The sequence below is a fragment of the Crinia signifera genome, chromosome 3 (assembly GCF_055691185.1).
Source record: "Crinia signifera chromosome 3, ASM5569118v1, whole genome shotgun sequence".
NCBI lineage: Eukaryota > Metazoa > Chordata > Amphibia > Anura > Myobatrachidae > Crinia > Crinia signifera.
In genome coordinates, this window is record NC_139219.1 from 237,102,281 (window position 1) to 237,213,088 (window position 110,808).

Consider the following 110,808-nt stretch of genomic DNA (forward strand, 5'->3'; position numbering starts at 1 on the left):
AACAAAATGTATTAAAGCATATCTATCTCAATGGGATTGATATGAAATCCCGTCGGTCAAAATCCCGCCCGCCGAAATCCCGACAAGGGGGGGACTTGGATCGCCCCCCCCCCCCTTTGTGGGCTCACTGCGTTCGCCAGGCAATGGGCCTGGTGCCTTGTCATGCTTGGTACACTAATTTATTCTTCCTCTATGGGTGTCGTGGACACCCACAGAGGGACAAAGTGCCGGGATTTCGGCGGTCGGGATTCTGGCGTCGGGATTTCGACCGTTTTTTTTTTTTATTGCCTTAAGTAGAGCTAGCAGAATATCCATCTGAAGGATGCTAAATTACAAATGGGCCAATCCTGTGACTATAATCCTACGGACAAATTTGTTTTCTATTTGCAGAGGAAATCACGCCTGCTTTTGCATGTTGCACACCAATATTGGGAAGCTTTATTTTAAAGAGTTTTTAGAAGTTTCCTAAGAAGCATCCTTCTCCTAACCATAATCATATTTCAAACTTTCATCCTGCAGTTCATCGTGCATTTTCTTATTAAGAAAAATAGCAGCTTCTGCCTAAATTTCCTTCTAACTGCAAGTATGCCCACTATGTCCATTATTACATGAGTATTGCATTATTTTCCTCTATCTAGTTGGTGTGATTATTATTATGCCATACCAGTGCCATACCACTGTGGCACTGGGAAGATTGTGGGCCATCTTGAAGGCTTGTAAAGCACACAGAAGGTGAGTAGAAAGAAAATAGTGCTCAATGAACCTGTACCGATGATGTGATGTAAAGTGAGTGAGGGATTCATAAATGAGGAAGTTTAAAATGGCATTCTGCGGAGGATGAGGAGCTAGTGAAGCAATTTGTAGAGAAAGCTGACAATGCGATGAGAGGTAAATGAGAGAGGTGGCTGTAATCACGATAAACTGCAATGACAAGAGTCTAGAGAGGAAGACTAGAAAGCAGGAGATTCTATCAATATAGGTGGGAAATGCTAAATGCATGAATAAGAGTTTTGGTGGCACCCATAATGAGGAAGGGTCTGATAATATGAATATGGAATTGGAGAAGAATCTCGTATGACATCCAGGGCTTGATGGACAGAGGTGATTGTGGAGCTGAAAATGAGAGTGGGGAAGGTGAGGAGTTCCTTGATGGAGGGAATTCAGTCAGTTCAGTTTAATGCATGTAAATTTTGGAAAAAGTTAATGAGTTGAGTTCATGTGTCAACAGGTGAACCGCTTGAGGGAAGAAACTTTTTAGGCTTTTGGTGGACCTGGTGGGACTAGCCCTGTAGCGTCTGCCTGATGGCAGCAGGTTAAACAAGCCATGGCCAGGAGGTAGTTGGTCCTTGACTATCTTCATTGCCTGCTTTAAGAAGATTAATTGAAGTTAAATCAGGGAGATGGGATCAGAGGCAAAGTGAGAAAGGAATTCATAGAAAGGTAGCAGCAGTAGAACACGAAAAATGGAATACCTACAGTTCTCAGGTCAAAATGAAAATTATTCTTAGTGACACATTGTCCAAGCTCCTAGCTAATCATAGCCTGGGCCAGGCCTGGCCAATTTGTGCAGAGTATAAGCACCAGCATCGGCTGTATAATAATAAAAAGAACAAACAATTTATTATAAAAATAATGTGGTACTTGTGTAGTTTCACGGTGGCAGTTATGTAGTCAGCATAGCTTCCCTGTCAGAATCAGCGTAGTGTTCCCGAGGCCAGCGTAGTCAGCATCCCTGTCAGTATCAGCGTAGAGTGCCCACCTGTTCACAGCTAGTTGGAGCTTACGTAGTTGCCTGAGTCAGTCAGGCATCCCTGTCAGTATCAGCATCGTGTTCCCGCCCGTTTAGTGCTAGTTGGAGCTAACGCAGTTAGCGTAGTCAGTCAGCGCTTATTACATTGTGTGGGAACCATTGGCAATTTTAATTCCATATACACATGTAGTTCAAAATTCATAGAACATATTACATCTGCATATCAGATAAGTTGTTGAACTTGGACTGTAGCTCCAATCTTTATAAAGCAACAGGTAAGTGAACAGGTGGCCAATGGTACCAATGGAGTTTGTGGATGTGATGGATGAAATGCAGTGATCCACAGTCCCAGATGGTTATAAAAGGTATATCTGGATGAACTAACAGTTCTCTGTGGTCGCCTCAGATCAGCCTCCGGATATGTTTGTAGTTGGATGGGAGCAGTCCAAAGATATAGCTGTCCTTATGAAGGAAATGTCCAATGGAATGATGAAATGGTATATGCTCTTAGCAAAGGCTCTCTTAAAAACTTAACCGACATCGAGTGGTAATATGCTCTATGGATTTTTAATTACATGTGTATATTGAATTCCATGCTTTTTAAAATGAAATTTTATTAACATTATTTTTATAATACTAAATTGTTTGACTTGGAAAAAAAACATTATTTTTATTATACAGCCAGCGCTGTTACCTATACCCCTTTTTTATTTATTTAACCCCTTATAGAACAGTGGTTCCCAACCTGGGGCAGTGGCGTAACTACAGAGGGTCCACCCACACTTCTATTTGTCTTTGCTGCCACCCCATTCATGTCATTCTGTGCCCCCATATGCTGCTCTGTCCATGAGTCAATACCCTCATTTATCTTGTCAGTCTGTGCCCAGTATGGTGCTCTGTCCACATCTCCTATGCCCGCGTCAGTCCATCTGTCTATGCTCACCACCCATCCATCTATCTATGCCCCCATACAGTTTGGTGTTCTGACAGTCTTTGCCCCCCTCCTCCCTAAGCCCCCAGTCCATCTGTGCCCCCATATATTGCTCTATTGCCATATTTCTATGCCCCATCAATCAATCTCTTCCCCCCACACCCTCCCATCCATCAGTCTAAGCCCCTATATGGTGTTGTCTGTCTGTTCAACTGGATGTCTCCCAGTCTATGCCCCCATGTGGTGCATTGTCCATCTGTCTGCTCAGCACTCTTTACCATTTCCTAGTGTAGTGTACGTAAAGCATGAAAAAGAAAAATATTTCTGGAAAAACTCATGTTGACCTTTTCCTGTGTCAACTATTGACCTTTCTGGCTATGTCGATATTGTTTTTGTCAACCTATCATTTGGATTCCCAAGACATCTGTTTATAAACAGATGGTGTAATTTTAGCCTTGGATTTGGAGTCAAATTTACTAGGTGTTTGTTTAGCAACCCTCTATTTGTTAAAGGACAAACCAGTTAAGAAACAGACCACATAGCTGACTTTGGAACTTTACAGGCCCATTGTCAGTTTTTTTAAAAGGTACAAGAACAGAAACTCAGGTCAGATGTATGTTTGCAATTTCTTGCTGTAAGGAAATGAGCATATCTCGATGGCAACTGGTCATGTAACAGACATGTCCAAGTTTCCCGCATCACCCCCACAGCCACCGCTCCCTCCTTCCCCACTGCATAAAATCCCATGTTGCATCATTTTAGCCCCTCCTACAACTCATGGATGGGGGCGGGACTTGGTGACATTGGCCGCTTCCCACCCTCCGGGCTTCTCCCGGAGGGGAGTAAAAATAAGTAGGCAGGTATGAGATTTTATATTGTATAAAAATGTACACTTGAAGGTGGCCACTCCTTCAGCTTGGATTGCTACTCCTCACACTAACCCAATGGTGATCCTTAAATAGCATGGATCTCTGCCATTTATAGATTGCATATGGGAAAAGGCACAATGGGGCAGAAGTATTATGCCTGGTGAAGAGATCAAGCAGAAGGTGATAACTAGGTTTGAAAAAGCTGTTTGTAAAATGACAGTTAGGAGTTGATTGGCTGGTATGCTATCACTTTCCACTTTATTTCTTCACCTGGCTTAAAAAATCTGCCCCTAAATTCTAAATAAAAAAAACGAGGGCCATGCTGCAGTGGGCAGCATGGCCCTCGTTCTTACATAGTAGAAATAGACTGTGCTGCAGGGGCTACACATCGGGATTTAATTCAGGACTGGATGCAGGGGCACGAGGTGCGATATGCACCAATTTGCTATTGGTTTTTACTATATAGTCAAAATCAATATTGTATATCACAATGTGTGTACACACAATCACATTTTCTTAAACTCCGAATTGAGTGATGCCTTTGGGCAATTGGCCTGTGCTGGATTGGGGGTTCCCATGTCCTTGACTTGAACCTTAGTGTTAAGAACCCACCAGATAAGGGCACCTGGCAGTGGTTGGTGCGCCCTTATATTTGTAATTATGCTAAACACCTCAATTCTGCTCTGGGTGAGATTGTAGGTAATTATCAATTTAATTAGCAGTGCTTATTACTATAGCGTGCATCTGCATTTTCTATTTTCTTTCTGTGTTATTTAATGAATCAGTGAGAAGCATATCTAGACCAGCATACACAGCAATATCACATTGTCACGTCTTATAGGATGCCAATATTCTAGCACACCTTACACATTGTTTTTAAACAGAGGTCACGTGTTTAGTTGCTTTTAAAGATCTCCAATGTAGATAGGCAATCACAAAGACCCTGTGGGATGTACAAAGTGCGCTCCTGTGCGGTTTCAGCATAATGTTGCCTCACGTCTTGGCTTTACCCACCATGCTCACCTCCTGCCTTCAGGCCTCTTTGCCTGCATCCCCTGCACTCGTGCTTGTAAGCGCCTTAGAGTTAAGAGGGACCTTCTCCAACATCGCACTTCAATTACAGCTCTCTACAAGCATCTATAAACACATTTCCTTTGTAATCATTCATCTCTACCAATGGCAACCTGCTCCTAGTAGAACACGGACAACTCCCTTACCTCCCTACATCTCAGCTGTATTGTGTACTGATAATTGTGGTGCTAATTGTTACCTATGGTCTGGTTTAGTTTTTCAGTTACTGTAATGTTTCATTCTGTGTACCCTGTATAGTTGTGTGCCATATCCGCAACCCTGCAAACCATTTTTGGTGCCTTATTTATAAAATGTAACAATTATATATCCAAATGCAATACATTTATATTAAGCCTTTCTTTTAACATCTTCTGTATAAAATCAAGATAAATAAGCAGAATGTCAGAGGTTAAAAAGCATTTCCTTTATTCAGGTTGCAGAACCTGGTTAACCAATATAGACATAATATACATTATGGATGACAATGTATAGTCATATTAGCTAATGTAACAGAAATATGCAGGTAGTTTCTTCAACATTTTAATGACCAGCTTACTTCAAGTCAAGAACATTTCCAATAACAAACATTAAATAACAGAACATGTTAGCAAAACAAGTCTATATAAACCAACTTCCTAACCGTAAAGCTAGGAGGTTGTTATAATGACTAAACATAAGAGGTGGAAATAGACATTACAATGTTACATCGTAGTTGCCAATGCAAACAAGACAGAGTTGCCCAATCAGCCCTGTGGTGGCGATGTCAAACGTTCCATACCAGCAGTTTATTTGGCAACAGAAATGGAAATCTTAGATAAAGCAAGAGCAGCAGTTTACCAGAAATGTATTTTACAAAAACCAGAAACCCAAAAGGGGCTTATCCACATGAAGTGAGTGTGTGTGTAGGGGGTGTCTTTATAAGAGTCAAATGGGACCGGACACCAAACAGATTTTCAGATACAAGACCAATGTCTGCATGAAATAAGACAGAAAAACTGCACTTACTTTCGCATGACTGCGAAGAAAATAAAAAATGCTCGCCAATATCAAGTATAAAATAGCCCTAAAGAAAGACCATGCAATGGGAACAAAACAAAGACATTTTAAAGTACCAGATTATGTCATGAAGATATCATCTTGTATCATGTTATCAAAAAGCAAAGCAAGAACAGATATATATAGATCATAACTCATGGGTGGTTGCAGTGGTAAGCTGTGCTGTGCAGGAATCATTAATATGCAATGCATGGCTAGAAGAACGCAAAGAAAACAAGCAACATGTTAAAATGAAGACTGCACTATTAATACTGTGAGAACAGACAGAGCAGAGGAGGGATATACACAGTGTTCAATAACTTGGATCTAGTGAACATGGTGTCACCTTCCGGCAAATAGCACAGTGCAGTGGACAACAGTAGCCGTTATACAACCACAGTAGCTATAGTTTGTTCCTTTGCAATGAAATAAGCTGATCTTCATTCTCTCCTAATAAAATACATTACAACATTGATGGCTCTTTCAACATTTAGATAAATCATTGAACCCACGTCTTCTATCAGCATGCATGACAATTAGGATAAACTACCGCCTCTACAATGGGATTTGTGTGCCACTTATCGGATGCCATTTATCTAGAACAAAAGTATAGGATATATAATTGCATAAAAAATTGTTTTCCAGTATATTACCAAAATAAAATTCATACAAGCTGGCTCTTTTAAGCAGGATAGCATCTCACTTCACTTACAGCCATTCTTAAAAACATGTTTTTAATATATTTTTAATGATGTTACCAAATGGCATATTTAAAATAGCTTTTATATGGGCCCAGCCCAAGTGTGAAATGTGTACAACACTTTTGTCTGGAAGAAGTACACTAGCTACTTTATAGAGTAAGAATATAGGTGCAAGAATTGTTTATGGCTATCTTAGTACCATCAATCCTAGCCTACGTTCTGCTCACTTAGCAGTACCTATAGGATTAATATTTCAGTCCTGAAAATTTTAATACACTCAATCACAGAGGGAAACGTAACAGTATCCATTACTACAATTGAGGTAGCAAAGCTGAGGGCCATTTGATCTTTGAAGCCACTCTGCAGCCTAAACGATAAAAAAAAAGAAAAAAAAAAGGCACAAAATAAATTGAAGTGATTAATATACACAATAATATACACTTTTTTTTTTAAACAAAACATTAGAAATAGATCTGTTCAAATTCCTATTTATTTATATATATATTCTTCACAAACTGAATATAATCTCTGTAGAAATTCCTGTTATAACATTTTATAAGACCTCATACATTACCTCTATAACAGAGACCGGAAACTAGCTACAGTACATCAAGACGAAATGTTATGTTTTATAAAATCATAGGTGATATTCGCAGATGACTACATTTAACAAAACATGAATCATTTTGGTTATATTACTAGGTTTCAATTTGTGGAGAGTGTTTAATTACAGGCTAGGCACTGGCGTTAGTGATGCTTGTTAGTAAAAATAATAATAAAGCAGTAGTAAATGTATTGATATATTAAAAAGGAAAAAGATACAAAAATTGTATAATTAGTTTGTACATAGTTTGGTTCATTTGCAAGGAAAGTTCCTGTTTTTACCCCAAAAGAAATGTCAGGCCACAATGTGCTAAAGTCCGGCTCCATTAATAAAAAACAAACAAAACAAACAAAAAAAAAAAACGCCTACATTAACAGCAGTAAAAACAATTCCATTTTCTTGCTGGCGATTGATGGCTAGTCCTGGTTTCTGTATTCAGAACATATTTTTTCTTTAAACAATCTGTCTGGGATTTAACAGTAATGATAATATAACCTCCAGTAAACAAAGCTACACCACTAAGATCCCACAGATACTGTAGTCTAAAACAAACAGACACGCGCACAAAGAAAGTAGTATCCTATACACTTTGTTCCCATAAATAAAAATTTTTTTTTATCACAATTATGAACCTCTTCGCTACATAAACCACTACTATGAATGCACTGATGAGTTTGCCAATAGCTGGTACAATAGCCATGTATGTGTTATTGGGGTTATTCAGATCTGATCACACAGCTACAAATTTTTACCTTTTTTTTTTTTAATTTTTGGCCATTCTAAAGTTCATAGACAGCAAGCCGGCGATTGTGGGTGGCAAGCGGCAGTTTTCTGGACGTGTCAGGGAAAACACAGATGTGCCTACGCGTTTGAAGGAAAGTCATGTGATATCAGCTCTGACCGAGATCAGCCCCTTTCTAGCACACCAAAAATAAATAGACTATGTATCTAACAATAACCAAAAACATATCCCCCCCCCCAATGATGCTAAATGTCAGAACACATGCAGTGGATGATACCTTTCTGTAAATATTATCCCTCCAGTGTTTAGAAATGTATTTCAGGGTGACAAATCACACATTTTTAGAAAATTATTTCTAGAAGTAGAATTATTTCCTTTGGTGGTAAAAGTGCAGAAAAAAAGGCCAAAAGGCTTTGCACATGCCCTTCTGTACACTACCTAGATAAACTATACAGCATAATCGATTTGCCTTTATAACCTATAAATAAAATTGAAAAAAAAAAAAAGTCTAAATTAACAGCTGCAAATAAATAGAACAGTCTTAGTCCTCTTATCAATTAGTGTTCATTAGATTTTTTACATTCTTTTGCTTTAGTAAAACGCATGAAATAGTATCACCCTATTCATTGCACTATTGTGATATCATGCATCTGCATGTGCCACAGGGAAAATGCATTGTTGTTGCCTACAATTGTCTCCTAAAGCAGTGATTGGCATGCCACCACTTGGTACAGTATACTGTATTATAGAGCTGCACAAACTAGCACCACATGGACAGAGTAATAGAAAGCCGGTTCTTGAATCACAATTTAACAGTAACTGAAACACTTTCATACTCTAGCTGATTCTAAGGTGGGAGCAAAACAGAGGATGTAACTGTGCACATGGAACAAACCATGTTACAATGCAAGGGGCGAAAATAATTTTTTTGCAGAGTAAATACTAGATGCTTTGGCAAATAGCCCACAAATGCTTTATTTTTATACTGCAGCTTAGAGTTGGTTTTATACCTTTATAATACAAAGCATTGCTGTTGGTTATGGACCAGGCAGGATCACCAGGCATACTTAATTATTCTCCCGGAAGTGCTAGGAGACACTATTTTGGGGCAGTGCCTGCATCCACCAAAGAGTGGCCAGATCTCCCCCATTGCACCTAGTGGGCAGAATGAGATTTAATAGGGAGTTACAGTGTGGTATTTACACAAATAGGTCAACTGGAAACACAATATTTGTACTGCAAGGAGTCATCTATATGGTTGTATGTATGAGCTGCAACATCGTATATGTTTGGTGGGGTTGTTGGGCAGCCCCTATTTATCTCTCTGGCTGCAAACTATAGGTAAATTCTCCCATTACATTAGGCACCTGTACCTTTCTATGAGCTCAAATGTACCCATGTTCTGTATGTGTCTTAAAATAAAGCGTTAGGACACCAACCCAACACCTGTTTTGCAGGATTTCAACATAAATCAGTAATTATGATTAACATCATTTACACCTGAATCGTAACTTGCTTACATAACCATAATCTCTATCTGTCAATTATGCATTCTGTACTAGATTGACATATGGATAGAACTCAATTATGGGAAGGTTACATTTAGTCCTGGGACTTCTGATACTGCACAGGTCATAGACAGTGCACTGGTAGACTGAGGTTTTATCCCCACTTATGCTTGTGCCATTGACCTACACTAAAATTGAGACCGCTATTTTGAAAGAATAGTCAGCCAATCAGTGCACTAGCAGTTGTGATGTCTGCAAGGGATAAGGAACAATTGTATTGTCGTATATATTGGTTCAGCCAACAAAATGCGCTGCCTGCAGTCTGAGCTGGTAACAAAGATAACTAGTAATATCCGCATTGGTTGGTAAGTTATCAAACTTCTAGTCTAGTTAGCAGTATACAGAACCCCAGCCATATCAACAGAGCTTTCAATGCAGGATTTTCTAATTGGGACGACTTGTTTCAACTAAAACCAAGCTGTGCTAAACTGCTCCATGAAAGCATACATTTGCCATATACTGGTCATTATATTTCACTCTGTCAGGATAAAGACTTCTCATGTGCTTAACCCTTTGAGTGCCAACATTGCTTTGAGAGACGTTCAAAACATTCGCTAAAAATGCCAGCGTCGCTCACAGTGGTTACATAAATACAAATACAAAATGTTGTGTAAAAAAAGATGATATTTCCTATATAAGGTAAACATTACAGGTCATTATGATGAATAAAAAGGTTTGCTTGGCAATTTTCACACCTATTTAGACAAATTCAATTGGCACTCAAAGGGTTAAGTATGTTTGATTTGGAATTAGTAGGGTAAACCATTATGGGTATAGTTGGTAGGTCTTCCTATAAACATATTGCATTTATAGAATGCTGTGTTATCTTTGCATTAAACCCTTCCTAACATGAATATACTATTAATCTATCATATAATAGAATTTCCTTTGTATGACAAATATGCAACATTTATCCAAACCTCATTTTGGATGTAAACCTCCTATAACATCCAGTCACTTTCTAAGCTCACCTATGCATGTACCATAACTCAACACATTACTCGTCAATTCTTTGTTTAAATGATAATCTCATTTGTCTGACTGTACTTAATTATGGGTGCCCACTGTATATCAATAGGTCCACATTGCATCAGGTTGAACCACAGGTTCAAATATCATGCCAGCTCTGTGGGAGAACTCAAAACTGCCTTCCCTATAAAAAAGGCAGCAAAGTGAGTGTCCTAGCACCAAATAGCCTGAAAAAGGGCACAAAATGGCAGAAGTTTCAAATCTCAAGCTGCCTGGCTGACTTGGTTTGAAAGAGGATTTCAAGTGCCTCTAAAAATTAAAGAGATTCCACATTTCTAATATAATATTTAATTACATTAATACAGCTTAAAAAGGTGTTCTTAATTATAAAACATATAAGAAAAATAACACTCATTAATGGGAGTTTTTTATTAGTAACAAACTCCATTGCAGGCTGTGCCATATCTCGTGGATAAAAAAACTAGTAAACATTTTGTAATAACAAAACCTTGTCTGAAGCTTTTTGGAAACATCATGTCTGTTACTTTATTACCTATATAACCAGTGGCGGCTCCAGAGGAGGGGCTGCATCAGTTCAAAACTGAAATAGGGGAGATGCACCAACTGCCATTCCAAACCGACTCACTGGCAGTTGGTCGCTCCCCTATTTGAATTTTGGAACTGTGCTGCAGCCCCTTCTCTTAAGCCGCCACTGTTTATAACACACGTGTCACTATTGCATACTTTAACATATATGGAAATTTTTTGTCACGATATCATATCAGTATTGGAAAAAATGCTACAGGTATCCCTCACTGTTAATAATAGTAGAAGCCAACTGAAGACTTCTGTACTCCTTGAAAAGCAAATTGAGAACATTGGCGGTGTGTCTACCTAAATAACAAAACAAAAACCCTATAAAGCCTTATAGCTAATAATAAAAGGCGTTCACTATATCATTAACAATAAGATACTAGTAATCAGCCTATAACACTGAACAACCAAGAAAAGTGGCTTGTTTATCTAGAGGACTTGCATGCATTGTGGTTTACCTATACTCGTGTAATGTTAGTGTACCCGGTGGCAGTCTTCATAGGCTGGTAAGAGGAAATGCCAGGCAGGATGCAGTAAGGGGCTATTAGACAGAAGTGAAAACACTGAATTCCAAACATTGCAACATGTTGTCAAATGTGTTTATGCAAACTGTGTTTGTCGCTAAAATATAATCTGGCAAAGATAGCCGAAGATCAAGCAGTGTACAGGATTCTCAGAAGACCCTACAAATCCCCACGAAAACCAGGTAAAATGACCTGGGCAGGATCAGGTTCATACATTGGTGAAACACATGTAAAGCAAGATAATACAGGGACAGTTAAAAAAGAATAAGCGCCTTAAAAAACAAACTGTATGCACACATGTAGAAAATGATGTACACACACACACACACACAAACTTGTTGCATGCGCCTGAAGACAAAACGAACTGCATAACCTCATATATATATATATATATAAAAAAAAAAAAAAAATTAGAAAAAACATTCAAACACTGTAACATGAATATAGATTACATATGATGCAACCTCTGAAATATATAAACTAAATCTGGGATTAAATATCAAGTACAAATAAAATAAAGAACAAATTTCCTTAACATAGACTAGGAAGACTATAAAAATAAGAGTTTAATAATAAGAGCAACATTTTTCAGTGCAATAAGCGGTTAACTTAAAACAACCCCAGCTTTATCTGGTCTCTCATTTTGTAGTATTTCAAGAAAAATTCATTAAAAAAAAAAAAAAAAAACCCCCCCCTCCCCAAAAAAACAAACAAAAAAAAAACAAAAAAACTTACACACATTAACTGTGTGAATTTCAGACTTCTTTATAAACTTCAGGAAAGTTTGAAACTCTTCTGTTCTTATGAATGGTGCAACTTATGCAAACTAAAAACAAAGAAACAAAAAGATGGAGAAAGAAAAGAACAAGACCATACTTCGCGCACGACTTACATGGTATCACATTTTAAATGAACCAAAAAAAGAAGAAAAAAAAATGGACACTTGTCAAGCGCATCTAATGTTGCATTGTAGTTGAACAATACTGTGAGGCATTTAGGAAGAGCAGTTCCCTTCAATCACTTCCTAGTATATTACTGCACCAAAGGTTCAAAAATCAGCGTTCCAAAACACACATGGGAATCACAAAAATATTTCTCTCTGCCAAACTACTGTTTATATCAAATAGACCATGACCATACATTGGGTACTAAAACGCAAGCAAAGAGGGGTATAGCCTCCTGTTTGACATTAAGGCATAACGTTTGAAATCCAGACTGAAGCTCTTGAAATGTGTTCCTTTAGTGTTGTTGTAGACCCTGTTAGTGTTAATGGTTCTGGTGCATTCTTATAGCTGCTGTTGTGATAGTAATGCTCTTTGTGGTTTGTGCAATTCCCATGCAGCCGGTCTTTGCTGCCTGTCCACATAAACAGTGCAGTGTAGTACCCAGAGAGTGGGTGACCAGTCTGTAGCCTGCTTCCAAGCCCTCTGCTCAATTTAAAGCACGCTGTTTTATTGTGTGGAAGATCCAGTCTACTTTTGTTGTCCAGCCACCATGATGGGCATCATTCATCTGTTTCATAAAATATTCCAAGGCTTCCTGTTCAGTTTTTTCCAGTGCCAATGTCTTTCGGATGTAGGCAATGTCATCAAAAGACTGCAGTTCAGGCATCCCGGAGCCAAGCATCATGGAAAACAGGTTGATGAAAAGGTTGGCGTGCTGGCGAATTGCCAAATAAGCTTTGTAACACATCTCTTGAAACCTGGCAAGAGGGAGACGGGTTAAAAAAAAAAAAAGGGTCATGTTTTGTGAAATCATCATAATTTATACACATTTGTTTTTTTTTTTCTTAAATGGCACATCACTGTGTAGATAAATCACAACGGTCACACTATCTTTTGCTCAAAAATGGCAGAATTGCTTTTTTTTTTTTATCATGCACAGATTTCTATAGAAGGACTTCATTTGGACAAATTCATAGCAAAAACTATAAAACCTCTATCAGAGCCATATTGTTCAAGTGTGTTTTTTAAGGAACTGTTAATAAATAAATAAAAATACGGAATTGTTCCTCAACTGCGATCTTCAAAGCACACCAACAGCCAGTTTTTACAGCTATCCAGGCTTAAGTTCCCCATAAACTAGTAAGATCTGGGGTGATTTCACTCTATTCAGACGGATCGTGCTGAGAAATCGGCCCGAATCAGATGTGTTTGACATCCCGTCCATCCTCTGACTTTGACCCCCTCCCGGCGGCGGTGAATGGGCTTGCATGTAATACATCGCATGTGAAAGGATTGCATGGGATGCTCCTCATACACTGCTGCGAGACATTGCAGTAGTGTATGGCCAGCTTTAGGCAAAGGTGACTATTTGTACCACAGCAAGCTTGATTATACCATCTGTGCATAAGCAGGGAAAGCCATAAAATTGGACGGTTGGTGTGCCTTGAGGACCACAGATCAGACCTTCTAACCATATGCACAGCACTGGAATGAATACCCACACTGTTTATATAGTAGTCATATAGTTACGTCAGGATAGTATTGGAATCCAGGCAGTCAGAATCCCACCAATCAGAATGCATAAAGTAGCATCCTGACATTCCGACTGCAATTCTATTTTTTTTTTTTTTACATACAGAAAAAAACCTACCTTCCCATTCCCCTGCAGTCTAACCCTAACTCTATATTGAATACTTACCATTGGGATCACTAAGTGGCACAGTCACGTTGAAGTAAGAAGGTCTAGTTTTAATGTAATGTATGATTACTTGCATAAGTGATCTACTACAATTCTCATATCCCAATGATTTTTCTTGAAAGTTTCCATTGTGAACAATACCCTCCTAGTACTGGTATCAACCAGAGCTGTGCCACTGCCATTTATGCATTCTGCTGCCCTATATATATCACTGGTGAAAATGTTGTAATGCTGACAAATTCCTTACATCTACTTTTTACTAGACCTTTCCCCACTCAGTCCTCTAAGCCTTAAATACATGTATATTTCTTTTTAACCATCCCATGCCAACCACCTTTAATCAATGTCACTGCCTGTTATCTGGCTGAGTACTTCAAATTTAATATCCAAAGTGAAGTGGAATACTGTTTCCAGAGCACCAGCCAGGCATACTCTAGCACACCCAACATACTGTAGCACAGTTATGGCTAACCTTGACACTCCAGCTGTTGAACTACACATCCCAGCATGCACTGCTACAGTTTTGCTATTTGACCATGCTAAAACTGTAGCAGGGCATGCTGGGATGTGTAGTTCAATAAAAGCTGGAGTGTCAAGGTTAGCCATCACTGCTCTAGCACATGGACTTTATCCTGAAATGAAAAACTATTCTGACAACTAACACAAATATGGTGATTGTCTTCTCCTATGTTCATTAATAGTCTTAACACATGTAATCTAGTTCTCTCCAGTGGTGCCTGTGCAAAATTATTCAATTCTGCAATATTTACTCCGGTTCCTCACCCATGTCCATTCAAAATAGACTGTATCCATCTTCGGAGACCACACTGACGAATGTTATCAACAATTTTGGTACTCTTTACTTAAGGCCCCCTTACACTTGTACGATTTGGTTCAATTTCACTCGATTTCACTCAATCTAGACAGATTGAGGCAATCAATCAAACCAAATCTTACAGGATTCTCCTGCACTGCGACACGATGCGCGTTCCCGTGCACATCGTGTCGGACCCATGAGATTGATCCTCCTGCACATAGGATCTATCTCATCGGGCCCATTAGGCACACTTCAGGGGACATTAAACTTATCGTCCGCCTCCCCAGGGAGGGACTTGGTGACCTGTTCATGTCCGCCCCGCCCACACAGCACTCCGAGCCCGCTGCCATTACATACAGTCAGTGACAGTGTCAGCACCCCCCCCCCCGCGCATTATAGCTGCCGTGGTTTTGCGCCCCTGTGTCCGTGTCCCCCCCCCCGTATTATGCGCCACACAGTGCCTCCCCCATCCCCTATATTACCTGCCGTTGCCTCCGCTTCTCCCGCCGTCTAACCTCCCTGTCCTCCGTCCAGTGCAGGTTCCCCCGAGACCTCCATGATAAGGCTGTGCGGCTATCTCAGGGATTCCCCTCCGTATGGGCGATAATCTCCCAAAGCACCCGACAGCGCACCCCCCCCCCCCCTTCCGCCAAAATACAAGTGAGCGGCTGAGTTGCTTCAGCATTCAGAAAATATATATATTTTAAAAGGCTTAATTACATCAAGTACTGCTGCGCTGTCACTAGAGTCACTAGGGATGGTAATCGGTACAGACATCATCGATGGTTACCATCGATGCCGATTCTGCACCCAGCGATTGAAAGTAGGGATGGCCATCGACTATCGATGTTCCCAAAACATCGATGGTTGGGACCTAGATGTCGATGTTTTGGGAACATCGATAATCGATGGCCATCCCTACTTTCAATCGCTGGGTGCAGAATCGGCATCGATGGTAACCATCGATGATGTCTGTACCGATTACCATCCCTAGTGACTCTAGTGACAGCGCAGCAGTACTTGATGTAATTAAGCCTTTTAAAATATATATATTTTCTGAATGCTGAAGCAACTCAGCCGCTCACTTGTATTTTGGCGGAAGGGGGGGTGCGCTGTCGGGTGCTTTGGGAGATTATCTCCTGTACGGAGGGGATTCCCCGAGATAGCCGCACAGCCATAGATGATTTCTGCACCGATTACCATCCCTAGTGACAGCATAGCAGTTTTTATTTACAGTTTTGGCCACCCCCTCCTAGCACTCTGGACATCTCCTAGGACCTCCCATCTGGACACATTCAATTTGGCAAGATAAATCTCATACAATTTATTGAACCAAATTGAATGTAAAAAATGGCACATCAAGTGACAAATCTCATGTAGCACTCCAGGAAAGCTGCTGGGGAAGTTCACATTCAATCAGGCACAACTTATCTCTAGGATAAGTTGAACTAGTGTAAGGGGGCCTTTAGAAGGGCGCCCACGATTTTGATCGTGGGCATCGTTAGTAAAAAATCTCGGGCATCTCGGGCATTGAATGCACTAAAAAATCGGGTGCGATCAACCGACGAGATGCCCGAGATTTCCCATAGGGAACAATGTTAAATGTCTCAATTGACCCAATTTTCCTGTTCAATGCCTCAATTGACCCGATTTTTCCATAGGAAACAATGTTAAATGGGCCACAGAGGCCAAATAGGCACCCTGAAGTGTATAATGGCCACCCGAATTGTTAACGATACCCCACGATCAACGTCAACCCGATGCGTGGCGAGCGCAGCGAGCCCGCGAGGGGCGGCGGTACGCGTCCTACGACCTTTTCATACCCCCACTATCCACGTCGGCGTGGAGTTGAGAATAGAAAGTGTGGCGAGCGCAGCGAGCCACCGAGCCCGAAGCGTGGCGAGCGCAGCGAGCCCCGCGAGGGTACGCGGACAGCTGTGAAGCCCGCGAGGGGACGCGGATACCTGTGAAGGTATCCGCGTCCGCTCGCCACGCTTCGGGCTCGGTGGCTCGCTGCGCTCGCCACACTTTCTATTCTCAACTCCACGCCGACGTGGATAGTGGGGGTATGAAAAGGTCGTAGGACGCGTACCGCTGCGCTCGCCACGCTTCGGGTTGACGTTGATCGTGGGGTGGCGTTAACAATTCGGGTGGCCATTATTCACTTCAGGGTGCCTATTTGGCCTCTGTGGCCCATTTAACATTGTTTCCTATGGAAAAATTGGGTCAATTGAGGCATTGAACAGGAAAATCGGGTCAATTGAGACATTTAACATTGTTCCCTATGGGAAATCTCGGGCATCTCGTCTGTCGCATCGCACCTGATTTTTTAGTGCATTCAATGCCCGAGATGGCCGAGATGGGCGCCCTTCTAAGTAAAGAGTACCACAATTTTATCAAGAACACATCAGATTTACTTTGATCTGACTGCTGCATTTTACACCAAGGACAACTCACTTAAGTGCCAGAGAAATGCTCCTTGGACATATCACTTGCTCATTCAGCACTTATACTCTGAGATCACTTCCTAATGCCTTCCTATACAATTTGTTGCACCAGTCTTCTCTATGCAGATCAGCTCCTCTATATCTCAAACTTCTGTGTATGGACAATAACCAAATTTACCGTCACTCCCTAGATCTTTAAATCATTTTCTATCTGGTAATTCCCAGTCATAGCATACTTTAATAGTGTAATCATTGTTCTCATTTTCCAGTTTCTGTTTCCATAACAGTATTAGGCTGCCAGAAAGCTAGCTGAGGCCGCTGGTTCTCCACCTGTTGTCAGCACAAGTCCCAGTTTGCTGTGCTAATAGCAGGACATGCCAGTACCTGCTAATGTACCACAGGCAGGCTTGGTGAGAATCTCATATCCCCAGTGACGTTTCTCAGACTATTTTAGGAAAATGTTGGCATTGTACATTTCTCCCTAGCTACCTTTATAGATTCAGAAGACTAGAACTCTATCACATTAACAGAAACTAGGGATGGGACATCGAAAGAAAACATCGGTCAAATGATGTTTTGCAACATTGGTTGCAAAACATAATTTAGACCTAAACATTGGTACTGTGAACCCGATGTTAACCGATGTTTCGATATTTTTTTTTAATAAACAGGTTACCAAAGCATATAATACACTAATAAGCTTCGGAGATGATAAATAATCCCTCTATTAAGTTTATCTTGTTGGAGGCTTAAGGCCCATACACACTAGAAGATTTTCGTTTCCAAAGACTTTGCCAAAATCTCTGATGGATTTATCTATCACCAAAGTAGTGCGTACACACTGAGCTATTTTCCCCCAAAGAGCAAGAGATTTTCAGGAGGCGAAAGACTTTGCTGAAAATCTTTCATATAAAAGGATATTTACATAATGGGAGGGGTTAAAATTCCAAGGGTGAGAGCAGGGGCCATTTTATTCAGTATATTTCTTTTCTTGGGGCCTGATTCATAACTGATTGCTGGGCTGCGTATATTCATAGCCCAGCGATCAGGTAAATGCTGTCCTGCCCAGGGAAATCCCGCCCATGTGCATAGCTACGATTTTACTTGCAGCCGTATTGCCCCTTACACGTTATGCCACACATCATAATGCCCATTACATGTTATACACACCAGTACACCTTATGTCACACACAGCAATGCCCATTACACATTATGCCACACACCATGATGCCCATTAAGCCACATACCATAATGCCAGGGGCTTCATGCTTGATCCCAGGGCCCTTCATGATCGATGCCATGGGTGGGGGTGAAGTGCTCGTTGCCACGGGGGAGTTTAAGAGCTGTGTATATATTACTGCAATATATATATATATATATATATATATATACGAAAAAGCAGCGTCACTCCAAAGGGCTTCAATCAAGAGAATTTATTATAACATGTGGTCGACACGTCCAGGTCGACGTTTCAATGCAACAGCATTTTTATCAAGACAGCGTGTGACCAGATACATATACCACACGCTGTCTTGATAAAAATGCTGTTGCATTGAAACGTCGACCTTGACGTGTCGACCACATGTTATAATAAATTCTCTTGATTGAAGCCCTTTGGAGTGACGCTGCTTTTTCGCCTACTACCTCAACTTTGCGGAAGGCACCCAAAGGCATATTACCACCCCCTTGATTGGTTTGAGTGCCGGCTCTCAGCCACATATATATATATATATATTGCATTATAAGTATCATTGGTGGCCAGTGGTGCTAATATATACATTGCTGGCATGTGCCAGCAATGTATATATTACTGGCTTATGTGTCATTGGTGCCCAGTGGTGCAGTAATATATACATTGCTGGCATGTGTCAGCAATGTATATATCACTGCCTTAAAACAACATCATTGGTGCCCAGTGGTGCAGTAACATATACATTGCTGGCATGTGCCAGCAATGTATATATTACTGCCTTAAAACAAAATCATTGGTGCCCAGTGGTGCAGTAACATATACATTGCTGGCATGTGCCAGCAATGTATATATCACTGCCTTAAAACAAAATCATTGGTGCCCAGTGGTGCAGTAATATATACATTGCTGGCATGTGCCAGCAATGTTTATATCACTGCCTTAAAAAACCTTCATTGGTGGTCAGTGGGGTTATGCTCCACACAGCAGGAGCAGGGAGCAAGCCTGTGAGCCTGGGGGTGGGGGGCTTTCTGCTGGGGGCGGGGCGTCCTGCCGAGCTGTATGTCCGGCCAGGGGAGTGGAGGAGAACCTGTCACTGTGCAGCAGCAGCAGCAGCAGCAGCAGCAGCAGCAGCGTTGGAGCCAGGAGAAGAGACAGGCAGCGTGGGGAGCGGGGAGGGGTGAGTATGAACAGGGGGAGGGAGCGGGCTGTCAGCTGGACTGAAAGACTTTCAGCTTTCAGTCCGGCTGCTGTACACACTTGGCGATGATGGCTGAAAAACCAGCCATCATCGCTAGGTGTGCTGGTAAAACCAGCAGATTGCCCACCTCGTTAGCGAGGATGCGGGAGCGCGCATCCTCGCTAGTCGGCAATCTGGGGGGCATACACACCAGGCGATTTTCATTGGAAAATCGCTCAAAACGGCCGTTTTGAGCGATTTTCAGCTGAAAATCGTCAAGTGTGTATGGGCCTTTACAGTTTATACACACAATGGATATATGATTCATGTTTTGTGGTAAATAAAATTTGTTACGGAAGGAAAAAAACATGAAGCATTAACTATCAAACCTTTATTGCAACAACTCACAATCTGCTATTTTTACCTAGATTTTTAACTGTAGCAACTTATGTTGATCATAGAAAATAACAAAAAAACTGTACACACAGTGCGACATAGAACATACTACATAGAACAATCACATAGTACATTGAAAAAAAACCCTTTAATTTAAATAAGTTTATCACGATTGTTTTAATATACAAAAACTTTGGGCCTAATTCAGAGGTGGATGCAGTTGCTCTCTCAAATCCACAACTTAAGTATAAAAGATGCAACATTGACAACATCAAACATCTGAGCAACCCTATTGTTGCTTAGAATAACCATCAGAACAAAGACGCTGGAGCCAGTGCAACTGCAAATTAATGTTTGAAACACATCTGCATTTGACAAACCAGCCCCCATCCCCTCCCTCAAATAGAAACTACTGTACCTGTCACTCAGTATCTGCGTCCACTGTTACTAATAAATCACTGCACATGTGCAGTGTGACTGACATTGCATTTCAAAGAAATAAACTGTGCAAATGTCTGCATCCACAACTGAATCAGGCCCTTTGTAAGGTGCTGTGATATGCTTGCTGCATAATAATAAATCAATTGATAGATTGTAAGCTTGCGAGCAGGGCCCTCATACCTTTGACTGACTGTAAATACCCAGTTTGTTGTATCACTGTCTCCTATTGTAAAGCGCAAGTGAATATGCTGCACTATATAAGAAACTATTAATAAATAAATAAATATGAAGGGAGTTCACCACAATGTCACTACTAGTGACTTTCATATTATACTGTTCATTCTAGCACCCACTATCTTTGAAAACCCTGCCTGGAGTGTCGCTGTCTGCTGTAGTGCTTCTAGCACAGTGTGGTCTGTATATCAGCACTGATATGCAAACCAGACCTGTGCTAGAAACACCACAGTAGACAGTGACAGTGACTCACTAACAGCACCAGTTGCAGTGAGGCAGGGGTGGGGCTGTCCTGTGTGCTGCTGCTGAATGGCTGGCCAGACTGTCTTTCACTGTCAGCTACCATTCACAGCAGCAGCACACAGCCACACACACATATGAAAGCCCAGCCAGCAGTGATACTGCCATGTTTGTTAATGTTTTTTATCAGTCTCTTAAGATTTTAATGAATATAAATCAAGGAGAGAGAGTGAGCTGGCTGCAAAAGCATTGAAAGCAGCACACATTGACACACAAAAGAAAAAACATTGGAAGATTGAGAAAAACATCGGGGGAGAAATCTAGCGATGTTGATGAAACATTGGATCCTCAACATAGCAGGGTTAAACATCGAACATTGGAACCATAAATCCGATGTTACCGATGAAACATCATATGATTACCCATCCCTAACAGAAACCCCAAAAAAAAAAAAAAAAAAGGAATTGCACAATTAATGCATGCACGTGAAACCATAAAGCTCACATACTGTATATATGTATATAACCATATATAAACTGCTCAGATGGTCTACTTAGACACATTAACTCCTGTGAATGTACAATGCAAGTACAACAAACAGCAGCACATTCATTTGTTCACATAATGGCATATAAACCTACGGCAGTAAGACCTACGTGGGCAACCATCATGAGACAATGGGATACTGCAGATGGCAGGGTGCAGAGGGTACTCATTTAAAAAAATATTGAGGATCCAATGGAAGTTAGAGTGGTATTGCTGTTCCGATACAAATATTGTTGGATGGGGACTGGTGATGCCTAAGCTGCCCCCTGTTGGTGAACATGCATTTCTATCACTATTAACACATATAAGGGCTTACCCACATATAGCCACTGCTTTATTCATTACTACCATCTCAGATTCTGATTTAGAAGCAAAACATGAAAAGCATTGCAACTTTGTATCTGGAACTATTTTCTTTTTTAAATGCAGGGTAAATAAAGGACACTTTTGCATGTACCCCACAAATACTAGACAACTTTATTTTTCTACTGCACTATATATTAGACGCATGGGTCCTCAAACTGCAGCCCTCCAGATGTTGTGAAATTGCAAATCCCAGCATGCCTTGCCACAGTTTTGCTATAAGGCAGTGTTAAAACTGTGGCAAGGCATGCTGGGATTTGTAGTTTCACAACATCTGGAGGGCCACAGTTTGAAGACCCATGTATTAGAGCTAGACTCCATTTTTTTTGTTTAGGCGCCTAGAAATTTGTCTACCTTACAAAACTGTGGGAATCTTCTTGGACTTCCAATAACTAGAAAGACCAGAGCTACAGTGCATCTGAAAAGTATTCATAGCGCTTCACTTTATGATTTACTATATGCAATTCATACCTTGTAAACCCAACTCATAACATGGAGAACTAGGTGTTATTCCAAGATCTGGGTGTTTGAAACAAAGAGGTTCCACTATGCAAGTTCAGGATAGAAGAGCTAGACTTTATGTATTAGTGATATAATACCACTATGTCATACTCAGTCACCAGGGGAATTTATTCTGAAATATATCTCCTAATGATAGTATATTAAAAAGAAAAATGAGAACACACCAATATTGGAGGGCCAAGTAATAAAAGGGTGATTTTCTATCTATTAGTCTATATCAGATGATAATGTGTAGGCCCTTGCAACATGATACACATCATGCTTACCTCTCAAAATCTCTGGTCTTTGTGCATTCTTGTATTCCCTTGCTGATGACAATTAAAAAGTCCTGTGTTAAGACAAAAGGTACGCGTTCCCGCTTGTATCCAAACTTCTTCTTTTTGTGATCCAGAAAGTGCCCAAAATCTATGTGAAAAAGCTGACAGAAGAAACACTTGCTACATTAAAGCCATAACTTTAAGGGGTTTAGATTTTATGGTTGCTCCCCCTTAATTCAGACCCCCAAATTCCCAAGAAACAAAGCAGATTTATGCTGGTGACAGGTATCTGGACCCATCCAACCATCTTTCTAGTGTAGACCAGAATGTTCTCTGTTCAGAGAATAGACTCTGCCCTCCTACACTATAAGCTCACCTCCCCGCATCTACAGGTAGGGGAAAAGAGTTGTATATTCGGAAGACCCTTCCTTCTATTATCTCCATGATGGGCTGGTCTTAATAAAGGGGAGATGTAGGTTTTCAAACAGAGAGCCAGCAATTTTCAATAAGAACTTACTTGCCCATTGTCTTTCACCATAATGTTGCTGTTGTGGCGATCACCTATTCCCAAGATAAAAGTAGCAACACAGTAACCAGCACAAGATCGTGTGAACAAGTCAATGGCAGCATCATACCTAGTACAAAGGAGACATAGATGGATTAAGGTGTACAAATCTTCCGATGTCCTTTCCACATACTACACACAACAATAGCATATCCTGGAGAAGGATTACACTGTGTAAGACTGGTGACCCTTGGGAACACACTGACACTGACACACACACACACACACACACACACACACATACATACACACATACACACATACACACATACAGATGTTCCTATATATTTTGCTGCAGTTATGATAGATCTCTGCACAAGGTATAGAAAAGAACAGGATAAAACACGACATACAGTTACTGCGCAAGGTGGAAAAGACTAAATGAACTGTATAAATAATTTATCAAAATGGCCCATGTAAGGAGCATTCAGTTACTTGACATATTGTATAAGATATACTTTCACAGTAAAGTGAACATGTCAGTCAGGTGGAGCGCCTCTCCGCTGGCAAGGGCATTCTGTCCATTCCTGGCGCTGCACGAGAGGCACTCCACCTGTAGGTATAGTTACAGAAATCTATGTATATGCTAAATTGTAAATGTAAATAATCATAGCATTACAAGTATTATCAAAACAGTTACAGATTGATCATCGATCAATAAACCTGCAACTCACGTTTCTCCTTTGTTTTTATCCCTGAGCCACTGATGTAATGTATGGCTGTTGAACTGCAGAGCACCTTTTAGTCCTCCCTTGCATTGAATTTGCATAATAGTATGAGAACATCTGACCACCTCAATGAGTCCTACACAATCCCCAATAGACAGGCACCCATACGGCAGCATCCTAAAAGAGAGCACAACACGATCAGAAATACGGTTTTAAAAAGGTAATTTACACACCACTAAATGATATATCTACTATCTATACACTCCTTTATTAAATGTACTATATTGGGTATTCCATTTCAGAGGCAGCTGTTATTACACTAACAGCACCCCCAGGTCATGCAATCCAGGTGGCTGAGTGTCTAGGTCAACAGCCAATAAGTGGACACCATATGGTTGACACAAGCAATAGGTCAACATGGCAATTGTCAACCTATTAAAAGGTCGTCATGACTTTTTCATGATTTAATTAATTTTTTGTACTTGCCAGGGACTCCAAATGGAAATGGAAGCATGGCGAGCCATGATATGGGACGCAGTACACTTATTGGGGACCACATGCTCAGGTGTAGACAACAAAAACCTGTGTGTCGACATTTTTCAAATGTCAACCTTGTGCATGTTGAATTTTTTGGGCTGAAGACGTAGACCTGGTCTTTGAGCTATACCACACACCGCTAGGGGTGGGGGTGAATCAAGAGTGACAAAAATGGCAAAATCCATGAATTTGCTGCAATTTCGCTGATCTACCTGGTTTTTGAAAATCAGCACTAAGCTTGAATAGGGATACCCAATTTCGCCACAAAAAATGGGCAAAAATTGCTGATTTCTCTCCTGGGATTAAATACCCCCCTATGCGAGTCCTGCCTGGTGTATTTTTGTGATCTACTCAATAAAATGTGTTTAAATAACCAAACCTGTACAGGCTTTTGCTCCCCTATACCCCGCCTCAGCCTACAACAGACAGCTATTGACAAGATCAAAGAGAGGGATGAGCTCCACCCAAATTCCTACTATCCCCCAAATAGAACAAGCGGTTCAACATCACCGCAGGAGTACATTACTCTTCCTCGGCCTCCAACCCGTTAATAAAGTGGTTTGGCTGGACTGAATACCTGACCTCTAGAACAGGCGGGCCCCCGTAGAGTTTAGATTCTAGTTCCTTGTCTATGTTTATACCTGACTATCATGGAACGGGCATTTGACCATTTGACCTTTTTCTACAGTTTAGTCTATGAATGCCAATTACTGAATTTGATTGATACAGTTAATAATTGAAATATTGCTTTGTGAATGAAAACTTAATTCACTGTGTGCTCCCCCTTTCCCTTATATTATTTTTGGTATTCTTTTTTACTTTTCTGTATTCTACAATTCTGTCCATTATTTTGTAAAACTAATAAAAATTAATGTTTAAAAAAAAAAAAAAAAAAAAAAAAAAAAAAAAGAGAGGGATGAGGATGTGGGACCAGGCACAAACTGCACCCCCGAGCCGCCCCCCCCCCCCCCCCCCCAAAAATATATAAAAAAGTCACACCCCGCGAGACTTAAATATGCCCTGGGCCCATAACCCTGAGCAAGCACAGAAAGCAGGACGGGGTATCCAGTGCCCACCATGAGCTCTGAAAAAGAGCACTTCGCACAGGTAAGATTCAAAATCCTATTTTCTCAATGGGGGACACTGGAACCATAGGATTTCTCAAAGCTGTCTCCTTGACAGAGTGCTCTCATGTTGTGTTTAATATCACTTGCCCAAAACTAGCATCCTAGAGGCGAAGGTGTAAAACTGGTAGAAATGTACAACACACAAACACATTTTTAATTTACAGTTAACGTTGTAAGATCTTTTTTTTTCCCCACTTGTTTACCTGTGGCTGAAGTTCTTTGGTGAATTAGTTGGACAATTAACACCTAAACAACCATAGACGTTCTGTTCATGTGAAATGAAAGCAATTTCAGCAACATACCGTAAATCAAGTCCTTGAGTTTGCCAAATGTTTTCCATAATTCTTAAGATTTGTAGCGTCAACATATCTTGGCGCAAGTCTATGGGAAGCAAGAACAACAAAAAAAAAAACCAGTATTGTCACTTACCAATTTATAGGAAATTTAATAAAAATGAATATGAAACAATGAATTGATCACTCCAAAAGAAAGACAGGTAATAAGATTTGTAGCAGTAGGAGAAAGCTTAAAATGGAAGACTGAAAAGAAAAAATGTGAAGATGGTCATGCCTTTCCGATTTCAGCGAGATAATGCGGCTATTTGGAAACTGTCCCACTATGAGCAGAAGTGTCTCATGGGCTGGGAGAACGACAGTTGGAGGAGCTTGTGATCACAACTGCTCTGCTCTCCAAAGCAGCCGGTGACCACTGAATACATGCAGGAAACTTGCGCACACAATCAAACAAAGCAGGGAAGTTGTTTGAGGAGCACTGAGCACACCCACCAAAATGATAAAAGCAGGTCGTGCAGAAGGCACCGCCCCCTTCCCTCAATGCTCTGCTCCTGTACCCAAGGCCCCACTCACTTTTCAGATGCCCTAATTGACACCTCCTAAACTTGGAAGGTGTGAGTTGGAGTTTAAGAACTTTGGATTTAAATTAGCTTAGTGCTACCTTTTATTCAAAACTCTGAATCAACATGAGAATAATGAAACAAAGCTCTTAAGGTGTTAAATTCAGTAGTCAACTAATACCATTCCTCAGAGGCTGCAGTGTAAGCATTAAACGTACCATCTCCATTTTTAAAGATGATCTCATTATTCAGAAACAGCATCTCCGACATAATATCTGGGTTTTCCCAGTTTAGCCACAGCGGCCTTTTTGCAGAGGACATTATTCTGCATTCTTCAAGCCTGCAAAACCGAGGATCATAGACCGGTCAGACCAGCGGGATATTTATACAATTGAAATTAAATTGGAAAAAAGCCATACTTTGTAATACCTGAGGTTTCCCAATTGGTGAGCAGGGTTGAGAGGTGAGGTAAAGCCTTGTAATGCATCCATGAAGTCTGGCCTCTTCATTTGCTCAACTAGAAACTTCATCTGCACCTAATAAACACAGCCATTATCAAAGGATTAGTAATAACCTTAGCTGCAGAAATGAGTAGGTACAGTACTATACATGAGGTGGCAAAGACTGTATGGTACTGATCTGCGGGGGCAAGGGGAAGTCTACAATCTAAGGAGGACCCTACAAATGAGCCATATGTATTCTTTTATCACTTAAACGTCCCAAAAAATAAATCTCTGCATTGCACTGCTAAAATTGATGACCCTTTGCACCAATATGGCAACCTACAGTATCAGTGATGCCACCTCCTTTATTCTGGTCTGCAAATCTATGTACGTCCCCATGTAACAGTTTCCTTTACAACCACACCCAAAAAAAGCACTGTTCTTCTGTCCATTACAATTACAAGTGTAGTCGCAAAAAAAAAACCCAGCACAGTTCATGTGACTGCTGAGTATTTTTCTCCCTAGGCAACCATGAAGGGAGATATCCTGGAAAGAGATCTGTGTTTACCTTGTGAGGCTCATCCTTCTTCTCCTGCTTGAGGATATCTGTGAGGTTAATGAGTTTTTCCATGGCCTCCACCTGTCGACTCAAATGCTTGAGGTACATCCCACATGCTCGGCAGTACGATTCCAGTATCAGTCCAAACCTCTGACTGACCGTCTTGTTGTGCATTTCTGACCTGATAAGAAATATTCACAAAATCCCAATATCTAAGTATATAAGTAATATTTTCAAAGTAGAACAGATTTGTATTGCATTCCCCTAAAATTACTTCGAATCAATTGACTTAAATATAAAAATACAAGACATAGGTGAACCAACAGTCATAACTACCAGTATATCTATATATCTCTATAGAGAGATATCTATCTATCTATATAGTGTATATAGATATATATACACACACACACACACACACACACACACACACACACACACACACACACACACATATATATACACCAAAAAATTTGGTCTCGGCACTCCAGCTTTCTTAATAGACAGCGTTGCGGTGCCCTCCAGGAACAGGTCGTTCAAATATAACTTTTTGTGGAACGGCGGCACTCATTAGTGAGTGCCGCCGTTCCACAAAAAGAGATATAGATATAGATATATATATCTATATCTCTTTTTAATAAACGTTTTTTGCCTATTATAACGTATCTGTTAGTTTTGTGTCTGTTTTGTTTCATTTTTATTTCAACGCTGCCTTGCTTTCAAGACTATCATCATGTGATCCCCACTTATGTACAGTATATTATGAATGATGGATATGTAACTGACAGAATTAGAAGAAGATTCTGTATAAAATAAATATTCTGGTCAAACAGTTTTGTGCCACATTTCACTGCAGGGCAAAATTAACATGAATGGCTAAATCCGATATCTTAAAGATTTTCATTTTTAGAAATGACTAAAACCCTATCTTTAAGCAAGTGTTCCTGTGTCTAAATGAAGAAAAGCCCATAAATACTACTTGCTAGTACTATTTTAGTGTTTGTACACCTACTGTAGCTATCCCAGAGAACACCTAAGCCTCGTCATTATATAATAGTATAGTACAGTACAGTTAAGGCCAAACACTGGGCATCCTTGCAACTTTTTTTCAAATAATTTACCATTCTAAAAAACAGATGATAACCGTTTAGTTTCAGAATTTGACTCTGTATAACCTTTTAAAAAAGAAAAGAAATGGAAATGACAAAATTCAGGACACCTTAATATTTGGTAGCAGAGTCAGTGGCCAAAAGGACAGCAAATCATAACTCCCTAAAACCATGGTGAAGTTCCTTGAAATGCTATGGGGGGTTGCAATTTCCTGTGATCATTGATCAGGGTTAATTTCTTTGCTTGTGCTATCCAATTATCTCCGATATGCTTTAGTGAGCCACAGTTTATCAGGGATTATGTTTCTCCTGCCTCAGGCAGGGGAAACAGATTCCAGAAAAAAACAGCCAAATTTTTGGAGGACAAAATATGTGACTGTTTCTCATGCAACACATACAAATTTCACCGATCCTGTTGTGTTTTTTTTTTGGGGTGACCTAATAAGAAAACCCGGGAAAAAACAAAAACATCGGGATAAAAAAAAACACAAAAAATGTCCTCTAATTGGATTCCCCCCATATTGGCAATTTGCTCTTTTCTTGTTTAAACAGCCCTCAGACTTGAAGGTCATCTTCTCCCAAATGATAACTTCAGAGATCTCCCATAGATATTATAGGGGAATTAGATATGGAATAATGGGAAATGCTGGATACTGTTGTTCGGTCGAATGTCTAGACCGGGAAGCAAAAGGTCGACATGGTCAAAAAGTCAACACCAGCAATAGTTGATATGAGTTTGTCACAATTGTTTTCATTCAGATAACTTCATATGTTATGATCCATGTGGACTACAATTGGGAATTATAAAATGTGCAGAACGAAGCGAGACACCATGTCTGATGCATGTCAAGCAAACTGAGCCATGCAAGGGTACTCATCATACCAACTGGATGTCCATGTTGACAGACACACAAAAAAACCCTGGAAAAACTCATGGCGACATTTTCCTGTGTCGATCATTTCCAGGTTGACCTATTGCTTATGCCAACCATTTTCATGTATCCAGCTTTTCACGGTTGACCATTCATGGGCGACCTAGTGATCCTCACCGGCAAACACAACTAACCTTTCTAGCAAGAATTCCAAATCCCGTTCTCGCTCTGCTTCTTATCCAAGCAGACCAAGAACGGGACAGGGTCACGGCTGTCGGGCCAGCTCGACAGCCATGACCCAACTTTGAATACCCCCCTAAATCTTAAATTTTGCCACCACAAAGATTTTAAAGAAGTCTTAGGTTACTCTCCTTACTCAGGCATCTGTCATAATTGATATAGCTCTACAATTAGACTTTAAGTCAACTGAATCCTTTAAAGGAAATGCTTATTACCGTATATACTAGAGTATAAGTCGACCCGAATATAAGCCGAGGCACCTAATTTTACAACAAAAAACTGGGAAAACTTATTGACTCAAGTGGGACCCTCACTCGAGTATAAGCCGAGGGGGGCTTTTTCAGCATAAGAAATGTTCTGAAAATGTAGGCTTATACTCGAGTATATATGGTAATCAAATTCCATTGCCTTATGAACATGTCCAGCTCTGCTATCCTGTGAGGTAACTAGGGAATGGTGGAGCACATGCTATTGGTGATTTGCAACAATATTTTAGGATATTACACCCCCCGTTTGGGGGTGTGGTGACACCTCTTAAATCTCTTTTTGACACCAGGCTGCAATCCTTCAGCGCAGACAGATATATATCCCATTTTTCCCCCCAGTATTTTAGGATATTCCCTGCACATACAATTCAGTGGGAAAGTCATAACAGTACAATCTTGGTTCTTCCTTCATTATAGAATTATTAATGCACTGTCATATTATTGTGGACATACCACTTGGCTATGGAGTCAGTATTTAATTTCAAAATGTGTTATGCGCTCTCGTCGCTGATTATACAGAAAGACATACCAGTATGACTTATGAATGTTATTTTTCTTTGATTTATTCCATTTCTTAGGACATGATGGACTTATAACTTAAAGTTCCGTATGGAACTTCAAAATGAACATCTGCTGCTACATGTGAATTGGCCCCTAAATATCAGGTCCCAGCTGTGGCAAGGCCAGCAGGATAGCCAAGTCTCTTGCTAAGTGACCAGACAATCACAGTCACATATAAACAGCAGGCTTAGTTGGAGCTGGGCCATTTAACTCTCAACAGCTCTGTGAGAGGTGCGCAAAGTATCCGCTAAAAATGCCAGCATCGTTCACCCAGTAAAATAAATTCAAATAAAAAATGTTGTGTAAAAAAAATTATATTTCCTATAAAAAGGTAAGCATTACAGGCCATCATGATGAATAAGAAAAAAATTCTTGCCAATTAGAACACCTATTTTGACAAATTCACTTGGCACGCAAAGGGTTAAGTGTTTTAGTATGAAATATGCTGAAAACAGTCTATGCTTCTGCTTTTTGCACTTTATTCCATAGTTCCATAGTTTTTTACTATGCTTATTGCACATCCCGAATTAAAATAACGGTACTTGTGTACTAGCACGGCGCCCATCGCATTGCAGACCATAAGGCATGCGATGCTATACAATTTTAAATTGTATACCATCGAATTGTATGGCATTGTATGCCATTCTATCGCATATACAATGGTATGCGATTTAAAATTGTATAAGCAACCTAATGGGTTTTCCCATGTTAAAAGTGGCCCCTATAAGTTAATTAAACGTGTTGGGTGCTTAGAATATGTTAAAAAGCACCCCCAACGGCACCCCCACTATCAACGCCAACCCGAAGCATGGCGAGCGTAGCGAGCCCGCGTGGGGCGGCGGTACACGTCCTACGACCTTTTCATACCCCCACTATCCACGTCAGCGTGGAGTTGATTTTATATAGTGTGGCGAGCGCAGCAAGCCACCGAGCCCGAAGTGTGGCGAGCGCAGCGAGCCCCGCGGAATACATGTAAAGTAATACGCGTCCGCTCGCCACACTATATATAATCAGCTCCACGCTGACGTGGATAGTGGGGGTATGAAAAGGTCATAGGACGCGTACCGCTGCGCTAGCCACGCTTCGGGTTCATAGTGGTGGGGGTGCATTTCACATTGTAAGCCCCCATTAGGGTGCTTATACAATTAAACATCATATAGGGGGCTTATACAATTTTAAATCGCATCCCAGTGCATTGGGTGTATGCCATGCGACCAAATATCGTGGGCGCCGTGCTAGTACACAAGTACCAAAATAACTGTGCTGCTCATTAATCTACTGATAAACTTTTGTGCACAGAGAATGGAGAAATACAGTTTCTATTTGTAAACCTACTTTAAGTGCCAGAAGAAGAAGTGCCCAATTCTTTGATTCGTTAGTGCCTTCTTCAGTAGAAACCTCACCAGTAAATTGTCCAAGTATTGCTCATACTTTAGAACCTGCTCAAAAAAACAGACAAAAATAACAAAAATTGATACACAACGGCCACTCTTGTACAGAAATCTAAATCAATAGGAATATAGTAGTAACAAATTTAATTCAGTTAAGATTTTTTTACCATTAGACATATTTATTATTGCCCAGGTGCTTGTTCAGTTCTAGCCGCATCTAGTAGCTAAACCAGAAATTCCTGCAATGGAGGTTATGTGCTGAAATCTGCAGGCAGTGAAACCTTTTAAAGCCACACTATTTCTTAAGTAAAATATTTCACGGATGTGCCCCCTGTTTTCTGCATAACAATTAAGCTAACCAACTTTATAATATAAGAGTTGAAACAGGAGGGGAAACTAGACTGGAGGGCTTGGCGGGAGGATGCCAAACCCAAGCCGCAGTATAATGATTGCAGAGCTGGTCACCATAGTCAAATCTTTAACTAGATGGCTGTGCAGCTAAAAACAGATTACATTCAGGTCAGTTGTTTCCTTTAGGTCATTGAACCTTTAGCAAATTGGTGTCACTCCACTGCAACACTGAACCGCATTATAGAACGGACCATCAGAGTGATGGTATGATATAAACATCAACAGTTAAAAGTCGTGCTTTGCAGTAAATACAATCTAAAAATTTTGTTTTACATTTTGCATTTGCTATACAGTAACATTTATGACGAAACAAAAGTATAACATTTCTGCAAGACTAACATTATAATATTTCTGCTAACATACAAAACTGAAGGTACACATGGACACAAAACAACTCTAGGAAAGTACCTGTACTAGCTGTATCAAATACTGTGACAGCTTGTCATCTGACAAAAACTTCTCCAGGCATGTCACTGCAAACGAGCGTACTACTCGGTCTGGGTAATTAAAATCTAGCAGTTCCATTGCTTGCTCAGGTCGGATTGCAGGCCAATCTTTAAGCAGACAATACATCTATAATGTGGGAACAATGAAAACATTAAACACATTTTATGAAACCCAACATTTACTTAGCCCAGGACTCAACAGCTTTTTTTGTTTGTTTTACAATCTCATAGTAGCTAACAAACATTAGCCAGGAGAATGGTTAACCTTAATTATACACAGCGCACCAGGCAAACATAATAGAATTCATAAGCGACATTGCCATTCAGCATCAGTATTAACCCTCCATCAATAACCAGCCATCATGTCATCACTAAAACTACACAAACATACAGAAACAACTGGATGGCAGACTAGGCCTATCTATCCTGGCCTTTATTAACTTCTCACCCACCATACTTCTTAGAAGACCACAGATTATACTGTATATCTTTTCCCTGCAAAGTACTGGCATGCCACCACTGAGCAGGCTTAATCATAGAGTAACTCATCTTTGATCGGTTCCCCTCTGTGCTAGGTTCAATTTAGTGGTAAACAATGCTGGGCCATAAACAATGTCTTTTGGGGGTCAGTTAGGCATCGAAATACATATTACAGAGCTCCCTGCAGCTGCATACACTAAGCCTTCTTATCCAAGTACAGCACAAGAGAAGAGATGCGCTGGTTCACACAGGGCATGTTTCCCCAGGAGTTACATGCCCAATTGTTAGTCACCTTAGTGACCTTGTGCTCAAGGCTTTTTTGAACCATGAATTATTCCTTATAAAAAACCCAAGTGCATTAAACCGATTAATTCTAAAAAACACAATAGAAAGTTTTTTCCCTATTCTTAAGCTCCTTCAGATGATTTCATTGTATTTATGAAACCAGAGAAAAAGATTGTCCAAAGGTATAAATCCAAGCTGTTTGTATGCAAATGTAAGCACTGCAAAGGACACGGCATAGGTGTGCCTCATCACAGTGCACCAAGTTACTAAGCCAGTGGTTCTCAAACTGTGTGCCTAGGCACCCTGGGGTGTCCTTAAACCCTTGCAGGGGTGCCACGGGTTGATGGGTCTGGACCAATAAAAATTAGTTATGAACCTTGTAATAGGCAAAACCAGTGCTTGTGGATGCAGGTCATAAAAATTATGGACATACAGAAGCTAAACTTGTCCCTCACTACATAATATAACCTATAGAGGACATTTAAACAATTTTATTTGAGATATTTTTTTCTTAGTTTCTCAATAAGAATCTTTTGGCCTAGGAGTGCCGTAGATAAAATTCTGATCCTATAAGTTTGGGAACCACTACTAAGCTATGTATTCCAGCATTATAAAGCGGATAACTGTAAAGCAAGGCATTTACTAATAGTTACATGTACTGTATGTACAAGTCAATAAACCAGGTCACCTGAAAATCCACAAACCGTGTAAGTGTGCATCTGAATTGCAGTTCATGAGGACTTTGTTTATACACAACATGGCAAAACCATTTAAAAAGCAAGAAACTCATAAAAAGTATTTCCAGATACAGTCTCTTATGTTATGGTAAAAAAATACACTCCAGACCAGTTGGAATGTATATCAAGTGTTTTTTAAAAAAAAAAACAATAAGGGTTTAAACTGACTCTAAAATAACATGTATGGCAGGTATGAGATGGGATTGGTAACAGCTCCGAACGTATTATTCCTGGGTATAAATGAATATAATACACTACCTGTGAAACATCATCCCTGCAATTCCATTTCACAGCTAAGAGCAGCTTAGGAAGAATTTCTGGAATATTCCGAGAATAATGCCTGCAATGTAAAATATAGTGGAAATCAGGCTAAACAAAATGACAATAGCTTAATGACAATTATGTCATAAATCCAGACATGAACAAAGCCCTTATATGGAAAAATCACAAGTGCCACGCATTCTAGACAATAGATCCTTTTCCCTTAACAATACAGGACAAAATGAAAATTAATTAAAAGGCTTTTATTTCAAGGTCTTCTTTTCAACTGCAGATTTGATATGAATATGACACCATACAATAAATACATGGTTTATCCATAACTAAATACAGGTAGGTCTGCTGGGGGACTAATGTTTGTTCTTGTGGGTTTATGCCAGTCACCCACTGCAAATGACCCAGCAGAATCTGGAGTGGATTCAGAGGTGGTTGCTGTAGAGCAGGGGTGGCCAAACCGGTCCTCCAGATCTACCAACGGTCCACATTTTCCACATCACCTAGCTGGTGCACAGCTGCAGTCAATACTAACTGTCACATTTTCAAACATGCTGCATTCATTCCTACTATAGATCCACAGGTTGCCTGGAAAACATGCACCGTTGGTAGATCTTGAGGACAAATTTGGCCAACTTTGCTGTAGAGTATACCGACACAGCAGAAATAAAAATGGGCACCTATTCAATGCTGTCTTTCCAGACAGCACTGAAGAGGATCTTGGAAAAATGGACCCATGTTGCTGAGAACAGCCGTGGAATGTCGAGATCATGGCCATATCTCAAAGACGCATGACCGTTTCTCGTGTACTCATACCCTTTTTGTCGTCTGGCAGGCGGGCATTGAACCCTGCCTGCTGAATATCAGACGAGCAGGCCAAGAACGGGCCAGGGTCACGACTGTCGGTACTTCCTTATTTCTTAGTACTTGCAGTTGTTTGCTCAGACCAATAGAGAAGATAAACAATACCTGTGGCTCCATAGGAACTCTTTTTCTTGTTCAGTTATTTCTGAAAGTGGGTCCCGAGTAGATATGGCTTTCAGCTGTTCTTTATCACTTTCAAGGACTTCATTGTCTCTGGCAATTCTGCTAGTCTGTAACATCAAATTGCCATATCAAATTAAAAAAAGGTAATACTATAAAACAAAAACGGTCCTTCCTAGTGAAAATACTGGTTTTCTCTGGATATTATTAGTTGTGCCTCACGGCAGGTTTCCAAATACAGATGTGTCCTCCTACATCTAGCCTATGCCAGTCAGCAAGAAAATGCCTGGTCTAAGTGAGCCGCCCAGTCCTGTGCTACCCCGCTAATGTTTGGGTCTTATTTTGTAGAAAAGAGACTAGGACACACAAGAAAACTGCAGATTAACTTAATATGTTGCTATATTGTAGCAATTCATAAACAGAGTCTGATGCTGGGTACACAATAGGAAATTACCAGCACCACCAAAATTAAATATACCAGTGGTGCCGCTTGAGTCACAATATAGTTCCTACACACTGACTGATACCGGTAACAGTCACTGACCTCACCCACCCTCCTCTCTGTACATGCAGTCATGGACTAGATAGTCAAGACTGAACAAAGTTGGACGCGAGAAGATTTTCACGTAACCTGGAGCTGTTTGGTGTGACTTGAGCAAAGATGTAAGAGTATATATCTGTACCAAACATTTTGTAGGATGAATATAAAATAGAATATAAAAACAACCTATTTATAATATAGTAGCCTTTTCTCTTTAACATTTAAAACAAAAATAGACCAAATTTGCTCCATAAATATAAATATTTACCTGTCCAGTATGGCTGTAATTGTATCCCATTTCTCGATCTAAAACCTTATTTGCGTGATCTTCTATTGCCAAAATATCTGGGAACTTTACAGGGCTACTGAAACTGTCAAATTCTAGCTCCAAGCAGGGGGTTTCCTGAAAATAGTACAAAAGCAAAGAGCATGAAAACATTGCAAACAAACAGGAGATGTTGCAACACAAAAGTTAAACTATGGCCAAATTGGAACAAAAGGGTACGTGTTACCTTGTTTGGGTTGGATCCTGTGACACCAATAGGGTTGAGCAAGTCTTCTAACCCATGAGGTACAGGCCATAAGTTCAAGGCCATTTTCCCAGAAACTAGTGTATCCGTGTAATCAAACAGGTTAATATTGCCCCAGGCTAGTGGGCAGTGCTCCTACAGAGAAATAGAAGGAAACACATGGGTATTTTACACAAAACAAAGAAACCGATTTCACCAGAACTGAACAGCCTCAAGACCTTGTTTCAGTACTTCCATCCAGCCGAAGGCCTCCATGACAAAATAAGGGAAGGGAGGGGAGGGGAGGGGAGAAAGCAGTAACAGCCAACGGTACAAACATGGAATTTGCAAGGGGCTGTTTTTTTTTCAAAGGAAAGTGGACCGAATTTTTATTGTGGGACGGATTTTCCGGCAGAATTCAGTTCCTTGCTATACAGAACAGTGCTAGCCTGTGACACCAACATTTTAAGTGTGACCCCCATCTGTGCACCCCCTGATTTTGCCGCTACCAGGCTAGAATAGCTACTGCAGTTAGTATTTGGGGTGACATGCTGTTTTGGTTTTGCAATTAACCATTACGTTAATGAGAACGATGAATGGTGAATTTTCACCTTACACACTTAAATTGCATGATACAATATAGCCTATTTACTCCCACACAAACACTTTTTAGGTACTGTACAAAGCTATTGGTACCTTAACATAGCTGTAGCTCTACATCCTATTTAAAAATGGGACTTTTTTGTATCCAAATTAAGTCTGCGTTTTTTTTTTTTTAACAGAAATTGTGTCCAATTTCGCACCAGGCCACTTCTGGTTATTCAGTAAGCAGCCATTAGGAGTCATACACAGAAGAAGCTGCTGGTCCTATCTTTCAGTGAGGAGAACTTTGCAACTTTATGCAAGTTGGACTCCACATATTAGGCTGTATCTGCGGATGTAGAATTTGATGAATGCTGACTAAAAAAGAAACAATGTGCCAGTCTCTAGCTACAAATCTCTGCACCTAGGATTTGTTGCTGGTCATAGTAAAGCAAACCTTTATGGTGAACTGCAGTCTCTAGGACTTGATGAGGCACTGATGGTATGAATGGTATGCGGGGCATGAACATCGACTCCACTTCAGTGCAGCTGGTTAGGACAAAATCCTGAATTACTTTATGTGTGTGTAAAACATACGTAAGCTAAAACAAAATCAATATCTCATCGGGTCTAAGATGTGAGGAAGCTATAAAAAAAAAAAACACAGGGTGCCCATTTTTACCACCATAATCACTGAATTGTAATAAATCCTTGCTCAGTGTTGCTTAGGTCATAGAAGGATTATACTCCCGGTATATCATGGTTTGTCAGGTTTGGGCTGGGAACCATGAGTCAGTCTGTATATTTAGGATTATGTTGTGTAGAACTACTTACTTCTTTAGCTCCTTTTCGTCCCTTCACCGAGCAGATGGAAAGACAAAGACGAGCTGCTCTGGGCAGATCAGGGATGAACATGTCATACAAAAGCCACTCACTCCACCTGTGAGAAAACATTTACACATAGTATGTTATATGGAAACCATAAATACAGTATATGTGTGCTTTATCACTAGGGTGGGTAATCCATTATTCACTAACATGTAGGTTTGTTTTTTTACTGTGATTTTTTTGGGGGGAGGTATCCAGTAAAGCCCTATTTTTTGTCCCCAAAACATTTTGCCTTACCCTGTGTAAATACAAAGGGTCCATGAAAAGCCACAGCCCTGTGTATTTTCGTGGAAAAAAGGCACTTATAGGGGTTCATTACACCTGCCAGAGGAAGGCAAAACAAAATCCTTGATAATACCAGACATCTGGGCTAATTATTCACCATAAATTACCTGTCCCAAGTGTGTAGAATGCTTGTAGGTCTACCATGGTGTGCATATATAGAACCAATTATTAGGGGCTCATTAAACACTGAGGAGTAGAGGTATGATTAAGTGTTATTGGTTAGAAGTAGTACCTGCCATGTAAGAAAGCTGTTCTCATCGGTACTGCCATCTACAAGATGCCTCTGCCTCTGGCTGTGTTGGAAACTGGCTTAAAGCTATATTACTAGCAAGAACTTGCATATGACCAGGGAGCCAGCCAGGCAGTGAGAGACTTATGTGATGTGGGAACTGTAAGGGATTGCCAGTGGGCAGTGTGTTCACTTCCCCACTTTGGCAAATCAGATGTTAATATATCAAGAGTGTTTCTTCCTACTTTGACAAAGCAGGAAGGATTATTGTAACACTATAATACATCTTCCCCCAACACATAACAAATGTCACTCAGTGTTCTCTGTGTGCCCTCTTATTACATATGGTGCGCTGGCTGCTAACATGGAGGTGAATGATTGTGAACTCATTGCTTAGGAACCTGCTGCTCCCCTATGTCTGTGATAAGACAGTAGAACTGGGCTATGGAGGTCACTCGCCTGCACCACACTCCCATGTGGCAGCAAACAGTCAGGATATTTGGGTAACTGCCTTAAAGGGGAGGGAAGTATGTGTAGTGGACAGACTTTGCTTCTGCTTATAGTCATTACAGTTCTATTGTAGATTTAGGGCTAAAATTACCAAATGCTCAATTCTCAGTGTTTTGGCATAAAAATCTAATATCATATGCGAAATATGCCTAGATTTGAACTTATTTCACTTGTATTTGCCATTTTTAATTTTGCTGAAAACTGTGCTGCTTCGTAAATTTAGCCCAGACTTGCTACGAAAGTACTTGCATGCATAATACGATTGAGTATATGGTAAGAAAAAAACAAAAAAAGTAATGTTGTGGAGGGATAAAACTGAATTGTTATATAAAATAGTAGAGATAAAATAAAAATCTATGTTGACACTGGAGTTGTTATGAGAGAGAATAGCTAAAACCAGAGGAAGCACGTGTGTTACCTAGGGACACGGATCACAGAAGTTTAGATTTTGAACACAATTAAAAAGGAGTGCAACCTGTATTAATTTAGTTTTACTTCAGCCATGACCATACAAGGCTGAACTTCCTCAGTCATGGTCACATTTGATGCCACCAGTTAGAAACATCACTGAGTGGCTGCCTGGAGATAATCTTCTAGGGCAGTGGTCAGGGAACTCGGTCCTCATTACCCCACACAGTGCATGTTTTGCTGGTAACCCAGCAGGTGCACAGGTGTACTAATTACTCACAGACACATATTATAAGGTCCGCAGGTGGATTTAATTATTTCACTTGTGATTCTGTGAGGAGACCTGCAAAACATGCACTGCGTGGGGTAATGAGGACCGAGTTCCCTGACCATTGTTCTAGGGACTGCCAATCTCAGAGGGTCCTCCATGCACCTCTACACCCTTGGGTGCAACCCCATTAAGTCTCCTAATCAGTGCAGCTTCAGAGGCTTCACTATATACAGGAGTATATATTACATAAAGGAGCCTCATCTAACATCGGCTGTGCCAAACACTGAAGAGGAAATACAGTAACTCCCCAGGGCACAGCACAGGTGTCACTGCAGTGTCAGGGCCCTTACTGGCATAAAGTCACCAGGAGATGACAGTGTGCAAGCGGAGACCGTGCTGAGTGGACAGACAGGTAGAACCGGACCCACTCTGCTCCCAGAAGGTTTAGTGTGAGCCTTGGCTCTCCCTCTCCTGTTCCCTTACCTGGCAGTTATGCAGAGCGGGCATCCTAGGAAAGTTTGAAAGCCAGGAGCTGCTGAGCAGCGGGACTATAACCCAGCCATCCAGAGGTGAGGGTGCTACACTCAGCCCTTCCCTGCAGCACTCACAAACTGCAGTTGTAGGGGGAAGGAGACTGACAGGCACATGGGCATGCAGGGCTATACTGTGAGAGACATAGGAGATTGACACAGCAGTATGTGGGGCCACCCCTATTGCCCCGCTCTTAATCCGGCCCTGCAGTTAAGGGCTAATAAGCCATTCAATAAAAGGCAGTTAGCAAACACAAAATGACATGTGCCTATGACAGAAATCACCGCAAAAGGACTTAAAAATCATAGCATGATAAATAAAATCACCTTGGATTTGAACAGGGAACCCTCTGAGTGTTGACATTGTCACACAATGGCTCAACTCCATGGTAAATACCAGTTCGGACATAGATCTAAAGCAAAAACATATTAGGTTTGTACATACTTCTAATGTCCATGGAATGAAAAGCAAATGACTGCATGCATGAAAATTACCTTATCAATATCTCGAATGTTTACATTGACATATGTTGCACACAGAATTTGTATCCTTAAAGTGCTGTTGATGGCCCATAGAGATTTAGCAGAGGCTTCTCCATTCATGTACGGTGTTGCTGTTGAAATCCGTCTAGAGTAGGAGGGCATTGTGAAAGTGTCAACCGGAATCTGGTTGTATAAGCTGTCTTTGGCCATTAACATTAAATTGGGCATCCGACCAAGCATTATGCAACTTCTTATATACTGAAACAAATAAAGAATATGTAACTTGCATACATTTGCAGCAGACAGTGTGGTCATGTAATAAAGTCATTTTTTGTTGTTGTTATAAATGCAAGGCTTTCACCTCTTTCTTATGGTTTAGCACAGATGTCCTCAAACTATTTAGCTCTGGGCCCCCATCAGACAATAAAAATAATTACAGGACCCCAGCAATTTACTCAGGCCCTGAGGAAGCTAATCTGCGAAGCGCGTGCCGGCTAGCGGTGCGCAGGCAGATGTTTGCACTGTTTGATATTTTCTTTACCTAATGTATTTTGATTATGTGTTCGAACAGTGACATGCCGTAGCAGCCCTTGTGAAGGCTCCTACTCACCTCCAGCAGTGTCTGCCCACCTGGAGGCAACTCCCCCGGGTCAGTGCACTGATAGACCCAGGTGGCATACTACTACCACTACTGGTCTATCTCTGCAGTTATCCCATGTAAGGGTCCACATTGCTTTCAGAAAGTTTGACTCCACGTTGGGCACCGTGTTCATATATACACAGGAGAACCCACACTGTTGTCATAAGCTATAATATAAGTTGTCACTCCACTAGAGCAGGGCTGGGCAACACCAGCCCTCCAGATGTTGTTGAACTACACATCCCAGCATGCCTTGCATCAGTTTCAGCATAGCCACATAGCAAAACTAATGCAAAGCATCCTGGGATGTGTAGTTCATCAACATCTGGAGGGCTGGTGTTGCCCAGCCCTGCACTAGAGGGATCCTCCTCGGAGTAACAAGTGAATTATCACTACACACACTAGAATTCATTGCAGTGCGTGTTGATCCCTCCTATATGACTGTGACCCCTATGTGTGTTGACCCTACTATATTGCACCTGTGAGCCTGCGACAGAGAGCAATTATTCAAAGAGGTTAATTAAACCCGCTCTCACACTAAATAAACTGGCCTGACAGATTATACATATTTCTGTTCAGACCAGGTACACACTGTTTGAACCGGATTTCCTACTGATCACTCAATTGCAACATCTGCCTGCCACCTTAGTTTTAAATTGTGTAAATCTCACCCATGTCTGTTAGATGTGTTTTTATAATTTCACAGTTCTTAATCTAAACTAATAAAGGTTACATTTTAATTGCTCTTGGTGCACCGATATAGGACATCTCCCCCTCTTTTTCTCATTTCCCCTAGCAATTTACTACAGAATGGTCGCCACACATGTGAGGTCAGCAGACAGCACATACATGGCAGCATTGTGGAGGCACAACATGACGGGAGGAGTCTAAAATAAGAAAATTCAACAGACTCCTTGATTCACTGACTAAGTTTTAAAAAAGTAATCAGCCTTATGGTCAGCAACATGGAGTGGCGACCCCATGCTGAGAAGGCCGGGACCCACTTTGGGGTCAGGACCCACAGTTTGAGAACCGCTGGTATAGCATATTTGACTATACAGGTGGAGTTCCCCATATACAGAATTCTTGGGACAAATGATTCTGTATTTTGGAACATTTGCATCCCATACTGCTATATGTTGGGGATGGGACTCAAATCCTAACACAGAATGCATTTGTATCAAACACCTTATACACATAGCCCGAAGGTCACGTTACACAACAACAAAATAATAATAATAATAATTTTGTGCATTAAATAAAGTTTGTGTACACTTAAACCATCTAAAGGCAAAAAGGTTTCACACAATGGGGTGTATTCAGTGTTGGTCGTTAGGTCAATTCTGTCTAAAACAGCATATTTTACGCCTGGAAAAAAAGTCTAGATGAATTGTAGTATTCACTATCATTTTTTCTAGACAGTCTAAAGCATTTCACCTGTCAACTCTTTTCGTTTGCCTCGCCTGTCTAAAGGAGTCATTTAGACTTTTTTTTTCACTTTGTCTAAACTCCGTGATGTTAATCTGATTTAGCCTATTCAGTGTGTGATTGTCTAAATGGATTCTACAGTTTTCAGGCAGGCTTTAGACAAAGTGAACTAGACAATTTCTTCTGTCGGGACTGCTCTACAAAACCTTAAATATTATTTTATTTATGTAGTTTTTGACATGAATCGATGTAATTTATTTTCATTTTGTTTGTAAATATATTTTGTATGTTTATTATTGCCCATATGAATATATTTTGACTTTTATAATTATTTTTTTTACTCTACCCAGTGTAGTGGTCTGGTGCTGGGTGAGTGTAAAACTTTATATTTTTCTTCAAACTCCCCTGCTTCGTTCATGTAAATGCAGGGGAGTTAACTGGGCACCAGCTGTTTTAATTTTACTGTGTTCCCCCCTCCCTGCTGGGTACAGACCTGTCCCCGGAGTGAAACTCCGTCTGCCCTGCATGATTTCTGCTCACACACTGGCAGCCAGCCCCCCGGCTGCTGACACAGCGTGACCCGGTCCCGGAGCTCTGATGCAGCTCACACCAGACACCCAGAGGCTATTACTGCGCTCTGCTGTGTCCCCCCCTCCCTGCTGGGTACAGACTCCGTCTGCCCTGTATGATTTCTGCTCACACACTGGCAGCCAGCCCCCCGGCTGCTGAAACAGCGTGACCCCGTCCCGGAGCTCTGATGCGGGCATGCATCTCACCTCACCTCAGGCTCTCCCCATGGTCCCCCTTTGCTCCGGGCTGTGTCAGCAGCCGGGGGGCTGGCGGCCAGCGTGTGAGCATAAATCATGAAGGGCAGACGGAGTCTGTACCCAGCAGGGAGGGAGGGGGGGGGGGACACAGCAGAGCGCAGTAATAGCCTCTGGGTGTCTGGGGTGAGCCGCATCAGAGCTCCGGGACCGGGTCACGCTGTGTCAGCAGCCGGGGGTTGACTGCCAGCGTGTGAGCAGAAATCATGCAGGGCAGACGGAGTTTCACTCCGGGGACAGGTCTGTACCCAGCAGGGAGGGGGGGAACACAGTAAAATTAAAACAGCTGGTGCCCAGTTAACTCCCCTGCATTTACATGAACGAAGCAGGGGAGTTTGAAGAAAAATATAAAGTTTTACACTCACCCAGCACCAGACCACTACACAGCACCTCTCCATAAAGATAATGGCAGAGGAGTGTGGGTGTGACTGGCCTGCAGGCGAATTGGACATGCCCCCTTTCGCCTCATAGGTGTTTTAACTCCTGGAGGCGTTCCGCCCTATATTCATTGTGAATACACTAATTGGTGAAAAGCTGAAACCAAATACGCCTGTCTAGCTGATGTAAAAGCTAGAACAGGCGGAACTACATCAGCTAACGACGGACCCTGAATATGCCCCAATATCTGTATTTGAAATTTTAAATCAGAGACTCAATCCTGGCTGCCATTTACACTTGTGGAAATCGTGGCCCCCGCCTATTCAATGCTGCCGTTTCCGACAGCATTGAACGCCGTTTCCAACAAAACAGATCTGACTTTAAAACTATGCTTTGTATTTGTTGTATATATATATATAGCTTTGTAGAATGTCCGGCACTCCCGCTCTCCAAAAGTGAAATGCCCGGGTGCATTCCCAAGGTGGGTATACCACCAATACAGTGCAGGAACAGAAGGGTGCCACTCTGGGTCTCATGCAAACAGGTGATACTTTAATGTGTTAAAACGGTCAACGCCGTTTTGGGATTACTTCCGTCGTCAGGACCAACACAAATGTTGAATTCCAACTGTCTGGTTTCTGTCGAGAGAAAGGAAAACAGCCTGGAATTCTGACTGTCAGGACGTTTCGACTGTCAGAATCCCACAATGGACACCCCCCTTAATCTGTATATTATTTGCTTTTAGAGTCTTTACAAGAACAGTTACATACTGTACAATGCTGGATCTAGTCACAAGGCACAAAACCAAAGGAGGAGGGCTACTTACACTCTATTTGGTGGGATTAGGCCTCGATTATTGAATTTTTGGAAAGTTATTTCTATCGCCTCACAGATTCTAGGCTTCTCCATCTCTACAGAACCCTCTTTTTTACTACTATCCACTTTTTGACTACTACTTCTTATCCCAATCTTCACCCTGTTTCTTCCTATTTTAATTTATTTTGGTTGGCAGTTACTTTAAGGATTCTTCAATAAAATCAGAATATACAAAATAAAAGAAAAAAAAGAAAGTTAGTTTTAATGCTATATTTTATTTCAGTATGGTATTCTGTGCTTGCAAATGATTACAACAAATCTATGTAGTCTAAATGGAAGACAGAATTAGACTCATTTTGGGAGATTTAAAATAAGAGTGTAGTATTATTTGCACAATGAATAGGGCGTGTCAGATAAAACTCCGTACAAGCTGTATGATTATTGCTGCCACACAGTGCAGGGGCGGGACTGATGTGGATGGTTATATATTCTCTCTATAAAGCGGTCTAGTAGGAAGTTCCATTCTCTTATGGTAGGTTCTATACAGTGAGGCGATGTCTGAAAGAGGACACCTGTATACCACCATATTAGATACGTTGCAATAAGATAAGAGCCAAGTAAATGGGTGGCAAGAAAGAGGTACAGGACTTAAAATACTGCGGTACACAGGTTCACGCCAACAGCAGCAAAATTAGTAGAAATAAACGAAAATAGAACTTTTTTCATTATTCAGTTAAAAGGAATTTAACAAATACACATATAGGAAAAACACCCTTAAGAGATATTCTAGATATTTTGGAAGATACCCTATTAATAAATATGCAAACAGAGGTGCAGGTAATATGTAACGTTGTGGATAAAAAGTGCAGTGGGCCTGATTCGGATATGGTCAGAGTTGCTATCATGCCAAGGGAGCAGCAGCGATGCACTAGTATAGTAATGCAGCAGGAGGCAGAGACAACTCTTGCTTATGTTAGTGATTTCAGTCTTAGGAGAACGCTGCAATGGGCCGCCTGCTACACCATCGGCAGGCTGCATGACCCACATAGTCACACAAGCCAGTAGCCTTTGAATTACAGTAGGATTAGTGCACCAAACTTGATGGTCATTTCATTATGCTTATTAATGGGAATTAGAGACTCCAATATTATTAACCTGTAGGTAAAGCAGTTCTGGGATATACATGTCTCTCTCAAGACTTGCGCACTTGTGTAAAGCGAGAAAATAAGTGAGGGTGATACAGAAAAATGAGCTTCTCACCTTATACTGACTGAGTGGATACTTTTCCAGCAAGTATTCATCACACCCGCAAACTTTTAATATGTACTTTCCCTGGTACTCCAGGACACAAAGCTTTAGCTGTTCAGTGGATAGTAACATACTTCTCGTCTTCTTTCTGATGGCTTCTGCTATTACATGTTCTGGGACACAATCATGGTTGATCTTCAAAGAGTACTTCTGCTTCTCATTGTTGGGGGAAACAATTACCCAGATAACAACAATTATGTGCCCTGTTGGAATAGAATAGTCAACATAGATCATTTCAATTCTATAGACTCAGATAGTTCAACTTAAAGTTTTAGCGTAATCACCAAAACGTACGTTGTAGAAATGAGAGCTGGCGTTTCATTTCCTATGTAAATGTACAGCTCCAAATCTGTATCACGGCAACTATAGTTAAATAACAACTGCAGAATATGGTGAAGTGTCAGATGCAACCACAATCTGCTTGTGTGGTCTTAAAACACAGCATGGCCTAAGATAAGGAGTTTTGCAGATAATAAAGCATTCAAAAGATTAGATTTGTGAGGGGGACCTCAGAGGGTATGGAACAATTAAGGAAGCACACCGTTTGTAGCAGCCACTGTACTGTAGCTCACACTAAAGGCCCCCATACACTAGGGCGACTTGTCCTTAGGACAAGTCGCCCCCGACTTCCCCCTGAGCTTCCCCGGCTGCTCCCCGGGGGAGCTTGAGCACTTGATGTGCCATTTTTTACATGTGATAAATCGTCTCGATTTATCACATGTAAAAAACCCGGGGAGCAGGGGGGGGGGGGGGCTACAGAGCAGGGCTGCTGGTGGGAGCAGGGGGGGCTGGGGACACTGCGGGGGACACAGGCGGCATAGAGCCGGGCAGAGGGTGCCGGGAGCTGTCAGTGCTAGAAAAAAAAAGCCTATACAATGAATGGGCAGCCTGTGATTGGCTGAGCGCTCTCTCAGCCAATTGCTGACTGGCTGAGAGAGCGCTCAGCCAATCACAGGCCGCCCATTCATTGTATGGGCTTTTTTTTATTTATTCAGTACTGACAGCTCACGGCTCCCCCTGCCCGGCTCTATGCCGCCTGTGTCCCCCGCAGCGTCCCCAGCCCCCCCTGCTCCCTCCACCGCCGCCCCACTAGGTCCCAAGTCGGGTGGTCGGACGTGCAGCAGGTCCGACCACCCGACGCAGATCCGATGCACACGGGACTGCGCATCGGATCTGAGGGGACATCAAAACTAGCCGATTTTGGTCCGATTTCGGCCAGATCCGACTGATCTGGCCGAAATCTGACCAAAATCGGCTAGTGTATGGGGGCCTTAAGGATTGCTAATCTTAAATTGGCTAATACAGAAGTTACTATTAACGATTACATACCAGTTGTTATACATTGCATTGTTCTCGGTTATCAGCAATTTTAGACTCAGCGGCCCATTTATGATGGATCACATTCAATTCAATCTGGGTGGAATCTTAGCACCCAGAATCACATTGCATTATGCAATCCTATCGGGAGCATGTGTGACTCTACATCTGCAAGGACAGAGGCTCCAGGAGGAGCTTGTCACTGCAATGGGCTATGCAAGGGGAGCTGTGCACGTGTGGTCAACCAGACTGCACTACACAGCAGCCACTTCTGGGTAGGGTTCCAGGGGAATCTTCAGCCTGGCCAGCAGTGCGGTGAGTACCCCATAGGCTACAATGGACTAATCCTCCATTGTCAGATGGTGGTAGCTGCAGAGGCCAATGTGAAACCAATGGTGTATGCAGCTATGTGCTGCAATTGAGCAGGTGCAGCATGTATCTAGTCCCTCTTTCATACACACGGGGTGCACTTAATATTTGTGGGTAACACCCAAATAGGGATGTTTTTCGGCTATACAATGGCAAATATACATGGATAACTGGGTTCCTCAATGAGGCCCACTGTCCTTCAGTAGATGAGAAAACATTAAGGGGTGTATTTTTCAAAGCTCAGAGAGATACAATTGTGACAGATAAATTACCAACCAAATAGCTTCTGCCTTACAATTTACACACTGTTTGAAAAAACAGCAGGAGCCGACTGGTTGTTACTTTATAGCTCACATCTGTATCTCTCTCTCCAAGCTTTGATAAATATCACCTTCCCAAGTCTGGGAGAGTAAAACTGCCCAAAAACAAAACTTCATTGAAAACATGTTCAATTCTACCAAATCATAGGTTCTCCTTACAGAATTACAAGTGAAATAATTAGCTCAACCTGTGTCATTGAGTAATTAAATACACCTGTGCTCCCGTCAGGTGACCTGAAAAACGTGAACTGTTTGAGGTCCTGAGGACAGAGCTTGAGAACCACTGCACAAAATGAATATATTTGAAAGTTACTACAGGTCGGGTCTCCCTTATCCGTGTATTTCAAAAACCGAAATATTCAGAAAACCGTGGTTTTTCAGGTGTACCCCCCCCACCCTTTTTTCATACTTACCTCGTCCCCCGATGTCCACGGCAGCCTCCAGGAACCTCTTCAGCGGCATCTCCTGTCTCAGGGCTGCGTAGTCACGCAGTGCACCCCTGGGACCGGAGATGCTGCCGAAGATCCTGAAGGCTGTCAGGGGACCATCGGGGCCCCACCAGGGGACTGCGTAAGTATGAAAAAAAAAAAAAAAAATTTGTCAAAATCCAAAAAAATCCTTCATCCAAAATGATTGTGGCACCGAGCATTTTGGATAAGGGATAATCAACCAGTACTAGATATATTTTATAGGGCACCTTATATTTTTAAAATGACATGGAACATTAAGATTGGAGGCAACATCTTAATACACTCTAGATAAGAATTTAAAAAATAATCGATCAGAAAAAAAAACCAAAACAAAACAAAAACAGTACACTCAATATCGTTAACGATGTATGCTCCCACACATCTTTAAACACCCCCCCCCCCCCCTGTCAAATACACAGCTCAAATTTGGTTAGAAGCCAAGGCGCTGCATGTTCAGCGGCCACAGGTGACATCCCTGAACAATATTGATTATAAATATTAGGCCTGATTCTGGTTGGCTCACTAGGCAGCGTATATTCGCTGGTTAGCAAGCACCTTAACTTAATGTGTTTATACAACACACATGCAAGATACCTAATTGAAATATAAGAATATTCCAAAATACAGAATCCGTGATCCAAAATGCTTCTGGTCCCAAGCCTTTTGGATAAGGGATACCCCACCTGTATAGAATTCAAAATGTATAACCTACAAGAGAATACCGTGTGCAGCACATACTTTTTGTACTGTACAATGAGATGCGCATCTCATGAGCACGCATCTCATAGTACAAAACGGACCGCCGGCGACCAGACCGTGTATGGGCGGCTTTAGACAGTTTTCATATTTTCATGGGACAAAAATAGTTCTCTTACACAATTACGGTTAAGCATAGAAAGGGATTTTCATTTAAACTCTTCTTTTAGTAAAAAGGGCAACAATATGACAAAGTGTGGCATAGTGGTGTGTATGAAACGGTCTCCTGTTAATAAAATATCTGAGGCTAAATGTAATAGGCTCAGAGTTACTGGAGGATCAGGATTTTGTGCTAGCCTCCATCATTTACAATGCAAAATCAGGTTGGTTTTGCCTTGTAAATGATTGCTGCTTTAAAGAAAGTGCAATCTAGAACTAAATCACCAACCTCTGGTAATTCGGAGGCTATTACATTTAGCCCCTGGCATGTTGGGAACTTATTTTGCAAACTCTTCAAATTTTCAAGAAACCCGCAGAACTGGAAACATTATACCTGAAATCAACGCAGCAGTTAAAAACAAAGTCAGAATGCGGATGCAGTTGTAGAATGTTCCATATTTACCGTACCTTTGTCTAGTTTGCTTTCTATGTGCTTGGGAAGCTCTGAAGAGGATTCTACATTAGGTGGGTAAACATAAAGTGCTCTACTAATAGGCCCATTTGCATCACGAAGTTCAACCGCATCTTTGCAAACATTGAGGATATTTTTTCTGAAGTCTTGAACCTCGGGATTCTTTACCAGGTCAAATTCACAAACAGGCATTCCTATGGCAAAACCTTAAGAGGAAGAAAACAAAAGGAAAGTCTGAGCTGGGTTTTGGTGTATAGTTTAGGGAAAACAATCTAATGATCCGAACAGTATTTGAATACCAAAAACACCAGGGGGTATAATTATTAGTATCCCAGCTACCCCTAAAATCCAAATAGACTGGGCAGTTGGCAGGAGTTTGAATGACCGTCAATAGGTCGATATGGTCAAAATGTCAACATGTAAAAAGGTAGGCAGTTCAAAGGGTGGACAGGTTCATAATGTCAACACATGTTTTTTTGGGGTTTTAATTTTATTTATTTTTTCCTTTGGCATTATTTACTATCCACATGGACTACCATTGGGAAAAGTAACATGGGAAAAGTAACATGGGAAAAGCACAGCAAGCCGGCGAGTTTACAAGTTTTAACTAATTGGGGTTGTATATTATTAAATATAAAAAATTACACCCCCCCCAAAAAAAAAACAACCACAACCCTTATGTCAATCTTTTTTTGTCAGCCATTTCCATTGTCCCCTGTCAACATTATTAACTGTCTACCTTTGCCTTGTCAACCTATTGTTTTGGGGATGAGAAGTGCTAAAGAAAAACAGGGTTAGCCCAGATAACCCTGCACTTATTGCTGATTATGCTTCGGGCTCCTCAGGCATCCAAAGCATAATCACCAATAAGCGGCCCGCGGATCTGCTAGAACACATTCAGTCAGACTTCCTGGCTCCCATGTGTTATGACCAAAAACTGGACCTTTTTCCATCTGAAACAGGCTGTATAGCCTGATAATGACAATAATAAATCAAGTCCATTTTTTTTTTAGGTAAAAAAGCATCAGGACTAATTGGATACCCCCTAAACTACAAAAAAAACAAAACAAACAAAACAAACAACCCCCCCCCCCCCCTGAAATGGAAACAGGACCTGCATCTATGTTTGGACCTAGAGAGAGTTGGCCCGCCTGTTTAATTCAATGTACAAAATAAAAAGGGGTGTCATTACGTCATTTTTTTTTCTGTATCCTCGTTAAGTTTTAAATATTCCATTAAAATATAGAAAGAAAATGTAAAAATGAAAGCAGCATTTTCATGAATGCAGTTCTCTCCTTATTGGCTTTATCCCTAGTACCAAATACTATTACAAAAACGAGTGCTAAGTAATAAAGCAAAACATTTATCAGATCTTACCGATTTCTCGATTTAGAATTTTCTCTTCCCTGTTCCCTACTGGCTCAATGACTTTGAGAAAAGGTTGGAACAGCCTAAGGTCACACAGGCGGCGAGTCTCATCGAAGAATTCTTCTCTTTCTGCCTCTTGTGTAACACTGACAAATATATAAGATGTCTCATCTTGGAGTAAGTGGTGAAGAGGGTACTTCCTGGCCTCTTTAAATAACTCATGCTTAATGTTCACAAGAGTAGCTTCACGGCAACATTCTAAGGTCACCATCATTCCATTGGGCAATAAGCAATCCACCAGTATGCTGGGGGGCATCAAGTGCATCCCCCATAGTTCCCCAGAGGAAGGTCTTGGTGGCATGATTGCCTAACTTGTTTGGTTATCTCCTCACTTGAAGACAATTATCACAGCATTGATTCTGCATAAAGAGCCTTTAAAAAAAAATAGAAAACATATTTAGTTTATGCTTCCAGTTTTCTTTCTAAAGTCCAGATGTATTAAGCCTTAAAAAGTGATAAGCGGCAGCCAATCATCTCCTAACGTATGTGTTACAGGCTGTTCTTGAAAAATAATAGCAGCTAGCGGGTTGATAGTTTATGTCTCTCTCTCTGGCTTAGTACATCTGCCCCTAACGCCCTCACTAGCACCGTCCTATCAATGTCGCTCATTGAAAGAGTTTCAGTGTCAGGATGCTACAAACAGAAAAGATTCTGGTCAAGTGCTGCAAAGGATACATGGAGTAAGTGGTCTGCCCTTGTTCAGCAAAACAAATAAATACAGAAATAAATAGTGGGAATAGAACTGGAGAAATAAAAGTCATTTAGCACAGAAAAGGGGATTTTTGTAAGAACTTACCGTTCGAATCCCTTTCTCTGAGTCCAGTCCGGTGACACAGCTCCACCTTGGGATGTAGGAGGGTCCACAGGAGCCAGGCACCTATAGCTGAAGCTTTTGCCCTGACTGCAGGCTCCTCCCCTTCTGCATTCCCAGCATGTTCCAGTTCAAACTTAAAAAGCACACTAGGATACCCAACTCAGTACAATGCTCAACATCTTAAATGCACAATCATCTTACCATAACATGACACACATGCACGGCATGACTTACTGAGCAAAGGGGAGGGATCGGCTGTGTAACCGGACTGGACTCAGAGAAAGGGGTTCGAACGGTAAGTTCTTACAAAAATCCCCTTTTCTCTTTCGTCCAGTCCGGTGACACAGCTCCACCTTGGGACGTTCACGAGCCGGTATTATGGGAGGGCACGCTCAGACCGCCAGTTCTCAACACTGCCCGTCCGAATGAGGCGTCCTCCAACGCAAACTCATGAAACCTGTAAAATTTGGTAAAGGTATGAACAGAGGACCAAGTGGCAGCCCTGCACAACTGCTCCGCTGTAGCCCCATGACGCACTGCCCAAGGAGGAAGCTACTGACCTGGTGGTATGTGCATTAATCCTAGAGGGAACAGGTCTACCAACCTTGGTGTAAGCAAAGGCAATTACTGACCTAAGCCACCTGGCAATAGTCTGCTTAGAAGCAGGCCAACCTCGCTTATGCACATCAAACAGAACCAACAACAGATATGTCTTGCGGATATCCTTTACCCTGTCCACGTAAATTCGCAAGGCGCGAACTACGTAACTTTCTCAATTTGTCCCTATTTTTGGCCCCTTCTGGAGGGGAAAATACCGGGAGGACAATCTCCTGGTTCAAATGAAAGGAGGAAACCACTTTTGGCAAAAACTTAGGTACTGTTCTAAGCACAGCCCTATCCTCATGAAAAATTAAGTGTGGAGATTTACAGGACAACGCTCCCAACTCCGATACACGCCTAGCCGGAGCAATGGCCAACAAGAACGTAAGTTTCCAAGTCACATATTTCAGGTCGGCCGACCTTAGAGGTTCAAACGGAGAACTCTGTAACACAGATAAAACTAAAGATAAATCCCACGGCGCCACTGGCTGCCTGTAAGGTGGGTTTAACACCCTGTAAAAAGGTCTGGACTTCAAGCAGAAAAGCAATTCTTTTCTGGAAGAAAATGGTTAAAGCAGAAAGTTGTACTTTTAAAGACTGCAGACTGAGTCCCGAAGAAAATCCATCCTGTAAGAACTCCAGCAATCTGGATACTCTGAATCTGGAGGTGTGTACCTTCTGACGCTCACACCACCTGATGTAGATCTTCCACACTCTGTGATAATTTGCAACTGAGACTGGCTTACGAGCCCTAAGCATAGTATGAATCACTGCATCCGAGAGACCTTTCTTCCTCAATAAGGAGGTCTTAAAAGCCAAGCCGTCAAACTGAGCCGAGCGAGGCCCTGGTAAAGAAACAGCCCTTGTCTTAGCAGATCCTGACGTAGAGGAAGAGGCCAAGACTCCACTGATAACCTCAGAATGTCTGAGTACCACGATCTCTTGGGCCAGTTCGGTGCAAATCAGAATTGCTTGCACCTGCTGTGACCTCACTCTCCGCAACACCCTCGGTATCATTGGAAACGGAGGGAAGACATAAACCAGGTGAAATGGCCACTGAACCGTCATGGTATCCACTGCCCAGGCGACTGGGTCTCTGAACCTGGAGCAGAACTTAGGAACCTGACAGTTGTTCCTGGATGCCATTAAGTCCACCTCTGGGATCCCCCAGCGATGCACAAGCTCTTGGAATACCTCCGGATGCAGAGACCATTCCCCTTCCCGCAGGTCCTCCCTGCTGAGAAAGTCTGCTTCCACATTCCGGATCCCCGGAATGAAGACAGCAGATAGAACCGGAATGTTGCATTCTGCCCAGGTAAAGATCTTCGAGACTTCCCGCATAGCCATCCTGCTGCGAGTCCCGCCCTGATGATTCAAATAAGCCACAGCCGTGGCGTTGTCTGACTGTATTCTTATCGGCAGGCCCTTCAAGCAATTCTTGGCCTGCAAAAGAGTCTTCCAGACAGCCCGCAGCTCCAGAATGTTTATTGGGAGTCTGGACTCCTGTTGCGACCAAAGGCCCTGCAACCGAAGATGAAGAGCAACTGCTCCCCAACCCCTGAGACTGGCATCGGTAGTTACTACCACCCAGTCCCGAAGAGACCGCCCGAGCTGCAGAGTCTCTATGTCCATCCACCAGATTAAGGATTCCTTCGTTTCCAGGGAGAGAAGCAAACTTTCTTGCTTCATAGTTTTTGCATTCCCCGACCAGCAGGATAGAATGTTCCACTGAAAGGTTCAGGAATGAAACCTGGCATATTGCAGCGTTTCGAAGGTCGCTACCATCTTGCCCAGCAGTCTCACCCCCTGCCAAACTGTGGGCCTCTGAGCCCTTAGTAAAAGAAGGACTAACTGGCGGATGTCCTTTGCTTTGGACTCTGGCAAGAAAACCCTGTGTAAATGGGTGTCTAGTATTACTCCCAGAAACAATAGCCTCTGAGATGGAATTAGATGGGATTTGGGTAGATTTAGTACCCAACCCATTTCCTGCAAGAACTGTGTTGCTACAGACAGATGTTCCAATAACTTGCTCTCTGACTCTGCTTTGAACAGCAGGTCGTCCAAGTAAGGGATAATCACAATCCCCTTGAGTCTTAGTGACGCAGCCATGACCGCCATCACCTTTGTGAATACCCTTGGTGCTGTTGCCAGACCAAAGGGTAAAGCCTGGAACTGTAAATGGGTGTCCCCTATTGCAAAGCGCAGGAGGGACTGATGCTCCTTGCCAATTGGTATGTGGAGATACGCATTCTGGATGTCCACTGATGCTAGAAATTCCCCTGGCTCTATGCTGCCAAGCACTGAGCGCAGGGACTCCGTCCTGAAATGATCCACCCATAAGTGTTGGTTCAAGGATTTTAGATTTAGTATGGGTCTGACTGACCCGTCTGGCTTGGGTACTAAGAAAAGGATTGAATAAAACCCTTTCTTGCATTCCTCCTGAGGAACTGGGACCACAACTCCCTTTTCCCTGAGAGCCAAGGCCGCCTCCAACAGGAGTTTGCGTGCTCTGGCCTCCCTTGGTAAAGGGGTGGGCAAGAATCTCTTTGGAGGATTCCCCCTGAAATTTATCCGGTAGCCCGCTGTGACAATGGACAGAACCCACGGGTCGGATGTTGGAATGTCCCACAAGTCCCCATACTGCAGGAGGCGACCCCCCACTCTGCGGCCAGAACGGGGAGCCTGTACCCCGTCATGAGGATTTATCCTCTCCCTTGGACCCTTGCTTCTTACTGAAGGGACCAAATCTGGACTTGGTAGCTTTGCCTCTAGCCGTCGGAAATCTACCTCTTCCTGCTTGCCCCTTACCAGAGGCACCGCCATGAAAGGAGGAGCGAAAAGTAGGTTTAAAAACCCCAAACTTAGAGCCTGAGGGCTTAGCGGTGGTAGAAAGGAAAGTGCTCTTTCCTCCCGTGGCCTGTTTAATAATGGCTTCCAATTCAGAGCCAAAGAGAAGCTCCCCTTTAAACTCAAGAGCTTCCAGGGCCTTCTTGGAATCACTGTCAGCCTCCCAAGCTTTTAGCCAAAGAGCTCGCCTGGCTGACAGAGAAGTGGCGGAAACCTTTGACGCCATTTTAGCGCCCTCCTCCCCAGCCTCAGAGATGTACTCTGCAGCACACCTGAGTTTTTCTGCTAGGATAAAAGCCTCAGAATCAGGCCGCAGCTGATCTCCCAGGACCTCAGCCCACTAAATCATAGCTTTAGCTACCCAAGCTGAGGCAATAATGGGGCGGAGTGTAAATCCAACTCCCTCAAATACAGCTTTTAGGCAACCTTCCACTTTTTTATCCACCGGGTCCTTAAATGCAGCAGACCCCTGTACTGACAACACTGTGGCCTTTGACAATCTCGCCACCGGCGCATCCACCAATGGGACTGTCACCCACAATTTAACATGCTCTTCAGGCATGGGGTACATGTTTGCATATCTCTTGGACATAGACACCTTTTTGTCAGGTGCTCTCCAAGCCTCCCCTAACAAAGAGACCATACCGGGGTCTGAGGGGAAAGTAACAGCTTCTCTGCGCATCCTTTTAAAAATGCATTGAGCCTGCACTCTATCCTTTTCTGACAAGTCTAAAGCCTGTCTAACAGCCAGTATAAGATCCTAAATGCCAGGGACAGAGACGTCAGCCTCTTCCCTATGATCAACAGATTCATCTGCACACACACCACCATCATCATCATCATCTGAGTCAGCCAGCACAGAAGGTTGAACCGACGGCTGTCTAGAGGAAGGACTACCAGGAGTTCTAGCAAACTTTTCCATGAGTGCATTCATTTTATGCAGCCCCTGTGCGGTGTCCTGAATGACCCGCAACAACATGGGGTCCCCTTGCGCAGGGGCAATGGACCCCACCGAATTCTGTAAAGAAATTCTGGGATCAGGAGACCTCAAACTGTTCCTTTGCCTATTCAGTGCCTCCACCAGGGCATTCATAGACCTTCCCAATGACACAGCCCACGCTGGCTCGCGCTCAGTCTCTTGGGCAAGTGACCCCCCAGGCACAGACTTACAAGCAGGGCAGGCAACCCCTTGGTCCATCTGTTCACATGAATAATTAACCCCGCAAATACTGCAGTTTAAAGACATGTCCAGCACTCCCCCCCCCCCCCCCCCACAGCAACAGCATCATCATCACACGTGTCAGTCATGATTAACCCACGGTGCACAATGTCAAGCAAATGTACCAAGCAGTGTAAACAGTGGTACTTATCTGTCTGTTAGCTGTTTTCTGTGACTTTCCAAGCCTCAGCGGGGGCAGCGCTTCCAGGAGACGTCAGACTGTGTGCAGTAGCGTGACCAGACCAGCTTTCAGCTCACACTGTGTAGAGAAAATGGCGCCCACACACAGAGAGGAAGGGACCAAGTCCCTGCTTCAGCGGGGTAGGAAGCCTTAATTGGCGCCTTTTACCCCCTTTAGCCGCTCCCCCAGTGTAGTCTCCTCACCTCCTAGTGCCTCCCCTTCTTTCTGGGATCACTTGGAGTCGTCCAGCAGCGCTGGACACCTGTAACAGTCTTCACTTCCCCAGAGGGATTTCAGACTGTAAACCCTTTCAAGATGGCGGGCTCCATCGCAGGAGGTCCTTTCCCCACGATCCCCTTCTGTAAGGAGCCGGTTCCGGAGCACTCCTAGGGCCCAGGCAACCCCCAGCAGTGCTGGGGTTAAGCACTGTGCAGAGGGTGCAGACAGACAACCCTGCACACAGAGCGCTCATAGGACACGCTTCTATCAGCCTCTGCTGCGCTCTCAGTGTGCTGCGCTTCTGCCAGAAGCCACACACTGGAAAAAACCTGCACTAACACTTAAGTTAATAAAATCCTCACTAACTAGTGAAAAAAGCCAAAGAAAAAAGCCGGCTGCTGCAGCAGCCTGTCAGCCAAGCACCCACTCCTGTGGGCACCTAAAACGAACTGGAGCATGCTGGGAATGCAGAAGGGGAGGAGCCTGCAGTCAGGGGAAAAGCTTCAGCTATAGGTGCCTGGCTCCTGCGGACCCTCCTACATCCCAAGGTGCAGCTGTGTCACCGGACTGGACGAAAGAAAAATGTTAGTTTTCTTTATCTTTCTATGCTAGAAAAAAAGGATTGACACAATTTTAAACAGGAAACACTGATGAAAAGGTGGAGATCAACTCCCCATAGCCTACAGCTACAAATACAATTAATATTGACATAATGGAAAATTATGTGACCTATTCCACAAAGAATGCATCGATTGAGAGAGCAAAGTAAGTGGTGCCATTTTAGATACGCATTGGAGTAGCACTCAGCAATACATGGGTCAATAACATCCATATTATTTATAAATCACACAACATGAAGCGTGAAAAAAAAATAAAATGAACAAAGTGAACTAAAATACTGAAGGGAAAGAAAAAGCCCTCGCTCGCTTCCCTGCAAATTATCCCCCGGAGGAAAGACAATTCTGGATGCACTGCACAAACAACAAGCTTAACCCTTTCATTTACTTAACGCAATTGTATTTTTTTCAGCTACTGATTGCATATCAAAATAAAAGTACAATGTGCAGGTATTATTTTGGAAGACAGTTACAATTAAGACAAGGGACCAATGAACTTACCCCCAACAAAACCGATTTGTTTTATGAACAATAAGAAATAAAACAATGTGTTATATACAAAAAAGTGATTTCTTCCTTGTATTAAGGCCCCACACACTAGTATGAGGTAATGCAGGGTTCTCAAACTATTTGCTCTGGGATCCCATCAGACAATAAATATTATTACAGGACCCCAGCAAGTTACCATAGAATGGCCGCCACATGTGTGGTTAGTGAAGTGAAGTTGCGTCTATTGTGACAGGGGGGCAGTGGGTAATGAGGGGATGGAAAAGGGGGATAGAAGAGGGAAGCAGTGGGTGTTTACTTAATGAGTTATCCCCTGTCCCCCCTCAACAAACACATTAGTCTGATGGCCAGCAACATGGTGTCGTGACCCACTTTGGGGTCAGGACCCACAGCTTGAGAACCGCTGAGGTAATGTATGCAATAATGTATCTCTTCAATTGACCTTGCAGCTCTCTGGCGGCTGTATTGCATGCAATACATAGCACGCAGCCAATCCCCGGAACTGATCTGACACACTCGGAACCGTAAGTAAATGTCAAACAATTTGACACTTTTCACTCAATTTATCGCCCTAATATGACGAAATAGGGTAAAAAAGGACAAATCTCACTAGTGTATGGGGGGGGGGGGGGTGTTGTTAAGATACATAATTGTGAAGTTAAAATAACATCTGAAAACAACTACAATTTTGGAAACAACTGAAATACAACAAATTCTAATGTGTAACAGCAACCTGATTCCTTCCAGGATGTAAATTCAAATGAGGACTGAAATGTATTCCTGTAAACAAGTATATCCTGTTTGGAAATAGTACTGCTTTACCCCCCCTACTAAAGTTACTGTTTAGTACGACCAGTAACGCTTTCTAAACTTAAAAGAGTAAAGTCTCTTCCGAAATTACTGCCAAAGTTGGATTTAGCAAATTGTATGAAAATCTTAAAGGTACTTCTTTCATAGCAGGGCGCCCAGTTTCACTACGTACGGTACCGTAGTGAAATCACATCGCATGCGGGTTTTTGCATGCGATGCGATTTCCCCGGGTGGTGCGATCGCATCCCACTGCAAAATCGCATGGGATTGTATAGGGCAGGGGTTCCCAATCTTTTTTGAATCCCGGCACCCTAGGGTATCGGAATTTTTTCACGGCACCCCTAGGCCCCCCAAAAAATTATTAGATTGGGTTTATATGCAATTCTTAGGTTCAGTCATGTGGTAAAGGGCAGGATTTGCTTCTGTTTGTACACATTTTACCATTGGCAGCCACCAGCACTGGTTTTGCCCATTAATAATTAACCATAAATAATTTGAATTGGTCCTGGATCACCAACCCGGGGCACCCCTGCAAGTGTTCCGAGGCACCCCAGGGAGCCACGGCACACAGTTTGGGAACCACTGGTATAGGGTGTGATACCATTTACTTTACTTTACAGTTGTATGACATGCAATTAGATTGAGGCACCCCCCCAGTATCCATGGCACCCCGAAACGCGCCATCCCGACCATTTCATACCCCCACTATCAACGTCGAAGCGCGGCGAGCCTCGCGAGGGGACACAGAATACACGTAACGTAATCCACGTGCGCTTGCCACACTATATAAAATCAACTCCACGTCGACGTGGATAGTGGGGGTATGAAAAGGTCGGGAGCACGCGTTCCGCCGCCGCTCGCCATGCTTCGAGGTGGCATGGATACTGGGGGGGTGCCTCAATCTCATACAACTGTATAGTAAAGTTAATGGCATCGCACCCTATACAATTGCATGCGATTTTGCGGTGCGATGCGATCGCACCGCCCAGGAGGAAAAAATAGCAGTGAATAAATTACATAAGAAAATCGCATCGCATGCAAAATGGCAAGCAATGCGATTTTCTTACACAGAATCGCCCGCTAAGCTATCTGCTTAGTGGGCGCCCTGCTAGGATACAAGTACCAATCTTAAATCCTTTTCTAGAATACACAGTGACAATGCTACTGCTAATAATGATAAACTGATCTGCATGTTTAAGATTCTCATTTACTTGCGCTGGTAAGAAGAAAATCATTAAATATTTTAAACATGTGATACAAGTAAAAGTGTTTCAAGTTGCTAGTTACTTTATTGTGAAACATACTTTAGCTACATATTAAGTAGCAGGCGCAGAATAATGAAATTATCTGCGACCATAAAGTCATATTAAATTTTTTTATATAATTTTATTACTTGCCCAGTTTTATCTGGCTTCTATAGTGTTCATTCTAGCACCCGCCATCTTTGAAATCCCATGCAGTTCCTCTTCCCTACCTGCGGTGTCGCTGTCTGCTGTAGTGCTTCTAGCACAGTGTGGTCTGTATATCAGCAAACCAGACCTGCGCTAGAAAACACCATGGCAGAAAGTGACACCACAGGCAGGGAAGAAGAACTGCATGGGTTTTCAAAGTTGGCGGGTGCTAGAATGAACACTATTCTATAAAATATGTTACTAATTTGCCTATATGGCATTTTCCCTTCCATTATTGATGGTGTTGACCAATCTTTAGTGATAATGACCAACAGTACATGAAAGTTCGGCACATAACTAGTAGTCTGAATGAGGAGATAATAATTCTTTACAAAGGATCTTACCACCTATATTAACCCCTTCCTGACAGAGCCAGTTTTTGCGTTCCTGACAGAGCCCTTTTTTTCAAATCTGACATGTCTCACTTAAGTGGGGATAACTTTTTTTTGCTTTTACTTATCCCAGTGATTTTGAGATTGTTTTTTCGTGACACATTGTACTTCAAATTAGTGGTAAATTTGGGTCGATGCAGTCTGTGTTTTTTTGTGAAAAATACCAAAATGTCGTAAAAAAATGGAAAATTTAGCAATTTGCAAAATGTTAAATTTTCTGCTTGTGAGACAAATAATCATACCACTCAAAATAGTTAATAACTAACATAGACCATATGTCTACTTTATGTTGACATCATTATTTCAACTTCCTTTTAATTTTTTGGGACACTAGGAGGCTTCAAATATGAATAGCAAATTCTCAAATTTTCAAGAAAATTTCAAACACTGATTTTTTTAGGGACCAGTTCAGTTCTGATGTGACTTTGAGGGACTTGTATGTGAGACACCCCCATAAATGATGCCATTTCAAAAACTGCACCCCTCACAGTATTCAAAACAGCATTTTGGAAGTTTGTTAACCCTTTAGGTGTTTCACAGGAATTAAAACAAAGTGTAGGTGAAATTTCAAAATTTCTTTTTTTTTGCAGAGTTTCAATTTTAATACGTTTTTCTAACGAACACAGTAGATTTTACTAGAGAAATGTGACTAAAAATTGATTCCCCCAATTCTTTGGTTTTCATAAATATCCTATATGTGGCCCTAGTGTGCACGGTGACCAAACCACAGGCTTCATAATAGAAGGAGCACCTACTTGATTTTGGAGCCTCCTTTTTATGAGATTTTTTTTTAGGCACCATGTAGGTTTCTAGGCACCATGTAGGTTTCTAGGCACCATAAGTGCTAAAAGTTAGGAACCTCCCCCACAAGTCACCCCATTTTGCAAACTACACCCTTCAGGGAATTCATTTAGGGGTATAGTGTACATTTCAAACCCCCAGGGGTTTCACCAATTTTGATACAACTGGGCTGTGAAAATGAAAAAAAATAATTTTTCATTTTCACAGCTCAGTTGTATCAAAATTGGTGAAACCCCTGGGGGTTTGAAATGTACACTATACCCCCTGATGAATTCCCTGAAGGGTGTAGTTTGCAAAATGGGGTCACTTGTGGGGGGGTTCCACTGTATGGGTGCTTCAGGGGTCATTCAACCAGAATCTGTGCTGCAAAATCCAAAAATCACTCCTTCCCTTCTGAGTCCTGCCATGCACCCAACTGGTATTTTTTGGTCACATGTGAGGCATTGCCATACTCGGGAGAAATTGGGGCACAGATTTTGGGGTGCTTTGTCTCCTTCATTCCTTGTGAAAATGAAAAATTTTGAGCCAGATCTGCATTTTTGTGTAAAAAAATGTAATTTTTTACACAAAAATGCAGTTCTGGCTCAAAATTTTTCATTTTCGCAAGGAATGAAGGAGACAAAGCACCCCAAAATCTGTGCCCCAATTTCTCCCCAGTACGGCAATGCCTCATATGTGACCCAAAAATACCAGTTGGGTGCATGGCAGGACTCAGAAGGGAAGGAGTGATTTTTGGTGGTGGAATGAATGGTGGGTGCTATGTCGCATTAGCAAGACCCCCGAAGCACCAATACAGTGGAACCCCCCCACATGTGACCCCATTTTGGTCACCAGCTTTGGGAGGGGGGCTGGCGCTGCGGCTGGTGGGGGGTTGGGAGGGGTGCTGGCGCTGCGGCAGCCGGGTGGGTGGGAGGGAGGGGGGCTGCCGGGTGGGAGGGGGGGGGGGCTGGCGATCGGTGGTGATCGGTGCTGTACTTAACAGCACCGGTCACCACCGATCACTGTGTTACCGAGCGGCTTAGCCGCCGGTAACACAGAAAACGCTGCAATTGGCTGTTCACATTTGAACAGCCAATCGCAGCGATCGCCGCGAGGGGGGATGTCTGCTGTCAGGGACAGCAGACATCTCCAAACTGTCACCGCGTCTATAGACGCGGTGACAGTTTATAAAACCATGACGTATATATACACGTCTTCGGTCGGGAAGTACCTCCCGACCATGACGTATATATACGTCATATGTCGGGAATATCTGTCTGGAAGTATATATATATATATATATATATATATATATATATATATATATATATATATATATATATATATATATATATATATATATATATATATATACACACATACATATATATATATATATATATACACACACACACACACACACATACACACACATATATATATATTTATATATATATATATATATATATATATATATATATATATATATATATATATATATATATATATATATATTTCATTATAACCCAGTTTATTATTTACTGCTGCAGCTTGCGGGGGGGGGGTGGGAGGGGGGAAGCGCTGCGTGCGCTGATGCTGTTGCTGCTGGGGGAGCCGGGTGAGCCTGCTGTTCCCCTGGAGCTGCCGGGTGAGTGCCGGGTGGGTGGGAGGGGGGTGCTGCCGCTCGGTGGTGATCGGTGCTGCACCGATCACCACCGTTTTCTGTGTTACCGAGCGGCTTAGCCGCCGGTAACACAGGAAACGCTGTGATTGGCTGTTCAGATTTGAACAGCCAATCACAGCGATCGCCGACCGGGGGGGGCACCCCTGCCCCCCCTGGGCGGCGAGGGGGGATGTCTGCTGTCAGGGACAGCAGACATCTCTTAACTGTCACCGCGTCTATAGACGCAGTGACAGTTAGAAGCCATGACGTACATGTACGTCAAATGTCGGGAAGTACTTCCCGACCATGACGTACATGTACGTCAAATGTCGGGAAGGGGTTAAGCATGATTGAGTAAGTCAAATTATCCATTTCAATGGTACTAACGAGGTAAATATCTTTCTCTCTTACTTCATCTGGGGGGGGGCACTGCCTAACACACGGCATTTGCAGGGGGTAGAGGCAGCAGCACTTAATTAGTTAATTTTTAGTGGTATATAAGCTCCTCGCCACCAACTCCTCAGTTTAAATTTAAAGGGTTCAATAGTATTGTGGGATATAATGCCGTAATAGGCACCTGAACTTGCACCTCTCTCACAATACTGTTCGGAGCCCTATCCGATCATTGCAGATAGACTAATATCTAAGAAGTGGTAATTAAACTAACTATGGTATCTGGAAACCCCTACTTCCCCTAGAAAACATGCCATAAATTAAACAGACATATGTTTTGAAGGCAGACAACGATATCATTAACAATTTCCCTTGAACTCCCCGGCGCTACAGAGCGATATAGTGGATACACACTGAACAATTTCAAATGATAAAGATTGTTTTCTTTACCAACAAAATAGTTTTTTTTTTTTTTTTTTTTAAATCATTCATACACTCTGAATGATAGGTCATAAAGGACAGGCAAAATATTATGTAAGTACAGGTGAGAAAGGTGGGAGATAACGACCTGAAGGAGGGTGCATCATTTTATCTCTCTTTATCGCAAAATCTGCATGGGACTTTAGAGTCCAACCTGAATTGGTCTCTCTTCAGTATAATGATCTTTAATATGTCCTAACATTTCTGCCTGATGTAGAACAATAAATCTCTGAATGACATAATACTGCTGATTTACCAACATAGATCAGGACAACAATCTAGATCTCCTGCCATGGTTGAATGCTTTTGTACCTCTATAAATACATAGTAAGAACCGATATGGAACTTAAGACATAATTAAACCTTCATGCAGATACTGTTCTTACCACTGTGAAGATATCTTATACACTAATGTGACCAAATACTCTAGCTCTGCGCCACCGGATTCTGATTACTACGGAGACTGAATCCTTCTCAGACAATTGGAATATAAAATATAGCCTACCAGAATCTATCTTTGCCAATACCAGGATATACAGCACCTGATATTTTCAAGCGGTCTTCCATCCAAGTAGTAACCAGGCCCAACACTGCATAACTTCCAAAATCGTACCAGATTAAGGGGGGTATGCAATCTGCTGGCGCTATTTCCGACGGGTGAAATAGCGGTGGCTCCCTATTCAATGCTGTCTTTTGCAACAGCATTGAAGCGGGATCACGGCAGAACAGGCCCGACTTTAGAAGCTGTCGTGCCCGTTCTGCCGATAACGGCCGTGGATTGTCACGATGCCAGCCACAGATCGCCAATCCATGGCCGTTTATGCAGCCACGCCCCCTTTGAATCCCACCTGTTGTTCTGCAGTCAATCAGACCACAAACATGCCAGGATCACGGCTGTCGGGAGGAATCGACAGCCATGATCCTGGTTTGCATACCCCCCTTAGCTTGTCCGATATGGTGTGGCTATAAGCACAATTATTGCTGATCAATAACTAATCTGGCTCTTTTCCATTGCACTGACCCAAAATAAAAGTTTAAAAAATCTAGTCCATCAACAGCCTCTTATGCTAACTTACTAACATTAACCAGACCCCGCTAAGCTCAATCTATTAAAGTTTTGCAGGACTGGCAACATATGCTTAAGTTATTTAGCTTGACAACCCTGACAAAAAAACATACTCTTAGGCAGAATCTTTACTTAATTTACGTCTATTATGTCTGTATTGCAACCTAAAATGATAGGCAGGATCTCATTGGCTGTAATGTGCAACATCACCTCTTTTCATTTTAAGACGCTTTAGTAAATGTAACCCTAAAATCTCCACCCTCCTCCAGGCTTAGCCTTTGAAGATCATAATGAACAGAAAATTACACAAAGTTCTGTAAACTTTAGTTCAGGAGAAACAGCCAAATGCTTTAATCACAATTTCTTTATAAAGAGATCATTTGAAACTAAAAAGGAGTCTTCCCCGTTGTCTATAATCCACAACTCAAAAGCAGACTGGGGCACACTTGCAATATAGCACAACCTGTCCAAGCTACTTTTCCTCAACCAGACAATGTATGCCCTTTTAACATTTTTACAAACATAACCATAAGGAGACATTTTCCTAAACATGATATTATACTATGGGCCTTATTCTAGTTCACTCATTCTAACAAAATCCTTCTTAGAGGGACAAAACCATGTGCACTGCAGGGGGTAGATGTAAAATGTGCAGAGAGAATTAGATTTGGGTGAGTTATTTTGTTTCTGTGCAGGGTAAATACTGACTGCTTTATTTTGACACTGCAATATAGATCTCACTTTGAAGAAAAACCCCACCCAAATCTAATTCTCTCTGCACAAATTACATCTGCCCCACCCGCAGTGCACATGGTTTTGTCCATCTAAGAAGGATTTTGTCAGAAAGAGTGAACTAGAATAAGGCCCTGAATCTTTAGACAGGATACATACACACATATGTACAGGGGAAAGCATGTATCTGAAAATAAAATGTTACACTTTATCAGACACTTGTCTCAGGCTTCCGGACCTTGAGAGGAATTATAAGAGAAACCTTCATCTCATCCGATGCCAAGCTGATCAGCTTGACACCTTCCCTCAGAGTACTACTATTTTTGTTAATGGTAGTCACTGGTAGCATCTACTCCAATTTAACAGGGTAAGAGAAGATTCCATTACCATAGACCGAGTCACACCCATTTCACCATGCAGGGTGGACAGAATTGGAGCTACTGCTGTAGGACAACTCTGTAAGGAACGGTGGCTGTGTATTAAATAAAATAACCCATCAGGGAACAAAATACCACCCAAACTCATTATTATCCAAAACACCTGACTGCAAATCTAATTTCCTATGGTTAGATGAACAGTAGTCTTCCTATAGACTTATTACCTTTTTTAATTATTTATAATGTAAATTCGAATAAGAAATAAATATCTCCATCACAGCAATATCTGACCTTACTGTGAATAAGATCAAAGCAGGTTACACACTACATGATGCATGTACTTGGCAATATGAGGGGGGTCCGGTGGGGTGCCAGCATCGGCAAGTGCATACACACAGGGAGGGAGTGAAAGCAGTTACTGTACAGTTCAGTGACAGACAACTCTATATACTTCACGGCACACATAGGTGGCCCTCCGTCAAAAGGGACAAATGTTACTATTTTACTTGATTACTGAAATACAAGGTAACATTTAATAGTCCAATCTTTAACTATATGCTACAGCACACCAGCAGACATTTTATACAAAAATTACAGGCTATAAAAACTAATCTGACAATAAATCCAGAAAGGATCTGAGACTGCATGTGACCAATCACAATTCCAAAGACCTGCTTATTTTGAACCAAAAACAATTACTACTCTTTGTGTTGCAAAGCTAATGAAAAGGTCTCACATTTGCCACAGTAATAAATACCCATTCCCATAAAAATATGGTGAGTAATTACCGAATATGTTGGGTAATTCAATAAAAAAAAATAAATAAAAAAAAAAATATTTCTTTGAAACAAATTATATGATAAGGAAATTATCAAACCTGCAAATGCAGTTGTTAACAAATCAACTTCTGTTTCAATGGTAGGAAAGTACCTGTGTTTTCTGTTTAACAAATCTAAAAAAGTACCTGCAAGATTTTCAGGAGTGGTATAACACACCGACAGTTGGGATTCTGACAGTCATTAGCCCGACGTCGGAATCCCAACTGTGGGCACAGTGGCTCGCTGCACTCGCCACTTATTCTATTCTCCCTCTATGGGGGTCGTGGAATGTTCAAATATGCTCTGTAAGTGCTGTGGAATATGTGTGTGCTATATAATTTTTTATAAATAAATAAGTGCTGGGCAGCATTTGTTGCTGAATGTAGCACTCTATTTGGTACTTGTTTCCTAGAACGGCCACAATCGCGGGCATCTTGTACCTTTAAGTTAAGGTACACGATGCCCGCGATGGACCCGATTTCCTTTGAAATCAGGTCCATTTTGCCGGCAAAGGGAAAATCGCGGGCATCGCGTCGGTCGCGACCATTAACATTGGCCCCGACGCGACCGACGCCCGCGATTTTGCCATAGGCTTCAATGTTAAAATATTTTTTAACATTGAAATCGGGAGCATCGCGTCGGTCTTGTGCCATTATAATGGCACAAGATGAGATGGACTTGATTAAGTCCATCTCACATAGTAAAAAATGTGAAATGGGCCAATATGACCCATTTCACATTATATATGTCCCCGTCGTCACCCCACAATTAACGTGAACCCGAAGCGTGGCGAGCGCAGCGAGCCCGCGAGAGGCAGGGGTGCGCGTCCTCTGACCTTTTCATTCCCCTACTATCCACGTCGGCGTGGAGTTGAGAATATAAAGTGTGGCGAGCGCAGCGAGCCCGAAGCGTGGCGAGTGCAGCGAGCCCCGCGAGGGGACGCGTATACCTGTGAAGTTATACGCGTGCGCTCGCCACACTTTATATTCTCAACTCCACGCCGACGTGGATAGTAGGTGAATGAAAAGGTCGGAGGATGCACACCGACGACGCTCGCCACGCTTCAGGTTGGAGTCAATCGTGGGGTGGGTTTACGGTGTAAAATTGGGGGTATAGAGAATATTTTACATTGAATCCAATGTAAAATCGGGTCCCAGGGACCCTATTCACATTTGATTCAATAAAAAAATCGCGTCGGTCGCATGCGACCAAATCGCATGCGATGCGACCGACGCAATTCTTCCGACATGACCACCCCGATGGAAATCGGTGTGGCCGTGCTAGGAAACAAGTACCCTCTATTTTAACGTGGCACCTTTACTTTCTGATGGTTCAATAATATGCCCATAATTTGCTTTAGATTTATCCAGGTAAACCAATGAAATATCTCTGTTTAGATTGCAAACGTTATCCTTCACATACATATTCTACAGACAACACATTATATGGATATGATAGAGGTATATGATATTATTATATTTTTATTTATAAGCCACCACAAGTGGTACACAGCGCCGTACATATAGAACACATAAGAACAGTACAGGGTACGGAGAACTAGACATAACACAATTAAAGCACAAATCTTAGTACACAATACAGCTGAGATATAGGGAAGTGAGTGAGAAGAGATGCAAGTATAGATTGTAGGTGAGTAATACCCCTTTTACACCGCTGCAAAACCCCGGGTCAGAGGCGGTGTAAATGGGACACGCCGTGTCCCTTTACACGGGACTTCTACCCAGGTCCTGACCAGGGTAGAACATGGCTAGGACCTGGGTAGAGGGTGGTGTAAATGGGTACGCCGGGTCACCCGACCCGGCTCCGATTTACATCAATGGGGGACGTACAACTTGCGGACCGCAGCATCCGCAGGTCGGACGGGGGCACAGACAGCCTGCGCTGCTGTCTGCTATACTCTGCAGACAGCAGCTGCGGAAGAGGTGAATGGATGCCTGTGTGTGGCATCCATTCACCTCCCAGAGGTAATCTGCTGGGCTTGCCCGCAGCACAGCTCTCCGGAACCCGGCGATCGTCGCTTGGAGATGACGTCATCTCCAAGCGGCCGGGGGCATGCGGCGGTGGTGTAAATGGGAGCAAACGCCGGGTCGCACCCGGCTTGAAGCGGGGATCAAAAACCCGGGTGTGACCCGGCATTTTTGGTATAAGAGAGCTGTCATTGAAATGCAAGAAGAGTGCTGTGAGAACAGAAGGGAAGAGGGCCCTGCTCTAAGGAGCTTACAATCTAGAAATACAGTATATAATAGAGGTTTCTCAGCATCTGTTTCTGTATGCTCACCTGCGTATAGTACTTTTCTCCTGACTTTATATAAGCAAGCTTTGCTACATTAACTGCTTTAACAGCAGGCATCTTTCACTGGAAGTGAAAAGAAAATGTTACAATTAATAAAGTCTAACATTTTGACCATTATTGGATCATTTCAACCATCAACAATTTGTAGAAAATCTCAAATGCAACTGACAGGAGCAATTCAATTGTTTGTATACTAGTGAACATTAGCAGAAGGCAACAAAAATTCGGGCTTTTAAGCACCAAAACGTAGCGCACCAAGTATTTTCACAGGTTTAGCATCTTTACACATCTAAACCCAGCGCATTTGAGCGCAAATTGAAGTATAAGAAATGAGCAGTAACTTGTGCTCTTTGGCACAAAACAATGAATCTCGCCCCGTCACCTTAGATCAGGCATGAAAAAACTCAAACTGCAGAGGACATTATCACTATCAGGCACCTTGGAAATAAACTTGGCAGCCTAGACATTGATATTTATTTAATTGCAGTATATATTGTTTGGCTTATTTGATTACAATTATTTAATTTATAAAGAACTACAAACTATTTTTTTTTTTTTTTTTTTTTATAAAAAGACTAAAGCTCCACACGGAATGATTTGAAGGACAATGTTGGCATTCTCGATCGACGAGAACGACCAATCGTTCCGTGCATTGTTAACAATGGTCTATCATCTTTCCTGCATGCAGGAAGATCATAGATCAATCTTTTGTGAAGTGTATCAAATCGTTCCGTGTGTACACACGAATTATATCGCAATGCTTCCGACATCGTTCCATGTATATGCACATTAACATGTACTGAAGTTTATTGATATGATAAACCTTAACAAAAAAAATTAACACCAAGGGCCCGATGCACTAAGCTTCAAAAGTGATAAAATGGAGAGTGATAAACAGCCAGCCAATCAGCTCCTACCTGCTATGTCACATACTGCGCTTGAAAAATGTCAGGCAGGAGCTGATTGGCTGGCTGTTTATCACTCTCCATGTTATCACTTTTGAAGCTTGGTGCATCTAACTCCAAATCCGATAAAGGGACTCGTGAGTCAGACATTGCTGCAACCACATCAGGGTCTTTTGCATCTGTGACTTTATGCTAATATCAGCCCTTCTTCTGATGCAGGGCTGGGCAATTGCGGCCCTCCAGTTGTAGTTCATCAACATCTGGAGGGCCGCAATTGCCCAGCCCTGTTCTGATGTATAGCTATCTGAATGCACAGGGCTTGGAAAGATGGGAAATCTTTGCTCACTGACTATCCACCTCCCGGTCACTATCAAAAAATGCCTAATAGATTTAAGCAGTTCAATTGATCCTGCAATTGTGTGTGAACACAGCATGGAAAAAATATATGTGCTGTGAGACATCACAGTAACTTTTTGCTGTAGCAAAACAATTGCCAATTTTCATGAACAGTGGCATTGCAACAAAGTCAGAGTGAGCACCGAAGTCTTAAGTTATGAACACTAAAGTAAGCTGTCGTCATTAGGCTTTTAAATTGTAATTAAACAGTGTCAGAGACAGAAAAAAAATACATAAAGACAATACTGCTATTTGAGCTATACTGTAAACGAGTCATATATCCTCATCTCCATCGGTTTCCTCTCTCACAGGAAATAACAAGCAAAGGAAAGTATTCCTCCTACAGTATAGACTAGGGAAGACAAAAAAAAAAAAAAAGGGGGGTAAAACTTTGAAGAGCACATCAAAATTCTGATTTAAAATTTACAGGGGCCAGTTGTCTTGAGCTTGAAAAGTGATAAAGTGTTGAGCGATAAATTGCCAAGTAATCAGCTCCTAACTGCCATGTTAGTCTGTTTATTTTCTCTCTCCACGCTTATCACTTTAAAGGTGCCCATACACGGTGCGTTTGCACCATGCGATGCACGCTCCCACGGGCATCTAATCGCACAGTACAAAAAGTATGTGCTGCACATACTTTTTGTACTGCCTTCTGATCACATCGCATGCAAAACGCATGCGTTGCGATTCAGCCCATAACTGGTGCGATCTTACCATAACTGGTAAGACTTAATACATCTCGCCCTCAGAAAGAGGTTTTGATATTCATCTTCCAAACAGCTAGTTAGCTAACTCATACATACAAAAAACCCCAATTTTGCATACAATATAAAACATTTTGGAGAATCAAATGTTAATAATAGAAAGGATTTAACATCTATTCCGACCTTTACTGGGCACAGTTATAAAGCAACATTATTTTCTAAAGTATGTGCCACTACAGATTCAATGAAAAATGGCGATTATGATAATAATAATAATAATATTAATAATAATTACTAATGACATGCTGATTTACAAAATAGCTATCCTATCAGTGGCACTGCAAAAAATAACATATGGTCACAACACTGGGTCCTGCAGAACATGGGGTACTTATGTAAGCAGGAGGGGCAGGATACATGTGCTGCTGGGTGACTGATCATGATGGGGGTAGGCTGCATGGCCACAAAGCCTGCATAAGTAAATTCTGGGTTTCCAGTGGTAGAACAAGTTGCTTTATACCGTACCACCTGGCAGACATGCTGGGAGTTGTAGTGTCAGAAGGCTTCCACCTATGTAACCAACCACCACACAGGATGAATGGTGGTCAGAACAGTGCCTGGCACAGGGAGGAGGGGAGGTTGCACCGCTCAAGGGTATGGGTATCACCCAGCACTAATCTACACTGGCTGGGGCTAGCGATGCTTCACTGGGACACACACATGTAACGGGGCCCCGGACTCCTGCAAGTACCCCGCTCAGTGCCCTCATCTGCCCCCAGTTCCACTCCTACCGTCCAGCTCTCCCTCCTGTCACCCCCGGGCCGTCACGTAGCTCTGTCCCTCCCCATCCTCCCCCTGCTGGGGGAAGAGGAGGCTGCCACGGCCGGCGGGGATTGTCACTGCCTAGGTCGGTGCCCTGGCCCGGTTCCTTCTCCGTAAAGTCGGTTGTGTTATTTTCCTCCTCCCCAGCAGCAGCCCAGCAGCTTCCGCTCCCGCTTCCGGCATCCGCCGACGTCACCGACAGCAGCGGACTCGGGGAGATGTTGGGGATTTTTTTTTTGTTATTTTTGTTTTGTTTGTGTTTTTTTCTTCTTGATGCTTTATTTAAAAAGGACATAACGACAAGTAAACATTTCCATTCTAGGTGAATGTATTACTAGGGTATGAGAGCTCTTGCGTTCTAGGAGATGCCCAGCAAGCATTGTCTTCACATTCAGGAAGTCGAAGAGAAGATTAAAAAAATGATAATACTTTAAAATTATATTTATTTATAACATGCTAGCACATGTGCACCTATCATCCTCAAATTTATAACCAGTGGCGGTGAATGACATGTTGTGATCTTGTGACAGTGGCAGCTGTCATCGGGAGGGTGTTAGGCAGCAAGTGATCAGTCAGCTCTTGAAGTTGATGTGCTAGGTGCAGAAAAATAGGTGAGTGGAAGTATCAACAACTTTGACAAGGGACAAACTGTGATGGCTAGGCAACTACTAGATGATCAGAGAATCTCCAAAATAACTGGGGGTCCAAAGAAGGACAACCAATAAACCATAGACACGGTTTTGGGTGCTCAAAGCTTTTGATGTACTCAGAGAGTGACAGCTGCCCTGCCTGGTCCTATCCCACAGAAAAGCTACTAGACACGTGTTTGTTCTGACAGAAAGGTCTCAGAACACACAGTGCTTCCAGCATACTGCATATGGGACTTCGTGCATAGCCAGCTGCACTTAACATAAACTTTAGGCCACTGCCTAGGGGACCAGGAACTACGACTGTCTATGGAGAAGACATCCTCATACCTCCCAACTGTCCCGCATTTTGTGGGAACAACCCAGTCTTTTGGGATGTTCCCGCATCCCGCCCGGGGCCGGCAGTGTCCCTCAGCAGGGGGGCAGTTGGGAGCGCCCCCCGTCACCTGTAAATTGACGCTGTGCACATGCGCACAGCATTTATTCCTCCTGCCCAAGGGCTGCGGGCATGCCCCCACAGCGGCGAAAACGGGATGCACGCCTTGTCCCTCCTCGCATCACTCTCCCTCCTCGCATCACTCATCTTTACTGTACTGAATGCAGGTGTCTCCTGTGGGACTTCAAAGACATCACCTCTACCCTGAATATTAGTGGCAATGGGGGGGGGGGGGGCATGAAGGCAGTAGGTTGAAGTTTTGCCTATGGTGCTGATATGCCTTACACTGGCCCTGACTATGTGTCAGAAGGACATATACATGCTGGCCCATGTCCACCACCAAAAGCGCCTACAATCTACATGTGATCATAATAACTGGACCATGGAGCAGTGGAAGAAGGTGGCCAGGTCTGAGGAATCACATTTTATTTGTCATCATGTGCACAGCCTGGTGCATGTATAGAGAGGTTTTTGGGTAGGGGGTACGGCGCTACATGTGATCACATAGATTTTGACGGTATGAATACTCGGTGGTAGATTTATTAAGCTCGGATAAGTGATAAACTGTCTGTTTTTTTTATCACCGGCCAATCAGCTCCTACCTGTCATTTTACAAACCAAGCCTGTAGCTTCACAGGTAGGAGCTGATTAGCCGGTGATAAAAACCAGACAGTTTATCACTTTCATTGAGCTTAATAAATCTACCCCTTAACCTCTTATGTTGACAATGGTCCGTTTCTTCTTGTTTTTCTCTCTATATTGATGTTATTCTCGCAGATTTTATGTGGAGAAAAAACAAGGAGAGATGGAGGGGAACTTAGTAGAGGCAATTTCCACAGAAAGTCCCTGTAAAGGAAGATGTGTCCCAGTATTTCAATATTCCTACCTTACATACATAGACATGTAGTGAGGGTAAGCATATCTGGGTTTCTTTAACCCCTTCCTGACAGAGCCAGTTTTTGCGTTCCTGACAGAGCCCTTTTTTTCAAATCTGACATGTCTCACTTAAGTGGGGATAACTTTTTTTTGCTTTTACTTATCCCAGTGATTTTGAGATTGTTTTTTCGTGACACATTGTACTTCAAATTAGTGGTAAATTTGGGTCGATACAGTCTGTGTTTTTTTGTGAAAAATACCAAAATATCGTGAAAAAATGGAAAATTTAGCGATTTGCAAAATGTTAAATTTTCTGCTTGTGAGACAAATAATCTTACCACTCAAAATAGTGAATAACTAACATAGACCATATGTCTACTTTATGTTGACATCATTATTTCAACTTCCTTTTAATTTTTTGGGACACTAGGAGGCTTACAATATGAATAGCAAATTCTCAAATTTTCAAGAAAATTTCAAACACTGATTTTTTTAGGGACCAGTTCAGTTCTGATGTAACTTTGAGGGACTTGTATGTGAGACACCCCCATAAATGATGCCATTTCAAAAACTGCACCCCTCACAGTATTCAAAACAGCATTTTGGAAGTTTGTTAACCCTTTAGGTGTTTCACAGGAATTAAAACAAAGTGTAGGTGAAATTTCAAAATTTCTTTTTTTTTGCAGATTTGCAATTTTAATACATTTTTATAAGGAACACAGTACATTTTACTAGAGAAATGTGACTAAAAATTGATTCCCCCAATTCTTTTGTTTTCATAAATATCCTATATGTGGCCCTAGTGTGCACGGTGACCAAACCACAGGCTTCATAATAGAAGGAGCACCTACTTGATTTTGGAGCCTCCTTTTTATGAGATTATTTTTTAGGCACCATGTAGGTTTCAAGGCACCATAAGATGCTAAAAGTTAGGAACCCCCCCACAAGTGACCCCATTTTGCAAACTACACCCCTCAGGGAATTCATCTAGGGGTATAGTGTACATTTCAAACCCCCAGGGGTTTCACCAATTGTGGTACAACTGGGCAGTGAAAATGAAAAATTATTTTTTTTACACAAAAATGCAGTTCTGGCTCCAAATTTGTCATTTTCAGAAGGTATGAAGGAGACAAAGCACCCCAAAATCTGTGCCCCAATTTCTCCCGAGTACGGCAATGCCTCACATGTGACCAAAAAATACCAGTTGGGTGCATGGCAGGACTCAGAAGGGAAGGAGTGATTTTTGGATTTTGCAGCTCAGATTCTGGTGGAATTTTGGTGGGTGCTATGTCGCATTAGCAAGACCCCCCAAGCACCAATACAGTGGAACCCCCCCACAAGTCACCCCATTTTGAAAACTACACCCCTCAGGGAATTCATCTAGGGGTATAGTGTACATTTCAAACCCCCAGGGGTTTCACCAATTTTGATACAAGTGGGCAGTGAAAATGAAAAATTACATTTTTTTACACAAAAATGCAGTTCTGGCTCAAAATTTTTCATTTTCAGAAGGTATGAAGGAGAAAAAGCACCCCAAAATCTGTGCCCCAATTTCTCCCGAGTACGGCAATGCCTCACATGTGACCAAAAAATACCAGTTGGGTGCATGGCAGGACTCAGAAGGGAAGGAGTGATTTTTGGATTTTGCAGCACAGATTCTGGTGGAATGAATGGTGGGTGCTATGTTGCACCAATACAGTGGAACCCCCCCACAAGTCACCCCATTTTGCAAAGTACACCCCTCAGGGAATTCATCTAGGGGTATAGTGTACATTTCAAACCCCCAGGGGTTTCACCAATTTTGATACAAGTGGGCAGTGAAAATGAAAAATTACATTTTTTTACACAAAAATGCAGTTCTGGCTCAAAATTTTTCATTTTCAGAAGGTATGAAGGAGAAAAAGCACCCCAAAATCTGTGCCCCAATTTCTCCCGAGTACGGAAATGCCTCACATGTGACCAAAAAATACCAGTTGGGTGCATGGCAGGACTCAGAACGGAAGGAGTGATTTTTGGATTTTGCGGCTCAGATTCTGGTGGAATTTTGGTGGGTGCTATGTCGCATTAGCAAGACCCCCCAAGCACCAATACAGTGGAACCCCCCCACAAGTCACCCCATTTTGAAAACTACACCCCTCAGGGAATTCATCTAGGGGTATAGTGTACATTTCAAACCCCCAGGGGTTTCACCAATTTTGATACAAGTGGGCAGTGAAATTGAAAAATTACATTTTTTACACAAAAATGCAGTTCTGGCTCGAAATTTTTCATTTTCAGAAGGTATGAAGGAGAAAAAGCACCCCAAAATCTGTGCCCCAATTTCTCCCGAGTACGGCAATGCCTCACATGTGACCAAAAAATACCAGTTGGGTGCATGGCAGGACTCAGAACGGAAGGAGTGATTTTTGGATTTTGCAGCTCAGATTCTGGTGGAATTTTGGTGGGTGCTATGTCGCATTAGCAAGACCCCCCAAGCACCAATACAGTGGAACCCCCCCACAAGTCACCCCATTTTGAAAACTACACCCCTCAGGGAATTCATCTAGGGGTATAGTGTACATTTCAAACCCCCAGGGGTTTCACCAATTTTGATACAAGTGGGCAGTGAAAATGAAAAATTACATTTTTTTACACAAAAATGCAGTTCTGGCTCAAAATTTTTCATTTTCAGAAGGTATGAAGGAGAAAAAGCACCCCAAAATATGTGCCCCAATTTCTCCCGAGTACGGCAATGCCTCACATGTGACCAAAAAATACCAGTTGGGTGCATGGCAGGACTCAGAAGGGAAGGAGTGATTTTTGGATTTTGCAGCACAGATTCTGGTGGAATGAATGGTGGGTGCTATGTTGCACCAATACAGTGGAACCCCCCCACAAGTCACCCCATTTTGCAAAGTACACCCCTCAGGGAATTCATCTAGGGGTATAGTGTACATTTCAAACCCCCAGGGGTTTCACCAATTTTGATACAAGTGGGCAGTGAAAATGAAAAATTACATTTTTTTACACAAAAATGCAGTTCTGGCTCAAAATTTTTCATTTTCAGAAGGTATGAAGGAGAAAAAGCACCCCAAAATATGTGCCCCAATTTCTCCCGAGTACGGAAATGCCTCACATGTGACCAAAAAATACCAGTTGGGTGCATGGCAGGACTCAGAACGGAAGGAGTGATTTTTGGATTTTGCGGCTCAGATTCTGGTGGAATTTTGGTGGGTGCTATGTCGCATTAGCAAGACCCCCCAAGCACCAATACAGTGGAACCCCCCCACAAGTCACCCCATTTTGCAAACTACACCCCTCAGGGAATTCATCTAGGGGTATAGTGTACATTTCAAACCCCCAGGGGTTTCACCAATTTTGATACAAGTGGGCAGTGAAATTGAAAAATTACATTTTTTACACAAAAATGCAGTTCTGGCTCGAAATTTTTCATTTTCAGAAGGTATGAAGGAGAAAAAGCACCCCAAAATCTGTGCCCCAATTTCTCCCGAGTACGGCAATGCCTCACATGTGACCAAAAAATACCAGTTGGGTGCATGGCAGGACTCAGAACGGAAGGAGTGATTTTTGGATTTTGCGGCTCAGATTCTGGTGGAATTTTGGTGGGTGCTATGTCGCATTAGCAAGACCCCCCAAGCACCAATACAGTGGAACCCCCCCACAAGTCACCCCATTTTGCAAACTACACCCCTCAGGGAATTCATCTAGGGGTATAGTGTACATTTCAAACCCCCAGGGGTTTCACCAATTTTGATACAAGTGGGCAGTGAAATTGAAAAATTACATTTTTTACACAAAAATGCAGTTCTGGCTCGAAATTTTTCATTTTCAGAAGGTATGAAGGAGAAAAAGCACCCCAAAATCTGTGCCCCAATTTCTCCCGAGTACGGCAATGCCTCACATGTGACCAAAAAATACCAGTTGGGTGCATGGCAGGACTCAGAACGGAAGGAGTGATTTTTGGATTTTGCGGCTCAGATTCTGGTGGAATGAATGGTGGGTGCTATGTTGCACCAATACAGTGGAACCCCCCCACAAGTCACCCCATTTTGCAAACTACACCCCTCAGGGAATTAATCTAGGGGTATAGTGTACATTTAAAACCCCCAGGGGTTTCACCAATTTTGATACAAGTGGGCAGTGAAAATGAAAAATTACATTTTTTTACACAAAAATGCAGTTCTGGCTCAAAATTTTTCATTTTCAGAAGGAATGAAGGAGACAAAGCACCCCAAAATCTGTGCCCCAATTTCTCCCGAGTACGGCAATGCCTCATGTGTGACCAAAAAGTGGCAGGACTCAGAAGGGAAGGAGTGATATTTGGATTTTGCAGCACAAATTCTGGTGGAATGATGGTGGGTGCTATGTCGCATTAGCAAGACCCCCAAAGCACCAATACAGTGGAACCCCCCCACAAGTGACCCCATTTTGCAAACTACACCCCTCAGGGAATTCATCTAGGGGTATAGTGTACATTTCAAACCCCCAGGGGTTTCACCAATTTTGATACAAGTGGGCAGTGAACATGAAAAATTACATTTTTTTACACAAAAATGCAGTTCTGGCTCAAAATTTTTCATTTTCACAAGGAATGAAGGAGACAAAGCACCCCAAAATATGTGCCCCAATTTCTCCCGAGTACGGCAATGCCTCACATGTGACCAAAAAATACCAGTTGGGTGCATGGCATTACTCAGAAGGGAAGGAGTGATTTTTGGATTTTGCGGCTCAGATTCTGGTGGAATGAATGGTGGGTGCTATGTGGCATTAGCAAGACCCCCGAAGCACGGTGAAATTATGAACCTAATATTCCATAGATGTGTGGTATATTTTAAAACACTCCTTTATACATAGGCCGGGTTTGTCGGGGCAAGTGTCACACTGGAAAATAGTTTGCTTTCTTATTCCCTTTTTATAGCAAACTTTGCACCTTTTTTGTGTCCTGCCCTTTTTTCCAGTGGAGGGGATTTCATCAGGAAAATGCTGCCCTGGTACAATACGGGGGCCAGTACTAGAAGTACTGGGGCCCTCTGCCTGCTGGTTCCCAAATATTAGGCCCTTTATGACTTCCTCTTGAAAGTGCATAAATGTCCCCCTCTGGCCGGTAGAACGGAATAGCACGTAAGCGTTATACAGTGCCATCTGGATGATATACACGGCCACCTTCTTGTACCAGATTTTTGTTTTCCGCAGGGCACTGTACGGCTTCAGTACCTGATCTGAAAGATCCACTCCGCCCATGTACCTATTGTAATCCAGGATACAATTAGGTTTTGAGGTGTGGGTACTGGTACCTCGTACAGGGACGGAGGTGGTACTGTCTCCGTGAATTGTTGTCAGTATAAGGACATCCCTCTTGTCCTTATATTTGACCAACAACATATTTTCGGTGCATATTCCCCTGCTTTCACCCCTTCTCATTACTTGGGCAATGTGCGTTTTTGGGAGGCCTCTTTGGTTCTTGCGCACAGTACCGCAAGCTGCTGTACCTCTTGAACCAAGGGCCTTAAACAGGGGGATGCTGGTGTAAAAGTTATCCACATAGAGGTGATAACCTTTATCCAGGAAGGGGTGCACTAAATCCCAGACAATTTTCCCACTAACACCTACGAGGGAGGGGGGGCATTCTGGCGGTTCAATTCTTGAATCCTTCCCTTCATAAACCCTAAACCTGTGGGTGTACCCTGAGGTGCTTTCACACAGTTTGTACATTTTTATGCCATACCTTGCCCTCTTACTGGGAAGGTACTGGCGGAATTTAACCCTTCCTTTAAAATGTATAAGGGACTCGTCGATACAAATAAATTTTTCAGGGATGTACACCTCTTCAAATTTGGCACTGAAATGATCAATGACCGGCCTGACTTTGAATAGCCGGTCAAAGGTGGGATCATCTCTGGGTGGGCACTGTGCATTATCGGTGTAATGTATAAATTTAAGGATCGTCTCAAATCGAGCCCGGGGCATGGCCATACGGTAAAATGGAGTACTGTACAGAACATCTGTACTCCAATATTGCCTAATTTCTGGCTTTTTTACTATGCCCATATGAAACACCAGACCCCAAAACGTCATCATCTCTACTGCATCTACAGGGGTCCACCTAGCAAATGATGACGTGGGGTTTTGAGCAATAAACTGCTGGGCATATAAATTAGTTTGGTCCACCATTAAATTTATAAAATCATCAGAGAAAAATAATTTGAAAAAGTCAATTTCTCTGAGACCTGTGGAATCAAATTGGATTCCTGGCATGGCCAAAAACTCAGGAACCTGGGGCTCAAAATTGTCTGGTGGTGGGGTCCATACGAGATCAATTATTGGGGGGGGGGTCTCAGCTGCTCTACGGGGGCGTCTTTGAGGGGGTCCCTCATCACCAGAGGAGGAAGAGGAGCTTAAGGCGAATCCTTCAAATTCCCCGCTTGCATCACTGGCTGTGTCAGAGTCAGAAGCAAGCAGGGCATATGCCTCCTCCGCTGAATACATTCTCCTGGATGACTGGGAGGACATTTGGGAGGACATTTGGGAGGACATTTGGGATGCCATTTTTATTTTTGTGTTACTGGTAGTGAAATGTTTCAACACGTGTATAGTGTAGGGGGGGGTACAAACTTTATTTCAATCCGGGGGGTATGTAGTGTGTAGTGTGTATGTGGTGCAGAAAAAAAAAAATACTTTATACCAATAAAAAAAAAAAAAATGAAGGGGTTAAAAATAAAAAATTTAAGGGGTTAAAAAAAAAAAAAAAGGTCCTGCGCCAAAAATTGAGCACAGATGTTGGTCAGTAACGTCTGTCACTGAACAGCGCTCAAAGGCAACAGGAATTTGATCAAAAAAAAAAATATATAGATCAACCCTGTGCCGAAAAAGATGATCAGTGATGTACGTCACTGATCAGCGCACAGCGGCCACAGGACACCCACAAAATCACAGTGTGTGTAAAAAAAAAATTAAAAAAAGACCCCACAGCACACACACAAAAAAAAAAGGTGATCAGTGATGCGACACTGATTACCAGTGAGGTGCAGCAGGTGCACAACCTTTGGTGCAACTGACAGGTATATATAAAAAAAAAAAAACCTCTGTACCCCCAAAAAAGTTGCTGATCACCTCAGATATAGTGATCAGCACAAAAGGCGGGGGCAGCAGACAAAAAATTTAGCACTCTCTATCACTATCTCTCTCTATCTCTCTATCTCTCACTATCTATCACTCTATGACACTGCAGCAGCAGCAGTGACAGGTATATCTATATATAAAAAAAAACCTGCGCCCCCAAAAAGTTGCTGATCAGTTAATTTATACTGATCAGCACAAAAGGAGGGGGCAGCAGTCAGTTATATCAAAAATATATAGCACAATCTGTCACTATCTCTCTCTATCTCTCTCTCTCTATCTCTCTCTATCTCTCTATAACTATCACACTGCAGCAGCACAAAATATAGCACTGTCACTAGGCCTCTCTATCTATCTATCTCTCTCTCTCTCTCTATCTCTCTCTATCTATAACTATATCACACTGCAGCAGCACAAAATATAGCACTCTCTGACACTATCTCTCTCTCTATCTCTCTCTATCTCTCTATAACTATCACACTGCAGCAGCACAAAATATAGCACTCTGTCACTAGGCCTCTCTATCTATCTCTCTCTCTCTATCTCTCTCTCTCTATCTATAACTATATCACACTGCAGCAGCACAAAATATAGCACTCTCTGACACTATCTCTCTCTCTATCTCTCTCTATCTCTCTCTATCTCTCTCTATCTCTCTCTATCTCTCTATCTATCTCTCTCTCTATCTCTCTCTCTATCTAGCTAGTACACTGCAGCAGCACAATTTCACAGGAAGGCACAAGTAGCAACAGGATCCAGGAAGCAGTGATGAAGCAGCGATCAGGTAAGTATGGAGCAAGCTATGGAGCAAGGTTCTGGTCAGTATGGCGGCAGGGAGGTACGGTGACCGCACTGCACGCTATTCCAGACCGGAATGGCGTCTGCAGTGCAGTCACCGTTAGTTTAAATCCCCCTCCTTGGCTGTGATTGGTCCGTCGGTCCGACGAACCAATCACGGCCTTTGGGGGCGGGCGGGGTGCGGTGGGGTGACACCAGTGTCACCCTTACACCCCGCGGTGATTGGTGCTGTACTTTACAGCACCAATCACCTCTGATCCCGTGTCACCGGCGAACGTTATTCGCCGGTGACACAGGAAAACGCTGTAATTGGCTGTTCACACTGAACAGCCAATCACAGCGATCGCCGACGGGGGGGCGGCATCGCAGCCCCCCCTGGGCATGCACGGACATGTCTGCTGTCAGGGACAGCAGACATGTTGAAACTGTCACCGCGTCTATAGACGCGGTGACAGTTAAATGCCATGACGTACATTTACGCCATGTGTCGGGAAGTACTTCCCGACCATGACGTAAATGTACGTCAATTGTCGGGAAGGGGTTAATTGACGGATATTTAGTTTTCCGTGGAGGCATACCTCACTAAAAAATGTTCTGAGTAACAATTACTGTAATCCTGAGACTGCAGAACCAACTTGCCACGAACATCATATAGTACAACCTCCTTTCCTGAAACTACCGTCGATCACTCGCACTTGCTTGCTGCCAGGATTTCATCTCTAAAGCCCCGTACACACTTAGGCCCCGTGCTCAGCAATCTAGTTCAGCACAGATCACTTAGCACACATGCTGACACACATGCTATGCACCAGCGATGTGTGCTGAGCGATCTGTGCTAACCAGTGTTCTTTGGTGAGAACACTAGTCTAGACTACTTGTATTCAAGATCCAGTAAGGCGGTGGCCCACAGTGGCTGGGGGGGGGGACAGTTGGGAGTCCCCCCTGCCTGAAGGGCTATTCAGTGACACAGAGGGCACAAAAGGGGGCATGGCCCTCATTTGCAGTTACCTAATTTGCATAGGCTCCGATGCGCGAGCGTCCCTCTTCTACAACTGTTGGGAGGTATGCTTAAACTGAATCTCTCAGATAATGAGTCCACACACAGAGAGATTTGTGCCAAGATTCATAATGGAAGATTCAGCATGTGTTCCGGAGACTTCAGGGGAATAAAAAAAATCTTCACATTGAAATAATGGGTTGGAATAAAGCCTGGGGGAGTGTCATCTTCTTTGTCTATAATAGAAAAATAATTAAATAATGTAAAAAAAAAAAATGGCATGACAGCCCCAGGCTCTTGGAGTGGACTTCCCAAATACAGAGGACAAAGTGAGTAGGAGAACCACAGGTACCAGCATGTGGGGCATTAAAGGCCTGCCGGCCTATATGCCTGCCGGGTATAGCCCCCTGTAAAGGAAGTATTAAAATAAAAACACAAACACTGCTTTTTTTAATAGAGTAATTTTATTGAATTCAAGAAACAGAATAAATACATAAATTCTTGAGTTACAAAGATACATGTGGAGATTCGAGAATAAGGCACATTCGAATAAGAACGTGTAGACATTCAATAGAGAGCAATCATGACATTGTATTATACAGTAGCAGTGGTTCCCAAACTGTGCGCCTAGGCTCCCTGGGGTGCCTCGGAGCACTTGCAGGGGTGCCTCAGATTGTTGGTCCAGAACAATTCAAATTATTTATGTTCAAAGTAATAGGCAAAATCAGTGCTTGTAGCTTTAAATTATAAAATATGTGGATGAACAGAAGTGAATCATTTTCAAATCAAACTTTAATTATTTTTTTTTATTTTTTGGTAGCAAACTTTTGGCCTAGGGGTGCCCTGAGAAATATTCTGATACTCTAGGGTGCCGAGAAGGGAGGAATTCTCTGAAACCTTGCAATGATTGATGGATATTATTATGTGCATATTAAGACATACCATTAAGATACAGGTGCATACTGAAAATCTTTGCCATTGGATAATGTCACCAATGCAACCTCCTTTGAATCAGACCCTTAGGGGGAAATTTACTAAAGGAAATTTGTAAAAAATAGATGTATTTGTATCCAGAAATACACTCATTTTTGACATTTACTATCCCGAAAATACGGCAATTTGTATTCGTATTGATGTGACATCAGCCCCCCCCAGGTAAAATTCACAACTGTACTGAAGCCAGATGCAGTCTGTTAGACTGCACTGGCTTCACTGTGACTGGCTGCCAGTGACTTCCTATTGGAAGTCTGTCCTTCCAGTCACTAAGGCAGTCCCATTGGGAGGTGTTCCCTCCCTCTGGGATGCCTCTCTATGGGCTGCTGAGTGAAATCGGTGGATTGCGCCAGTCTTGGTGACTGTCATCTGTAGTATACAGATGCTGGCACCGTAGTTTTCCATCTATGAGCTGTTGCCAAAGCAGCCCATAGAAGCTGGCTGCATGCGCAGTACAGAGATTTGTACTGCGCATGCACCAGTCCCAGCACCTGTCATCATAGTACAGGCACAAGGAACGCTGTGTGTGTGGTGGGGACCAGGAGGAGCAGCGGCAGGAGGTATGAGCCGCCACTGCTCAGTATTCCAATCACTTAGGAAGCAATTCTGATCATTATGAAAACTCATAAGTGTCATAGTGCTTTGAAAACCTGTAGTCTACTTCCAGGGTACCAGCAGAGCTGGTCCCTATCCTGGATGCAGTAGGATTTGTCTGATAATTTCCCCGTCAGCGACAGAACCAAACATGGTGATTCCCTTTCACTTGATGGAGGTCAAATCTTCGCATTGTAGGATTTCACATTGTAAGATTTCACTCTTCATGGATGATGTCCTCTATCAACTATTTATGCATCCATATCACCAAATCATACTCTCAACAATTTAAAGTTAACTATTTCCTCCTTATTACTCTAATAGAGGACATCTCATTATGACACAAATATTGCATTTGTAATCTCAAGTTAAAGTGGTAATATTGAATATCCCGCCAATACTACTGTACCTTAACAAGACACTCCCTGTAACCAAGCCCGATGGTGTTCACATTCAAACCTCCTGCTCTCAATTCAGAAACCACAACGTCCCTGTATAGACCAAAGTGTGCTGCAGTCATGCATGATTTTCACAGATATGATGATGCCACACGACTAAGCCACTTGTCCACATAGAGGTGTCGCAATCAGGGGGTGCGGAACGAACTTGGGGTGACACCAAAATGTTGGCTCCTCTGCAGTGAAAGGGAACTGAGTGTTGTACTGACAGGTGCTAAATAATCTGATTAATTGCAATGGGTAACATTGCCAGGGCGCACCAAAAGTGCAGCGGGACCCTGGTACAAAATGGCTGTGGCCAACGGGAGAGGCAATGGCTTAACTAGAAATTTTTCTCCCACCTGCAAAAAGCTTCTGCTGGACTCCCCTCCCCCCCATATTACAACGAAGTGCACTGGGGTACACACAAAAGACCCACACACAAAAAAAAGGTACACTCACAAAACAACACCACATGTACGCCGTCAACTGCTGCCTGCAGCACCCTCTGCACAATACACTATTTACTACAGTATATAGAGATAACAAACAGTACAGGGGGCAGCTTGGAACCGCAGCAGCAGCGCATGCACAGTAGGCCCTCACTCTGACCCATCACTAGTACTACCCCTGTCAGTCCTCTCTCCCTTTCTTATAAGCTGCTCCCCGTCCCCAATGCTGTTGCTCCCGGAGCACAGGTACAGCAGAGGGGTAGGATGCGTGTGGGGGGAGAGGGAGGAGGATAGCAATCCCTGCAGGAGCTGGACTGTCAGGGTGATCGTGCGGGTGCTCTGCTTCACATTTCCCTCTGCTCATCCCTGTATTGCACTTCCAGTGTTTTTAGCATGCCCTGCAGACCCCACCGGTGCTGGCTCCCCCAAGCCGCCTGGGTCTGCGGAGCGATTGTTACGCAACTGGGGAGAGGGCATAGCCACGGGGGCATGGATACACCTAGGGTTGCCACCTCACTGTTCACTAATTCCTGGAGGTTTCCCCATGTAACGGCAATACACGTGTCAAAGACTCCGGGAAAAGGGCGTGGCCTTTTAAAGTGGGTGTGGCCTATTCAAGAAATAGGGTGTGCCTCTGTAATACAGACATATTCAAGTCCCTATCGTTACATTATAAACATATATATATATATATATATATATAGACAAAATGTAGATCCAGACTGCGCACAGCCACAAGCTTCAGAAAATAGGAGTGCGTCCTTGGGTCAGGATGTAGTGCAGCTCTCTCCAAATAAAGCCAGACCTTAGCTTTAATTGTCCCAATCACATGTAGAAAGAAATTGGAGAAAAAGCGCAGATATGAGCAAAGTGTAAAACAAATTTTACTAAAAGTGCAGGCTCACATACATCATAGATAACAGCAAACAGCTTGCCACAGTGATATCCAACACGGTGCACCAACGACTTGAATAGCCGGGACCAGCCTTTTCGCCGCCGCCAGGGCCTCCATGGTCAGGAACTCCAAAAGCACAACGTTGTCAGTTTAGGCCACGCCCAACCGGTTTCGTCATCTGGGGACTTCGTCAGGGGGTGTAGCCATCCAAAGTACTGGTGTGCGACCTACTATAAGTATAACACCAGTACTTTGGATGGCTACACCCCCTGACGAAGTCCCCAGATGACGAAACCGGTTGGGCGTGGCCTAAACTGACAACGTTGTGCTTTTGGAGTTCCTGACCACGGAGGCCCTGGCGGCGGCGAAAAGGCTGGTCCCGGCTATTCAAGTCGTTGGTGCACCGTGTTGGATATCACTGTGGCAAGCTGTTTGCTGTTATCTATGATGTATGTGAGCCTGCACTTTTAGTAAAATTTGTTTTACACTTTGCTCATATCTGCGCTTTTTCTCCAATTTCTTTCTACATATATATATATATGTTCCCAATATTCCAAATCGCGCTACCAACACATTTAACAATATCAATGAGTTAAGGTACGGCCGCCTTACCACTATATTCCCTGAGGGATAGGGAATAACCAAACCCAAGTATAGTACACAATAGTGGTTGTGGCGCCCATAATTCAAATGTTAATGTCCGAATACAATATATGCAATCCAAATCCAAATTAAGTAAAAGGGGAGAATTCTTCCAACACTTGTTTATTTTTTTCTTCACAGGATTATCAAGTAAAAAACGGCAAGTAGAAATATCCCAACGCGTTTCGTCTCACAGAGACTTCATCAGGGGAATATGATAAGGCAATCTTTCATTATCAACATAATAGTTTGTATCCCTATTGGGAGTATATCAACTTCAATTGGAGCAATTTCATAGAACAATGCCTTCCTTATTCCTATTTTATCTATTATTTTCCAAATCCTGAAATTGTATATAATTTTCAAAACGATAATTTTCCTATATGGTGAATAATAATGTGACCATCCAGTTGTATTGTGTGTGCCCTTTGTAGGGTCTATATATTGAGTAGCTCGGGGGTACCTCAATTAGCCTCCTCTGGATCGGTTTGATAACAAGCCTAAACTAAATTGTGGATAAGTATGTGTCCATCCAACAATAAAAAATGAGCTCAATAGAGTCTCCAATAGTACTGTGTTGTTCCTCCAGGGAAGGCTAGCCTTTATTTATCCATAATTTAGGAAATCCGGGAGAGGTGGCAACCCTAGTTACACCCCTGTAAAAAAATAGCATGGGATGCAGGAGGCCGACCATCCGGCAAGTGAAACACCAGCGGGGGTGCAGATGGCCGACCATCAGGCGAGTGGAACACCCGCTCAGGGAAAGAGAGGACAGGCTGCTGCTGCCTGTCTCCGCCGCTCAGCACACAGCAGCATGTGCTGAGTTGGGGAGAGAGGCTGTCCTCTCTACTCCCACTGCTCTGCTCCCTGCATGAAGAGATGGGAGTGGGACCAGGGTCCCGGGCAAAAAGTACCCGCTCTCCCACTTCTCGACGCCACTCTACATTGCATATACAATAGAACCCCCATTTTTGTAACTTTACCCCTGTGTGTACTTGCTACATACTTGCCAATATTTTGGCAGGGAACATTGTGCAGCACACTGTGGATGTAACAGAGGGGTTGATGCTAGGTAGGAGTGTAGCAGGGGGCGTGGCTATAAAATTTAGTTCCCCCCTACACAATGCAGAGATTACAGGTATTGTAAGGCAGTGGGTGGTGTCATGATGACGCGATTTGAGTAGTTTAAATCATACTTGCCTACTTTTGAAAACTAGTTTCAGGGAGATTATAGTTGGTAGTAGAATATTACACAGCGCGCCATTGAGGGGGCATGTCATGCTCCCAGGGCCGGTGCAAGGTTTTGTGGCACCCTAGGCAAAAAAACCTGTTGCCAGCTGTGCTGCGCCCCCCCCCCCCCTTTACAGGCCTGATACACTGATACAATAGACCACAACAGGTGATGAGGATGACGTGGGGGGGGGGGGGGACTTTTGTCAATCTAGGAGGGTGGCCAGCGTTGATATTGTAAAAATTACCATTCTATTATTCTATTACTCCACTGAGCCTTGGGTCCGGGTCGGGTGTACCATTTTTACCACCCTTTTGCCGGTCCTCCGTTACCTCCGTCAGCTTCATAGCACCGCTGGCAGGATTGACGCTGCTGCTGCTAAGGGACGGAAAGGCAGGACTGATGATGGCAGCGCTGCTGCTGTTAAAGTGCGCGGACTATGCGCGGGTATAGAGGAGGATGCTGCTGCTAAGGAACGGGCGGGCAGGACTGGTGACAGCGGCGCTGCTGCTAAGGAGTGCGCGGACACCATAAAGGACACTGGGCTGCTGCTGCTAAGAGATGGGCAGGATTGATGATGGAGGAGCTGCTGCTGCTAAGGGGCGGGCGGTAAGGCAGGCAAACGGCCGCAGATTGCTGCAGTCCAGTATTGCTTTCCTCTATCTCCTTGCCCGGCCGCCCGCTGCCTCTTCCTCTCACTTTCGCTGCCCACACTGCTGGAAACCGCGGATATGTTTCTGTGTACTGGGTGAAATGTGGATGCCAGAGAAATCAATATAATTAAATGTTGGGCAGAATTAAGTGGCGCCCTCCAGTGGCCTGCGCCCTAGGCAGCTGCCTAAAGCTGCCTAGTGGTAGCTCCGGCCCTGCATGCTCCTCCCAAAGGGCGTGTCTAGTTCCACATGTGGTGAGAATGTGAAAAAAGGTTGTGAACATGGCATCTAGAAGAGTGGGTGTGTACTGCTACGTCTGATGCTGCTTTCAGACCGCATAACTGGCTTTGACCATGTATTTGAAAACGTTTCCAAAAACGGGTCTGCCAGGTAAAACCCCTTTCACACCGCACCTCTTAAACGGTATATTACCGTTTAAGTGCCGATTTTTTGACACTGGCAGACCCGTTTTTGGAAACTTTCCAAATACAGGGTCAAAGCCAGTGCAGCCTTCAGCGCCGCCTCCCCTCCGTGCAGCCTCCTGCTGCTTATAAGAAAAGTGACTTTCAGAAAATGGCTGCCCCCACACGAAAGACAGTTTTTTAAAATGGATTTTCCTATGGGGCAGACATTTTCCGAAAGTCACTTTTTTTTATAAGCGCATCGGTCCTTACTACTGCCGGGATCTGCAACCAAACTCAGGTACCGGCTGCACGGAGGGGAGGGGGGGCTGAAGACTGCACTGGCGGAGGGCGGCTCCAGTGCTATGAATATTTAATGAGCGCTCATTAAATATTCACTGCGCTGAATTTAGGACCCAGCTCATTGGCTGGGTCCTAAATACCGTTTCAGACCCGATTTTGATACCAAAATACCGGGTCTGAAACGGGTAGGACCCTGCATTTTAACCGGTTTGAAAAAACTGTATTTTCAAACCGGTTAATTGGATCTGCACCTTTCAGACCGCACAGATTACCGTTTTAAAACGGTAAAAAAACGGCAATATACAGTTTCCAAAGTGCGGTCTGAAAGGGGCATGAGAGGATTCTTTTAAAATGACTTATATCCAAATGTAGATTAAACCCCAAAGCAGTTAGTAAGAGCTACTATGCTTGGTAAAGTGCTGGGAAATGGCGCTGATGATTCAATGTAAATGTATCTGTCTCTCATCCCTTTTTTCCCAAAAAATTGAACAGTGTAATGTGAGCTAGGTGAAGGGAGGATTAAGGTCTTTGGGGGCCCTGGACAACAAAATTGTGGGGGCCTCCCACAGACACACCCCCCCCCCCAGACACCCACCCCCTGCAGACACATCCCCCCTCAGTATTCCCCTTGGTACCTGGGCAGCACTGGGGGTACCTGCAGTGTATGGGATGTTAGCGGCGTGGTCCCGGCAGCAAATAGTAGCGGTATTGGCTAATAGTTCCCATCCGCTGCAGGGATCCTGCCGCTGACTTTCCATCTGTGGCAGGGACCCTGTCGCTGACCTCCCAGACCGTTGCAGGGACCCCCTGCCTATCTGTGCTGCGCCAGCTCGCCTGCACTCCCCAATCGCACTGCCCAAGCACGGGGTGACAGGAGCCCCACACCGGCAGCAGAGCCGGTGTGGGGGCTCCCTTATGTGTGGGGGCCGCGGGGCAACCGCCCCTGTTGCCCCGTGCTTAATCCGCCACTGGCTAGGTGAAATGAAGGAGATTGCTAGCCTAATGAGGGAGAGAGGGAGATTGCTGCTATTTCAGGGCGGCAACTATGGTTTAGTAAAGATATTGCTCAGAAGGACCCTTATAAGCAATATCTTTTACTTTATCACCAGTGTGTACCCTGAATATCATTAACAATGTGCCCTCCTGAGCATCGTTAATGACCCCTCCCGCATCCTACCTGTTCTGACATAGGAGGTCCTCCTTAACAACAGCCATGTTGCACGAGCAGCATGGCCGTCGCTGCCCTCATGACCCCCCCCCCACACACTCGCTCCCTTCCTCGCCGGCATCGGCAAGTACGTATGGAGCTTTAGTAAATGTGTGGTTTCTATACTTCCGATGTAAAAACAAATATTGATGGGGATCCAAAGCTCATTTGTGTCCCTTTATAAAGGTTATTCTGAAACTGGATTGTCGACAGTTTGGGATTTACTAAATCAGCAAAATTGCCATAAAAAACCATGAAAATCGGGACCAAGTAAAAACCGGACTAGGACAAGCCCCCGGAATGCCAGACTGGACATCAAACTCTGTATTCCGGAGCTTGTAGTGTCTGGTCCGGGGGGTGTCTTGTCTGGGGGGTGTCTTGTGCGGGGGTATGCCTGTGATAGCCAGGGTCGGACTGGCCCACAGTGGAAACCCCGGATGGGCCCAACTGCCTGTGGGCCCCACCTCCAATTATAGGGATCAGGTTCCAGACTGTGCACATGAAATATATATTATACAAATGTTACATTATACTGCAAAGGACTATGGTATATCTTCTACCGAGCACTGTTGTTACTAATGTGGTACATTATCATGCATGCACAAGCAGAATTTACTACACTATTTATTTTAAAGGTTTGCCAAACTTCTGTGACAGCTGGCCACACCCCTCTGGGACTGGCCAAAGTGGGCCCTATAACATCATTGCCCAATGGGCCCTTCATGCCCCAGTCCGACACTGGTGATAGCTTTCACCAGGGACAGGGGGAAGGGGAGATTACAGCCTTCCCTTGTGGTCTGGACCATTCTGATTTTTATTACATCCTGGACCATGCAGGGAGGCTGTATAGTCCCCCTTCTCCTCTCCCTGGTGACCGGTGTCACAGCAGCCGCACCAGACAGGACACATCCGGCATTGCCCCCCACTCCAGACCGGACATGCCTGTTTTTACCGATACCCATGAAAACCTCAAACCAATCACGAGTCTTCTGTTTACCATGTAACTTGTACCATGTACTGTACCACATTAGCATGTTCTGTTACTGATGGCAGCTGGATGTGTTTAATCATTTAGAAACTGCATTTGTCCACCATATTCTGGTTCCTTGTCAGGTTGTCACATGAAGTCCCCTGACATATTGTACTATAATGTCTCAGTATATTTCACTTCTTATAACAAATATTTTTGTGATTTGTAGACCGTCCTATCATCTACAAGGGTTTTCATTTCCTTCATCCCTTAATTTTATCCTAACAGCCAGGTCTTGCATCGTGTATGCATGACCTGCAGTAGCATACCTCCCAACATGACCCTCTCCAGGAGGGACACATGTCTCTGTTTCTGGTCTTCCCTCTTAATGTATGACTGCCATCACCTGTTTTAAACAGGTTAATTGATAAGAAAGGCGCTTTAACACAGGTGATACTAAGCATAAATTAAGAGAGAAGTCCAGAAACAGAGCTATGTGTCCCTCCTGGAGAGGGTCATGTTGGCAGCTATGGCAGTAGCACTCCACATGCAGCATGTGTGCAGCAGACATGACACCAGTACAGTAGCTACAACAACCCTGTTAGCTTCCAGAGCACCGGGATATGGCTGGAAGTGCAGACACGCTGTTCTGAGTTCAGCAGCGTGTCTGCTCTTCCAGCCGCATCTCGCCCCTCCCGCCAGGCTGATCGCTGTCAGACACTCGCCGCTCACCTACTCTGGTCTTGTGGTCTGTGTACTAGTGACAGACAGGCTACTGATCTGTAATTAGCCGCTGCCTCCCCCGCCGCTCACAGCCTCACCATCTTGCTTTTGGGATAAAAATCTAAATACCGCTGAGGTCCCGCGGCCATGCCAGGGGGGGAGAGCGGCCTGTTTTAATATGTTATGGGCCAGCCCACCGGGAAATGGCCCGGTTGCCCGCCAGGCCGCTCTCCCCCCCTGGCTTGGCCTCAATAAAGTCTCCTGAGGGCGGTGCACAGGTCTTACTGGGGTTGAGCAGGGCAAAGTACCCAGTGTTCGGAGGTGTTGCAAGGTGCCCGGTGTTGGGGGGAGAGAGTGGGCAAAGTACCCTCTGGTGGTGGTGGAGGAGGGGTTAAATTAGCAAGTAATAGACTCCTCTCATCTTTTTCTCTCCCCCTGGCTCACCTGCCTTCTCCTCTTGTACACGATGACCACGCATATCAAATGCTCATACAGGTGAGAGACTGCCATCTAGTGGTAACATAATGATACATTCTCCCTTTTATTTCTGTAGTGTGTAGCTGTAAGGTCCAACCATTGGGTACACCCACCCAGGGCTGCTATACCTGGCTAAATGCTTCATTATAGCCAAATCCGGAAACCCCAATGCATTACTCACTTCTGATCTGCCTGCAGATGATTTGTGTGAGCAGGTTGGCCAACCAGATGTCACTGTCTCTGAGTGAAGCTTCTGATTGGTCCTCCCTCTCAACCGCATTGGCCAGAACTTGTTATCGCTGAGGGACTTGGTAATTGCGCTTTAGGTAGAGTGGATAGCGCTAAGACATCCTGAGAACATGACCTGTTGGTGGTACCTGAGGATTAGGGTTGAGAACCCCTGGATTAGAGCATTTTCCCTTTTAGGTTCAACAAGCTCCACATTGCTCTAATGAGAATGTACTAATACTTGGTGACTATGCAGTAACATGTGTCCGGTATTCAGTACTATAGCGCCATCTTGTAGTTTATCAACCATAGTGCGTGCAGTCTGATCTAATATTATAAAACAGGTTACAAAACTGTGTCATCCAACTGTGTTACAACCAACATTTACATTTTCCAGAATATACTTTACTAGAGCAAGCGATTAAAGAAATATTCAGCTCTGTGACTTGGTAATTACTATTTGTCCACAAGGGGGTGCTGCACCCTTGGAGTCTATAGTTGGGTCCATATTAGATGAATTGTAAACCAGAGACAGAACTACCATTGGTGTAGCAGGTGTATAGCATTGGGGCCCACTTTTGCCCAGACCAGCAATGAGTTATACCCCTGAGCCCTCCGCAGACCATTTTGAGGTGGACCCCACTGTCTGAGGGACCTGCACCTTACCTTGTTCTCCGCACCATGCAGGAGATTGTGCTTGTACTTGTCACCCACTGCTCCGCCTTCACCTTCTACCTCTTTCCTTTCGTTGTTGTGGTCTTCCTCTGTATATCAACCTCTGCTTCTCCTTGTCACCCAGTGCCCCACCCTAATTCCTGCCGTTTTCTGTCAGTCTCCTTCCCACTGCCTCTCCCTGTCACCCACTGGCTCCCTCTGCTTTCCACTGTCACTGTCTGCTTCCCCCAGCCTTAAGCTGGGTACTAGACGATACTGTGTACCCAGCGACCTTGTTGGTTACGGGACCTGGCGAGATAGTCTGTAATTTTCTGATTATTATATGTATATTTCTCATTCAGTGTGCAATTGGGATACAAACTGTTTTTTTTCCTAACCAGATTTACCCCTCCCTGTTGGCACCTGAATGACATTACCTCTGATTGAGCAGCTTGCCAATAAAAGTGTTGTGTAGTTGAGAGAGGCATAGATGGGTCAGCATTAAGAGGGATTGCTGACACCTGAGTGCCATTGGAGAAGCCAGGGGTATCTCCAGGTAAGCTGGCTCTCAGATGTTGTAAGCCATTATCATGTGGCCTTACACTGGGCTATTAGGCCCAAAAATTTGTTATTGTGCATGGGATGGGTTTGGGAGTGTGATTCCCTCTTTGTTGGTATGGCTGGTCTGCTCCAGGTCAGCACACCCTAACACTTTATTAACATTTATGTTTTTCCCTATCACATTGTATGTATTATTTTAACCACACCTTCACCTCCTTACATAACACTTATGTGCTTCTTATTTAACACCTACTAACTTTCATTTGTGTGCTGCCCTGGAGTAGTCAGCCTGTGCCGGCATATTGGGGGCCCACACCCCAGACCCATACCCAGTGTTAGAGACCCCCAGTGACAGAGATGCCTTGACGTACGGCCTGGGGGCTTAGCCCTATATCTGCAGATATATGCAACCAAGATCTCTGTATTATCTGATTATTATATGTATATTTCTCATTCAGTGTGCAATTGGGATACAAACTGTTTTTTTTCCTAACCAGATTTACCCCTCCCTGTTGGCACCTGAATGACAGACCTCTGATTGAGCAGCTTGCCAATAAAAGTGTTGTGTAGTCTGTATTGGCTAGTGCATACACACGTGCTGATACCAACTGCGATGAGCGGAGGTGGAGCAGCGCCCATGATGGATTCTGCAACATGGCTCCCGCTAGCGATATCCTCCAATACAGACTATGTACGACATCTCTCAGGACCCTCGGGAGAGCACATTTTTAGCATTGTAGGACATATATCTTAGATGGTCTGCATGAAAAAATCATTAGCGTTCCTCGTTATTGTGCTTATTGTTGATTTTATCGTCTAATGTGTACGCACCTTTAAACAGTCACCCACCTTGCTCCCCCTGTCACCCTCTGCCTCTCCCGATCGTCCACTGCTGGGTGGCATATTGTAATCTTGGGTTGGAGTGGGAGCCCAAATGCTATTTTGCACCAACCACTCACAAGTTCCACCACTGTTGTAAATGATATAATATCATTAACAATTTCCCTTGAACTCCCCAGAGCTCCAGGACAAATAATATCGTGCTTACACACTAAACGATTTTTACAGATGATATCGTTCAGTGACCACATACAGGAATGTAAATGTCATTGTCAATATAGTCCGGAATGAGCCACATGTACAGAAAACAATGGGGGTCACGAACGATCTAATATAGTGCATACACAATAATATGGTTACCGGTGGTCATGCGTTTAGTGTACGGTCTGTGAACCCAGCTTATGAATGTTAATATTTCTCCTTTTCGATGTATTTCTGACCATTTACAGAGACTTAAAGAGAACCGTATTTACAGTTATGTCCTATCTCCGCTGCTCTCTCTGTGTCTAGGAACTGAATGCGTTTCGGGGGAACTGCAGCATGCTCTTCCACTATGACTGGATCAGCATCCCATTGGTCTACACTCAGGTAAGGAGGGCGTCACTAGTGCCCAGCAGGTCGGCAGCTGATTGGCTCTTCTAAGGGGGCGTGTTATCAGTCAGCGTATAGAAATCTTATACACAGGTTGCTGGGATAAAAAAACAATTCCCAGAACTCAACTTCTATGTAAGGACTCTGAACAGTTTGTGGTTGGTAGCAATGTATAATTGCGTCCAGTGTCGGGGCATATTATACTTTTTTTTGGTACTTGTTTCCTAGCAGGGCGCCCAGATTTCCTACGTACGCTCACTAGTTAATTTAGTTAATTTATTCACTGCACCCTGAGTGAAATCGCATCGCTTTTTTGTGGCGTGAGATGTGATCTCAGTAGTTCATATGGTAAAACACCTAAAACAGCACCACTCTCCACGTCACCCCGTGGCTAGCCCCGCGAGGGGCGGCAGAACGCATCCTCCGACCTTTTCATACACCCACTATCCACATCAGCGGTGAGTTGATTTTATATAGTATGTCGAGCGCAGCAAGGGGACGTGGTATACATGTAAAGTAATCCGCGGGGCTCGATACGCTTGCCACGCTTCGGGCTCGGTGTCTCGCTGCTCTCGCCACACTATATAATGTCAACTCCATGCCGACGTGGATAGTGGGGGTATGAAAAGGTCGGAGGATGCGTTCCGCTGCGTTCGCCATGCTTTGGGGTGATGTGGAGAGTGGTGCTGTTTTAGGTGTTTTACCATATGAACTACTGAGATCTCATCTCATCTGCGATGTGATTTCACTCAGGGTGCAGTGAATAAATGAACTAAATTAACTACTGAGATCGCATCGCACACATCGCAAGCCACAAAAAGCCATGCGAAGCGATGTGCGATGCGATTTCACTACGCAGAATAACCCACTAAGGAAATAGCTTAGTGGGCGCCCTGCTAGGAAACAAGTACCTTTTTTTTTTAATCTCAGAAGGTTCGGAGGATACTATAAAATGATATGTATTTGGAGATTCCTCCTTAGGAGGTCTAAGATGGTCTCAGGCGGCGGTTGTACAGAGAGTCTGTCAGATGAGCACCTGTCCCAGGGATTCCAGTCATGTTTGCTGTATAAATCTTATCTCTATGTGATCCCTCACTAAAGAGAACTTTCTCTTTTACAAATCTTTTGTTTAGATTTATATATATATATATAATTAGTACTTGGGGGTAGATGTATGAAGCAGTGATAAGAAAGAAGTGAGCCAGGGGAGAAGTAGCCCATGGCAACCAATCAACTGCTCTGTATAATCTTATATTATGCAAATTATAGATGTTACTTCAATGCTGATTGGTCACTATGGGCCAACTTCTCCTCCCATCTACTTCTCACTGCTTCATACATCTAACACAGAGATCCTGCTTGTGGAGTGGGTGTGTGGGCATGTGTGTTTGTAGGGTGCAGACTCCCTTTCTGACACCAGGTCACAGAGTCGCGTTGTCATCTCTTCTCTCTCCACTAGGTGGTGACCATCGCGGTGTACAGCTATTTTATCACCTGTCTGATTGGACGGCAGTTTCTGGATACATCCAAGGGGTACACCGGACACGACCTGAACCTCTACGTCCCTGTATTCACTCTGCTGCAGTTCTTCTTCTATGCTGGCTGGCTCAAGGTGGGGATGTTAATGTGCCTGGATACCCTTCAACACTTTTTATGCTGCCATTAATTAAATGTTCAGTTTAAAGCTCCAGAGTAATAATGAATCTGTTCTTTGCAATAGTTCTGCGCATGCCGAATAAAGAAATGTTCTGGAACGACCAAACTGTTTATCTTCATTTTAAATTTATTGCCGATAAAGATACGTCACCGGGATCACACCTGTGTCGGCAGCTGGTGGTAATTACATAAGGGGCCATTGTGCACCATGTCTAAATCCAATTGACCATTCTCCATATTCCCCCCTCCAGGTGGCTGAGCAGCTGATCAATCCCTTTGGTGACGACGATGATGATTTTGAAACCAACTTCTTGATCGACCGGAATTTCCAGGTAGCAAGAACTTTTCCCAAGAACACGGTGTAACCTGCATCCGTCACTGGAGGACTCGCCCCAGGATCTAGTGCCAAAATATTCATGTGAATGGAGTTAGGTCAGTCCTAGGCACCCCACCTCATAATGACGTAGCTCTTAGCAACCCCCAACCTTTCATGTCATCATACCCAAGTCTCCACGCTCAGGGCCGTCTTTTCATATGGGCTTAATGGGCACTTGCCCAGGGGCCCCAGGTGTATAAGGGACCTATGCTGATAACTGAGGACCCCCTTCTTCCAGGGATACTAGAATTTTGAAAATCGGCCCTGGGGAACTGGAGATATCCAACTTCAAAGCAGCAGTCCACATCCCACCTGTTAATTGCAATTCCCAGTCATATTTCTCAGGTTCTCTCTGACTTAGAAAACTGGGACTCTCCTCTTTCTGTCGACACTAGCGGCTTGTCTCTATCATGCCCAGAACCAGAGATATCAGCCTTCCAGCAGCCGGTCCCTGCTCCAGCTCCAAACGTCTGGTGTATAGTTTATAATTTTGTCAATGGATTGTTCTGGCTCCTGATCTCTGATCCCCAAGTTCCCAGCACCTCCTGAAAATTGGGACTCTAGGTTTTTATACTATTGAAGGCTAAGAAATATATTTCTAGATAATGGCGATATCTGCAGTCAAACAAGCTGCCCTTCCACCGGAAAATGACGAATATTAAGCCCACTCCATTATCCAACCCTCCCCTGAGTATAAAACACCCCTTACCTCCCTGGAAGTCATTTTACAAGGGACCCTTCAATCAGCGCAGTGCCCCCTTCCACATGTTAGTGTTCTCCCTCCCACCAGCTGTGCAGTAAAGGAGTAATTAGCAGAAGTTACTGCTCCAGGTTCTACATGTTGAATGGAAGATAGAGCACCCACTGCAACCCGTGGGACATCAAAGCTGCTGCTGATAGCACCCCCCACCCCTAGGAGGGGAGAATGGGTAAGGGCCCCAGTGCTTTGCCCAGGGGCCCACACTGCTTGGACTGCCCTGTCCAAGCTCTATAGTCATTAGTAGCCATGCAAAATGTGCCCCTATCCTGCTGGTATTCTAATAGGACACATGTTCTCAAAGTCAGTCCTCAGGCCCCCCACCCCCACACAGCGCATGTCTTGCAGGTCTCCTCACAGAATAAAGTGATGTAATTAGCTCCACCTGTGGATCTTTCAAAATGTGTCAGTCGGTTATGAATGCATCTGTCGGATGACCTGGAAAATGTGAATTGTGTTGGGTCCTGGGGACCGAGTTTGAGAACCACTGTAATAGGACCATGACTGATGGGGTAAGTGCAGGAGAGGCTACATCCCAGCACTAACTGATACCTGTATCCATGCTCCGGTACTGTGGAGAAAGCTCTGGGGATACCTATGGTAACTGTTATAGTGCTATTCAAGGCAAGGTCTGGTCATCACCGCTTTCCATTTCCTCCACCATAGGTCTCCAGCTATGGCAGCAACTCTGCACGTTCTTTTGTTTCTCGTGTTGGCATTATATTGTACTGTATTATGGCCCATTGTGTTCCTTACCACACATGGCAGTCACACGCATGAGCACCTGTAACTCCGGCTTCCCGTTTCCTCTAGGTGTCCATGATGGCTGTTGATGAGATGTATGGGGATGTCCCTCTCTTAGTGAAGGATCGATACTGGAATGATTCGGATCCCCGCCCTCCCTACACCGCCGCCACGTTATTTCAGAAACATCAAACCTCCTTCCAGGGATCCACATTTGACATGGCGTGAGTACCACCACTATTTAAAGCTTTAAAAAGAGACCAGTGCCCATAGCAACCATTCAGAATCAGTTGCTATGGGGATTTCCGCTTCATTACCTACTTATTACTCAATCTGAACGTAGAGATGACGCGGACATGTTCTTATTTTACCTCATAACCTACCTGGTCTCCTTTTTTTTGGTGGCAGGCTCGCTAAGGAAGCCCCTCTCGGACATCGAGGAGATGAACGAAGAATCGGTCACCCGTCCGTTTCCTCTGCTGAGCCGCCTGCTTCCAGGCGTGGGGGCCTCTCCACTCTCCTCATCCTCCGCTCTCTCAGCCCCATCTGCCGCCCCTGGGAGCGGTGAGATGCTACTGAGACGATCTGCCAGTTCAGCCTCTGAGACTTCTGGCAGCCTGGACCGGGAGAGTCCTGAGGACCCAGCGTGCAAAGAGACTCTACCGCATCCGGAGACCAGACCACCAGACGTCCCGATCCACACGATATTCAATGTCAGTCCCTTTTATACCCCAAGTGAGCCCACAACTCCCATAGTGGATACTGTCCCTATCTTGCCGGAAAATGAATCCAGTAGTCAAGTGAGGCCCCTCCAAATATAACCTAAATCAGGCATGCCCAACCTTGGCCCTCCAGCTGTTGTGAAACTACACATCCCAGCATGCCTTGCCATAATTTTAGCATTCTGTAATCGCAAAACTGTGGCAAGGCATGATGGGTCGTGTACTTTCACAACAGCTAGTGGGCCAAGGTTGGACATGCCTGACCAAAATGGACATAGACTCCCCTTACATGGTTGCGAGGTAAAGGAACACACCTCTGCCCATTGCGGTACAAACCCTCTGCCTGGACTTCTAGAGTGACTAGTCTGTGGAACAAGTTGTTTCTGTCTGCACAATGTCCCCCCACCTCGCCCTCACCCTGTGCCAAAGCCGCTTCTAGGCCTGCTCTACCTGTATATATTATTATGTATTTTGCACATAAAATAACAAGCTAGTCTGCTTCCAGGCTAGGGAGTTTTTAACATTACATTTTATTATTAAAGCTATTTTTCTACTGTTGTGTAAATCCGTGTTTTGCACTGGGTAATCGTGACTTTGTGATGTGTGTTACCCTTACAAAATATGGTATTAGGATACAGGTTATGGAAATGTCTGCAATCTGCATGTAACCTGGAATGTAAGCTCAAGCTTGGTCCATGTCTGGCTTTTATCTTTAGCCCATTTATCCACAGGACTTGTACTGAGCATGTGCAGTAAAGGTCCCGCGATGTTGGACGTGCTACGGGTGCAGACTGTCAGTAATTGCCGTCAGTTGGATGCAGTGATGGCCACAGCCAGGAAGACAGATTTCCTGGCCTCCAGTTTGGAGCGGCAGCGGTCAGCTTGCGTGGCCTCATTTGTCAAGCAACTGGCCAATTGTGTCACAGGAGATCCACTGCTGCATCCTGGGACACTGTATTCAGGGGGGCATCTACTTCTATCAGACCCCTGCTGCTGCTCCCAAGGATAAGGGGCTGTATAAGAGACTATCAATGGGCAAACAGAAAAGGTGGAAATTTTTAAATCCTTCCTCTTCCCATCAATGAGGAACTGAGAGTCATATACCAAAGAGGGCAGGAAACGAAGCGGAGATACTGTATAAACCAGATGGCTTAGCGGTGACTAGGCTGCATTGGCAGGTCCGGCGGGGCCGAGGTCCATAGATCTGCCCCGTTACATTATCCTAAGTGATGCTTTGGACCTGGACAAGATGTGGTTGTCCCTTCCAGCTCCATATGCCTAGAATTGCCTCCAGCTACTAAATCAATCCCCGCTGTAGTAGAAATCCTAAAAGTACTGGTTTTTTTTATATTATTGGCAAAAAGATCTGGGGATGAGTTATGGGAAACTTATTTTTATCTCCACAGACTGTAGAGACTGACTCATATTCATCTAGAAGTCCCTGGTGGGTTACTCTCTGCCAACTGCTCCCTCCTTCTTCTGAAATGGGCAATGCCTTCCATTTGGTACAACAGTACAGTATTACCCCAATGGTGCTGCATACAGCCGTTGTGCTGATTACAGGTGCCTAAAGTGCAAACACCCCGCCAAACCATGCTCGTATTACTGTAATATGGAGATAAAGTACAGAACACGTTTTTCCACAGGACTATTACAGTATTGGCTTCTATATTATCCAGCCAGTTAAGCTCTGAATAAACCTTTCCCACAGTAATACACTCCAGGGAGTCAGTGTAGATGTTATAACGGCACTTGCATCACCACTTTGAACAAGGGAAGTTTTCTGGAGATTCGTTGGGTTGTAGTTACTCTGAGTTATGGCTCAGCACCTGCACCTGGTCACTACAGTTCCTGCCATCCCGCTAATTTGGAGTTTGCTAGAACATTAACGTCAGCAGATGAGGTTCCCCAATGCATTGTGTACAGTATATATACATAGGGAGAGGCTCTGGGACACCACAGTTAAGGGTTAAGTGGTTTATTTACTAAGATGGAAGTTCCATTAACCCCTTCACAGGTAATCCCGAGAATTTTCCGGGCTATGCTTTAACGCCCAGACTGGCAAGCCTGGAAAATTCTCGGGATTCCCAGTGTTTAGGGCCAGGCAGCGCTGCTGAGTTCATCGCTGAACTCAGCTTGTTTCAGCGCTGCCCGGCTCCCTCCCCTCTGCCGCGCCTCCTCCTCCCCTCCTGTGTGTTGGTGCTGCTGCTGGGGCTTAAACTTGAGCTTGAATGCAATATTTTATTCGCTGGTCACAGATACTCCCCCATATTGCTCCCTCCCTTCCCCACGTCCCATCACTCCACACACGGAAGGGCGCAAGTCTCCATAGGCGCACACTAACTGGGTATGCACACAGTGGCTGCACACCAGATACACCGTACATTACCTCCCACTGTGCATCATCCTCTAGATGTCCGCCCTCCCGCACACCAGATACAACGTACAATACCTCCCACTGTGCATCATCCTCTAGATGTCCACCCTCCCGCACACCATATACACCGTACAATACCTCCCACTGTGCATCATCCTATAGATGTCCGCCCTCCCGCACACCAAATACACCGTACAGTACCTCCCACTGTGCATCATCCTATAGATGTCCGCCCTCCCGCACACCAGATACACCGTACAGTACCTCCCACTGTGCATCATCCTCTAGATGTCCGCCCTCCCGCACACCAGATACACCGTACAATACCTCCCACTGTGCATCATCCTCTAGATGTCCGCCCTCCCGCACACCAGATACACCGTACAGTACCTCCCACTGTGCATCATCCTCTAGATGTCCGCCCTCCCGCTCACCAGATACACCGTACAATACCTCCCACTGTGCATCATCCTCTAGATGTCCGCCCTCCCGCTCACCAGATACACCGCACAGTACCTCCCACTCTGCATCATCCTCTAGATGTCCGCCCTCCCGCACACCAGATACACCGTACAGTACCTCCCACTGTGCATCATCCTCTAGATGTCCACCCTCCCGCTCACCAGATACACCGTACAGTACCTCCCACTGTGCATCATCCTCTAGATGTCCGCCCTCCCACTCACCAGATACACCGTACAATACCTCCCACTGTCCATCGTCCTCTAGATGTCCGCCCTCCCGCACACCAGATACACTGTACAATACCTCCCACTGTGCATCATCCTATAGATGTCCGCCTTCCCGCACACCAGATACACCGTACATTACCTCCCACTGCGCATCATCCTCTAGATGTCCGCCCTCCCGCACACCAGATACACCGTACAATACCTCCCACTGTGCATCATCCTCTAGATGTCCGCCTAGATGCTCTATCCTATTACCGTAGCATGTAGGAACCTTACATTCGTTCAGATTCCACAATTGAAGAGTTTCTTTTCCCAGCAGTTTTGGCAGTGTTCATTCTAGCAACCTGCACCTTTCAAAACATGTGCAGTTCCTTTTCCTGCCTGTGGTGACGTCACCTGCTGTGGTTTTCTTCATACAGACCAGACTCCACTAGAAGCACCACAGCAGACAGCGCCACCACAGGCAAGAAAGCGGAACTGCACACGTTTCAAAAAGGTGCTAGAATGAACACTATATTGGGATAGCAGCTGTTTATTAATTGTATGTACACAGTGTCGTGAGACATGCGCACCACAATAACAAGCGATGTAAGGATGTGGCTTATACTCTCACTAGGCACTTAGTACATCCCTGGGACTGATCCAGCCATGTAAAGCGTTCAATAGCTGCATACAGAGGAGTCCGGCATAATCTAGGCCATGCCCATTGAAGCATGTAACTGTTGGAGGCCGCATGGGTCTTTGATGCCGTGCATAAGCAACCATTCTTTCCCTTTCGGATGTGGGTACGAGCGCAACACATTAACCCGTTCATGGGAACTACTATCGCGGGTATATTGAATAGTCGCAGCTGGGGAAAAGATGAAGCAGGGCATATCTGTACATTTATCCCATTCTCCCAGAACAAACTTCATCAACATCAACCAACAAGAGCCTTTTATTCCTACTCTGCCAGTTGGGAAGCTTCTACCTTCTACTATATAACTCTCAGTCTGTGTTTGAAAATGACAGTTGGGATTTGACTGGCTGGTGCTTTATCTCCTTTTATCTGATCTCCACTTTATCTCTTCTCCAGGCTTAATACATCTGCCACATTATCTGTTGTCCCCATTAAGCCAAGTTAGGGCTTCCGGATTACTGAAGCAGCACTAAGCACTAGATAGATATAAGCTACATTGAGCAAATAACTCCTTGTAGGACTGGTGGAAAACATTGGCAATATTAAAGAACACATTTAGGTTTTCTAATAGTTAATATCATAACTGGTGAAAATAAGTTTTAGAATTTGTAAAGAAAAAAAAAAAACACCTCATATCAGCTGGCATAATGTAGGTGACCTTTAGAACTATGCTCCATTGTGACATCACAGTTACCGATGACATCACACAACTGCTGAAGACACAGAGTCTCAGATGTGATATACAGTTCTTACTGGAGGTCACAGTTGCGATTTGTGCAAATTTGTTTTTGCGATAGTGCAAATTTGTTTGTTCTCTAAGAGCCCTAGTCTTGTCTTTGGACATAACATGGATCCTATCAAGAGAAAGAAAGCATGGATAAAGAAAGGAAAGAAAATGCAGAGGAGAAGGAAAGTGAACAGGAAAATAAAGCAGGGAGTGAGACACATGAGAAATGTGCCAATGGTAGCAGGTGTACAAAGAGGCTGGAAGAGATTGGTAGGCTTTATGACAAAGAAAAGAGATCAGTTCCTTAAATCATGTCGCAGATGTCCCAGATTTTGGCAAGTGAGAAAAAGGAGAAACATGTCCATTGCTGAAGATCCAGGGGAAGGATTAAGCCGTTGGGCAGGCCAGACAAACTTGGCAGAGAAAAAGAGTTGCGATAAGAAGATAGGCAAAGTAGCTTGGCATAGACACTGGAATAGATTTGCTGGTTTTATTAAAGAAAAAAAGAGTCAATTTATAACAGCAATTGGCAGAGGACAACCAGACACCCTACCAGGTCAGCAAACTGCAGAAGATCAGCAAACTGCAGAAGGTCAGCAAACTGCAGAAGAGAGCGTTAGTGTCCCCTTAACAGTGGAAACATTTACTTTCCACTCGCTTCTTGGAAAGGGAGGTTACGGCAAAGTGATGCTTGCCAAAGACTCTGTTCATAAGAAAAGAGTAGCAGTTAAGATCCTAAAGAAAAGAGCACTCATTCAAAGTGCAAAGATGAGAGCATCACTGGAACGTGAGTACGTTATGACCGAGTGTCAGGTACTTCAGGTGGCACATGAGAGTCCTTTCCTGATCCGTGGATACGCAGCCTTCCAAACAAACAGCTATCTTTATTATGTAATGGAACTTGCTGGCGGAGGGGACCTCTTTGATTTTGGGGTCAGGAACATGCTGAACCCATTGGCGATAAAATTTATTGCTGCAGAACTGGTCTGTGGATTGCAGTTCCTGCACTCCAGAGGAATAATCCACAGAGACCTAAAACCTGAGAACGTTTTGCTGACAAAGTGTGGACATGTAAAGATCACAGACTTTGGTCTGGCCATGTTAAATGTATATGGAGAAACCAAGGACAGTATGATTGTTGGGACACGTGGCTATAAGGCTCCAGAAGTTTTATTAGGTGCATCATATAGTGCAGGCGTGGACTGGTTTGCATTCGGTGTGATATTATATAAGCTAACTCTAGGAACCCACCCTTTTCCTGGAAAGGTTAAGGAAAAGATCATGAGAAGTACCCTTAAGAAAGAACCATCGTACGCAGGTATTACTGATCCCGCAACAAAGGACATTATATCCCAACTCCTGCGCAAGGACCAGACCCTCCGGCTCGGGGTAAACGGCAACGTGCGAGAACACCCCTACTTCTCTTCAGTTGCATGGCAAAACGTAGAGACTGGAAAAACAGCGTCTCCACTCAAACCGCACATGTGCAAGGCACACGTGCATGGTACAGCTCAACAATGTCCCCTGTCTTACAGCGAAGCCTACAAAGAGTCGATTACTGACATGGACCAAAGCCTCTTTGACGACATTCAATTTGTGTGCCCTAAATGGGGTAAAAGCTATCACAACGTGCCAATGGAGCTAGATACCATATCATCAGTTAATGGCGACCTGCACGACAATGAATAGACACCTGTTGCACCTGCTGCCTGCCCCGTCCTCGACTACTTCTCCGGAGATGTACCGTGTTCCACCTGTCCGGTACAGTTCTGCTAACCGACTCTAAGCAGTCACGACTTTCCATGTCTGTAGTTTGGTCTGAACTACAATGTCATCTGGGGATTAGGGCTACTGGCGACACCCCACAAAAAAAACGACACTAGGCAGCCACCTCATGGGTGTGTTGGAAGAGCTGTTAATTATTTTTGAAAGGTTATAATTATAGTTACACCCATTTCATGGATAAGAATTAAGCTGGGTACACCTTAGATCCTGCCTCAGCGGAGCTTACAATCCACAAGCCACATGTAATTTTTTCTTGTGGGGGGGGGGGGGCAATTTAACCACTTCACCGCTCTAGACCAGCATCGTCTGGAAAGTAACTATACAACTGGAAAAATCCCCCACATTCCCCATGCAGGCCGTCATATTGTTACGATCCGCCTCCAGCGGATCGGTGTTATGCACAGATTCACGCATTCCCCTGTGTGGTGGCTCCCTGTGTATTTTCCTGTCTGTGTTGGTATTTGCTCGTTGGTGACCTCCGGTGGCCAGCCTGGGCCATTACAGCTCACTCTGTCTGTGTGGGTGTGTGATTAGGGCTCAGGTGTTCTCATCAACTGCTAGCTTGCTATGCTCACCTGCAGGCTATGTGTGTTGATCACTTCCTGGTGTTCACTATATAAACCTTCCTCATCTATCACTTCTCGCCGGTTATAGCTTCAGTCTTTGCTAAGAAGTGTTCCTGCGCTCCCATCCTGTCCCTGTGTCCGTGTCCAGTATCCAGCCCGTCCTTGTGTCCATGTGCAGCTTCCAGTTTGTTCCCAGAGTCCGCATCCAGTATCCAGCCCGTCCTTGTGTCCATGAGCAGCTTCCAGTTTGTTCCCAGTGTCTGTATCCAGTATCCAGCCATTCCGGTGTTGGTGTGCAGTCTCCTGTCCCTCCTTGGTTCCAGCTGACCTGTCCTGCTGCGCACAGATAAGTGGGGTATTCCCCCAAACCTCCGTTACTGTGCTTTTGGTTATACTGAGACACCTCTGTGTATTGTTACACTTGCTTTGGATTTATGGTACACCTTTGCGTATTGTTACGCCCGTAGTTGAGACATTGTTCTCAGTGGGATTAGGGTCCCTTGCCATCCCAGGGTTAGTTAGGTTATCCCCTTGCGCTCTCCTGGCCTCGGCAGCAGGTGTTGTCCACCCTTAAGACCTGCCTGTAGCGGAGCGGAGCGGGCCTAACTCGCTCCCCAGCCGAGACGGGCCCAGGCGAAGCCTAGCTCTGCACACAGCTGCCGACTCCTGTCTGAGGCAACGGAGTTAGGGTCCGGCAGGGGTCCCCTGTTCCTAACATTATAACCGGCCATACAGCACTCTGGAGCTGGGTTCTGCCCTCTCAGTCCAGAGATTTCCAGCCGTGTCAGTTTTTCGCCTGTGTCAGTTTTTTTTACCCGTGTCAGTTTTTTTTGCCCGTGTCAGTTTTTTTTGCCCGTGTCAGTTTTTGCCCGTGTCAGTTTTTTGCCCGTGTCAGTTTTTTGCCCGTGTCAGTTTTTCGCCTGTGTCAGTTTTTCGCCTGTGTCAGTTTTTCGCCCGTGTCAGTTTTTTTGCCCGTGTCAGTTTTTTTGCCCGTGTCAGTTTTTTTGCCCGTGTCAGTTTTTTTGCCCGTGTCAGTTTTTTTGCCCGTGTCAGTTTTTTTTGCCCGTGTCAGTTTTTTGCCCGTGTCAGTTTTTTGCCCGTGTCAGTTTTTTGCCCGTGTCAGTTTTTTGCCCGTGTCAGTTTTTTGCCCGTGTCAGTTTATTCTTGTGTCAGTTTTTTCTTGCTGGTGTATAAACTTGCATGGCCATATCATGCAGGCCATGCAAGAGTCATTAGCGGCTCTAAATTTGGCATTTAATGCCGTAAAACCTGGGCAGTGGGAGATTTTGCAGCAGTCTCTTCTGCAGCTGCAAAGACTCATCACTGATATTTTTCTGATCCTCCCAGAGGTCACTGGGGTTCGTTCAGCCCCTAATGAGGCCCTGCCTAAGGAAGTATTAGGCAGCAAATCCTCAGACCCAGAGGTTCAGGTAAAGCATAGAAGTTATCTACGACCGAAGCTTCTGTTAGAGGAGCGTCAGCGGCGTAGAAACCTTAAACTATGCTTATACTGTGGAGATTCTGGCCACTTCTTGCAGACGTGTGGCTTGCGTAATTCCGGTGGTGCCGACAGGGTATCTCCTCTGGCCAGGTCTGAGCAGGTTGTCAGATCTAAACCTGTCTCCACTGTGGCAGAGGAGCTCTCTGCCGAGTCTCCCAGTAAAAGCACTCTGTCTTTTTCTATTGGTCCCAGTGCTGATGTTTTAATGACCAGGGAGTCAGAGTTGCAAACCCTTGAAGGGAAAGCCCAGGTGGTTGAGTCATGTGCCGGGGGCCCGCCGAGCGAGCCAGATGCCGGGGGCCCGCCGAGCGAGCCTGATGCCGGGGGCCCGCCGAGCCGGTCTGATGCCGGGGGCCCGCCGAGCCGGTCTGATGCCGGAGGCCCGCCGTGCCGGTCTGATGCCGGGGGCCCGCCGTGCCGGTCTGATGCCGGGGGCCCGCCGTGCCGGTCTGATGCCGGGGGCCCGCCGTGCCAGTCTGATGCCGGGGGCCCGCCGTGCGAGCCCGATGCCGGGGGCCCGCCGTGCGAATCAGATGCCGGGGGCCCGCCGAGCGAGCCAGATGCCGGGGGCCCGCAGTGCCGGTCTGATGCCGGGGGCCCGCCGAGCGAGCCGGATGCCGGGGGCCCGCCGAGCGAGCCGGATGCCGGGGGCCCGCCGAGCGAGCCGGATGCCGGGGGCCCGGAGGCCGCAGCCCCGAGTGGGGGCCCGGAGGCCGCAGCCCCGAGTGGGGGCCCGGAGGCCGCAGCCCCGAGTGGGGGCCCGGAGGCCGCAGCCCCGAGTGGGGGCCCGGAGGCCGCAGCCCCGAGTGGGGGCCCGGAGGCCGCAGCCCCAGAAGGGGTTCAAGTTGGTGTCGCCCCAGAGGGGGTTCAAGCTTGTGTCGCCCCAGAGGGGGTTCAAGCTTGTGTCGCCCCAGAGGGGGTTCAAGCTTGTGTCGCCCCAGAGGGGGTTCAAGCTTGTGTCGCCCCAGAGGGGGTTCAAGCTTGTGTCGCCCCAGAGGGGGTTCAAGCTTGTGTCGCCCCAGAGGGGGTTCAAGCCTGTGTCGCCCCAGAGGGGGTTCAAGCCTGTGTCGCCCCAAGAGGGGACTCTGCCTGTCTTGTCGCCCCAAGAGGGGACTCTGTCTGTCTTGTCGCCCCAGAAGGGGACTCTGTCTGTCTTGTCGCCCCAGAAGGGGACTCTGTCTGTCTTGTCGCCCCAGAAGGGGACTCTGTCTGTCTTGTCACCCCAGAAGGGGACTCTGTCTGTCTTGTCGCCCCAGAAGGGGACTCTGTCTGTCTTGTCGCCCCAGAAGGGGACTCTGTCTGTCCTGTCGCCCCAGAAGGGGACTCTGTCTGTCCTGTCGCCCCAGAAGGGGACTCTGTCTGTCCTGTCGCCCCAGAAGGGGACTCTGTCTGTCCTGTCGCCCCAGAAGGGGACTCAGTCTGCCCCATCTCTCAGAGGAATCCTGATTGTCCTGCTTCTCAGCTAAGTTCCAGCCTTGCCGGTGGCTTCGAGAGAACAGCTGTTGGTCTACCTTGTGCTGTTCAGCCAGAGTCTCATTATCGTGCCGCTCATTCCAAAGTATTTCGTAGCACTGCGCAGCCAGAGTTTCTCCATGGTGCGGATCAGCCAGAGACTCATTATCGTGCTGCTCACTTAGAAGCACTTCACAGTGTTGCGCAGCCAGAGTTTCACCCTAGTGCTGCTCAGCCGGAGATTCACCATTGTGCTGCCCAGTCAGAAATGCATCACTGTATTGTTCAGCCAGAGACTCATCATAGTGCTGCCACACGAGAAGGACCATCAGACTTTAAAGTCTCAGCCCCACAGGCCATAGTCCCAGATATGCAGTCCAGTCAGGTAACAGAGAGTGAAATGTCTGATGTCTTGGATAATATTTCTACCTCTATAGTCTTTGATGGGGACTTAGCCCAATTTGTTGCATTATTAGAACATTATGTCATCATCATGGAGTCCAGACCGTTTTTAGGCATCACTTCTGACAATTTGGTGTTAAATCTAATATATTCCTTCAGAGGTGAGCCTTTCAGATGGGCGTCCAAATTGATTCAGTTTGAGGATCCCTTGTTAAAAAAACTTCTCAGCATTTAAGGATGCT

At 43.9% G+C, this 110,808-nt stretch overlaps 1 protein-coding gene and 1 pseudogene across 2 annotated transcripts; one reads left to right on the top strand and one right to left on the bottom strand.

Annotated features, from left to right (window-relative positions):
* Positions 1-5,023: 5,023 nt before the first annotated feature.
* PIK3CA (phosphatidylinositol-4,5-bisphosphate 3-kinase catalytic subunit alpha) lies at positions 5,024-72,610 on the bottom strand. The gene is made up of 22 exons (XM_083177714.1): positions 72,378-72,610; positions 69,567-69,644; positions 51,251-51,673; positions 49,870-50,079; positions 46,023-46,273; positions 40,689-40,934; positions 40,521-40,606; positions 37,907-38,012; positions 36,494-36,646; positions 36,250-36,384; positions 35,426-35,550; positions 34,442-34,523; positions 32,644-32,808; positions 31,769-31,872; positions 27,395-27,566; positions 26,813-26,919; positions 26,602-26,723; positions 25,833-25,911; positions 23,873-24,043; positions 23,151-23,268; positions 22,643-22,794; positions 5,024-13,060 (listed from the first exon to the last, which is right to left on the bottom strand). The coding sequence occupies exons 3-22, from the start codon at positions 51,600-51,602 to the stop codon at positions 12,790-12,792; spliced, it is 3,207 nt and encodes a 1,068-aa protein (XP_083033840.1). The 5' UTR covers positions 51,603-51,673; positions 69,567-69,644; positions 72,378-72,610; the 3' UTR covers positions 5,024-12,789.
* A 1,179-nt stretch (positions 72,611-73,789) lies between these two features.
* Positions 73,790-100,938, top strand: LOC146062980 (uncharacterized; annotated as a pseudogene). The gene is made up of 8 exons (XR_014471546.1): positions 73,790-73,899; positions 74,269-74,339; positions 93,078-93,274; positions 96,050-96,127; positions 97,590-97,742; positions 98,038-98,118; positions 99,733-99,887; positions 100,072-100,938. The product of XR_014471546.1 is annotated as an uncharacterized LOC146062980 (transcript).
* The last annotated feature ends 9,870 nt before the right edge of the window (positions 100,939-110,808 follow it).

Bases quoted from the DNA above. Each gene is read 5' to 3' on its own strand.
- PIK3CA (XM_083177714.1), bottom strand. From the start codon at position 51,602: ATGCCACCAAGACCTTCCTCTGGGGAACTATGGGGGATGCACTTGATG. The intron at 31,873-32,643 runs GTACTTTCCTAG...TTTTTTGAGCAG, and splicing joins ATTTGATACAGCTAGTACAG to GTTCTAAAGTATGAGCAATA. The intron at 26,724-26,812 runs GTATTACAAAGT...TCGGTTTTGCAG, and splicing joins CACCAATTGGGAAACCTCAG to GCTTGAAGAATGCAGAATAA.